Here is a 144179-nt window from a genome sequence, read left to right as displayed (position 1 = left end):
CAGGAGGAAGAAAGAGGAGAGCTGGGATGTACACACGCGCGCGCACACACACACACACACACACACACACACACACACACACACACACACACACACACACACACACACACACACACACACACACATTCAGCACTCAGCTTTATCAGTTCAACAATTATTGTCACCGGCCTAATTATGAAAGGCAATTAGTACTGCTTACATGGCAAGGGAAAGGAAGACGGAGTGAGGGAGACGGGCATGTTTTTTTTTTTTCTGCGGCACAACATTTCAAGATTTGCATCTTGAAAATTGGATGGGAGGGGAAGCGTTGGGGTTTCCTGGGAAATAAAGCGTTCTCACGTGGGAGTGCTTGTCACTTAATCATCTGGATTTGTTCAAGGTGACATGGTGATGCACTTGGGAGCCCACGGTCCAATTCCTCCTCTGGGGTGGAGGGACTTAATGAATGGTTGTGTCCTCGGGCGACCTGCAAAATCCACTCTTGGTGCCACAAAAGATGGATGAGGAATTTTATGGCATTTTTTACTTATTACATTGTGTACATTGGAAACGGACGAGGATGATGGGAGATAAAGAGGCTGACATGTGGTCAAGGTTGTAAGTCAGATTTAAATCCACAGCGGTGAAAGAAAATTCTTCCCTCTCATCAAACTACAACAGCAGCGTCATTAATTTTGAGACAAAAGCACCATCAATCAGATGTTTTATTGATCATTTTGAAGTAGGGATTTAGTGTTCTGTTCAAGAGCCCCGCAGCAGTTTTTGGAATTAATATATTATTATGACATGCATCTGCTTGATTTTATTAAATACTGTTATGAATTTAAAAGGCAGTTGCCTGGAAAAGGAAAACACGGCTTTTAGTTTCGTCCAAACTGCTGTTACACAAATGTTTTATTCTCATGCTGCCTTCTTAAAGCCAAAACAGAACAAGAGGTCACTGACAGCCCCTAGAAATGTGTGTTCAGCTTCACCAAAACAGGAAAATTATCACAGGCAGTCCGAGGCTCCAGAGCGGAGCATTAAACTGCTGAGACCAATTGGAGGATTCAGCCATGACTGTCACAATAATACATCTATTCATGCACACTCCGTATCAGATTATTGCCAGTGTGCACAAATGTGTTGCTTGCTAACTAAAATATGGAAGGACAAATCAATATTTTACATATTTTTTACAAGTCACAGTCTCATAAATTGAATGTGGACCTCATGCTGTGAGAATAGTGGAAACAATAACAGTAACTTAATACAGGAAATAATATATTTGCATTTGTGTGAGGATTTTTTTTATTGCATACAACTCAAAAAAGGGCAATAACTCCTCCTTCGCGTAGTTTACTTTGTGGAAAGTTTGGCACTTCAGCTTTAATAGTGCTCGTGTGTGATCTCCAAAAAGCCACATAAAACTTCAGAACACATGACTGTGGTAGGAGTTGATCCATCAGGACGTTGCTTTGCTTTCTTCTTATCTTCTTTGAATCATTGGTGGCCTTCATTTGAAAAGTGGCCACTCACTCAGAGCTTTGTAAGCTAATTTATCTGTGATGGTGATGCAGTAAATGCCCAGAGATTCAGTTATTTACAGCCACAGACACGCTGCACATGTGTAAATGATTGTTTTATGTATGACGGGGCATTAAATCTGAACCGAGACAGCTTTCTTTTCTCTCTGCCGCTATCTCGGTTGAGGCAATCTGAAACGTTAATCTTAGAATAACTTCTCCAGAGCTGTGTACAGACAAAAAAAGCAGCGTATGCGTTGCCTTCCAAAACAGTAGCAGACAGCCCTCCTGTAGTGAAAGACAAGCACAGACTAAACATGACAATGTTGATTGATTGGACTGTAGATCCTCAGCTCCCTGCCGGCATCACATGTGCCCACCCTTATTGTGCTCAGAGGTCAAAATGTACCACGACACTGCAGACACAACACAGAGAGCTTGCAAATCAACCCCGTTTTTGTTGGTCCGAAAAGACAAAAACAAAGCTGGACAAGACAAATGGAGAGCTGCTGCGTCTCACTGGAGCTACTTGCTTAATTGGAGCGATTGGAGATGGACACACACTGCAATCAATCACTGCACCTCTGTTGGGTTTTGGAAGGGTTTCAACAAGAGAAAGGGGACAGAGAAAGATTTAGACAATGGGTGAATAATCAGATGTGTGTGTGTGTGTGTGTGTGTGTGTGTGTGTGTGTGTGTGTGTGTGTGTGTGTGTGTGTGTATTTTAAAGGGGTAGTGGTCGAGTCTGATGCTCTGCCAAAGAAAGATTTGATGAAACCTGAGGCATTTGAAACAGCAGGCTGCAGAGTCGGCAGGCCTGGGTTTAGGGCCGTGGTGTTTGTGGCGGTGGGGTGGGGGCACTCAGCTTGTCATCTGTAATGGAGGAATGTGGGGCTGTCTCGCTGGGGCAGGGTATTCCATTTCACACTGGGGTATAAAGAAAAGAAGGCCAAGAGGAGAGGGAAGGGCTGGGTGGAGTTGGGCCTCTTTCTGAGACGTTTGAGGAGTGGACGTCGTGTTCCAGAGACCTACTTTCAGTTCCTGCAAACTCCAGACGAGCTAAGCCTCGTTAAAATAAAACTACTGAACAGTCTAATGTAATGATGGCCTAATGGACTTATTCACTTAAATCTATTAATGCAATTCATTCAACTCTAATCAAGTTTGGTTAAACCTGACCAAATGTTACCCAACCAGACAGACCCAGACAACTTTAAAATGTTTTCAACAACAATAAAATAAAAAATCTTACTGTCAATCCAAAGTAATCTGATTAAAGAAATAATTTAATAACAAGAAAAACACTCAGAGAGCGCAGAACTCCACAAAACCTGCTCGGCTGAAATCTAGAAGAAATTTGAGGGTCAGAAATCATGGGAACATTGAGTGTGTCCATTTAATATAGATGTACCCACAAACAAAATGACCTTGCGCTGAGCACAGGCGTGTGTTATGCATGTGTACGTTATGTATGGATACAGAATCACGTGACCTAAATATGTAGCAGGTAGCGGGAATTGATGGGACTCTGAAACACCACCACAATTTAATCAGTTATTCCTGGTGTCATTTCTGATGGATACGTCCTGATAAGTCCACAATGATCGATTTCTAGTAGGTTCACAGTTGTGTGATCGTCAGCAGGCAGCTGATGTAGTTTTCACTTGTAGTTGTAGGACAGTGACGGTGTGTCGTTATCTCACAGTGATACAAAAATCTTTAACAAACCTGTGGATCCAAACTATAAGCCGCATCACTGCCAAAATCTAATCAGTTGGTCCTTGTGTCATTTCTGACCTTCCCTTAAAATTTCATCCAAATCTGTTTGTCTGTTTTTGAGTAATGTTGCTAAGAGACAGACAGAGACAGACAAATGTATGGTGATTGTCCCATAACTCTGCCGTTCCTTGGCGGAGCAATAACAAAAATAAGATAATAAAATAGAATTTTGGAAATGTATTTATCCTCATGCAACTCTCTAAATTCATTAAACTGCAACTCATTAAACATTTGCAGAAACACTGTGTAGCTAATTGGTGAAAGAAGAGGTGTGTGATTTTTTTTTTTTTATTTCTAAAGGTTTAATTGCTGTTTCACTGATAATTAGAGGGTTCACCAGAAAGGCAAAATGAAAATTTGATTTAAGAAAGTGCCAAAAATGTTTGTTTTGCTTTTTAATTAGTCTTCAGACAGAGTTTAACTTCCTGTCTGTGCTATCTGGAACACATAACTTCCAACTTTAGCTCTCTAAAACATGCCCGTGGACAGTGTTTCCAGAGCCACAGCTGCTGCTACGGGACAGTGAAAGTGCAGCTAAAGATTTCAGAGAGGTGCCCCGCAGATGGAAGCCCACATGTGTTTTTTGAAGAATGTGTAAGTATCGACGGCGAAGGACAAGCTCCAAACGTGGAATGCCATTAACAAGACCGCTGCCTCCCTCTCTCAATATGGATTGTCTTCATGTTTTATGGTTATGAGTTTGAAGATGGAAGTGGTGATGTGAGCGTGAGTGCCAGGTTGGGGTCGGGTTCATCTGTGGTTCATTGAACTTGAGGCTTCCTCCTGTGCGAGCAGCGTGATGTGACTTTGTGTGCGTGTTTGGCTGTGGGTGTGTAAAGTATCGAGTTGTCTGTCGATTCACTGATACTTCTTTATGCTCTGTATCTTGATATGCTCGCTCTTTTTGCATCCACTCACGCAGTTGTCCTTTCATTGTGCTCTGTTTTTCCATCATGATTAATTTTCCCTTTTAGCTTCAAAAAAAGAACATATTGAATTTACACAATGAATTCATTTTTGGGATTTGTTTGACAGAAAAAACAAGTCCATTCAGATTGCAGCCTTGATCTTCCCACCTTTGTCCCTGGCATCTGTCACCAACATCAAATGGAAAACTAAAAAAATACAACTCCGCTGTATTTATTTTGGTGTAATCATTAGGATTAAGCCGGTGCAGAAACACATTAATTCCTAATCCTTCCCGTGTCCCCTCTCCCTATCCCATCCTCTGCCTTGTTTCCCCCCACCTCTCCTTTCTTCCCTCCTTCTCTCCCCCATGCTTTACAGCACCAAACGCTTTTAATTTGTCAGGGAGGGGTGGGGGACTTCATGGAGGGGAGGGGGAGGTTAGTTAGAGGCACTCGTTCGGAGCAGCTTTGAGGCTCTGCCAAGCTCTCTTTCGCATTGTGCTGCTTACAGCTGGCCTTGCCCTCCTTCCCTGCTCTCTTTCTCCACTCTGTTCTTCATCTCTTTTTTCTTTCCTTTCTTTTCTCTTTTTGTGTGTGTGTGTGGAGCACTGTCTGCTTTTCTTGATGGTTTCTGCTACGGGGAGTTTGGGGAGAAGAAGGGGGTCACTTGTCACGGGGGCCAACTTTCGGGGTTTTCCCTTGCGCACGGACACACACACACACACACACACAAAGACACATGCACAAAACACACCAGCCCGTGGCAATAAACACCAGAGAGAGGCAAGACGGGGAGGAGGGAGGACGGTGGAGGAGACAGAAGAGGAGAAGAAGGAGGTGAAGGGGGCAACATGGCACACTCTTTCTAGGCAACCCCACAGCTCAACTTTCACTTCATCTCACCTTTTTTCTTTGCTCTTTCTTTACTCCCTCTGTTCTCTTTACAGGCTTTTAATGAAGTATAAAGAGCAGAAAAGTGACAGAAAAAAATCTCGGACCCATGAATCCGAAACAGACTAAGACACAGTCCAGGAAAGACGTGATCAATGGATGAAATGGAGTGAGAGGAGAAATAAGACGCAGCTTCAGAGATAGGAAGTGGTGCAGAAGAAAAGACAGAGATAGAGAGAATAGAGGGAGACAGATGAAATGAAAGAGATAAAGAGGGGCAAAACGAGACAGAGGCAGCAGAGAAACTCCAATAAAGGCACAGATCAGATAAGGGAGTCTCTGAGGACTTCCAAATGTCCTTTTATCTAGGCAAGAAATGCTGATATTAAAAACCAGACAGAGATAGCGCACCATCATTTACTGCCTATACCAAGTGGTGAGTTATTACTGTAAATTGGATCAGAAAATGCTCATCAGGGCTCATCTCCGACAGACTCGGTGACTAAAGTTTCTTCTTCCGACAGCTCATTGTGTCGTCCTGACAGCATATTGTATCTGCTGAAAAGCCTCGAAAGGAAGGAGGAGTGACGCATGTGTTGGGTAAAAACCACACATTTAGTCAGGCTCACTGACTCATCCTGTGGGTTGGTTTTCTAGTCAGGTTATCCCACAGTATCAGGTGTGTGCTTTGTTGGATGCCAGATGTCGCCTACAAGCGGGGAATACGCATTTAGTTCTGTTTGAGTGGAGAAGAAAAGAGGAAAATTCATCATGTCAGAATGGGAGATTATTTCTGTTCAAAGTCTTTTTCTGATGTTTTGCTGTTTTCTCGGTTGTTTAAATAGGAAAGGTGAGTAATAGTGCCAGATGAGATCAGCACAATAGGAAGAATGTCGAATTGCTGAAACTTGTATTAGATATAAAAATAAAAGAAATAAATAATAAGAAATAAAGTCACCAACTAACATGTAATTTACCCTATGTCTATGTTTTGCATTAGGATTTGGAATATTTTACATCATGTTGTTACATCGTGTCATTGAAGTTAAATTATATTTTTGTGGCTGCACTATTCCCTTAAACTTTTTATGTATCATGCACAACTTTAGACAAATTTCTCCCAAATTCTCCACTTGGAAATCTTATCCCTAATTAAAAATATCCATAACTTCAGAGCTTGATTGTATAATGACCTTTCATGTTTTATGTAGATGGGGCTGCTTGAGCACAAACTGTCAGACAGTTTCAGATAAAGGATAGGAAATCAGATTTTCTGGTGCAAAAACAAAAACATGTACTGGAAATAAAAACAGTCAAACCCTCTGTGACGTCACCCATAGATTTCCTAAACAGTGGTTCTGAAAGCCTATTGTGGTGACTCTGGCTGTCGCCATCTTGGCAGTGTGTGACTCCTGGTGAGTACGAAAATGAGCAAAGAGGTTGAGTATGAGTGAAGCTGAGGTCCTGTGACATCAGTGAAACTGGTTGCACCCTTAATTATGCATAACTTTTAGTCTTTATACAAATTAAATGAGAGACCACTATAAAAATTCACCCCTCATACAATCATCATGACCGCCAAAACTAACTACAGAGACCAAGAATGTTTGTTGTACCAGGCTGTAGACATGTTTATTTGTCGTGTAAAGATGAGCACTTTTTTGTGGGGTTGATGGGAATGACCTTCTTTTTGGGGGCGGTATGGTTCAGTGGGTAGAGTGGCCATCTTGCAACCGGTAGGTTGCCGGTTCGATCCTTGGCCAGGAGAGGTCTTGTCCAGGTGTCCCTGAGCAAGACACCGAACCCCTAAATGCTCCTGATGGGTCGTGGTTAGTGGTTAGTGCCTTGCATGGCAGCTTCCGCACATCAGTGTGTGAATGTGATGTATAATGTAAAGCACTTTGTGCATCTTTCAGGTATAGTAAAGTGCTATATAAATACAGACCAAGTGGTCATTGGAGGAACTGCAGCTTCTGGTTCATTTTTGAGACCCAGATGCTGCTTGGAAAAAAACATGCAGTCAGTCCAGATCTAACTGATACATATCAACATGTTGCTACTTGCTAAAATATGTAAATGTACCCAAAATGATCTGAATCCAAAGGGATTCAACTGAGTTTGGTAAAGGTTACATCACCACAAAAACCTGAAGATATGGTGGTTGATTCTGGACAGTTTGTTGAAAACTAGTGTCAAAGGGCAGCATGGCTTTATGTAAAGGCCGCGGTATCAGCCTAAGCCTTCAATTCGGTGTAACAAAACAACAGACACACACACACTCATTAAGGCATGGAGAGAGCTGAGTGAAACAATGTGCTCCTGATGACCTCAGCAGCAGCACATGTAAATTTTGGCTCGGCTTAACTCAGGGCAGTTTGGCTTCTTTGGCCCTCGTCTTCCAGCTCCTTTAAAGAGCAGGAGGAAACCTGACCGTGCCATGACTCCCTCAGGCTTACACTTCACTCTAATCGCCTGGGAAAACAGGAAATTGCGGTCTTGGAAAATGAAATGTTTATACTTAGGACACATTTACACAAGAACCCCCTCCACCTGCACCTCAGCCCTTCTTTTGTTGTGTGATTTCACTCTCCTTACTGCTCCTTTGACACTTTTGTTGTCTTCCGTGAAGCAACCCATTTTTCACTCCCGCACCAAACTTGTTACAAATCTGATTTAAGCGCTATACGGACTTTGATTACTGCAGCTGCCTCTTACAGCAACAGCAATTTTACAGAGGAAATCGAATCATCCCGGCTCACTCTGTTTCTAAATAGGTTACAAATGAGCTGAAATCTGAAAAACGCAGATACAAACACGGTGATGCTGTGGTGTGAGAGGCTCAAACTTTCAAGCAAACTTAACATTCGTCAGCAGAACATCAAACCCAGCGCTCAGCTTTCATCTTTTTAAGTTTTATGCTTTCACAAAAGGCTCCGACTACCGTGGCCACAGCTGGCACTCATCCAGTAAAGCGCTTCCTCTGTTTCTCTGTCACCCTACCCCTCACTCTTCACCGGTGTCTGTCTGCCATCTCCATAAACCACTTGATATTTTGCTCTCATTTCCCTTTTTTATGCTCTGTGTGAGCTTCTCTTTTTGTTTCTCTTTAATAAAGCAGCATTGTGGCTCATATCTCCACCCACGTCCCGCGGCTACCTGTAGCAGCAACTGCACAACTTCCTGATCCCTGCCATCAATCATGCCACTCCCTCCCTCTCCACAGCCATCACTTTGGCCTCAAGCCCTTACTCCCCATTTCATGGATCATGGACCTCCTGCATACTTTCATGCACTGCTATGTGTGTGTATATGTGTATATGTTTTTTTTTTTTTTTGCGTGAATGATGAGGAACAGACAGAGAGAGGAGTGTAACTTGATCCGTGGACATCTTGAGTGCCTTGCCTCTGCTTCCTTCTCCTTGAGGGAATGTGAATGGCAGATAGGTGAACACACCTGGAGCCCTGGGGTGCCATGTGCGCGCACACACACACACACACACACACACACACACACACACACACACACACACACACACACACACACACACACACACACACACACACACACACACACACACACACACTTCATTCCCAAGCCGGCTCTAATGCCTCTCTTAAAACCCCAGAGTTAAAGGGCGAAGCTTCTTCGGTGTCTCTTTCACAGGGTTGTGAAGTGTTGACAGTCGCACATTATGGAGACAAATTGAGGCCCAGAGTTTGGTGCTTTTTCAGCAGAGATGTTTCAAAACACGCTGAGGATAATCTTGTTGGAATCTCAGAGTTAAAGCACAAATCTCTGGTTCGCAGCATATTGGAATGACAAATGAGGACATTTCTATGTAAAACCCCTAATGTTTTATAGGTGACACGGAGTGTAGAAATGACAGGAGGGGGAAGGAAGAGGAGAAGCTGCACAGAAAGGGATTAAAAAATTCAGAGGAGTGACATCAAGAGAAGTCAGGAGAAAGCCACACTTACAAACCTTTTAGTCTGATATAATATTGTCAGTCGCTGCTGTAACGCTGACACTGTTCTGACACAGGAAATGGAACCTCAGAGAAGATTTAAGCTTGATTTGTACTTCTGTGGTGAATCTGTCTAGTCGGTATGTCGCAGAAACGTAGCCTTATCCTGACTGCAACAACCGCGATTGGTCCTTTTGGTAGTAGTATGTTGTGTTTATGCAGCAGATTAGTATGCAGTAAGATGATGCTTTCGTGAAACAACCGTGTTCGATATAATAGGCTGTAATTGCATTTGTCTTTTATATTCTGTCAATGCAGCCGTATGCCATTGTGTGTCGACCATTTCTTTCTTTTCGGCTTTGTAATAACTTTGCAAAAAAGTAACTTCTTCAGTATTATTCTCTCTATCAGTCCCCATTGTTTGAAATATATGAAGAAACTCAACACAATTACATAGAGCCCCCACTGCTAACCAGCATTTTGGTGGGGTTATTGCACTACAAGTATAAACACTCACAATATACATAGATTACAGCTTTGTGTGGATTCTAGGCAGGGGTATAAATTAAGCTTTACAGCTGATGTCTGCATGGTGGAGGTAAAGCATGCACGGTGGTCAGGTGGCCCTCTCAGATTTGCATACAAAATGAGAGAAATTTTTAGGAGTGGGTGTTGCAAATGAGGTTTAAGTGATCCCACTGAGTTGATATACCCAGCAACCCTTGATTTAGTCTGTGGCAAAGAGAATAGCTATCATTAGAAAGTCACCGAGCTCACCACCACTACACCCTGATAATATACCAGTCTGTCGCAGTCTGCTGGAGAAGAGCAGCTCACTGAGGGTCTGTTTGAACTTTTCACAATTCCTCATTAGCTTTTGAGAGCTAAAACAAAAGCTCACAGCCTCTGTTGGCATCCCTGCTGGGATTGATGCACGTTTGTTCATAAATATGAGCCATTTTTTGAATTAAATTTCTTTTTCATACCAATCTGGGTTTTGTTGATAGTCAGACAAGAAAACAATCTTGTGTTGAGCTGTATTTTTTGTTCCTTTGATCAATTTTTAAATGATTGTTTAATCTAAAGAAGGAGGAATCAATGCTTTGGCTTGATTGTAGATAATACAACTTTAAGTCTGCGATAGCTAATTAGCATATTCACATAGTTAGCATGTGCAAAGTTTATCACTGAAGTCATCTTGGCTACTATTCTGAGCTACTTTCTTTCTGTTTGTGGTTTACAGAGGCAGGGTGATGTACAGACTCTGGATGTTTTTTTTTTTGTTAGCGTGCACACAGAGTGAACAGCTTGCAGAATGTGACAAAATATTTTCTAAATTTGACCAAAACTGTTCCACATCAGAATCGCATACTCCACCTTTAAGTATTTTCATTACAGAATGCAAATAAAAAGATCACTCACACATCAACACAGTTTTGACGATCAGAGGAAAGATGATTAGAATTAAATAACACTCAAATGTTCCTTTTTTTTTTTTGCATCATTCATACATCAAGCAAAAGTATTATAACATTTCCTTAATATTCGTTTTGTTTGGCACATTTTTGCTTTTTGTTACTTTTCCAGTTTCATAATGACTGCACTATGCAGCCTATTTCTCTATTTCTTGTGATGTGATTATGCAATTTCCTTTAATAACCTTATATTCTGACATTTCCCAGGGGTTCATCAGGCCAATAAAGCATATCCAAAGCATAAAAGACATTGTAACCAAACACTCTTGCACTCTTTCACACCACTGACCTCACGCTGACACGCAATTAAAGATATCTGCAGGTTTTCACACATTGCTGTGAAAGTGTTGCACTTATAACACACAAAACAAACTCCAAACTGTAAAGACAACAAGAAGGAAAGAAGGCCAAAGAGATGCATCCAATTATGATTTAAAGCTGGAGGTTACAGTAGCCGTAGACTGTATGACAATTATTTCATAATAAGTCAGTCTATTTATAGTCAGAGCCACTTGTGATCCCGCAATTAGAGGATTGCATCTACAGTAGTAGCACATGTAATTAGCAGAGTGTGTGTGTGTGTGTGTGTGTGTGTGTGTGTGTGTGTGTGTGTAAAAGAGTGTGTGCGCTGAAGGAAATGGAAGAGGAGTAGCGAGCTGTTTCCTGCCCTTTAGCACCTCTCTGCTTTTGTCTTGCATTTTAAGAGGGGTTCAACCTCATTGTCGACAATAAACACTACAAAAGGGACTCACCATGGCCCTCCCCTGACACACACCGACACATACAGACACACACACACACACAGACACACACACACACACACACACACAGACACACACACACACACACACACACACACACACACACACACACACACACACGTGCTGCACCTCAAATGGCGTAATTTGAATTTAAATAGAAGTGTACAGTATTGTGCACTGGTGAGTAAAGTGCATCATCCATTAGTGAGGACATCCTTAGGTCTCCTTTAAATAGCCCTTTGCTCTGCCTCGCCCGCTCTCTCTCCCTTTCTGGCTTTGTTAGGAGATGACAGAACAACAATGAGAAAATTATCACAGTGCTTACCGAGGGGTTCTTTCTCTCGCCTTTGCTCGCTTAATATTAGATTGTATAAAAAATAATTAACCTGTCTTCTCAGAATTGAACAGAAGTCTCTTTGGGTCCCGAGCAGGTTTTAAACAAGAAGCCCAAGCTTTGACAAAAAGAGCCATACCAGTGATGTTTTTGCCTACTACAAATAACATATTACTGTATTACTGTGCATTTTTAATTCATCGATTGACTGAGATGAAGTTATTCCACTTTGTTTTTATTTTTTCGCCAGAGAAAATCAGTAAAATTATATCAGTCTCATCGTCACAATGAAAATACAAACCATGAGCAAACATAGGTATTCTGAAAAAGACTACGGTAGTTCAATTTATCCAATTCCTTGGATTAGAAAAGTTCCTCCTTCTTTGACATCCAGCTCCGAATCCTTCTATATTGGAGCATACTTGGATCCTGACAGAGTGTTTGGAAATCTTCTATTGGCAACTGCTCAACAGTACAATGACAGCGTAACTGAAAAGAATTTTAGGTGACAGCCCTTTTCAGCAGTTTTGTTGTTGACACTGTAGTGGAACGAGTGGAAGAAAACGGTGCAACAAAGAAAGTCAACTTGCCCCATAAATGTTTTGAAAATACATAGTTTGACATTTGGGAAAATATGCTTATTCTATTTCTTGCCAACCTAAATCAGAATACCTCTATCATATGCGCACACTAATTATGATGCTACAACCAGCAGATGGTTAGCTTAGCTTGACAGAATGACTGGAAACAGCTGGTCTGGTTCCTTCTGAAGGCAATAAAATACACCTGTCCATAAAGTTTGCATGCAAAACAATGACTCTAACAAGAACTCTAGTGAGGAAACACTAAAAGCCCAGAAGAACTGAATGTACTGAGCAAACCAGTTGGCCTAAAAAATGAACTTAATTGCTTAAAATGAGTCATTTGAAGTTTATTACACTGAATTCCAAATTGATGGAACTGACTACAGCATTTACTTTTGGTTTCACATGAGAAACAAACCCCAATGTCCTGACTGAACGCCCTGTTTTTGTCCTTTTGTCCACCACAATCTCCTCATTATTCTTGTCCTGATTGGCTCCTACAATTGCAATATTTCATTTTGCTGCAAAATTGCAATATGTAAGAATATGGGAATTTTCACCCTCTGACTTGAACAACTCTACTTGTAAAAAAAAATCATTACAAAATAATTGGGGTGATTTTGTAGGGAGTTCATCTGCACTGAAATAAAAAAAATCTAAAAAAGAAGCCCAAAAAAAGCCTTTTTGGAACCTGTATCATTTGGTGTAACACTGGCAAAAGGATCTGAAATAATCTCTTGCTTTGGATGACATTCAGATCTGGCACTTTGCACTCATCACACTGAGCTTTGTGGTGTTGATTTCAATGGGCAAACAAATTAGTTGTGAAACTGAGAACTGTGTGAGTTTTATTCTTTGGATCGAGCAGCAACAAAAGTTGTAGCATGATGTGTTGGAGTTACTTTGCCTCACTTCACATTGCACTTCCTGCAGTGTGTCTGGTTGAAACAATATAAAGTGCAGCCCTGCCATCGATACGGTTCTCGCATTTCACAGCTTTGTGGACTTTGTCAGAGACTTACATCCTGCAAGATCCTGCTCTGAGTTATATTCTATATTTCTTTTCTTTTTACACTTCCAGAATATTTGCAGTTCAAGGGCAAATGTTTTACATCACCGGAGAGTACACAGCTGTCTTTAAGTACAAATGAAATAGACCAGTTTCAGTTTTTACCCACCGACCGAAAACCTAAAACAGATTTGCAGTATATGGCTCTTTGTTTGAAAGCGCAGTTGCAATGAATCACATCAGTGCTTGGACAATGTGCTCCAGATTCTGATCATTTGTTCTAAAGCCAGCAACACGTGTAGAGACTTCGTCCAGCTAATTCTCCTGTAACCTGCTTCTTCTCCACTGACGTTCTGTGGCTAAAATAATGTCACTGACAGGAAAAAGCTGCTGTGTTATCTTGTCAAAGCACGGGGGCCACGCAACAATGGCGAATAAAGCTTCTGCTGCCAAAGGAAACGCTTCATACGTAAATTGGGGCTTGATGACATGTATTTGATGACCGGCAACAGTTTGAACTACGAGCCCGACACTTCAAAGAGATCGGGTTTCCTCGCTAGTTTATTTCCAGTTCCTCTCTGCAATGAGTTTTTAGTGGTGCGAGCTCGACTGAGGGAGAAGGAGAAGGAGGGAGATTTCACACACACAGCGACAGACAGATGCACGCGAGCTTGCTCATGCACACACACACATTTACACAAGCATGAGAGCTTAGACAGAGTGCTTGCACTTCAAACAAATGGGACTTCATCAGTGTATATCAGTAATGGTTCCAGGCTGCCCCAACAGCTCTAATCATTTCCAGAGGGAGACCTAGAGCAAGATACACAGAGACGGAGCTTTTTAGTATTTTTGTAGCTCACTTGCACAAGTATCTTGAGTGTATTTCACATTTAAAACAGATAATAGTAGAATGAATTCCAACATGCGAGTAGAAAAATGTGAAGGATGCTGTGAGGAGCATATGAAGAGCTGAGCTTTTTCAATACAGACACTGCATTTTCTCTGTCTTTGCGCGATTTTGTCCACACACAACCTGCACAGGATGCGAGGTATAAGCATAATCCTCCAGCGACAACGAGTTAACCTCACCGTAAGTCGGGCAAGCCCCACAAACAAAGATCACCAGAGGTTACATTCAAGAAACCGCAAAGGACCCCTTTGTTGTAAAAAGCTGGCCGTGTGTGATTTGGAACAAAGTGTTGCAGGTTTGCAAGCCGAGATGTCCTTTTACTTTATGTACAAAACAAACACGGTGTTTGCCGTTCCTAGGAAACTTAATGTGGTGTGAATATCCAGCGCAGAATTGCTGTATTTAGAATGAAATGAAGCTGAAAATGGCCAGGTGCTCTAGATACAAAAAACAAGTCATCAGTCAGGTCGATGTAGAATGCCACAAAGAATGCGATGATGTTTGTGCACCTGTGGAAAATGTTTTGTCAAGGACGCCGAGCATGGCTTTAATTTGGAGGAAAAAATAAAAAGGGAAGTTGCCTTTCTCACTTTTATCATGGGAGAGTTCTGTAGGATTCATTGCTGTCAGGGGAGTTTGCACAGCTTTAGAAAAAGAGGTTTGAACCGCTTAATTATCAGAGCACAAAGTGTATCCTCAGCATTGTGAGCATGCAAAACATAAGGACACAAAAGGAAGAAGATGATTACTTCCCAACTGGGGGAGACAGAGAAAAAAAAACAGGAGATTTTCTTTCTCTTTTTTTCCCTTTTGGATAACAAGGATAAATGGATGGATTGTTTCTCCGACACAAATGGACAGATTTGAGAGAGAGAGAGAGACCATGTGTGGTGACAGTTGGTCCCATCATGTGACGTCCCCTTGGCAGACCAGTGGGATCTGGGAGTGGTGGTTGGCTGGTTGTCGCTGCTGGGTCACGCCTGATTGGATAGTGGTCAACGGCACAGCCACACCCCTCTGTGGGGAAGCTAATCTCTAGGTAGCAGGTCCACAAGACAGAAGACAGTGTGTGTTTATGTGTGTGAGAGACGAGACCATCGCCCTGCACTCACAACGCTGCCAGTTCATAGCTGTAGCGTAAACTTCCCTATCTGCACACACACAGACACACAAGAAACTGCATTTTCTACACCCACCCACCTTTCCTGTTGCTGTCACACACAATCTCTTCCTCTTCTCTCACTACTCTATTTGCTCACACACACGTGCCTACACAGCGGTGGCGAAACAACAACGTGGGAAATAATCTGTAACCGGGATTCCCTGTGATCATTTCCCAGTGACCTTACGCCGCAAACATCTCACAAACAACACACTTCCCCGATATAATACTAATGCAGTTTACAAGCCATTACCGGCCCCGACATCCGCATGACGTTCCAGCTGACACACAATTTGTGGTTACAGCTTCATCTCCTCAACAGTCAGAACACAGAACTGCTCCTGACAGTAAATTATTACTTACTTTGGAATGTGGAAACGTCTCTGCAGCTGGCGAGAAGTGAAGGATTTAGAGCAGAGCAGGACTTTACGTCATCAGCATTCTTGGCAGGAAAAAGTGATTGTAATCAAAGGATGGTTTAGCCGCTGAGCTGTGTTTAAGGTAATGCACCATTCTGATAGGCAAAACACAAAGTATCTACATGACTGCAGATACGTGGATGTATTTAATCTAGCTACTCCATATTTTTTTCAGTTTAGTCCAGCTTATCTGTCCTCTGTCATTCTTTTATGCCTTTAATGAATTTCAGAAAGAGGCTACTTGTCTTTTGTTTTTTTGCTTATTAGTGTACAGTTTATCTTTTCCTTGAACCAAGGGCAACCTTCGGTCTAATAATAATACTATTAAACTGCACTGCATTTCTGAACATAATTGGTTTCCAAGCAACATTTCTTGCATTGTGTTTCTGCTGTTGCTTCTTTTCAGCCAACCAAATACGTAGAAAATGAAGTTTGAAACATGTTGTGGATGGTTGTATTTCAACCCAAACCATGATATTTTCCTAAACCTAACCAGTTAATGCAAATGAAACTTATGAAACTTAAGTCTAAGAAAATTAAGCTCCCACAAGGGACCCAAACCCTTGTATTTCCTGGGTAAAAGTCCTGCCTCGTCATGCGGCTCTTTGAAAGCAAAAAGTTTCCTGTAACCTCATGTATACATATGTTTTCTTTCAAATTGTCACTGAGAATTTAGTATAGCTATATATGAGGGCAATTGTGTGGAGATAAAAGTGCGTACAATTATTTCCATGTGAGAAAACAGTGTTATATTCCTCTGGAGAAATTTGATTTTAGAGTGATTTAGCTTTAAAAAACATGGCCAGCAGACAATTTACAGAATAACCTCTAAAATAGCAAGAGGCATTATTAAGTTGATCTTTTACAGTAAAGAATGCCTGCACAATATCATAGTTTATGCTGGAGGGAGCAATGACACTTTATTGGCACGGAAAAACGAGTCAATGTTAATTGAAATTACCTTGATCTGACCTATTAATATAATAAATATGACAGAGAGCTGGTTACAAAGTGAATAATGCAAGCTACAAAAATATTTTACATCACACATATGTTTGCCGAATGCAAACTCCCTCTGTTTTCTGAATATCTGGAATGAATACAAAAGAAAGTGTCATATTCACAAACTAGCATCCAGAAAGTCATCGCCTAATGAAAACCTGCTGGTAACAATAAAACAGGCGTTCGGTGCCAGTCTATTTAACTTCAATGTCAGAAAGCCAATTTCTTTTCATTTCCAGACCATCAAATGCTGATGTTTTGTCAAACTTGTTGGGTGTCTGAGGAATATACACATGTTCCTCATATGCATATGAGGAATATGTTTAGCTGGTTTCTCTGTGATTGTAGGAGCTCCGTTTATGCTTCGGTTGTTTATTTTTCTTGGATGACTGGTGCACGCTTGTGACGTTTTATTCTTCTGCATTCACGTCGATTCACGTACATTGTAGGCTGCAATTCATCATGCCATCTACACACAGCAAACTTCACGCTGTGCCCAAAGATAATTAGATTCATGTCGTACAGTGTAACAAGCTGTGAACTTATACGACTCTTAAAATCGCACAGTGTGTAGAGGAAGTACCAGGACCTTCTCCCTGAAGACTGGAGTTTGAGTTGGACCATCATTTTTTCGCTTGGTTTTGTTTTATTTTGTGACTTAAATGTCATTTCCACTCATTCATTGGTCAAGTTTAGGCAGCAAAGTTAAGTTTAGCAAACGATCATGAGTTGAAAGACACTCTTTCACAACAATGGGCACATATTACATGCAAAGTTCTCGTGTGAAAGGAAGCACCAGCTGAGAACACTCAGCTATGGGCTCATGACAACTCTCGCTGACATTCAGGGAATTTTACATGAAACTGCCTTGTGCATAGAAAAATGACACTGAAGGGTACCCAGTGTCTTCAAACGCGATGCCAAGAGGTCCTGACAAAGAAACCGTACAGTATTTGAGACCGAGCTGGGGAAGACATGCAGCTGCCACCGTGCAACTTGTAGCTTCAAAATGACTATGTCATGACATTGAGAAACAGACGTCCACTGTCTTCCTCTTTCTCGACCACAACTCTACTTTTTCTCAATCTCTATCACTTTCTTTCTCCCCACCCGTTACATGAGAACTGTGTGTCAAGCTTGTCACACATTCGCTCTGACATGCTGAGTACGGCTGCTTATCTGGCTGGCTTATGAAATTGGCCACGATGCTCCGATGATATGGTCAGACAAGCTGGCAATACAAAAGACAGGCAGAGGCAGAAGGAGAGATGGAGAGTCAGAGAGTGGAGGCCTATTTCCTGAGAGCAATATTGATCTGATCATCTCTTCCTCCCCTCGTCTAGCTCCAGCTCCTTTCCTCAGACAGTCCTCGGAGGAAGAGGCTGAGTGACAAAGACAGGGGAGAGGATGGAGGCTGAAACAGAGTGGAGGAGACACAGAGTAAGAGACAGATAAGGGGATGCCGACGCCACAACAGTATTCTCTCTGCTCGGCCCACTGTTCAGGGCTGCACAGCAATGGCGAAGGGAAACGGATTAATAATATATCCACACAATCTCTCAAGTGGTGTGGCTCCCAAGCACTCCATTATAACCACAAGTGCACGAGCTGCAGTAAAGCACTTTAGTCAGCAAGCCCTCGAAATGCTCTATCTGTCCATCTGAAATGCACACCCCTCATACTCAAGTTCATCGCTATCAATCAGAAGCTATTAGGCCCAAGGAAAAAAAGCCACAACTGATAAAACCCTCACCAAAGTACATCTTAATTGATGCTTCCATATCCATCCTTCATATCCCAGCGGTGCAACGCTGACGTGATCTACAAGCTCATCAGGAGGAAATTAACCAACTCAACAGGCCATGTTTCGTCCAGTGAGACCGACCAAATAAATATCCTGAGCCATCTGACCGATCACATTACCGAACCCAGCACACTTCCTCTCCTCATGCTCTCTCCTGGACTCCTTTGGGACATTTATGAGGTGAGCGTTGTAGCTGCAGTACTGTCGTAGTAGAAGCTATTACTGAAAAAACGTTCAGTGTTGTTGATGTCTTGATTTAGAAATGCTGAAAAATCTGCACTATATTCCCAGGGTTTGTTTTAAGGAGTGTAGTAAGCATATATGTTTTCAATCACATCTGAGTAATTATTCCATGCGTCAACAGAAGCAGTTGCTGAGCCGATTCAACATCTGTGTGAAAAGCAGACACCAAACTAGACTACAGGTGCAACTACTGATTATCTTTATTGTTGAATAATCTGTTTATTATTTTCTTGATCAATAAAATTGGTTGTTTTAACAGTAAAATGTCAGTAAATTACGAAAAATGTTAAAAAAAAAACATATTCCAAAAACCCAAGATAGCATCCTCAAATATGTTGCTTTGACGTCTTGCTTTTCTCGGTTTACTGTCATAGAGGAGTGAAAAAAAACAACAACCTTCAATGAAATATGCAGGAATGGCAGAATTTTTACATTTTTTTTCTTACAAGCTAACTACATGAAGCCACACACTGGGGAAGCATTATGCTAGCTTGTTTGTTTCTATGTGAATGAGCAGCAATAAGCATCTGCGACATGAAGAAGGAGTTCTCTTGGGTTTCTCTTCCAAATTATCGGACAATCTCTTTATAAAAGGGGCTTCAGACAGCTAATGCTACCTAGATCTCCACCTTTGTTGAAGTATCAATATATCACTTAGCGTGAGGAAGCTACCAATGAGTTGGAGCTTGCTTAAATAAAGTGAACAAAAAGTAAAGCCTTGGTACGCTTGAACACAATTTTTCCAGGGTGGGTTTGTAGGTCTGTAGGTTTTATGCTTATTCAATCACTTCTGTTTCCTACTAGAGTCAGATTGATGGCTGAGATCAAGGCCTTTGTTCTTCTTGTCACTGAAGACAGCTCTTTATGACTCTGCTGTATGAATGGAGCCATTGAAATCATGGTGATGAATCTACAACCGGGATGGATAGGAGTCAGAACATCTAAAATGCCTAAAACATTTGCACAGTACATTTTTGATGAAAGTCTTTTCTTCGTACGAAAACGGAAAAATGTGCGCTATCACTGCAGATTTTTTTGTAGCTTATTGTTATTTTCTTGCAGGAAAAATGAGGACAAACTAAATGAGATTCAAAATTCAGCATGCAGATTTGGTAAAACAATGTCAAGACTCAGAGAAACTACTTCCTTTCCTCTTTACCCTTTTCTTTAGGTGATGCTAAATTTTCCATAATTCATTTTGATAGTGGAATGCATACAAGTCAGTTGGACTGAAGTTTATGGATGAAACATGTTGGCATCATCTATATATTTGCATCATAAATGAACAAACTTGACAGTATGAGCTCTAAGATTTAGGTAGATATGCACCATGTGTGACTACAATCAAATCTGTGGAAACTCTGGAAGACCAGGATAATCAGAGGTTTTGGAGCCAGTCGTTCCTGCCACCACCGCCAGCCTTCTGAAAACCTGAGCCTGTCCCCCTGCTGCCATAAGCATGCATGCTGCTAACCTGTAAACAATTCATGAGGGCCCTCTCCATATTTCATGGGGCGGAAATGGATGTTTCATGTCTCAGAGTGAGCAAGAGTCGAGAGGGGGAAGACAAAGCAAATAGATTGAGCGAGGAACCGGTGACAAGACATATAACAAAGAAATAAGGCGGGAAATAAGGAGAATAAAATCAGAGGGGGAGAGAAAGCTGCAGAGAAAGAAATAAAGAGGTGAGGAAATTGTACAATCTGTGCTTTGGATTCCCTCACAACTGATCTTAGATCTCTTCACAATTAACTTCCATTTCACCTCATTCATTCCTTGGCCTGCCCTTGTGGAGACCCTTGGGCTCATTGACACTGGCTAGAGAAAGCGAGATGACGAGGAATAACAAAAAGGATGAAACAAAGGCCGAGAACGGAGGAAGAAAAGGGAAGAAGAAAGAAAGAGATGGAGAAGGAGAGAGAAACGGAGTCACACAATCACTCGGCTCAGCTAATGAATGTACGACGGCGGGTGGCGGCTCCTCCACAGGGAGCTGCCCTCATAACCGACAGGGCCTGGCTGGGTGTAGTAATTGAAAGTAATGATAATTAATATCATCGGCATAATCACCATTCGCTATTATAGGGAGGATGTTTATGGCTTCCTCTGAAAGGGAGAAATAAAGCACAGTTTGTTCAAAAGAAGGGAATCTCATTAACCTTTTAGCTATCCTAATCTTGTTTAATATTGGGGGAAAGAGAAATGTGATAACTGTTTTACAGGAGCAGCTCGGTTATTATTAATAAAGATCTAAAAAAAAAATCATATTCTGGTGCTTTTCCTCTCCATCGAACTGAGAATTGATGTTAAATCTGGACAAATTGGATTTGATGTCATGGATAACAAGTTGGGATTAACACGCACAAGACTTCTTGCATCAGCGGAATATGCATTTTCAAGTATAGGTGACTTGAATCACTGCACAGCAGAGCATTTGAGAGGCAAATTAATGTAGTCAAATATAGGGGATAAGCAGGGAACTATGACCGGGAACAAAGTGGGTTATAATTTTACGGTGGCTTCTGGTTGACGTATCAGCCCTACTAATGTCAGAGTCTCAACGGAGCCCAAAGGAGAATGTCAAACTTAGAACAGAATAAGCAAATGCATATCATGAATACATTTCCATTTGTTTGAGTCAGATATATTATGTATTACCATGGGAAACATGGAGGCAGATTAGCCCACATTATGAATTCAGTGGAAAATGATACAAGCCGAATTGGTGGAGTTAGCACAAGTAAGCAATCAGGCTAACTTCACAGTCCGTTGCACTGTATTTTTTCCTCATATTCAAGCACTGCCACTGCAAACAGTATCCTACGGGGAAGATGGCATTCAGGGACGACAGGCTCGAACGTAACATGCATTAAAAATAAAAGACACCTTTCTCCCCCATGCGCCCTCTTTAAAAAACCTATAGTTATTCAGTTAGTTCAAGTACAATTACATGCCTTTCAATTGCAAATCAGAGCAGAGCTGTGAATCCGAATAGACAATCAAGCAAGGTCGCCTCCGAAAACACAAGCCTCGCGTTAAGCCAACTCCAGCCTATTAGGGAAGGGACATATGTAGCTAAATTACAGCGTGCACCCAGGGGATATGCAAATGCTCAGGACCTCCCGCATGACTTACCTTCTTTTTTATCATGCAAACGGCGTCGGTGTGATAAACCTCGTAAGAGAAAGCGGAGGGATATTGGCTCACTGCATGCGAGTGAATGCCTCTCTTTTGTGATGGAGGTTATCAAATGCTTTACTAATAAGCAACACTCTAACTTTGGTAATGGCAAAGGATTAATTAAATTGTTCTGATAATGGCAACTGAATTGGAACGCCTTTTTGAAATGACAAAGTCAGAGAGTGATTGTGAAATTGTTGTATTGTTCAGTCTCCTGTTATTGCAGCGCTTGGCTTGTAGGAAAACTAACTGCTCTGGCAAAATAAAGAAGGTCAAGCTTAATATTATTTTCATGCCGTCTCGACCTGTTAATAATTTGTTAGTTTGTTTTTGCACCGAACTGGCTGCTCCTGCATTGTCTTAAATTGCTCTAATATGGCTATTGGTGCAAGTGGGTTCTTTGAGTAATTAGATATAGATTTGTATTGATTTGCCATAATTGCAGGGATAAAGGGGGTAAACTCACAAGTAGCTGCTTCCCTCAGTCGTTTTTTTTAAGCCTCTCATTTTCTTTTCGGTGCTACCCCTCTTTAAATAGCCTCTGTTTTCCACATCTTTATCCTAACCCAAACCGTCTCTCCCCGTCTTTCATTCTCGCTCGTTTCTCCTGCGAGCTCACACCCTCTCTTTCTCAGACCACCCAGACAGCTGTCCCTGTGTGCTCCAGCTGTTCCCCTGCTGTGGCTTGAGTTTGTGTTACTTTGTTTCCGCATGGCTACGATTGAGGCAGCACCCCCCCCCCCCCCTCCTTCCACCTCAAACCTCATTTCTTTTTCCCCCCTTTGCGCCGTTCTGCTGCCTTTTTCCTCTCTCTCGTTCTCTGCTCATGCGCTAAAAGAATCAGGAGAGGGAGAGATGGCCTTTGTATCCAGTGCAGGTGTCCCGGTTGGGTGAAAAGGGGCGCTGAGGCTGTGGCCCGACCATCAGGGGGTGAGTTTATTCAGCCTGGGATCCCCCACCTGTGGCAGGTCTTGACCCACATGAGTCAGCCAGTCATTCCTGGGCTATAGAAGCTTTGTGGCCGCTATTCTCTGCGAGGCTGCGTACACACAAGAGACTTGCCAATGCTGTGACGCTGATCGTTCCTCATGGGGGGGATTCATGGTTAGCTACACATCCACACTGTACTCCAGTCCAGACTGGTTTGAGGAGCGTTGAATGATGTCAAGCTGAAAGGAAAAACTGGACTTAGAGTAGCTTTGATGAGTGGAAAAATATAGACTTAACCTAAAAATTGATTGCTAGATGGTGATGTTACGAAATTTAAAAATGCTGTGTGTGTGAAACTGAACAGAGGCAAGAATTAAAGAGAAGCTGGACTGTGTCACATCATGGGAAAACATTTCCGACGTTCTGGCTCATTGGCAGCTGTAGTAACATTACCAAGAGGTACCAAAAGTGCAGAGACAAGGACAAATCCATTCAAAGTGATCTGGCAAGAGAAGAACAGGAAAGACCGCTGTAGAGAATGCTCAGACTTGTTATAAAATAAAGCTAACCTAAGCAAGACCCTTTTAACATCTATTTTTTCTTAAGGTCTGCATTTTACCAGGTTAGACTTATGTGGGATTGCGGTTGCCAGGTGAGCTTGGGAAGATCCGCCTCATTAGTGAAACACAACAATAGCCTTGGGGGCAGAAATAAGGGCAAGTCATCCCTTGGCTCTGATCTTCAGACAGTTTTGCATTTAGCTTCCAGATGGGTCAACTTAGGGCACAGCAAAGAGCGTGCTGATCCTTGTTACATGCCCCGAGGACAGCTTCACCCCGGAGCCTGAGGGCGTGGATACTCGTCCTGTTGATCCCGCCATACTACACCACAGGCACCGCGGCTCAGGAAGTGAGATATTCAATGTGTGAATTGAATCCGAAAGAACCACCGCCAAAGGGGGTTTTGTGTATATTTCAAATCTTAGCTTGTAGTTAAGGTTCAGCCGAGCCGCTGTCTGTCTGCGTCTCATCCTCGCCGTCGTGCTCATATTTGGCAAACCCGATACGAGTCTACGCCACTGGTGCCTGTTTTGTTTCGGCGAGGGATTTCTCATGCTGAAGGTGTCCAATTATCCATGGTAGTGGAGTGGGGACTCTCAAGTCCCTTCAGAAGGGGAGGTGCGTGTGTGTGTGTGTGTGTGTGTGTGTGTGTGTGTGTGTGTGTGTGTGTCTGTGTGTGTGTGTGTCTGTGTGTGTGTATGTGTGTGTGTGCGTGCGTCAGAGGGGTTGTTGAAAAATAAATTGTGTTTGTGATCCCAACGAGTCCCTGAACAGTGGAGAGGGAGAGGTGGGGGTTGGATGTGGAGAAGGTTAACCTCACTTTAATGAGAGTACTTATAAGATTCAAATTTCAGCGGGAGTAATTTAAAGCCACGACGACCCCCAATCTGTCTGCCATCACCGGCACCAGGGCACGCAACTAAAACAAATCCCTTTATATAAAAAAGAAAAACTATCTGTAATGTCAGGAATTCTGAATACTCCCTGAAAGCAGAACAAAAAATCCACTCTGACTATGAAACTGTTGTAAAATGCTTTAATATTTAGCTTCATACTGGCAATAAAGCTCAAATTAATTCAAATTAAAGCTGCTTAAATCCAGATTATGTCTTTTAATTAACTATAGGCTTCAAATGAACTTGAATGAAAGATGCAAAGATTCTAAACTGAAATTGCTTCTTTAGTGCGGCATCGAGGAGCTTTGCCTTAAAAGCAAGCCATGAGCAGAAATTCATTTAGCACCTTTTAAAATATACATATATATATTTAGAATCAAATGCGACTTTTTATATGAGTCAATTATTCTGTGCTGCTAATCCTTGAAAGTTCTTCAAACCTGTTTTCTGCTGACAGTGATGGAAAAAATATTTAGATACTTTCGCAAAATTACCAATACCGTATTATAAAAAAATACTATACTCAAAATCCTAAGTAAAAACCAAAAAAAACTACCATAAATATATACTTTATGGTACCTAAAGTATATATTTTTTATACTAATGCTCAGATTCTGCAAAATGACTAGTAACTAAAGTTGTAAAATATATAGAAAAGAGCAATGTTTGCCCTAAGAGATACCCATTTTCCATTGAATATCGGTCACTTTTGACTCATGTTGTGCTTTAAAGGGAACATGGAAATACTAAAATAAAATACGAGTACATAAAAATTCTAAGTAAGTACAGACCTTTAGTAAATGTACTTAATTGCTGACATTTTTGGTCACTTTCTATTGAAAACAGCTTGAATTTACCATGTTGTCAGATTTTGTTCTGCTTGTTAAGATAGTATTGACTCCTGCTCCCTTTTACAAGTGTCAAACAAAATGAAAGAAATCTGTTTGTAGTAATAATCTTGTTGTTTGGTTAACTGACAAAAAAGAGATAGTAATGAATTAACACATATTTGAAGAGTCTTGCAGTTAGTAGTGAATATTTGTGTGTCATATATTCTACTCATAGCAACTCATTTAGTTCCTTCTCTTCTTCTTTCATTCGTAGTATTTACTATCCCTGGTGCTCGTATTACTTGGAGATTTAATAGGCTGCGTGAAAAGGAGAGAACTGTATAAGCCATGGTTTTACTGCTGCCACATCCACCCAACCCCCTGCAACCCACTGGCTCGCTTGTTGCTGTCCCTTAGAATCAGGCTCAGCTCGTTAATTCTGACCCTACACACACACACACACACACAGTGTTTTTCTATCATTGTGGGGACGTACCATTGACTCCCATTCATATCTAAGCCCTAACCCTTACCCTAACCATAACCTTAACCCAGACCAAAACAATGGCTAACCCTAAAGAAACGTTTTTGCACTTTTACTTTTTTCAGTAACAACAACATGGCCAAGAAAACACTGTTTAAACTTGTGAAGACCGAAATGAGGTCCCCACAAGTGACATTGTTTTCGGTTTTCCTACAGTTGTGGGGACATTTGGTTCCCACAAGTATAGCCAGCACCTGAGTGCGCACGCACACACACACACACACACACACACACACACACACACACACACACACACACACACACACACACACACCCCTAACACTCTTATTGAACAACACACATTATTTTACAAACCCTGTGGACGATACGTACAAAAGAAAAAAAAATCACGAGTGTCTCCCTCTGTAAATGACAGAGAACAAACGCTGTTATTCTTCTTCCAAGATTTATTCCATTCCACTGCAACGCTAACATTTATCGGAGTATTTAAACTTCCAGGAACTTTAGGCTGCAAGATTAAATGCTAGTTCTACTGGAGCTCTTTTAGCCATTCTGGAAGGATCACTAATATCTACTTAAAGACAGAGATAGATTAGCGAGGATTTGAACTGCTTGATCCAGCGCCAGAATGAAACAATTGCTTATAAAGATTGAGTAAGTCCAGCAGAACTGGGGCGAGATGAAAACATCAGGACATTGTCAAACTAAACCCAAATGGAGCTTCAAAACCCCTTTAGCCAGGGGAAGAAAACAAAAGGTGACACGGCCCGGTATTTTTCTTTCCTTTTATTTCAAAGCATCTTCTTTTATTTTCAGCAGATGTGATTACAATGACTTGATTTTTCCTTTTCTTTGGAGGGAAACTCCTTTGGGTTTATTTCCACAGTGTGCAATATTTAACCATTCACTCTTTCAACATTAATTTGGGATTTGTGTTGCCCTTGCACACACACAAACACACACACACACACACACACACACACCCCGACTCCCCCTCTTCTTGGCTATCGGACATCAATCTAGCCAGCACCGTCTGCTAAGCCTCACTGGGCAATTAACCACATTGAGAGTGAAAGCTCTAATCAATCCCTGGCCTTCTCCATCACACACGTACACACACACACACACACACACACACACACACACACACACACACACACACACACACACACACACACACACACACACACACACACACACACACAACACTCTTCCAATGGTGTAAATGTCTCTGCCATTTATATAGTCCAGCACTTCTGAAAACTGCTTTCCCTTTAAGGACACACAAACAAACACTGACACAAACACACTCTGCGTCTGTCTCTCGTGCTTTTACTCGCATAAATTATGAACAAGAACGGATCAGCCGGGCAAATCCTTTTCCTGCACCTTCACCGCAGAAGTTACCATGCACTTATTTTACACCTGACTTATGATTTACCCCTTCACGGACAGCATACGACTACAATAAAGCTTTCTAATCTAAATTTTTGAAATAGTAAAAATTAGAAAAGATTGGAACGTGATGCCATGGTTTACACGTTGGCTCAAGAGGAAATGGGGCTAAAAATGTCTCGAAGACCCCGCAACCCTTTTTGCCTCTACATAGTGTGGGCTAAATGTGAACTGTGAGGGGTGCCGCTGTGAAATTCAGGCATCCCTCCACAGCTTGTCTCATTGATTCATGTGGGCCTAAATGTCAGCACCAGCAGGGCAGAAGACCCTGGTTAAACCCCCTGAGAGTGCAGGGTGATGGGAGCTAAAGGCAGTGTGTTCCACGGCCTCGGCTCAAAATAGCTCGCTTGACTCCGATACTGTCAAAGGACAAGGCATCATTGATTAAGGGGAAAGGGATTTACACTATTTTATGATATATAAACATACTATAGATTTATCTGAAAGGGAGGATTTTTTTTTTTGCGCAAGATCTGCAATAATTTAAACTGTATACCATTATCCCTGCTTGAAATCCTCATGTTTTCATTCACACTGTATAATTTCTGCATTCTTACTAATCCTTCAACGTTTCTTCAGTATTCTGTTTTTACACTACTCTGAACAGAACCGCATGGGGTGGGGGGCTACATAAATATCATGTCATCTGCCGGCCGTGCTTAGAATTATCGACCCGTGAACTATTGATTTGGCGTCTTTGTTCATACATTCATGGGTAAGTTCGGTGCTTTGATCATTTGGTGCCTTATGCTAAATCTACATCAAACACAGAAGAGGAATCAATAGTTCTTCCTCGTTACATGAATGATAATGAAATCAGCATGATTACATGGATGGGGGTGATTGATCCAGCTTTTAGGGATTCGGAGAGATGCTGAATCTTGTTTGAGCTTTTCTGAGTCATACCGTCATACCGGTTTCCTTCCCCAGTGGAAAGACCAGTAACTCAAAATGGCCCTGGGCTGTGAATGTGAGCTTGAATCTGTGTGTTATTTGAAATCCTGTAATTTGTTGGTGATCTGGCCAAAGTCAACCCAAGATGGTGTGACCAAATGTTGGCTGTGATAGACCAAGGCTTGGTTCTGCAGGAGTGTGTGATGGGACTAATCCTCCTCAATCCAATAAAGGAGCACCTCAGTACTTAGATAAAAGAGTAGCAAAACTTTGCAAGAGTTAGAAATGCAATCATTGTCTTCCTTGATAAGATTAAGTTAGGATAATTGTGAAGTAACATTACCTGTTGAGTCAGTCCAAACCCCATTCAATTTACCATCTGACTCAACCCAGAGTGTCCACACGGAAATGCCTGAACAAATATTCATTCACCAGCTCATAAGACGGATTGCATTTAGAACGAAACTAAAGGACTTGTCCAAACAAGAGGTTGCTACCACACGAGCAGCTTGGTTTAGCTGGTGAAATACATGGGATATATCTTGCATAATTTTTTTATTAAAAGTAAAAACTCTAATGCTTTTTATGTTCATTATGATCATGTCTTTACAAATTCCAGAATAATTTATTATGGAAACAATTATTTATTAATAAAAAAGCTAATTTTATAACAAATACGTTCTAATTAGCTAAGCAATTATAAAATGAATTATTAAAAAATTGTTTTGATTGTGTTCTTTTTATTGAGTTGAGATAATCATGACAGATATTTCTTCTTTGGCAGTATTTTTGAAAATAACAAACTGTATCTGTGTCCGAGAAATCACTTTAAACTAAGTTACTCATTACAAAACACCACAAGGAAGTGTGTTAATTCCAGATCGCATGACCTGCTCCACATGATGTCATTTCCCCCTGAAGAAAGGACTGGCAAGACTCCAAGGCTTTCTGAGTTATTTAATATAAAGTATTGTGTGAGTCAAGTGTGGATTTATCACATGTCAACAGGTTTACTACAATATCTTTCAATATCAATTTCACTTAATTGTATATATAATATTTTAGAAGAATCTTTCTGTAAAAATGCCATGTGGTGTTTGGTTATAGGCGGCCATGTTGATTTTTGGCCTGAAAGCAGCAAAAATGTGTTACAAAAAATCCTGCAATTTTATACTGGCCCTGCTAAATTCTGCATGGACAACTCTAAAGATGTTCCTGTGCAGCCCAAAGTTTATGTCCACACAGCAACTATGATACAAGATCAGTAGCGCACAATAGTATGCATGGGCTAAAAGCAAGAGACGCCAATCACAAAGCATATATAGACCACCGACTCCTACAATAGTAACAATTACTTGTTCGTACTGTCCGCAGCTGTTCGTGTAATCAAGGCCTTCGGTTGTTAGGCATAGTAATAATTTTAGCTAAAGTGCTAACATTTGCATGTGAATAAGTCAGTAAAAATGTGCTGAAATTTTGCACGTGCATTCACCACTTTAACGTGTTGCATGCCAACATTTGCTAATTAACACAAAATGCAACATACAACTGTGGATGATGGCAATGCCATTTTATTGAAGTTTCTTATTTCTATGCCTGCATGTTGTGTTTCTTGCAAATTCCCCCACTATGGGATCAATAATCAATTATCTTATCTTCTGCGCTCAGCTACATTGTAAGTGAGTGTTCTACCTCAATGTATCTGCAAGGTTACATAAAGTTTGAATGAATTAATTGATAAACAGAATCCCTGAATAAATTAGCAAGTTGACCTGATGGTGGGGCTAGACAAAAAGTCGGGCTATCACCAACTGTATCACAGTGCTTTCTGAGAAGAACATGAATGTATGCAGCAAATTTAATGGAAATCCATCCAACAGTTGCCCAGACAATTAACTCAAAGACCATGAATGTTGACCTCTTTGTGGCACTAGAGGCAAAATGACTGAATTACTGTCAATAGATTACAAATGTCTGCACAAAACGGTCCATTCATTGTATGTTGAGATATTTCACAGAATAACTGTGTGTATTGGAAGAAAAGTAGCAGAAGTCACTAGGATTTATAGTCCAGGACCACTGGATTAGCTGTTTGGTGAATTTAGAAAAAAGCAAACCAAAAAAAACATCACCAAGCCAGTGAGATCCATCCAAAACTTGAAATATTTCATTTTGGACCAACAGTCTTGGTGCACTTGACTAGTTCTGGTCATCAAGGAATTACAAGTTACTTGATGAAACAATAATCTAGAGTTAGATCTCTCTTCAAAGTCATACCCTGGAGACAAGGCTGTAACTGTACCTTAACACTACACACATGCACACACATTACCTTTAACTACCTCCCGGGTTCAAGCAGAGCAACCAACCCACTCAGTACATTAGAGTAATGACATAGCAAGCCCACTCCTACTGAGGGGGAAGAGGACAAGCAGTCTGCTAACATTCGTAGCAGAGTGGATCACACAAAAGTATGATTATATGAGCAGAAATGCATATGAGTCCACAATTCAGGTAAAATTAATAAGGCCTAAATGTATTCATAAATCATTTATTTCTTGCTGGACACTGAAAATATAGTAATGCAATTGATCCATGCAGTGTGAGCAAAAGCAATTAAAGATAGCGCCACGTAACACTGGCTTTGAAATTGCTATACAAAACTATAGGAATGTTTTCTATGTAAAAGAGATATGAAATATTTCTTAAAGGTCAAATATTGTGCCACTTTCAGCATGTGCAAAGATGCTTCATTTCACCATGACTTTATAACTTCTGGTTTTAGGGCGATTCTGGATTGGTTGTTTTGCTCTAAAAACCAATGAGCTGCTGCTCTTCCCGCCCCCTTCAGGAAGGACATTCTGCTGTACGATGACTGCTGTTTAAAGGCATTATGGAGGATGTTTTTTTTGTTTAATTTGTCTGATTCACATAACATGAATATACTGACCTTTAGTGGACTTGTATGTATGGTCTCTAAAGGATAAAAAATTTTAAAAAAAAATAACTGTGGACATGGCAGGACCTAAAAAACATCAGCCAATCAACGCGCTCGGACCGAGGCGTTTGGTTTGCTCCCTTTCCTGTCAGTCAAAAATCTTCCGGCTCAGACCTAGTTACGTAGATTACGTACGCCTTGGACTTACGTGTTTTCTGTATGTGTTGCTTTGGTATAGCTTCGTAGTTAGCTGGAGACTTGTTTTGCTCATCTTTTTTACATAACGGCAGATAAAGATCCAGGGGGACCCAGCCGTAAAAGACAACTTCACGAGTGCTACGCAAGTTTCTGGAGGGGGGCGTTTCTTCGTAAATGTTAAGAGGGGGGAGGTTAGAGGGGGATGAGGGAGAGGTTGTATGTGCACATGCGCATGCTACGTTCAAAGTCGTAGGAAATTAAATCTCCTCTAATGCCTTTAATAAGGTGTCAGTTCATTAGGAGCGGACTGTCTGGGTTTCAATTGAAGTAGTAAGTGCAGACTTTGAAAGAACTTTAATTTGTACAGACTTGTATCAGTGAAGGTCCTGATTTCTCCACAAATCCTGCGCTACATCTACCAACTGTGCTCGGTACACCTCAGGAATAATCACTAGCACGGTGCTACAGCCTGATCTGTTTGCAGCTGTTGGTTTCTTGTGTATTTGTCAGTGTTCAATATGAGGAGAAATGCAGCCGACCATGTAGTAGAATGACATGGCACCATTGTTGTAAGAAAAAAGCTGCAGTCCACTAATTGGCCTGAGAAAACCATGATTTGGCGTTATACAAGGAAACCATGAATTGGCCTTAGCTAATTATGAGGAATGCTTGAGGAATGGCGGAAGTAAACATCTTCATATCTTCACAGCTTTTATTTCACACCTCCAACTTTCTAATAACCACAAAATACAACAAAATGAATTCCCCCCATATTGGGTCTTTAAAACTCTATATGGGACTTTTAAAGCACCACGTTTCAAAATAAAATCTAAATCTGTGCTTCAGTGTTTAACCATGTGCTTTGAAGGAAGTTGTGGGGGTGTTGTGAAGTGTGGGGGTTGGGGATTTTCATTTGCATAAAGATTTGGGAACCCCTACCTTCTTTTTTGTCCCCTTTCGCCTATTCTGAGAGTGAAACTACGACTAATAATAATAATAATAATAAGCTTTATTTAGAGAGCACTTTGGAAAACACATTACAAAGTGCTTCACATCAGCAGCAAGTGAATCATCAAGTTTAGAAGCAGAAAAAAACAGAATTATATAAAAACCAATGTTGTAAGGCAAAAATATATAATCAATAAGTAAGTATAAATCAGTACCTTGCCACAAGAGGAACAGTAAAAAAAACTGTTCAAGGCAATTAAAACTCATGCAAAATCGGGAAAGGCTTTCTGGCAGAAGTGTTATAAGAAGGGATTTAAAAGACATAAATTTGAAACTACAGCATAAATACAAAATATCAACAATCACACCAGGATATCTCAATATAAGAAAAAAACTAAGGTCACTTTTTATTGAATTTACAATTAAAGCACAGAAAAAATCTCCGGTTGTAGCAGCACACTGAAGTCAAAAGGCCTCTGGTTCAAGGCATTGCAATACTTTGAGCTAAATGGTAACACTGGTATGCTGACAGAGACGATGCAAACCTGCTGAACCCACCCTTTTAAAGCGTGTTTTTATGTATGTATTTTGTAATTTTAATAATTTTCCCTTGAATTACAAATGTTGCGAATTTCCCCACTATGCGATTAATCGAGGATTATCTTATTTTATCTTTGTTTGGCCTCTACTTCAATGTATCTGCGAGTTTAAATAAAGTCTGAATGAATGAGTGAATAAGCACTGAATAAATTAACAGTTAACCTGATGATGGAACTAGACAAAAAGTCAGGGTGTCACCAAATGTTTCACAGTGTTTCCTGAGAAGAACATGACTGTCATTATATACTGTGACTCTGTGCTGCTGTGTCGCAATGATACAGAAATCTTGAACAAATCCGTGGATCCAGACTATAAGCCGCATCACTGCCAAAATCTATTGAGGTGGTCCTTGTGTCATTTCTGACCTTCCCTGAAAATTTCATCCAAATCCGTTGGTCCGTTTTTGAGTAATATTGCACACAGATGGAATAACAGACGAACAGACAAACATAAGCTGGTTATGAATGAAGGGTTCTCTGCTAGCACGTGCTGTTAAAACATTACATGTAATGCAAATCGGCTCTAAATATCAGTCATCTGCCTTTCTGGATTACCAACAATTGCCATTGATATCAACTCAAAAAGGTGGATCCCTGCACTATAAGTCCATTAATAAACATAGAGGACATCATGTGTAAGATCACCAGAGCTAGAATGAGGATAAACACCGTAAAGGAGCGTGCTACGGGGTGATCTGCTGCTGTCTGGTGTTTTGGGGCCGTCTCAGAGGGATTTTGAAGTTGCCGCTGCGTGCTGCAGAACGTGATAGGCTGAGGCCGGGGAAGAAAGGAGCTGCTCTCCGTCAGCAGAGCAGTGCCGCTGGAGAGCTCTACCGACGACCGCAGGCTCCAGCTCAGAGAAAAACGAGAGAGAACGAGAGAGAAAAGAAGACGCGACAGCCTACCTAACGTTTTATTTTTTAATTTTATTTATTCATCTCCTCGCCCGTGTCCTCGCCTCGAGCAAGATGTAACGCGTTGACATCACCTCAACCATATTCATGCATTTGAAAAGAGCCGGGAGTGAGTGCGCAGAGAGCCGAGCTGTTCGGGCGAATGGAACTTATTGTTGTGTTTTGACTATGTTATCCCCAAGTGAGTTTGGGTCCAGTGCGTCTGTGTTCGTTGTTGACCCTTGAGTATTTGTTTTTTGTTTTTGTTTTTTGTTTTCGGTGTGGATTTACATCCGAATACTTTAAGGGGGAAAAACACCGAGGGGAGGATTCTGCAAAGCCAGCAAGCTTTTCCTTACAGAGCCGGGGATTTAAATCGTCGTTTGGTGGAGCTCCGGGAGAGGCGAGAGTCAAAGAAAGAAATTCATGTGGCCATTCTCTCTATAGCCAAACATTTCTTTTTTGGTGGGATTGCATAATGAGCAAGGAAAGACCTAAGAGGAATATCATTCAAAAGAAATATGTAAGTACAACCTTGTGTTTTGCTATTATTGTTTTTTGCTCAAGTTCGATGAAAATGCATAAACTTTCATCACGGACTGTGAAGGTTACCAGCCGGCAGCTTGTGCACTATTTAGCCCCGATGTAAAATGTATCCACTATAAGTTGTTACACATTACACGTTTTTTTTTGTTGGTCATTTAAAGAGACAGCAATGTTTATTCAATGTCTGTGTTGCAACGTTTTCTTCGACACCAGACATGTTTTAAGCCATTTGAACATTGAGGTGGAGGGTTTTTCTTTTAGCTTCACTCGTTATTTTTGGAAACGAGGGGATGCTAGCACGTCTCTGCTGGCTAGAAAAGGTTTGAAATTAAAACACTTGGCACACAGTTTGCAGAAAAGAGGCTTTTGTTCGCTCCCCCTCGTTTCTCTCTTTGCTATTCAGAGCCGTGAAGACGAGCCTGTCGGCCATGGCTCAGCTATTTCGGCTTCCATTTCGTCCCATGCTGAGCATTTCATCTCAAACTGAGCTCTTATCTCCAGAATATCTCAACCCCACGTTACTGTTGTCCTCGTGTCGAAGCGGTTGTGTGCTGTTTCTGAGGGTGTCTGTGTGGCGTATTTTGTTGTTTTTTCCCCCCTCTCTCTCTCGTTGTGGCTCTTTAATTTTCTCCATAAAGAGTGAGAGCAGCAGGAAAAGGGGGTCATGCGATTCAGCATATTCATTCAATTTCAACAGCACTTGAGTAAAACCGGTCGCAGGGGTTTTCTTCCTCTTGTTGTTGGTGTATTTTGCCATTACCACTTGCACACGTGAAGTCGCTACTGTAAATGCTGCAGGTCTCCGTGTGACCTCTGTGAACGAGCACATATTGCAGCAGCTGAGGGATAACTCCATTTTTTTTTTTTGAAAATGCGAGACTACAGGGGGGCTTAGCTCACCGCCGAATTCACCTGAAACAGCAACATTGCTCGGCTGTTTCTGCACGATCCTGGCTGCTGCTTCTTTTTTTTTTTAAGCAGGCTGTGTTCAGTCGCATTGCAGAGGCTCATGTATGAAGCGACCATTTTCTTTCTGCAAGTAACACTGCTGAATTTATGGGGAAGGGGGGCTGTGAAACGGAACACTTCAGCCCAGTCCTGGCTTTTAATCGCACAGCTTCGGTTTAGTGCATTAAAAATTGTGCAGATTCACGCTTTTGATCGTGCAGAGTGTGCTTCTTGCCCTCCTCCTCTTGGGCTTTAAAGTTTGTTGCACTTCTTTTCTCGCGTCCTGTGAATTATCGTCAGGCACCTCATGGGCACATTGTTGCGTTTAATTGCACGAAGCATCTCATGTCTTGCAAAGCTGAAGTCAGCAGACCCCCCCCCCCCCCATCTCTCTCACCTCCTTCCACACCTACCTACCTACTCCAACATGTGCAGTGTCTCTTAGGAACTCTTTTGCAACTGAATGCATCCAAAACAAAACATTTCATCACATTAAGTTGTGAGGCATTTTTGGTGCAAAACTGAGCAACAGGTTTGTGTGAGCAAGTGAACAGTCAAACACAAAGGCTTGTTGCCATGCGTTCACGAGATTTCCTCTTAATTCAGCTGTGGGGGCTTTTTATGTTTCCCTCAACAAGTGTAAAGAATTACAGAGCAGTGTGAGCACAGGAGGAGTATTTGTACTAGTTTGAATTGCAATTTTCCTCAAGAACTTTTTCCGTTCGCCTCACAGCTGCACGAGGCCCGGTGAATGTCTGAACAAATAGAAAAACAATTAGAGTTGAGCTTTTAATTTGACACTTTTAGAGTGATTTCTGTATGGTGCAGGGTTTTATTTTGGAAGAGAACAAGTTTGATTGTGTCTGCATGGCTTCTTATGGTCAGTGTCAGTAGCTCAGTGTGCTGAAATGTATTGGCATCTGCATTTATTTATTGGAAAGCAACTTCTCAGACAGATGTTGAAAATAGCAGAGAAAGTTACTTCAACATGGTGTGCTGAAGCTGTGTGGTTTGCAGCATTTGTACTCGATGTATTCAGCAGCAGCAGCAGTTAATATCTCCTCGTGACTTTTTATATTCCTCAATGAACGCGATCCTTCTCTGACCGTGACCGAGTAGTTTCACATTCATTGTCACTACTCGTGCTTCTCTGCTGTGTGCTGAAGAAGTGGATTGAGCATTGCAAAAGATAACAAGCATTTGGTCCAGTCAAGTTGTTTGTCGGTCTCTCCCTGAATTGAGGAAACAGGATGTACCACAGAAATCATGAGTAACTGAGAAAAAAGTCCCCGTTTAAAATCCATCCATTATACAGTGGCCAGCAGTGTCACACTTTCTAAAACTGGATGGGCTTTTTTTATTTATTCTATTCATAACGTGGTTGTATAATTAGAACTCGAGTCAAAGCATCAAGGCTGGGGGAAATGGTGTGGCCGCATGCCCGGCTGCAGGATGCATGTTTCAGTCCTGTGTGTGTGTGTGTGTGTGTGTCTGTGTGTGTGTGTGTCTCACATCTGTCATGTGTTTTCGGCAGCATGCATAGTGTCTGTTTCAGTCCAAAATAGGCTCACAAACGTGCTTTTTTTTTTTTGGTGCAATAACCTGGAGGAGACCAGACCTCCGGCCCCCCCTCCAGGCTTTGAGACAGGACTCTTGGCCCTTAGTGTCCCCCCACCCTCCTTCCCTCTCCCCCTTCTACTCCCCATCCACCCTCCCCCTAATTAGCGTAAGACAATTATACATGCTTGGCTTAACCATTTCCCCTGAAACATGAGTGTGAGTTGTTACCCCTCCACCCCCACCTCCTGCACCCAACAAACACACGCTATCTGCGAGTGATATTAAAATCCGCTGGTCATAAAATGATGTGAAATAGGGAGACGAGTCCTTAATGAAACCAAACAAGGCAAAGCAATAATTAATTTCCACTAGTATTATAAACATTAGTGTCAACAGAGGCAAAAAGTAAGGTAAAATTGCCCTGTCACTGATTTCAGGTTGTGTGTCACTGCAGAACAACGTGAACATACTTTCTGTCTGCTTCCATTTCAGTGATGAAAACTTAATTTCTGCAGGTTTATTTTCCTTTTTTGTTGTTGCCTTTCAAACCAATGGTTGAGAAGTAAAGGCTATGTAATGACTGAGGTATCAAGCGCTAATGTCTGGCAGTGTTGTTCTGTCTAACCAAACATGACACACACTGTGTGTGTGTTTGTGAATGCGTGTAAGCGAGGGTAGCAGGAGAGCACAGCAGAGTGCAGCTCAATGCAGCCCGGGCCATTTTGTGCAGAGTCGGCTCTTCCTGTAGGCCCCAGCTGGGGCTAGGCCTCTGATTCAAAGGTTGTGTGTGTGTGTGTGTGTGCGCATGTTTGTGTGCACGCATGGTGTGTGTGGGACAAGCACAGCTGCTGCAGGGGCCTTTACAAATGTAAAGAGGCTGTCAGTGTTTGTTTCATCAGGCGCACAACTGATGAGGGCCAAGTTGAAAATCCATTGCACTGTGAGTGTGTGTGTTGAGCGTGCACAAAAAGAGGAAACAAAAATAGAGAGCAGGAGCAGAATGGGGAGTGCAAAGGCACAGACTCTCCCCCTCCTCTCCTCCTTTTCCTCTCTTTATCTCCCTCTCTCCCTGTCTTTCTGTCTCGCTCTCGTTCTTGGGCTGTCCAAATGAAATGTGGGCCTCATGTAGGACCATGAAGAGAGGGTCACAGGGTTGTTTTTTCACCGTGCCTGAGCCTCAATGCGCTTCATTTAACCTTATGTTTCAATGCAAATTCTTCTTTCATAAGCTCCCTTCTCCTCACGTGTGCAACATGGCAGGGTTCACTTTGCAACCCCTCTGTCACTATGGCTACCAGGGCAAACCAAAGTGCACTGTGGCAAAAGCAGAGTTTTACTGCCTGTTTATTTTACTACGTTCACTATGGTTACGTTCCACGTGGCTCATGTAAAAGGCGCTACGGTAAAAGATAAAAGTGCTTTGCATATATGTTTTGCTTTTGCTTGAATTTGTCAATTGTTTTTTTGTTTTTTGTTTTTTTTTTAACAAATGTGCTAGCATGCAGAGCGTAAAGTGACGAGTGTTTCAAGTTTGAAACCAGCGGGATGTTACAGGGATAAGACTGAACAAAAGGCAACAGAGTTCTGACTTTGAAAGTAACATTATTTTGCTTTATTGTTGTCTGTTCACCAGTTGGGAAAAATAAAAGAAGGGCTACTTTGATTTTATTGCCAAACTGTATCAGCATGGCATAAAAGTAACTGCCAAGAACATAAAAGTCCTGATGCAGATTATCACCCATTTGCACACATTAGAATCAGTGGCTGTGAGAGTCAGTCACACCAAGCAGAGAAAACATAAAGCATCAAAGCACCCACATATGTGTTCCGCCCCATCTCTGCTTGCATTAGTGACACATTTTTGATGCTCTGAAGTTTGGCAGGTATGTGAACCTCACCAGGCTTAGTTTATGTGTCCCCTCCTAAACAGTTGTGTGTTAGATCAGAGAGGAGGAAGCCTTCCCACGCTGCAGGCCCAGCCTCACATCCCCTTGGCTTCATCTTTCCCCTCGCAGGGCCTGCAGACTCGACAAGCACTGCCAGAAGAAATTTCTGGGAGTGAAGTTGGCTTCCCCGGCCTTTTTTAATTCCGTCTTATTTATTTATGCATTTATTAAGTTAGTGCTGAAATGAGGAGAAGGCTCTGTTTTTTCTTTCTTTCTTTTTTATTTTTCATTTTTGCTTAAATGGAGTCCGCTTTGCCAACAGAGAGTTTACTGCATCATTACAGGCGCTGCCGGCTTCAATTTGGACCGGCGATGGATGTTCAGCGGCCAAATGCATCACAGCTCAGCTCTCTTCTCTGACATAAATACAGACTCTGTGTTTACCCTTTACACTCTGTGCCTCCCTCTTCTCCTTCTCTGCACATGCTTTCTACGGCATTATGTCACACACGCAGCACAAACTCCTGTTATGCAATATGACCTTTTCTCTTATCAGCTGTTGGCATTGAACACAATCTCCGGCTCTTGCTGGCACCGGCACACACTCACACATGCACGCACGCACAGGCAAAGGTCTGTAGGTGTGCACCTGCCGACAGCAGGTGAGATAAACTGGTTTTCAGACCAACCTTGCGAGGCATCTTGCGCATATCAGTAGCTTTGGATATTTGCAGGAGTAGTGATATAAAACTGGGTGTGACTGCCTTTGTTACACGATATTTGCTTCTGTCGTGGGCTGTGTGTGTGTAAATCCTTTAGTAGGTGTGTTGTGCAGTAAATGCTCCAGTAGTTGGACATGAGACATGTTTGGACACAGTGCAGTTGTGGAGAGCCAATGCAGAAAGGGGCGTGTGTGTGTGTTTGTGTGTGTCACGTACACCACTTGTGTTCTCGTCCGTGTGCGTCTTCATTCGAGTGATTTATATCCTCCTGCCCCTGTAGGTTTGGATGGAGATGGGGGAGTGAGACAGCTGGTCAGGCCCTGAGAGGCTGTGTGTGTGTGTGTGTGTGTGTGTGTGTGTGTGTGTGTGTGTGTGTGTGTGTGTGTGTGTGTGTGTGTGTGTGTGTGTGTGTGTGTGTGTGTGTGTGTGTGTGTGTGTGTGTGTGTGTGAACACACACACTCATGCATGTGTGTGTGAATGAGTGAGTGGCTTATCCGTTCAGGATCCCTGTAAAGCTGAATCAACACTTTAGCTTTGTCTTTGCTTTGGCCTTGCAGGCTTTGAAGAGGTCCATGAAGGACATTCAGTTGCAGCAGAAAGAAAAGAAAGCAATTTACTAGATTTTTCTTTATTATTTACCATATCGTTCGCCAAGCATTGCTGTAAATGTATTTCTGTTTTTAAAGAAACACACCAAATAATCTCCTGGTGTTTTTGTTTCTAGTTCAAAACTCTGCTTAGCCCCAGGCTTTTATTTAAGCTCTGTAAAGTTAAAAGAGGAGTTATTAGGGTTTTTTTTTCCAGCCCCCCCCCCCCCCCCCAAACTATTGCAGCAGAGCAGCATCAGCTTTTAATGCTCATTACGTTTATGTCTCACAGACAACCCCTTTGACCAATCTCTGTTCTCCTTCTCTCTGTTCATCTAAACTACATCAGTTTATTAAACACTCCTCACATTTTCATCCTGTGGTCAATCCCATCTGATCCCCTATTGTGACTCTGTCGTCTTTAAACATCCAGTGAATTAAGCCTCGAGGGATGAAGCAACAGAGCAGGGGCTCAGTTGGTATCGATCCTTCATTACTCCCTCTCTTTCTACCTAGAATAGCACAGTTTTGCTGTCAAACATACAGCAGACAGCGAAAGGTCAAATGCAGCGTCACAAAATTTCTTGACTACGGTGCTAAGATTAGGAAATCCTCAAGCTTTCTGTAATGATATCTGCTGACATATCGTATTTTCCGTGAAGATGGCTGGTTATACCGTATCATCAGATTTCAGTCCGGGAATCCTCTTCGGTTTCACCAGTCAGCGTACATTCATAACTGCTCTTGTTATGCGTTATAGTCTCATAAGCTTTCTACCAAGTGCGGTAATCTATGAATCATTCTTTTATGATAGAGCAGTTTGTGTCTTTCAGCCAACAAGCCACCGGCCGCTCTATTCAGGTCCTCTTTGGCACAGAGCTGCCTTGGCCGATGAATTGCTCTCTCATGAGAGTGTTTTCCAGTGGTAACTTTATTTTTTTTTTAAATCTTTCACAATCATTATCCCTTTTTTGATTTTTTAATTTATTTTTTTACACTCTAGCCATTTGTGGCTCTCCAACATGCGTGGCTAGTTATGGAACAGTGACCTTCCCTCTGTTAAAGAGCTCTTGAATGCAACCCTTTTCACTGAGCATTTGGCCCCTCATGAGGGAGGCCTTAATTCAGGATGGCAGACTCCACCCCCTGACCGGGGGAGTAATGAGCCAGTGGAGCAAAGTGGCTGGGTGACCACTGTTGCTGCCTAATCTCTACTTTTCAGCCCTCACAGAATGATTAAAAAAAGAAAGAAGTAGATGTGGCATGGGGTAAAGAGGTTTTATACAAAGCTCATTGATTCAAACAGGTGTAAATCTTATGATTTCTGACTGATTCAGGGTAAAATGACTGGTTACAGAAAAAGGTGTTAACTGCGTCTGGCCGACGTTTGCAACAATTAGGCCTTCCAAACTGTGTTTAAAGGGCTGGACATGAGCATGTTTTCCTGCTGAAACATGGTTGGGGGAAGGGTCTGTGTCGCTGCTGAGTTGTCGGATGTGCTGGTTCTCTTGTCGGCTCATATGTGAGAAAACAGGAGGAATCAGGGGGTAGTGGTGGGCGTTTAGGGACTGCAAGAGGAAGACGAGTACATGGTTTAGTTGATATGCAGGTGAATATACACACATTCTCTTCTCATCCATCCCACACCTCCATTCTCCAAATGCTGCAAGAAACACATCACCCACCCCCCCACCCCCCACCCCCAACTCCATCCTGTCTTGTAATGGACTCTCTTCCAGTGTGTCTCTCTCACCTCCTCCCTCTTAGCTCATCGGCACAGCTACAAAGAGAGGAAAGAGGTGTTGGGAGTGTTCTGTGGGATACTACTGCAGAGAGGATTTAAGAAGAGGGGCTATTTTCACCTAAGCTAGTTGTGAAATTGCCCTGTAGTTGCAGAGGAGGAGGAGCTGATGCATGGTTGTTAATTTTATTTGTTTAATTTTTTTTTTTACAGAGAATGCCTTCTGTAAGTGATAATCGTCTGTTTAAAAGACTTCTTAGTGACACGATTAGGTTATTTTGCAGCTCTTTTTTGATTCCCCGGTTCAGTTGACATCTCACATTCTTCCATCTGCTTTGTTTTGATTTGGCCTGCCAAAGGAAACTTTGGAATACTCTCCAGTTTGATATGATGCATCTGTGTGAATTAGCCCCCTCCAGCAGCACCCTGCCAGACATACACTCAGAACATACTAACATGCACGCACACGTATAGTCTGGTCCTCTGGGGTCGTCCTGTTGCACTTGGTAAACCTTACACTTATGCCTTCTTTAAACCTCCTGTTGTCCTCATTTACAATCACCAAAAAATACTGTTTCCTTTTCTAAAAAAAAACAAAACAAAAATTCAGCCAAATATATTCTCCAAATTTCTGAAAATTTGCAAAACCTTCAGGAAGAAAATTCCAATAATTGCTGGAAATTTTCCCTTAAAGGTTTTATTTTTTTTTAAAAATCCCCCAAATTTAAAAAGAAAATTCTTGTAAATATTTTCAAAAAATTTGTAAAAAATCTTCCAAAAATATCTAAAGTGATTGCATATATATGAGTAAAACTTCTGATATTTTCTGAAGAACATTTTAACATTTCCTTTTTCCACCAAAAAATGTTCAAAGATTTCCCAAAAATGTTGAAAATGTGGACATCAGAAGTTTCACTGTGAGAATATACATTTGTTTTTCCATATTTTCAAACTTTAAAACGGGTCAATTTTAAATCGCAGGAAAAAAGGTTTGAATTTTTTGATACAGAGAATTTTCTGTATTTAAGCCTAATTTTTTCAAGAATTGTTTTTTTATTATTTGTTTGATTTTTCTGTGATATTCTACTTAAAGGTTTCTTTATTTTCATCTTATGTGAAGCATTTGGAGGGTGTCCTTCGGAGTTGTTCTTGTTTTACTCCTTTAAATGGAAAGTGTTATGAAAAAAAAGGTATGAATTGATGAGCCTGAAAAGGAATATGGATTTTTCCTTCCTTTTTTTTTTGCTTATTGAATTTTTTTAAGCAATAGGTGCTTTTTAAGTTTCTCCACAGAGAGAAGCAGAGTGTGAGTCAAAGGTTTTGTTCCCCCTGTTTTAACCTCAGCTCAATAGATGAGGGCTTTTACAATTCTTCTGGCTGTGTGATTTCCTCCAGGCCTCACAGCAGGGAGCTATAGTGCATGGTACACTGAGGGAAGGGCGCCAGAGTCTGGGCTGAATGTCTGGCTGGCCTCCACTGGCCCTGGATCAAACATCGCGAGGCCCGGGGGCAGAGGGCCAGCTCTGGAATTCACAACCTGTGATCGTCAAGGAGAAGAAATCCTAGAAGATAGAAATAATCAAATTAGGTACCATCTCAAGTGGAATATTTATAGTGACGGCAGTAAATGGGAGGCCTCTCCACTCGGCTCGGTTGTAATGACTGTCTGTACGAAACAGGGCTCCTGGAAAAGCACACCTCAAAGGTTGATGCAGACGTTCACTGTTTATAGATTTAATTGTTTGAGAATGCGGATCGGAAATGAGCTAACCACTGGTTGATTCCCATCCTGACTGTCACAGACGCACGCTCACTTTCACACATTGAAATGAGTAATGTGGAAACAAACTCTGGATAAACACAATTTGAGAGCCAGCTAGCAGGAAGTTACCATGGTGACGAAAGTATACCCCCTGCTTTACTCTCTCCTATGTCTTTGTGTATGAATGTGTGTGTGTGTGTGTGTGTGTGTGTGTGTGTGGGGGGGGGGGGGGGGGGGGGGTGTTACGCGTCCGTGAATAGGGGGACTTATACCTCCCACCCTGAGGTTTCTATAGAAACTGACATGCTGACAAGGTTTCAGAGCGAGTCAAGCATGTCTTCCTTTTTGTTTTAGGCCCAGCACATGAGGGTGTGGAGCTAGATTAAAGAGTTAAGAAAAATTGTTGTTGGAGCATCTGGTTCCTGGCTGCATTGTGGGGAAGTTACTAGGTCTGTCTTGCGATCATGCGAGTCAGAGAAATCAAGTGTATAACTGCGAAACTGAAAAAAAATTATTTGAGAGGTGGAGATTTTATCTTCCAAACTTGGCATGCAGTGTGTTTTTGTTCCTAGACAATCATTTTAGAAGTATGAATTTACAAAGTTAAGTCTTTGAAGCTGATAATGGAAAATGCACTTTTTTCTAAATGCTGTTTCTTGTTCTATATTACACAGATCTTGTAAAGTATTCCGTAAACCGTAACAGTCAGAAGAAACCGGTAAACTTTCACAATTCATGATAGTGGCCTATTTCCTGAAAGTAAATCATTTAGGGTGCCGTTATTGAGAATCATTTTCATTTTGAACAAATAACCCCGTCTTTCAGTCACAGAAATCAAGAGTGGAATTTCATATTAGTCATACCATTTATCCACATATGACAGTTGTTTTAATTCCAGTTTTAATTCCTCTCTTGCTCCTCAAGAAGTGATACATAAATTTATTGTACACTATACTGATTTACAACAACTGAATCAGCCAGATGTATAAACACATGTGACTAGAACCAAACAGTAGCACAGAGACGTACTCATGCAAGAGCAGTGTGTGTATGTGTGGAACGTTGTAGCTATGACTTGAAGAGTTCTGAGTCAAAGTACCTTATGCATGTTAGTTGACACCCAAATACTTCAAACTAAATGATTACGTGTTAATCATGAACCACAAAAAAAAACATGTGGTGAACATTGTAGACGGTTTCACTTTGATCACATGAGATTCCATCATGACTTGTCCATTCCCAGCTTCTTTTTTTTTTTTAAATTTCTGTTTTCATTCTTAAAGTAGAACTAAATATTCCATTCAACTCAATTGTTTCAGGGTTGTTGTTGTTTTTTTGGGCCTCAATGCATAAAATTAAAACTGTGGTAAAATTAGAGACCTGTGAGAAAACTCTAGTCTGTTGTTTGTGATTTGGTTGGTTGGAGCACATAATTCACCTCCTAAAATTCCAATATAAAAAAAGAGATCAACCATGCATATTTTAACAGGCCGTAAAAGATTGTCTTTATACCTCAGATATAGTATTACATATAGGTGGATTTGTTCATGAATGAAAAGGTTCAGGAAAAGGTGGAAACGGTAACATTAACCCTCCATGTGAGCTGCGTGTCTGATGGTGAACTGGAATTTGACTGAAGTTTGGCAAATTTTTCTGGCATAGTGTGTGTGTGTGTGAATGTGGGAAATTCTATATCTCGCTCAATCAATTTGGTTTGTTTTGCTGACTGTAACATTAATAAATTAACTTGAAAAACTGAGTCAGACTGATTTTATCTAGTAACGAAGATAACTAGATGACTAGCAGCTAGCACGGTGATTCAAAATCAAACCGGTGATATAAACATCAGTGATGCAAACGCCTGGTCAGGCATTGTAGCTTGAGTTCGGGCTGGTATGAGGTTCTAAATTAATGTATTTCATTTCCTGTTCTGCTAGCCCTCGGCGGTCAACTAGCAGTGATACAGTCTGCTACAAGCGTGTGGGCGCCTTGATGTTCTGTAGGTTGCTGGCTCAGCTGACGCCATGTAATCGCCCCTCATGCATCACCTTCATTCTTGGTTTCCACTGTACCAACGCCATTATTCACCTCTTTCTGACACTGTTCTGCTTTCCACTCTACCTCTCCTTACGCTGCCAGTTCCTTCACTTTTAAGCATATCTTTTCTTTCCTCTTTTCATGCCATCTCGTCCCTTTCCTCTGCCCGTAACCTATACTCTTGTCAGTCTTACCTCCCCTCTTTGCAATGGGCCCCTCAGACCTCGAGGAATTTGCCTTTGTGTGCGATAGTGTGGTGAAGGGGTGAGGTTCGAGGGTTTTGTCCCAAACTGGGAGGTGAAATATATTTTTTCTTAATTGGCTCTGCCAGTGGTTGTGGCAGGGAGTGAGCCTGCAATACAAGTCCCAAAGCAGAGGAACTCTCTTGCCTAAGCCCTGGCTTTGTTTCATAACGTTCTCTGGCTACAGTGTAATCTGCAGTCATACAGCAACACACACACACACACACACACACACACACACACACACACACACACACACACACACACACACACACACACACACACACACACACACACACACACACACACACACACACACACACACACACACAAACAGAGGCTTTAAAACGGCTTAAGATGTTGGACACAGCAGTATACAAAGAAAATAGGCTTTGGATGTAGCACTATGAGGTCTAGGTGAGTAGTAAATGAGCAGTTGAGTTGCGCTGTTAACGGAGCGTAAATGCAAAATGCTGGTTTGGCAGTTGGTGTTTTTGAGTTTAAGCGTATGCTGCTTTGCTTTTGTGCTTGTAATCGCACATATTTTTGTCCATTGTACTCCGTACGTGGGAGTTCAAAATGTGGGAATTCACATTCCAACGAAAAAGGAGTCAGTCAATATTGTATGTATATTTTATGACACTTTCTTGTCTTACACTAAAACTCAAATACCTACAGACCTATTTTGCATTGTAAAATCTGTCTCATCACTTATGGCTTTGCTAAGATTTTTTTTCTTTCTGTGAACAAGTGTAATATGGTTTTAAATCAAATTGTGGTCTGTGAAACGTGTAAATCTTTCTTGCCTAAGGTGTCTTGGAAATTGAGCCGCATTTTACTTAAGGTGATGGATCTTCTTCTCTCTGAACATTTTTCTGTCTTTTAGCCTTTTCAAACTGATGTGGGTCACACTTGACAACTCTGCAGCAACCCCGGAAGACTGAACTGCTGCTGTGCAACAGTCTGCGCAAGTTAATAGCTGACTGACTTTCTCACATTATTTAAGATGGAGAAAAGTTGTGAAGTCAGTTTAGAAGATGCACATTGACCTTATCTGATTGACCGTGACAGTAGGTCAAACCTGTGTCGCTGAGACAGTTTGAAAGGGTGCGTTTGTGTGACCGTGGTCAGACCCTGCTCTTGCTTTTCCTGTTAACTGTCAGTGGAGGGCTGCGGTGGCTTCCATTAACCATCACCCTAACTGGTAATCTTATCTCCCTGACAATCTGCGTTAGGCTCAACCTGCTGCCAGTTAACCCTTTCCAGACCCCGGTGAAGTGCTTTCTCTTTTTTTTCTTTACATCCCAAGTGGTGCAACACTAAACGTTGAGAGGAAGTGTTGTCGTTTGGGGGTTTAAATTTTTGGTGTGTTGAAAAGGCAGAGTTTGATTGACAGATTGTATTCTGCACAGGATCAGTCTGTCATAGATGTTTGGACACAAGCATCTTATCTTTCCATTGCCGTCTCCCTGCCTCAGCTCATGAAGAGAACGTATGAATTCTGGGCCAGACTAGTTGCTGGTTGCTTCGCTGTATGGCGCAATTGGAGACAAACAGCCAAACACGCTTGCAGCCTCTGATGATCTCCATAAAATCTGCCTCCCACTCTCCCTCCCTCGGTCTGTCTCGCTCCTACTCCCCTTTAATTTTGCTCGGCCGCAATATCCTACCTAGACCCTGATTGTTGTTTTCTGAGAGCTGGAGCGGTGTTGTTGTAACATAATCATTTAGTCTCCCTCCCGTAGTTCTGGCAAGCTGCATGCTGAAATCCATCCACTGCTCATTTTTATGGGGAGCGAATTTGTTGTAGCTACTGTGACTGCTGCTGGCTCGCCTTTGCACTGTATTTACCAGAATAGATGGATATCTCGCCCGCAAAACATTTGAGGGATGACACATGTTATATACACATTTAATATACCCCGGAGGTCATGCTGGTGAATTTGATTAGCGTGGCTGAAATATGATGGTTGTGATATCGAGTGACTTGGCCTATATTGAATTTTTAATCTCAGTGTCAACTTCGGCTTACATGACGTACCCTTCATCCTGACCGCTGTAGTTGGAGCTGGAATAACAGAGTTGTTTGTTACCTCATGGCGTTGAAAGAATGCAGCTAAACATGGCAACTCAAGAGCCTGTTTTTAAGGCTAACACTGAGCCGCCATCGTAGTATTATTACTGGAAAATAGAGGTTGCTGAGGTGATCACAGGAGCGTTTTCTCCTCAGGTCAAACTCATTGACCCTGAATGACAGTCTACAGGTTTCAGCAGAGCCATTTAACCTTGTGACATATTGTCTCGAATGGAGCCAGTGGCCGAGGTGGTATCACGGGAAATGAGGCTGCTTTTGTACTTGGCATCCCTATTGGTTTTACACGAGGCCCATTGGCTTTTCTTCAATTTAGTCTTTTCTCATATTCCTATGATGGTACTGTGCACGCTAAACACATGTCATGAGAATTTAAGCAAGACGTTGAACATGCTGCCAGTCCTCCTTCCACAAAAACCATCCAAATAAACACTCGCACAGCTCCAACTCTTTCATTCACTTATCTTGTTATTGGATCTGTAAATCCCACTGAATATTCCCTTTACGTGTGTCACCGACTGGGGCACCTACAGGAGGGAAAACCCTGATTGATTCATTGGGCCGAGAGCGGCACAGGGGCCCTGTAACCTGACAGGGATTAGATATTTATTGTTTCAGGTCTGGAGTGAGCTGTTGACATGAGGCCCAGAATTCCTAGCTGTGCATGCGGTTGCAAGATCATAATCTATTTTTTTCCTCCAACCTCCGTGGCTATAAAGTGAATTTGGATGTTTGGCTGTATTTTTATTCGCAGCCACATTTAGCTTTATTCCATCTTCCCACATCTATGCTAAGAAATGTGTGGACGTACCAACAGTGCAGAGATTTTCAACCTAGTGCAGCTGATTATTCTCTCCTCCTGTTAGTGAAAAGCTCACCAGAAAAATTATCTCTTTTCCTATGCACTGCAAAAACAGAGAATGATCTTGTGGGGGGAATTGAATAAGTCCAACCCGTGTAAGTGCGTCTCGTGCTTGACAGCGAGTTTGCATATGATTTCCATAAACGAGGGTGTTGATGTATGAGTGACTTGTCAGACGGATTGATTTACGAAGGCGACTGTCACTCACTGACAGAGTTTATTGTGATCGTGCCCAACCTGACCCATCATAAGATGACTAACTGGCTAATTGAATTACTGACTGACTGATAACCAAAGCAAGGTTATTGAGTTATTTCTCTTTCCATTCATCTTACTGTAGCTTAGCTTGATTTTTCAGGAGAAGACTCTGTATTTTTAGTGTCTCATGAGAGGATGAGAGAAAAAGTTGCTCTCAAGACTTGACTTCCCTTATGGGAGAAATGTTCTGCTTGGCAAGGAAGTGAATGGATATCCATTTGCAGGCGGCAAAAGCTTTTCCCTTCCATTTCTCTTTGTCCTTTTCCTGTTCCTTCTCCCTCTCCTTTAGTATCTCTCTAGCTGCTAGGTGTTATCAATGCAGCTATTGTCAGGGCTCAAAGAGCAGGGGTGCTCATGAGACCCCCTTACAATGGGCACATGCCTCCCCCTCTGTGGGTTTCGTGTGTGTGTGTGTGTGTGTCTCTCTCTATGTGTGATGGCTGAAGGTCTGGGAAGCACCTCGCCTTCCTCTCTCACATTCACCTGTTTTAGTTGCAGGTGTTTCAGCACCAAACGGTTAAAATCAACCAGCTACGAATCAATCACTGTAGCAAACATACACAGCTGCATGGTAATGTTACACTTGTGTGATTTTAGTGAGAGATTTCATATATATTAAATTTCATCTGGAATCTACCTGAATTTACCGGTGTAACTAACTTCTAATTGAGAGGGATCTACTCAACCATATTTTAATTTTTGCATGAGACGCTATTTGTAGGCTACATTTCTGAATAAATCATTTGAGACTATTTTCAAACTTGTCCACACAGGAGGACAAAGCTGCAGAGAAACTCCTTTTACTCTTTCTAGCTATGACAAGAAATGTGAATAGAAGGATTTTTGTTATGAAGTTGTCCTGTGATTTAGTGTCTTTATTTACTGTAACCCAAGAATTGCCTGTCTAGAATGATTAGATGTTCGTTTATGATCAGACGATGTGCTGAAAACCACTCTCAACACAAAAACTTAAGTTGAGGTTTCTGTTGTTAGCAGTGACCTGCAAACAAAAACAAGTGACCCCAAGACGAGGTTGTAATGCCTGAAGTGGTTTGTGCTCCAACATCGTTCTGAAGAAAAGAGGCTGTGGCAGTTTTACAGCTGCCTTTATCAATTTTGGACAGACATTTAGTGTTTCTAAAGAAACCTCCTAAAGTAAGGCAGCAGAAAAAGCATGTCAAAGTTGTTTTTGGTCAAAATCATTCTGAAAGGAGATCCTGTGTGGTGCCCACAGCGGTGATGAAAAAGGATCCCTTATTGTCATAGAACAGAATTATAAATGTGATCTTACAAAATGCCAAAAATGATCACAATCCCACTGGGGAGCTTAAAGTTTAAAAGGCGCCTGTGCGATAACACGCATGCACTCTCAAGACAGCCTTCTGCTTCTCATTTTTGCTCTTGTTCTATTCTTCTCACGTACACAAACAGACAAGATGGCTGCTTGAGGCTGTGGCTGGCTTTTACCACCACCAGTCTACACAAGAGGCACCTCACCACAAGAAAAAGAGTGGGACTGTGAGGTTAGGAGTCCCTCTTGATCCTAAACATTCACATCATGCGAAACAACAGTCTTAAACGCCGGCTTTCCTGCCAAGTTTATGCTGACTGTGAGTGTGCCCGGCGCCTCTGAGTGACGGTAAAGAAGTAGGTCAGCGGAGAGACCCTGTTCAACCCGAGCTGAGCTGCTCGCGCGTGTGCAAGTTGCATATATGTGTGTGTGCTCTTGTGTGTGGGCATGTGTAGCACAGTGTGTAATTTGTTTCCTTCCGCCAGGAACCAGCCTGACCTCCCCCGGCTTCAGCAGCATCAGGCAACTGCGTATGTGTGTGTATTTGTGTGTGTGTGTGTGTGACGGCTGAAGCCCCGGCAGAGCTCTGTTCAATGTCGCTGCGAGCAACGTAGTCAGCAGTCATATGCAGACTGACAGCTGAGGGAGTGAGAGGAAAGGAGGGCGGGAGAAAGTGGACAGGGGAGAGCACTTTGTGAGATGGAGCAAGTGTGCATGCGAAATGTTCAGGAAAGACAGAAGGACACTGGCATGAGAAGCCAGCGAGCAAATAGAGAGGAAGAGGAAAAAACTACAGAGAGTGAAACTGCGAGCGAATTCTCTCGGTCTCTCATATTCACTCATTTCACAGCACACTGCTGTTGTTAGGGGATGGCTGAGCTGCTCCACCCCTTCCCCCCCACGAGCCAATCCACTATCATATTCCTCCCCATCCTGCTGCCTGATTGGTGGGCTGTCTGAGCCAGTGGAATAAAATGGGATTGATGGGTAATCTGGGACCTGAGCTGGGGGAAGCGGGGAGGAAGGGGCTCAGGGCAGGGGTGAGGTAAGATGAACTTGGTCATTGGGACAGTAGGATGACGCAAAAAAGTGAATATGGATGTACAATTACAGGAATTTAATACGTTACAATTTAACCTCCATATTTTATTTGAGGATTTTTTTTGGGTACTGTTAAAGAACATTAGGCAGTCGCACTTACGTTTTAAATGCTTTAACCATAATTTGAATGTAACACTTAACTCTGAATGGGACACTGACTACACACTTAATGCAATATGTAACTCTTTGGCACATATTTACCGTGTGGAGCTTCTGTTTCCGACCATGGCTCCGTAGTCCTTGATGAAGTCTCCCCAGGGTTGGCTGCCACTTCTCACACACTCTTCACTTTGTAATACAGAAAGATGAAGTAGGTAGGTTAATTAATTTTAGTCAGACATTTGGTGAAAAATATTGTGCTGCAAAACATGGGACTTGTGAGCTATAGAGAGAGAGAGAGAGAGAGAGAAAGGACTTACTAATGTGAGGGCCTTGGCAGAGAGGAAAAGCCACGGCTGCACTGTCTCCCCCTGGGTATTGTCATGGCTCTGAATGGCTAATGGGAAGTGAAACCAGAGCTGGAGATTGCTCCGTAATGGCTTCTGAGCTATGTCCTTGGGTATGTTGTACACTATACAAAAGCTGCATTTTGTTTAGCTGTATAAAAGGCAGGAAAATGTAACATAAGCATAAGCAAGCGTACCTCAAATCCAAGTTCCGCAGTGATATTGTTGAGATACTCTTCAGGCTGACTGTAAGATTTTATTTAGATACTGACATGTCTGTCTTTGTAGAAGCGTTGAATGAACAGGTACACGGCATGTACATTTTAAGAACATGCTGCTAAATGTTAACCGTATTCCTTTGAGTGATTTTGAACATAAGAATGGTCCTCAGTTTTGTGTGCATCTGTGACCATCCTTCATCTCTCTTTCCCTGTGAGATGCCGTAAGCACCCAAATGAATATAGATGAGGGGAGAGATCAGCACGTGTTCAAATCAATGGCCTGCCAAATACAATAAAAACTGCTGCTCGCCACCATTGCGTCAATAAAACATCGATTTGGAAACGCAGGCGTTTTGCTGAGTGACTTCAGGTCAGCAAGACATTGAATACGTGTTAGTCATGTTTTTTTGTTAACTTTCATGGATTAACCAAAAAAAAGTGACAAGGCAGTGTTTTTCACTTCTAATCAGACTGTTGCCTGCCCTGAAAACGTCAGCGTGGGTTGCCAAAAATCGGGTCAACATTACTAAGCTTTTAACACGTCTTTCTACAGTAAACGTGTAGAAAGGGTTCAGGGGAAGAGAACAAACTCACAAATTCCGCTCGTTGTGACTGTTCTCCTAACAGTGTTTTCCATTACTGTCACTACAAATGTCTCATCATATCTGTATTACACTCCGCTCTTACCCGCTCACTGAGACTCAAAACACATACATAATTAGCAGAAATCCCCTTATTTTGGGTAACTGGGAACAGATCAGAGAAGCCATGCATCAGTCTTTCACCCTTTTTGTTTTCTTTCTGAGATGACGCAGCTGCCACAAACCACAAACTTTCACACCCTAAGGAGGAGAAAGTGTGTGGTGTGTTTAAGCGCAGCGCCATAAGATCCAGATCCATCTCGCCATTTTTAGCCAAAACCTGAAGGAATTAAAAAAGGGCGAGCCAACGGTCCAGCAACTCTGAATAAGCCCAGAGGACAAACAGGCCCCAAGTTAATTATTCAAATCAGCAGGAGAGATGCCTGGCAAGCAAACATGCACAGGGTTTCCCCAGGGATACTGCAGGGACCTTCTCCTCGGCCTGCTGCCGTTCACACATGTAAACTAAGTTGAACGATTGTGTTTTTGGAACTGCAGCAAAAATTGTTATCTTTGACATCTAGGCAAATGTTGTAAATAAGGGAAATTTAGAGGCTGTCTTTCTTGATGTGCGTTTCCCAAGAAATAACATTTGACAAATAAGAGAACAGCTGCTCGACCTTTGCACGAAACGTTACTTTCAGATAATATTTTAATCTTAGTCATCTTTACACTTTCCCCTGCACCGCCTCCTCCTCCTCAGCTGTACTGACAGGAAGACTACCTGATTTCAAATGAGTTTCATTATGACAGAGCTGGCAAGAAAAGCCTCCATCACCAATAAACGTCAAAGGCTTCGAGAGGGGAAAATCTTATTACGTCACCTCTGGTTTTCCAAAAAGTCGTCACATCCACAATCTCTGACGTTCGGGCCGCTCAACTCTCCAACGCTCCCCTTGATTGCTAGGAAATGGATCCCACGTAGCTTTTGATTTTTATTTTTGCCTTAAATGAATCTCAACTGCTACAGTTCTTACTCAGGAAATTAGTACTGTATGTGGCCACACTGCTTTCAAGCAATACTCAGTAACAGAACCTGACATTTGCCCCCAGTGTGGTGCAACTGTCTTTGATCCCACTTATCCGCAGATAACAAAAGAGAAGCGGCACCACGCTGTGTCTGTATAGCAAGCCACATCATTACATCTTGTAGATGATAATTTCAGAGAGCTTATTGTTTGTATATGTGAGACTAGTGAGTGACAGCATGCGTAGGTGTAGTCAAGCAGGGGAGTAGCGTTTGCTTGAAACGACAAACCATGTTTGTTCTCGCTGTATAGGCCTTCTTTCAGGCTCAGGAGCTTTTCACTTTACCGGGAAAGTGGCGGATATGACCTGGGTGGTAAGTGGAGGTGTGGAAACGAGAGGGAGTGCAGTCAGTACAAACGTAAATGCCCTGACACATACTCCTCCATTGTGATGAGCAAAGCTGAGATGATGCAAAGCCGCACACTCGCACATACTCCTCCATTTGTGATGAGCTGTGCTGATATAATGCAAAGCTCAGAGTCACACCACAGAAATGGCCAAGTGTGTGTGTAGGCACTAATGTGAGAACATGCAGGTTAACGCAGTGAAAACCCGCCATCCAAATGCTACAGCTAGAGTGTGACATGTTAGTTTTTGATGAATATGACAATGGCTCAGCTGGAGAATATTGTTTTCTGTTCTAGCCGAGTCCAGTCTCTCTGAATTAGTCTTTAGCTGGAACCCCAGTGAGTCATAATACTGCATACTAGTTCTAGGATTTGACTATGTAGTTGTTTCAGAGGAGAAGTGACTAAATTAAGTGTGCTCAAAACCAGTCATGCTAAAATTCTCTCATTTTTGAGTTCGCTTTTGATGAACACAGTTGTTCCAGAATGCAATGCACAAAGGAAATGAAGAAACTCAGTCACAGCTGGAAAAAACTGATTGTGGACAGAGCAGAAACAGCCTTCCAAACATCTTGGCAAACCAAATTTAAAATGAGTCTGGAGAAAGGGTGGAAAATCACACTGCTGTCTCTTTAATTAGTTGCTTCATTCTAAGCTCAAGGTTAGTGTTTGTTCCTGCAATAATTGTCAAAACACCATGCATAAAGAGTGGATACGTTATTGTGTTAGCATACAATGTTGTATGCTTCAGACTCAGCCCTTGTCTCCCCAGTCACAAGAGTGTATCTGCTAGCCTAGCACCACGTGTGGGTGGCTGGCTGGCTTACAAAGGCTTCAGTGTACCGGCCTCTCTTCCCACTGAGTCCTCACTGTACTGAGCGCTCACACAGAGAATTCCTGGATCTCTCTGACAGGATACCATCCTCCCCCACACTCTGAAGCTTTAGTGGGAAAGGGAACCCAGATAGTGAGTGATTTCAAACTGGGGGGAAACCTTGACAATCGTCAAAATTCCTCAGTCTCCCATTTAGTGGTTTCACGGCGAAAAAAAAAGCAAGCCTCCTGAGATTCACATCATTCTGCAGAAACGCAAGGGGGATTGACTGTGTGGGAAAACAATCTTGGGAAACGGGAGAGAGGAAGAAAAGAAAGATCCAAGGGCTCTTTTCATGCGGTTTGCATGGCTATCAGTAACACGCTGTCAAGGGTAGCCTGAGTCAAATCGCCTTCCTCGCCGCACAAACCCACCACTTACATGGGGATGGAGCAGGGCAAGGGAAAAAAAACAGGACTCTGGATTCAGCGCAGAGTGAATTTAGCCTACTGGTCGAGCTGCTGACGGACATAGCTTGGCAAAGAGAAGAAGGGGAGAGGCAGGGAGTGACAGAGGGAGGGAAGGCAGAATAAGTTTGGGTACAAGGAGACGGAAGGGAGAGAGAGGGAGCAGGTGTAGAGAGAGAGAAAGCGAATAGGAGACAAGTGGAGGGAAGAAGAGCGAGATCAATGGCTGCTCCCTGAATAACGGATGTATAGGGCGGCAGATCTTTGGCCTGTCTTCCGCTGTGTGCAGACGCCGGCAGTTAACCTGTCTCCAGTGCACTGCAACGCTTCTCTGTGCGATCTTTCACACACATTTAAACACACACACACAGACTCTCCCCTGTGGCGTTCCCTGTACTAATTCTGCTTTTTTCCCAGTTGGTCTGGTTAGAGACTGTGTTAGCTCCCAGACTGCCTCTGTGGTCAATGAATCCCCAGTGCCCCCTGGGAGTTGTGGTTTTAGAGGACCGGAGTCATACTGTCCCCAATTTAAAGACTGTGTAGGGTTCACAGTCAATCTAACAAGTTAAATGTTACAGTACTGATGCCAGTGTGCGTAAAAGTGATTGTTATTGTGCCGTTATTCATTCTTTATTAATTATTTTTTTCTCGGTTTTCTTCGCTCTACTGTCAAGTTCCTCAGGTCCAACCAAATGCTTTGCCTCAGGAATCCCAGGAATGTTGTATAGACTCCAGTATCAGTGCTCAAACACACCTAATGCCACGTCATTGTCGCCACAACACATTTCTCTGCTATTGATTTTGGTTTCCTCCCACTCCCTCTGTCAATGTGAAATGAAAGGGACACGATAGATTAAGATTGATTATTTTTGCACAGGCAAATGTGAACATTTTTCTTCAGTGCCTCCCCATGATTGATTGCTTTCACTGACCCTTTGTCTGGGGCAAAAACAGAGAACCAAGTGTGTACACACTGTGCGTGTCTGTGTTAAGCTTTTAGGGCAGGATAAATGCATTGCAAATCATTTTGAACTTGTTCCTCCTGTTCAGCAGAGATAAGGACACACAAACTGAAATGCACACAAGCCCACATTTGATTGTCTTTATGTGCTCTTGGCTCCTTTGAGGGTGAAATCTATGAACAACAATCTGAAGTCGAGGCCAATGCAAAGTGACATTTGAGTGGTAGATTTATTTAAGTTGTTGTCTGAAGCCCTAAACGTGCTCTACCCTGCTGAAATGTGCTCCTCGACTCTCAGACTCTGGCACTTGTCCAACTGCTGTGTGTGGGTGTGTTTGTGATAGACGGAAAGAGAGAGAAAAATTGTCTTGATTACAACAAGGGGAAAAAAAAGATACGAGGACTAAGAGGCAAGTTTCCTGCTCTGATAAGGAAGACAACAATCATGCGGAAAAGGGGTCACTGCCAGGTTAAGCCCAGGATTGTCTTTTTTTCTTAATGTTGGGGCAGGGCAGGATAAATTTGTAATGGAAATGACTGCATTTGAGATTTCTTTGGCTCTCTGGATGCGCTCACATGGCACAGCGATTTCAGAGATATATTGCATTAGCATACTGTGACTTCTGTTTTTGCCTCATCCTAAAGTTGAAGCAATGAAGGCAGCTTTGAAAAGCTGGCAGCACTGCACATGACCAATGGAACCTTTTTTCCTTTTTTTGCACAGAAACCTGTCAACTCTATTTTTCAAAGCTTGATGACAGCATGCCCACATAGTCGCTGTTAGCACAACTTTTTCCCCCCAGCTCTCTCAAAGCTGTTCGCTTCCAGTCTATTTCTGCTGATTCCAGCATACCTTGCTTTCCCACTGTACTCAAATGTTTCCTCACGAGAAACCTCCTCTGGCTTTCATTAAATAATGACGCTGACATGAAAGAGTGATTCAGGGGATTCTGACTCAGACCTGGAATCACCTCCTTTAACTCTCCCTCCCTCTTTCCTTTCCTTCCAGCCTTGCATCACTCTAAGTCATTTACTCTGTGCGTCTTTTTTTCTTCATAACCGTAGCGGGTCATTGCACCATGACACCGACACAGATTTGAGTCAGCCACATCATGAAGATGTCAGGCTTTATTGTGGTTGTTGTAGTGGCATCATTTTCCTGAGACAAACACAAGCTGAGTCTCAGAGACATTTCCATTTCCCAGACACTGGGCACGGGTTGATGATGTAATGGTAACTCCAGCGATGCAACCTGAAATCAGGTTCTTTGGAGATAAACATGAAACCCTGGCTATGGTTAAAACGTGTTTTCTATTTTCGGTATTATTAGCTTTGTGGTTTGACATCGTGGTCTGACCCATCCTCGCAAGTATACAATTTCCCAGCGAAAGACGGATAGTAATCTTGGCCAGAGAGAAGCCTGTCATTGGATGGACATACCAGAGCAGACAAAATAGGATAAAATTGCAACTGAGAGGAAGAAACACAAGCCGAAATTTTAGGTGATCTTAAGCAGATCCTTACTGCTTGGTCTGTGGTGAATATCAAAATCTCATTTGTGGTTCAGACTGCTCCTGTTTCTTGTAGCTTGTCTGAGTCACTGCAACACTTTTTTTTGTCACACTAAAAGACAGAGATGCCACCAACTATTAATCACACTTGGAAAGATTTCAAATAGGTTACTTGACAAAGCTGCTTTTTAGACGGTGATGCAAGAAGCCAGTGAAGACGGGATTTAGAGGCAAACAGTAAAGTCTTGATTCAGGGCAATTCACAGACTGGGGTCTAAGCTGACGTATTAAACGAAGCATTTGTAGACCTTTATCCAGACGACTCATTCGCCTCTTGACGTGACGCTGACCTCACTCCCCACCTCTTCCTCACCCTGGCTGCCGTTTCTCTCGGCCATATCAAAGCACAGACTCATCTTACTCACCAGTGACGCTGCATGGATTACATAGGTCTCCCCTCGCCGTGCTCCCGTGTTTCATTAAGAGCCCATTTGGCTGGAGTCATTTTGGAGACCCAATAAAGTGGCCAATAAATCGAGAGGGGTTTAATGTGGTCGGACGCCATATCGCTCACCCGACCATGCTCCTCTGGTTATTTAGGCCTGTCTGCGAGCTTGCTTTGATCGTGCTGAGCTAACCCTACCCCACCCCCTGCACATGGTCGATGATTAAGCAGAGGGCTTAGTTTGGTTGAGGAAGTTGTCTGTGTGTGCATGTACAAGATCCAAACCAGTGCGAGCATGCATTTGTGTCTGGAGGGTTTGATGTGGGATGATGTTTTCTAATAATAGCCTTTGGTAAATCTGTTGCAGCCAGCCAAACAAGCGGGTAGGTGAGGCAGATGAATGCATGCGCCGCTCCCGGTGGACTGCTGTAACAAGGAAAAAAAAAAAAGATCCAGACACTGATTCCGTAGCGGGGAGTAAATTGAGATGAATGGTCATAGCCGGTGCCTGAGTGTCTTGTCCGTGTTTTTAAAGTGGGGACACCGAGGGCAGTGCTGGAATGCAGTTTATACTACGATGCGGAAACGCTGATGCTCTTATATGGATTTATAGCAGGCGGCGGTGCTTTGAGTGCAGCGAGGGAGGATTATGTCAAAGCTTTTTGTTGGCTATGGAATATAAAATGTTTGGAGTTTACAAGGGAGTGTGTGGTATCTCTTTTAAAAGATGATAAATCAGGTATATTGGAAATAGTTTGATTGCTGTTCAGTTTATAGGTGAAATTGATATATTAGGGGTGGGTCTGTAGCAGAATACACAAGCAGGGCAGTGAAATAGATATGCTTGACTTGTGTAGAATGGCAAATTTTTCATGCAGCTGTTCCTCAAATTTACAACTGTAACACATGATGTGAAGCTGTTTAAAGTGTTGCCAGAAAATCTTCTTTGTTGCGAAATGACTCCATACATAATTTGTGTGTTTTCATGAGGCTTTATTTTAGGATAAAGGTCCTATCTGATGTTCCAGCTCCACTGCACTGAGGTGTACAGGTGCATGCAGTAATAGTTGATCCCTAGATGGAAACAAACTATTTCCATAAATATCAGCTTGACCTTCTGCTATTTGAATCCATGTGTTTGTGTGTGTGTTTTTAGTTAGTGTATCTGTCTGACAAGTTCTGTGCTTGCTGCGCTCTGTTGTGATGAAGCTACATTTGTTGGCTGCACATCAAGATCACTTGTCCCTCACTCGGGCCTGATTCCTCTCTGTGTCTTCCTCTCTGCGCTCATCTCGTCAGCCTGACTCACACAGGTCTCCAGCACAGATGCCTTGGCCCACTTTGCATGTGTGCAAGCGTGTTTGCGCGAATAAGTGTGTATGTGTGTGCATCTCCTGCTAGCCCTCAGCAGGACTGCCAGTCAGTTTGTGACTACACTCCCACACATCTCCTTCTCATCTGCTTTCTCACCATTCCTCTGCCTCCCTTTTTGCTTCTTGCTCCTTTCTTTCTTTGCCTGTCATTTCTCCATTTTAAAAAAATAATATCCTAATCAAATCAGTTAAATTCAGTATAAGAAAACGAGGGCATAACTACAATATTCCCATCTCACATTTACTCATAAGACTTCAACTTAATCCACCAGGGTGGCTGTCTGTGCTGAAATGGAAGCAATGAGGAAGTTCAGATTTGGGTTGGATGCGGATGTGAGAATCCTTGCCACATCATTCTCAGGCCACGCCTCATGATGTCATGTCTGCCGGAGCAACAAGAAGCCAACTAAATCTGCAAGAGACTGTGTGTCTGTATCTCGAAGTTTTTTATAATCCTCATTGCAACCGGAGAAGGTATTTTGGGGAAGTTGGCACGGATATAAATATCTCTCTGAAGACATTTTGTGAATGCTGCTCAGCTTGCCGACTCATTCAGCTTCTCTGCTGTCAAACTCCCGCAAACACACTCCTGATGCAGGTCGGTGTTGACTCCCAGTGGAGATAGTGTCTCTGCTGCTGCTGGCGAGTACAAATAGACAGACAGGACCTTGTACACACACAGCAGAGGCCTCTCTCTCTCCACGTCTTTTTTTCACCCTCTCTTTCTCAGTAATGCACTATCGACCTCCTCTACTTTGCAGACCTTGGGCTCTCCAGTGGCCCCAACCTGTTAAGTACACACACACACACACACACACACACACACACACACACACACACACACACACACTGTGACCACGCTGACCTTTTAGCTCACAGAACGAGACTTGATTTCCAATATGGCTTTGTCTTACAGCACTCTGCTCCATGCTTCCTCCCTCCATCCTTCCTCCAGTCAGTGTTAATGTGATTAAGCTTGTGTGCCTGCTTCCCGCATGCTGTTTTCTTTGTCTCTCCCCTTCTCTTTTTTTGCCTCCTTCTCTCTGTTTTCTGTTTCAGCTGTGGTAATGCCACGCTGGGGTTCTTTCCTGTGCACCTCTGCTGTGTGCTAATTCATTTTATCAACCCCTCTCTTCATGGTTTCATGGTAGACCATTCTGACTTTCCTAAATCTAATCTCGCTTACTCCCCCCCTCCCCCCCCCGCCGTGGTCTCTGCCTTTCTCTTCTCAACCCTCGTCCGTCCCCTGCTCGGTAACGGCAACACAATGTCATTTCCTGTTTAAATTGGATAAACGTTGCAGGGCCAAGGGAACCATAGCATGCTTAATGAAGCATAGAGGCCACTTTACCTGCTCAGAGGTTTGAGCTCTTAATGTCAGTGTTGTGTTTATGAATGTGCTAAGGTGTGTTGTTGCTTCACAAGCACTTCTGACATGATGAATCAGCCTTCAAGTTAAAATTGCTATCAGATCCGCACAATGAGAGGAGTGTTTGTTGTGCTGGACAAACATTGAAATCGCAAGAGTATTGTTGAAGCACCTCACGCTCCACTTCGTGCGCTGTTTGGCCGTGCAGTTGACGCGACCTTTAGAAAGCCACGAACAGGAACCTGCTCCCAAGAAGGTTAATTTCTGAATTTGCTGAATATTTCTTTTTCCGCCACACAGGAAATACCACCAGCGGCTGCTCGACACTTCATTTATCATGAACCCAAGGCTAAAATTTTCAAAAGCGAAAGAAGTTTATTGAAACCAAAATGGTCGGCCGCTTTGGCTTCACAGCTCATTCATCCCCTCCAGCATTCCCGAATCTCATTAAGCTGCAGAGGCCCCCCACGGGCGGTACTACTACTAGTAGTAGTATTTTCAGCTTTGAAAAGGAGAAGTAGGTTTTCTTTTTAAAGCAGAGCCTTACCGGGAAGCATCTTAGCTTATATTTAACCGCTATCATCTTAATGTGCTGAGTGGTAATAGATAGAGAGCATTAAAGGGAAGGTGGGGTTGAGTGAGATATGGGGAGAAATGACAAATATGTGAAAGACATGACCTCATTTAGTAAAAGTCCTATGTGGTGGCACCTCCCAGATGTTGTGTTTGTCTATCTCTGTCTCCCTGCCTCACTCCTACCTTAGGCAGCAGGCGTCAGGCTGGCAGACTGTGTATGTATGAACCGGTACATATATTTGCACCATTGGAGTATTATGGGCATCGTGTCTCCTGAATACGGAGTGCAAAGGGGTTGGCAAGTGCAGAATTGCATCATTTTTGATGCATTCTGCTTGTAGAATGTGCCTTTGTTTTCTGCCATGAGAGAGCTGAGTGCAGTCAGGTGAGGAAGGGTATGATTCGGGGTTGGAAAGGGCAAGGAGAAACAACCCGACTCTGTGAGGACAAACAGCCTTTTTGGCCCGAGAGCTGCAGGCTGTTCCCCAGCCAGCCCTGCCTGCCTACAGCAATATTTACAACCATTTTTTGGCAGGTGAGAGTAATTGAACAAGCATTTGTTATTTGGCAAACGAGTCTCTGGCTGCCTTGTCTGGGCTGAGAGAACGCCCTTTCGTGTTGTAGTTTTTTAACACTCTGCTAATTGGGCCACATTCAAACAGCGGTTGTAATGTGTTTTGAATGATTAGTGGTAATATTTCATTGCTGAATGTTTCATTGCTGATGAAATTCTGACACTTATAGCCGTTAAATATGCATTTCTTTTTTAAATAGGTTTTGTTAATGTTTGATTAAGCTTGACACCCGATGTTGTTCTACAAGTTTTGGAAAGTTTAATGTCAAGAGTGATGAATTAAATTGTCAGCATAATTGTCAATTTAACTTTGTTGGACTGAAAATTTCTGCTTGACGCTGACGGAATTTAAGCAGGGTTTTCCTAAAATTATCTGCAGAGCGGTGCTGAGAAATGGTGCCAGGTAAAAATGTCCAAACCTCATCCTTCATTTACCTATGAATACTTGTGCATTCTTTTTTTTTTATTTTAATCACTTCACCTCTTCTCATCTTTACATTTACCCGAACGTAACTTGACAAGTGTTCAAACAGAAAAGGGGTGAAAAGGGTGCTAGTGGCGATGAAAAAGTTTACACAGCATCTTGATTGGATTCCATATTTCTATCTATAACAATTTTTTTGCGTTTGAAAGCAGCACAAAAGCAGAATTCAAGATGATTGCAAGTGGCGTGCAATTATGCCTCTGTGTTTCCTCTCTTTCTTTACTGCTCTCCCCTCTTAGTCACTCCCTCCTCTCTTTTTCCAATCCCCAGTTAGAAGCAATGCAGAAGAAATCAAACCACCGCAGGTTTCTTGCTGAGCTTCTGCAGAAAAACGATTGTGAGCATTTGCTAACAGAACATCAGCTTAAATTAAATTGCACATTTTATGAGAGCTGTGTAAATCACCCAACTCAGCTCAGAGAGATTTAAAAAGCACAAGCATTGGTTTAAATGGTATGTAAGGTACAATTAACGGCACTTACACTGATGGCACCTTATTTTTTTTGGAAAGGTGTGACACGTTGGTAGTTGGGCAACAACTCTAGGTATTTTTGTTATTTAAAGGGAGCCTCAATGTGTGTTTCTGACGGTCGTATCATATTTGTGAGACAAAGAGAAATAGGGAAACATGAAGACAGGGTGTCACTGTGCCGTGAAGCCACCAGGCTGCATGAGTAAACCGGGCCAAGAGCAACAGCTGACCCACACACAGCTCACAAAGAGCGACACACACTCCCCGTCTCTCATTCATCGCTGAGCAACACGATTTTCTACTGACACACTTTTCACGTGCACATCAGCTGCAACTGTCTGTCCTCAGATTCACACTCTCCGTGCTGTTCTCTTGCCGTGCATCTGTGCGTCGTGGTAGCTGTGGCATGGGACCTCAAAAGACCCATGTTTGTTCGCACCACTCGTCTACTGATTTCATGTGACAGGTGCGTTCCTCTGGGTGGGGGCAGAGCTCGGGCTTGTTATTAAAGCACATGAATCAATTAAGAGCTGCGGTGCTGGGAGCGCACAGACACGCACACTCTTCACTCCTCTGTAGGAGCTCGCCAGGGGAAAAAAAAAAGAGCTGAAAACGCCAATAATGGGCAGAGCAGGACTGGCTAGTATCAAGACAGGGTGTGCCATGCACAGTTGGGTGTCAGTTGCAAGCCTTTCCCATAAAAAGTAAGGCAGAGTTTTTAACCTTGATTTCTGACAAGATAACAGCCTCATGTAGAAATAAGCAGTTTCCTTTTTACCTGTTCATCTTGTCAAACTGTATTTAAGACAAAGACCCGCAGTAACCACTCAACATTCTTGCTCAGCAAGCTGAGAAAACTGCTTTATCATTGCTGTCATGAAGGAGTTTCAGGAATACGCTACAATGCAGATATTTATTAGGTGCAGTTGCAACATGTAGAAGCAGAATGGAAACTTGTTGGCAAAGTGAATCCCAGTTGGACACCATGTGTAGTTTGTTCCCACCGTTTTCACCCGTTTTATCCCTTTTGTTACATGTCGGCAGAGTCGGTTGTAACAGACTGCTGTGTTTGTATCCAGACACAATAGGTCACAGTCTGACACAAAGTAAAATGTCAGTCTGAAATATCTACTGGGAAAAACGTGCAACTGATGCAGTGTCTGTAGGTTCTGAAGCCAGACAGCATTTAGAATATAAGAAATACAGATCAGCACATATCCTTAAATGTTTCAGATGAACGGATCTATCTCAGGTTATGTGTACATTAACAGGTCGCAGCCTGTGCACACTCGTATTTAGCCTTTCCTCCTCCTTTCCTCCCCTCCCCTCCTGCCGAGTCTGTGGCAGGTTAATAAAATAAACATACATCCACCAGTGGCGGTGGCAGGCATGTCAGGCTCCCTTAGCTGTCATCGTGTGTGTGTGTGTGTGTGTGTGTGTGTGTGTGTGTGTGTGTGTGTGTGTGTGTGTGTGTGTGTGTGTGTGTGTGTGTGTGTGTGTGTGTGTGTGTGTGTGTGTGTGTGTGTGTGTGTGTGTGTGTGTGTGTGTGTGTGTGTGTGTGTGTGTGTGTGTGTGTGTGTGTGTGTGTGTGTGTGTGTGTGTGTGTGTGTGTGTGTGTGTGTGTGTGTGAGAGAAAGAGAGAGAGTCTATTTTGAACACAGACTGTCACTTTTAGCTGGGGCTTGTCTGTCAAAGCCCTCTCTCTGTTAGCGCCCCTCCCCAGGCACATATGGGGCCGGGCATTAGCTTAGCACACTGTGTACCAGTCCAGTTAATGGCTGCTCATCACTGGGGCAGTATGGTGTAATTCTACTCTACCTGGTTAAATGGAACATCTTCCTCTGGGAAAATGATGTGTCCCTGTCATTCGATAGCTGTGATTGGTCATAATCTACTGTATAATTATGTTTCTGTGTGTTGATAAATGTTGCACATTACTACATGTACAAGCACGAATCAAAAAGTTGCTTATGTTTTTTTAAATGAATGTGTTAAATGTGTGTATTGTTAGCCAAAAATAGTTAAATATTGTCTGGTTCCAGCTTCAAGAACATGAATATTTTTGCTTTTTCTTGTCTTCTATGAGTTTTAGATGAAACATTTCCCAAAGATGCTACGTATGTGAGGTTAAGGTTCACGTTAGAGCTTGTGATGGACTTTTTTTTTTTCTATTTGCTGGCATTCTTTAGACAAGATGACTAATTAATTTCTTGAGAAAATAAATGGTAGATTACTCGATAATGACAGCATTAAATAAATATAGCCCTAACATGTTGTATTTTGCTATGCTCTATGCTGGCTTTGTGGTGAATTGGTCTGGTTTTACCATGGATAGTTACTCATTTAGAGATTAACTACTACAAGAGGTGTGTGTGTGTGTGTGTGTGTGTGTGTGTGTGTGTGTGTGTGTGTGTGTGTGTGTGTGTGTGTGTGTGTGTGTGTGTGTGTGTGTGTGTGTGTGTGTGTGTGTGTGTGTGTGTGTGTGTGGGCCCTTGTCTTCTAAAGGCTTTGTGGTGTAGGCCAAGCACAACACAGCTGCCCACCCACCCAATCTGTCTCTCTCTCTGTCTCACACTCATTTAGACACACACACACAGAGAGAGAGACTGGCTCTCTCTCTCTCTCTCTCTACCTCTTTGAAGTTTGTCCCAGTCCAGTAGAGTGGTACAGGGTCAGGATGGAGAGGAGGATTAACGAGGCCCCTGGTATAGACGGATGAAAGGATGGTGGGATGAATGGTCTTTATGAAGTGTTAGATGAGAGGAGGAAAGGCCAGGTGATGACGGCCGGTGGACTTTGGGTCTAAAGCAGACACGGTGATAGAGAGTGCAGATCTAAGATTTAGATTAAAGACAGGATCAGCCCTGGCAGCACTGATATCAGCACAAGGGCCTGATGCACTTCTCTGTGGTCCGTATTTACAGTACAGCGTTTAATGTTTCTGTTTCACCTCTGGCTATATGTGGATGTCAAAGGTTTCTTTGCAAGGCAGAATCTAAATTTGAATGCGACTTTCGTCTGCTGCCTTCAAAAGGTGATGGACTACAGTAAAAACACAGTCTGCTGTGTTTAAGGTGAGATGATAGTGTCACATCTCAGAGAGTGTTTGACCGACAGAGAAGCTGCTGCCTGGTTTTCACTGGTTGTTGGGTCAGATTCCTTATTTACAAAGTCACTTAGAGAAATAGTGTTTGCTTTATTTGGTTTAGCTTCCTCTAATTGTGTTTTTGCCACCCAACTTAAAAACAATATGCATATGGTGCGCACTCTGCTGTGAGCATGTGTGAGCACACACGCCAGTGCGTTAAGCCTCCCCACCTTGCAGCGTATGCGCCGTGCGGCATTAAACAGACAGTGATTGATCTACAGTATGATTGTTTATTTTGCTTGGCTGTCAGTGATGGATGAAGATTTGTGCACATTTGAAAAGTCTGTGTGAAATATGGTGACGAGTGGGAGGAGGGGGTTGTTCAAAAATCAACTTCCCCAAGGAGAATTAGCAGCAGGCCTATGGGACAACCTTTCATCATACCATCACCTCGTCTGAAATTAAATATCCCCTATAGTGCAGCACTAACTCAGCAATTTACCATTTTATCACCACTCTGCTGGACTGTAAACAGTTATTTTCCTTGTGGTGCAAAATAGTATGTGTCAGAGTGTGTAGAAGCTGCTTAAGTTGAGGTATTTGGCATTTTGTGTGTATCCAGTTGCTTTTGAGGAATTCACATTTAATACTGGGCCGTCTGTGATTGTCAAAGACAAACAACATGAGTTCATTTCATTAGTTTGTCGAGCACATCACAGGCTACAGGCTAATCAAAGTTTCCCTCGAACACCATTTTCTTGATTTCATCACAGCAGTATCTGAGGCTTGCAGCCATATACATTCAGCTGCAAATGCGTGAAGCATCTCTTTGAAATCCAAAAGCTATTGATATTCAGTGGGCTCTATTGTCCTTTACAGATGCCAGCTGACTGAATTCCTTCATCCCTAAAGAGCACAGCATACAAAACTTTCTTCTGTCCACAGATGACAGCGTTCGAGCAGCAAGACATTTCTAACACCCTCTTCGGTTACGATCTCCCCATGAGGCCAAAAAGGAACCAGGGTGAATGAATAGAAAGGGAAACTCGAGACACAATACCTACCTGTCCTCCCTCCCTCTCTTTCTCCTACCAACTCCCCTGTGACATCCCTTCGTTTCCTCTTTTTTTCTTTCTTTCAGCTGGCAGAAACTATCTGACTCTTACGATTGCTTTCACAGGGGCAGATGGCTCAAATGGGAGTTTCTCCAGCTCACACTCAAAACAAAATCAAACCTCAAATCCCCCCATCTTCTCTGTACAAATATATTTCTTTCTTTTCTTCTTTTTTTTCTTCCTCAAATTTTACTCATAACAACAGACGCCCTGTTTGTCTGCCAGTTTCTGTAAACCATGGAAACCAGGCTTCCCCTTTTTCACATCTTGTTTCTCTATTTCAAAAACGTTACCTTTCACGTGCCAAAACATCTCTCCGAATCCAAGCCCATTTGAAGACAAAAGGAGATGCGTTGCCTCTGTCTTCTTGTTGCTTTAAGCAGCGGCAGCTTTAGCACATTGCGCATCATTAATGAGTGTGAGGCTCAGTTTAAGGTGCGTGAGCTTGGAGCTGAACACTAAAGCTGTAACACTTTCTCTACAGTAGCTGAGAGTTTTAGGATTCACAGCAACCTGCTTTAATTGGTTTCTAGTGAGCAGACTGTTTGCTATTATAATAATGTAGCCCAACTTATAAACATCTGGAACCTAAAGAGTGAAATGAATTGCTTTTTGGAGCTTTAAAGATTGCAAACGACAATGTGGGGCATCATGTTAGCTTTAAGTTGCTTGATATAAATTAATATCAATGAATCTAAAATTCCTATTTCACCTTTCAGCTTTAAATAACAACCATGTGACTATAACCTCTCGCGGGTAAAGGATTTGCTCCCCATCGGCAACTGAAAGGAGCCTCTTTCTTTTCTTTGGCCTGGTCTTCCACAGCACTTTGTCATGTAAAGAGGCCCTTATCTGGCTCTGGTTGGGGGTAAAAGGGGCCGGAGAGAAATAGCTAGCTTGGATCCCTGGGGCCAGCAGAAATCGACGCATGGTAAATAAGTGACTGTGATTGACGGGTCCTTTGAGCAGTGTGGCTTAGGCCCGCCCACTGATGTGTCTGCCGGGAGGTCAGCTTTGACCCCTTCCGGCCACCTGCTTGCCCCCAACCCTTGACCTTTTTAGCTGGACTTCTCTGTTGAAAGGCTCTGGACATGAAGTCAATGTGGGGCCCGAACTGCATGCAGTCATTGATTAGAAATTGGTTATTTTGCAAGTAGGCTTTTGTGAAAATTTTGTGCTTATTTTTCCATTTACATCTGCTATACATTCACCAATATATGTATAGCCTAAAAAAGAAGCTTTCTCATGTTTTCCCTTCCATTCTTTCTCATCTCGACTATTAACGTGCTTTTTCCTGCATTGTAAATACCAGCATGACATCATTTTACTGACACTAAAACTTGATTTGGCCCAGGTAGCCCACCTCCCGGCCACCTAGCGAGCTGCAGTTTTTCTGCCATGTGCTCTTGCTTTTGTGCTCTGCTCCTCGAGCATTACATTTGTTTCACCGTGTCTCGTAAAAGCTGGCCAACAATGACAATTTAATGGACGAAACGAGGGCTGGGAAGTGAAGCGATTTCACAAGGTTTGATTTAATTTCCCTCATTCGGGCTAAATTGGGCCACGGCATTGGGGTAAATAAACAGAATGCATCTGGACTGCAATAAAGAGAGTCAAATGGTGAGACGGTGCGTGAATAAGAGGTTGCGATGATTTTTCCATTCCCCTGTGAACAGTTATAGATTTATTACAGAGTGCTTGTCTAGCACTTTGCTTGTGGACTAGCTTAGCCTTTTGAACGGGGCAGTAAATAATAAAGATTTTAGGTGTTTCTGTGTGTGTGTGTGTGTGTGTGTGTGTGTCCATGCTTATGTATTGCCGCCTCTCATCGCTTATATCACAAATTGATTGTAGTTTGCGGTTTTATCTAACTTGGCTTGACTGGAACACACTTGCTGAATATTGCCACTCATTTGAGATTTTTCACACTAGTCACAGCTGCCTTTTCCATACGGCTTATAAGTGAGAGCGCATAAGTTGGTCTTTGTTGCCAAATTCTAAGAAAAAAAACTCCCTCATTGGTATGTAGCAGGGATTGCAGAGGCCACAAAGCAGCCATTTTGTTGCACAAAGCACTTGGTCATGTGTCTGTGTATACTTGGTTGCACGGTGAAGTGTGTGCATGTCTGCATCCAGTAGAAAACCCACTTAGCTCTGCAGAAGTCTGTCATGTAGAACATATGTTTACTGTGACCCCTGTTGTTCTCAATTAATGCTGCCACATGTGGGTTTGGGATTACAATGGCAGGCTTTTTAGTGTGTGTGTGTGCATTTATGTGCTTAAACGTACGTGCTCACTAGAGATAAATGACATCCACACACTGGGAGGATTAAATCAAGTTGAAAAACGTTGTATCTACCTCACATTCCTACTCATTTCAACACAGACTGCTTTCCTTTCCAGTCTAGCCTTTGATATTGAATTACAGAACGATGAGAAGTAATAACCGGCCTTAACTATTGACCCATCCTGAAGCATCTGCACCACTCTGTTCTGAATAACTCTGCTGACATCAGCTCCCCACCATGCAACATTGGCCTCTATGTGCACACAAACTCTCATTTCCATAAGGAAAATAGTTCAGCAGACCCAGAGCCAGAGGGTAATTATTTGCTTTGTTAAATTGGGTAATTAACTTGTCACCCAAGTGATATTTGTGGCTTGTTCGTAACAATTCGATTCATTTTTTTCCATTTAGCAATGGGAGACTGTGAAATAATTGTGTTGTCTATGAAATAATAGTTATGTTGCCTAATTATTGCTTTGTTGGAATGGTATCATTTGTCTGGCAAGTTGCATGAAAAATTACAGTTGCGAGTATTGTTAATAATGTGTCGTAAAAATATGAACTGTACCCCGCCTTTTGAATTAACACTTGACATATATTTTAAATTGGCTTAGTTTGTAATAATTCTCTGTTTGCAGACGTTCAGCGTTCTCGGTAGATGAGGGTGATTTTCAAGGTGGCTTTTAAATATATTCCTGTTTATTGCAGTTGAAAAGGATGACGTGTAGGAGGTAATTTCCTTACATATGCCTTTTAACTTGGACAGTTTCTGTGACTCATACATTTGAAGGCGTATAATTAGCAACCCACGAGTGTAGATGTGCATGCACATTCAGACATGCATATGCACACACACACGTATAGCAGTGACTTGCTTGTCAGAAGTAGGTGCTGTTAAAATGGATGGATATGCACCTCTTGGCCTTGACTGTGTGCATGTGTACATAGCAGTGCACAGTCTGCCTGTAATGATGCAGACAAGCACTTGTATAGTGCGGGCTTTTAAGTCCTTCAGAGACAGTCTTGTGTATCAATGTGTGTGTGTGTACACAATGTAGAAAGAGTGCTGTGTTGCAAGCGACGTGCTTGTTAGTGAGATTGTCAGCCAGACAGAGACTTGACCTTACATGGTCTGTACAAGCTACTCTGTTGTTGCTGTCATCAGCCCCAGTCACACTGCTGGAAAATGGGTCTTTTTTACTTTGAAAAGCAGCCCCAGCATAGAGGTATTTTTCTTTATGGCTTTACATTCACTGGCATCCAATGTCAGGCTAAAAACATTAAGCATTTTGCTGTTTTTTTTAAATAAACAAAAGTCTTGAAGTTACTTTAGAAGAGGTGAATTTTACTTTATCACAACAAACTTTTTGTGAAAATGATGTGAGACTTCAAAAGGAATCTTTCTAGTGGCAGTGATTTTCTAAAGCACAGCCTACTGTTATAAAAATTACATCTGTAATGAAAGGAAGTATTTGCCACATACCTGACAGATACAAAATAAGAAACAGCCTCAAGTCAAACAAAGCTGTCTATTCAGTTGTGGACAAAAAACTTGCAGTGAAGACAAAGCCCTTAGAGGCTGACCTTTTGTGAGTCGATATGTTCCATTCCAAGGTTATCCACAGGCCTGGATTTTTGCAGTGTGTTTTCAGATGGGATTTTGGATCTCAGGCCAATATTTTGTCATGTTCCCATCTCAGCTCAGTTTGGCTTGTTTATGGTGTGGATCCTCACGCCATCTACCACTGCAAGCAGCTACATGTACCAGTAGTCTGGCATACACACACACCCAGGGCATGTGTGCAAAGTTTCATAGACAAAGTCAGACTAACCCTCAAGTGACTTACCCACAAGTGTGCACAAGCATGAGGGCCAACAGAGGGCAACTCAGGACACACACACACATCCACAGAGTGCTGCCCGACCTCCAGCCTGGCTAGTTGTCGCCCGCATGCCCCCACCAGGCGTCTGCCAACAGGCGGGTTAATATTGCCACCAGCTGCAGAGGGGGTGATGCCAACCAATGCCAACCGGCACCAGGCCCAGAGTGGCCACACAGGAGTCACTGTGTTCTTCTCTTCTCTTCTCTTCTTCTCTTCTCTTCTCTTCTCTTCTCTTCTCTTCTCTTCTCTTCTCTTCTCTTCTCTTCTCTTCTCTTCTCTTCTCTTCTCTTCTCTTCTCTTCTCTTCTCTTCTCTTCTCTTCTCTTCTCTTCTCTTCTCTTCTCTTCTCTTCTCTTCTCTTCTTCTTCTCTTCTCTAAATATGAAGTGTCGTTGTGTGTGACTGCATGGATCCAGGCCATCCATCTCAATAAACAACACTGGACAGCGCACTTGATGCATGTGTGAGAGAAAGATGCAGTGCAGGGTATAAAAACGTCATAGTAACAGAAATTCTGGCCTTCCATTTTTCTTTTGCCTGGTCATTTAGCTCTTCCACCTTTCATCATGGTGTGTCTTTCTATTTTTCTACCATATAGAGAAACTTGTGTTTATGGGTGAAACCAGAATCTTATGTTGTACTATCATAATATAGCTGTTGTGCTACACTGTTGCTGCTGTTGCTTCATTGTCTGCGGTGTTATCAGAGCTGCTGTTATGACTGCCAGTGTCCAGGTGCCAAGTTAATCGAAAAAAATTAAACGGTGAAACAGTAGTTTTAAAGGTCACTGTGTAAAGAGTGATTCAGGCTTCTGTGAAAGCCAAGATTAATGTCAGGGTTTGATCAGCCCACGGTGGTTGGGGTCCCATCACACTGAGCGAATCAGGGTGTAGCACTGAGGTTTAGCCGGTTTCAGGGTGTTACAGCATCTTTGGATAAAGTCTTTCCTCACTCACACATAAAACTAGCAATAGAATGTGTTGTTTCTACTGTTATTTTGTTTTCTCGTTCAGCTGTTTAAAACACTAGTGAGCGGAGTTGGAAAGTCAGTATGCCACTTAAAGCACTGCCCTGGCAAGAGTGTGGCTGCAGCACTCGTATCGACCCCTTTAATGGACTTCCATCATATGACACTACTTTTTGAGTTTATCTAGCAATGAGTGCACTAAAATTCAGCTTAATTTTATTGGAGGAAATACAACAAGGAATCAAGAGATGAGAGAAGCAGGCTCAGAAACAGATGGCCTATCTGTTTTTCTGTTCAGCTGCGTTTGTTAAATTTAGACAGAGATGCAAGCAGAATACAAATACCTAGCGACAACATTTTAGGTCTCTACAGTAAGCAAGAGATGCTTCTGATGTCTTTTTTTTCCTCACGTACACTCATTTGGGCTGTTCTCACCTGTGTCTTGCAATACACCATCATTAGCTTTAAACTTGTGTGGGCAAGCGGTGGCCTTTTTTACACGCTCAATATCTTTTTAATGTCCTGGTTGTAGAAAGGAGAATTAATGAGTCTTTCTAGTAAAGCAGCTCATCTGTGCGTGTGCAAAATTCTGTAAGAGTAAATGAGGTTAAAGCCTCAGGCTATGACTTGTTGTTGTTGTGTAAGTGTGGCCGTGTGTGATGGTGCCTGTGTGCTTCTTCCTGTGTGATTGTTTACAGCCTTACCTAACTGGATTCCAGATGTAATCCTGCAGTCTGTCTGATGAGCCCGGCTGTCCAAGGCCAACATCAAGACTTTCTAGAAGTCTCCCTCAGGTGTTTCCCTCACACCAGCTTGCTTCCATACAAATGGCATCTTCCCTTAGTAGCAGACAGATTCTGAATAAACTGACCAGAGGCCGGCGGTTTTTCTGTATATTCGTGGAAGCCTGCTCGCCTGCAGGCTGTTCCTGTCAGACGAGGCATGAGGCTAATGAGGTTACTCTGTTTCCTGTTTCTGCCTTCCTGTCCCCGTCCCCCCCCCCCCCCCCCCCATCTCTTGTTTGCGGGAGGGGAAGGTCTTCAGCTCTGTGGCACAGTAAGTCTGCACACTGTAATATACAGTATCTTGGATGTGCTTTAAGACGGATCGTATGTGTGGATTTGTTTGCACAAACCAAACTGCAGCAAGTATTTAGCATGTTTTGACGCCAGTAGAATCATGAGATCTTTTAGCCTATAATGAGACCATGAACATCAACACTCCTCCAAACACTGGAATGTGTCAAGTGCCACATTAAAAGGCCAAACCTTCTCAACTGGCAGCCAGAAAAGCTGTGGCTCAGCTGCTGGTAATATTTCATTTCAGCAAAACAACTGAAATAGAAAGAAAGAGTGCAATTTCAGATTTTTTTTGTTGCTCGGATCAACAGGTGACTCTCTCTTTAGCATGCCTGGCTAGTTTTATGACCCCAGAAAGTTTATTCCCAGTTTTTGATTTAAAAAAATGGGTTATTTTTTGTTTAATCAGTGTCTTTGAGGCTCCACAGTAAAAATGAGGCAGTGTTTGTAATGCAGAACTGTTTGTATGTACAAGATTTTAATTATTCATCATGTACATATGTATTACAGAAGACTGAATAATTCTTCTAGTATCATATCTCAAAAGCACATTTGTTCAACTGTGTGATGCTAGATACAATTTTTGCAATTGATTCATATGCCATACCTCACATTTTATCTCTGACCAGCACGACCTGTGTGTGGAAGTCAGAGGGTTAGAAATGCAGCTTTGTTAAGTGGGATCAACAGCAGGTTCTTCCCGTGATCCCATGGGAATGGCAGGTAGATGCAGCAGCCATTGCCGCTGCTTCCATGATGAATGAATGCGTGTTGTGGAGCTCCGTCGATCAGACCTTACTGTCCATGTGACCGAGCTGCTTGTGTGAGTGCTTGTGCCTGCAAAGAGTCAAACCCCTGGTCAGCGGCACGTAGCCAAAGTGAAAATGATATTGTGACAGAGCTGGAGGGTAAGTGTGTTGAACGACGGCGTTATTATTGAACAAGAGCCATTTGTTATGCAACCTGTCAGATCAGAGGCAGCACACGCACACAAGGGTTCCTTTATAATATATTTTAACACACGATTCTACCATGAGGCCCGTATTTTAGTGTTTTGTAAGACCAGACGTGGCTCAGCACTCTCAACCTGCCAAATGTAACTTCACAGTATGAAGAATTTTCCTCAGCTGAGCCCTAAAAACCATGGCAACAAGGCTGTGAAACTGACAGAGACACCACTGCAAAGCTGATACCACGCCATTACTTTAACATTTAACTTTATGAGAGACACTTGAAATTCCCATAACAACAATTCCACTACCCTTCTTGGCTTTGTGGTACCGAGTGAACAGGAAATGGTTGCTCTGAGCCCGGCTTTTTACCGTAATGCCCCTCTGGCGCTGTGTGCCATGCACTGAAACCGGAAGAGAACCTTAAACTGCTTCCACGTAATGTCGGATAATCTGTCAATACTGCTATAAACACCGTCAGGGTTTCAGGATATGCCATAAACAAACTAACAGTACAGGTTAGCAGGGCTCTTCTTGTTTTTCTCCAACATTTTACTCTGTTTTCTGGCTTTAAACACAAAATGTAGGAAATATAGCTTCAAAGTCAGGATCTTGCTCAGTATCTGTGAATGTATTTCTCTACTGAAGGGCTTCTAGTGAACAGACAAGTTTGCGTTAGGAGTCTTTTGTGTGTGTTTGAGGTTAAGGGTCAGCACTGGGGTCACTTGGTCACATAGCCAGTATAGGTGGGCAATGCAGTCAATTTAAACCTTCATTATGCAGCCAGATGGACATCTTCTGCTCACACACAGACCCACTAAGCCAGTATGTAAACGTCTTTTCTCTCCTCTAAAAAAACAATGTGTTAATCTGCCAACAAATTTTTGGCATTCTACTGTGTAGGGAGAAAATGGAGTGGTGTGGGACCTATGTCATATTGCGTACAGAACAGCTGGTTGCAGGAGCAGAGCAGAGGGAAATAAGAAAAGAAACGATGAAAACAACAATGCTTTGCAATTCTTTGTACGCCCTGGTAACCCTTAAAAGCAGTTTGCTCTGTGATGAGGTCCCAATTCAAAACTTTCTCATGCTGAAATCATTGTAATCTGCTTGCAATAACCTGTAATAGCAAGAAGCCCCTGCAGAAACAAAAATATGTTATACGGTTTTTCATTGACTGTTCTTGTCATCTGTGCATGGCCACGACCAGAGTCACCTCTTTTGGCGTTTTAATGAGAACGGAGGTGCTTGCAGAGAGGAGATGAAATGTTCATCATCGACAAAATTTAGTTCAGCCAGCTTAATGTAGATGTGCTCTCAGACAGCGATGTGTTCGAAGCTCCGTGACATTTATTGCTTTCCATCAAAAAAAACTTAGTCACAGTCTGTGTTTAAAAGCGTCCTCTCTCACTCCATCTCTCTCTCTCTCTCTCTCTCTCTCTCTCTCTCTCTCTCTCTCTCTCTCTGCTCTACTTTTACCAGCCTGATAGCGTTTTATGCTCGACAGGGCTGAATGGCGCTGGCAGTCTGTCACTTATGTACGCTCAGATAGATTCAGACGCTGTGAGCGTGCGTGAGCGTGCAAATGCAGATAGCTGATATGATTGGCAGTGGAGACGCAGGAGGTTGGTGTGCGTCTGATACTGAGCTCAGCAGGACAGACCATTGTAGCCAGAGAGAAGGCATTGTTCTAATCGAGGGAAACATTTGTCTGCTGCATATGCTCCACAAAGTTACATTCAACTGCATTATCTGTTTATGGAAATACCGTGGTTTAGGAGGTTTGCTGTTTTGCAGGAGGTACCTTTTAGTCTTTGTGTCATTCTGCTCCTCTCCTCTGCAAATGGAAATGCTCTGTAACTGTTGGGGCTATCCCAGCAGGACTAGTTTAAAGGGAAGGCCCTGTGGCGACACACACACACACACATTCCAATGCAGTGAGCTTGTGGTGTAATGAGGCGATTATATAGGGCCTCTTGTCCCCGGCAACCCCGAAAACCTTGTTCCATTTGCCTATTCTCTCCGCTCCAAGCTGAGCTAAGCATCCGGCCCACTCGAAGCTATAAGGGACATGGAGACCAGGATGTAGTTAGGATTGGAATGTAAATTTTGGGAGAAAACACGCGTTTCATTCTTGGGGAGGGTTGGCCTGGTTTTAGCAGCTACCTCAGACGTTTGGAGAGCATGCCCATGCAGATTCAGGGATCAGGGGTTTTTTAGGCAACAGCTGTCATTGTTTACACCAAAACTGAGCTGTGGGCTTGAAAATACTGGTTTCAAAAGTTCTGTTGTTTTTTTTTCTCAGAGGTCATTTATGCTTACAAATGCTGCTTAGACGGTCTTACTTGTAAATGTCTCTTTCACTCACAGGATTGCTTTGAGGAGCCCTTTAATATTGAAGTGGGCACAATTTGGACTTTTTGTGGCATTGTCAATACTTTCATTAATACTTTGCAGATGTTTTTGTTTCTCCACAGGGCCATAATCATGATGCCATAAATGTTTTCTAATCCACAAATGGCTGGTCATGATTCTAAAAGAACTTACATGATGTATTTGGGAATGAACTAATTTTTAACACTGCACCGCTCGTGAACCCTGAGCGTTCGTATCCTCGCAGCCTGTCATCTGGGGCCCATGTGTTGGCAAGAAAGATCAAGATGTGGGGGGAAAAGAAGAGGGAGAGTGGTGGTAGTAGTGTGGTAGGGACTGTCCTGACTACTGGATATAATAACCCAGGCTTTGTTAAAATAACATTTCTCCTCCATCGATCTATCCATCCATCTCTCCGTCGCTCCTCCAAGAGGAAATGTGTGTTAGAGTAACAGATTTTGGGCCAGTTTTGTAGAGCAGATCGCAGCTGGCGCATGGCCCACATTCCTCTGCCATGACATCCGCACAGTCGGCAGCAGCGCAACACTATTTTTAGAACAGCTAGTACACACACACACACACACACACACACACACACACACACACACACACACACACACACACACACACACACAGAAATATATTTATTTGCAGTATGCACAAGTATGAGAATCTATACATGCAGTGGATTAAAATGCAAAAAATGCAAATTAGTTTGTTCATACAGTGGTGGCGTTGGATTATATTTGATTATTTTGACAGCTTTGATAGCTGTCTTGCCTTTTTGTTTATACCAGAATGATGGATTAAATAATTAACTGTTGAATAAAAACTGAAACAATTATGGCAGAATATTCTAAGGGCCTGTATTCGCTGCTGTTTGTTCAGTGGCTTCCCTTTCTGCTGTACAGTCAGCACTGGGACGTTTTAACTGACGGTGACCTAGCTTGACTTTTTGTCACAATTTTACACAGACCCAGAGCATAACATGCAGAGTCTCTGATGTTCTTAAAGTCACAGTGTGTGTTTTTCAGGGAATGCGGTTTCTCGCACATTTTTCACTTAACTGTTTTAGAAAATACTGGTGAAGTACAGCTTTGAGTTTTTGGCATATGGGTATTTTCATCCTCTTGTAATAAAAATCAGCCTGGGTTGGTGTTCAACACGGTTTTGTTGTGTGAAATTAATCCATTGTTTGTTTGTGCATAATATTCTAGTAGGGGATTTAAACAGGGTCTCTGAGGAAATCTGTATTTCCCCCGGTCTTCTCCGCTGAGTAGATGAACAGTCAGATTTGATTTTGATGCAGATAATGAGATTGTTAAGTTTTCAGTGGACATTCAGCTCATCATCCTCCCCATCTTGCCCTGCCTCTCTGCCTTCCCTGCTATCTAATACTCCATCCAGGGTCTTTTTCTCCGGCATCCACTGCTACACACAGCCATTGATATCCGCTTGTTTCTTCATCAAGCGTCAGGGTTATTGAGTTTGCCTTTGCCTTTGCCGAGCTGATCATTTGAGCAAGGCTGGGTGTTATGAAGTGGAACCGTCTCCACTTTTCATCCGATTTAATGAGCAGATACAGATGCACTGATAGATGGGATCCCGCTCGGAGTCTTGAGGTCTTATCATTGGCACGCTGCAGTCAGCTTTTTAACATTTGCTCAATGCTGTTTATTCACTTGTGTTGGCCGTAATTATTCTGTTGTTGGGGAAATTGGATCTGCCTTTGCTCTAACAAATATAAATCTGCATATTTTCAAAGTAATCTTACAACGAAAAAAATGCAGGTTAAGAGATTTGTTATACTTTGAAGCACAAAAGCCTGCAGAATTCTAATCGTGCAAGGAAGATACAAGCATATTCTCCCCTTGCATTTGTTGCATTTGATCTTTTTGGAGACCTTCTTAAAGCGTTTAAGAAGCCCAGCAGATAAGATAAGATGTTTGTATACGTCTTTGCACTTTACATATCTTGGCAGTGAGAGCAACATGGCAGGGAAAGTAGACATGGATTGATCTTATATGGCATACTTTTCAAGCGCAGCGTCCCTATGGATGCTCAAAAAGGTATCTGTCTGTGTTTGCAGGACGGATTACCTGTGTGTTCCAAAGAGTTGGGGGGAGGTGGGGTTGCTGGGTGACAGTAGGCACACAATGTTCCTGAGGCATCACTTGGTTGTACACGCGCACGTGTGCACTGAAAAGGTCCCAGCGCTCATTAGTGGAATTCCACTAGCCTGGTGGGAGCCGGTCGGGGTGTAGATGTGTGTGTCAGTGCCAGGTAGCTCTCTGTGTAAAAGCTGTCTCTGAAGAGATCTGGCAGTACCTCTGAAGCGCAGACACACATATGCACAGCAACGTTTGACTGAGAAGCCAAGCTGCAACACATTTCGTTGCTTTATTTTTTGGAGTAGATATTTCCCTTCCTCTGTCATGCTGCACTCACCCTCTGGCATGCAGAGTGTGAATGTCTTTGGAAGGATTTTGTGAGCCACTGCTGACCATCACCTCTCGATTTTACTACCCAGAGAACACAGGCTAAAGCAGGGGCTGGCTTTGTGACTGAAAAAGTGAAGGGAGAGGAACACGTTGGCCAAAAACAGATGGCACACTACCTCGCAGGTCAGACGAATGGTTACCCTGCGGTTGAGCAATGGTTGTTGAAACCTATTTACTTGAACTTGTGAAGTTATGAAGAAGCATCAGTGAGGTTTTTGGTGCAGCAGAGCACAGTTTTAGCCGTCGCTCTATTCCCAGATGAAAAGTCAGTTAGCATTTTTTCCCCCGTTTTTTTCCAGACCGTGTTGCTATGTGTACATAGCGCAGGAAATATCTGTGGCACGCAACCAACTACTGTAAGGAAACCAGAGAGAAAGTAAGAGGAAAAAGAAATGCAGACAAACTTTAAGGTCAATTTTTAGAGGGAAGACTTTTTTCCCCTTCTCGGCACAGCTGTGATTCGTGTTTCTGTATGTCAGCCAGAGATACCATAGAAGCTGTATGTGTGAGAGTGTTTGTAACCCTGAGATATACTGTCTCAGTGCTGTGTGTGTCAGTGTACATTTGGCCTTGTGCCTCACCATGAGGGAAAGCATGCTAGTGAGCTGTCTAAGTAATTGGTGCTTACCTGGCAGGCTTTTGCACACGTGCACACACATGCACACGCGGGGAATGGATTAGATGACATTAACTACAGGAGAAAATGGCATAATTGAATACTTGCACTACCTCTCTTGCTTGTGTGTGTACGTGCACGCTCGCAAGTGACAGTGTAATGAGGGACTGCATGTTACACACAAAACATACCCTATCAACCTCTGTCACAGTCTGCAAAGCATCAGTGCACAGAGTGGTCTTCTAGCTCGTGTGCGTGCACATATGCCAGCATACGTACTGTATGCAGCAGACATGGCTGTCACCCGTCAGCTCCATCATGTGCAGACACACAGATTTTAATATCTTGCCCCCCTCACCTCCCCTCAAACTCTGTTGAGGTCTTATCCCCAAGGTCCCTGAGCAGACCTGGGAAATCAAAACAATGCAAAAGCATATTTTTATCTGCTCAAGAGACAAAACCACAAAAGCATAGTAAACAAGCACAATCTTCAGACGTGTCAATATTGTCATGTTTCCGGAAAACATTAAGAGTCAGTCAGTGAAGTGATGCCAGTTTAATTTTAATTACAGGATGTTTTCAGTGACTTGAGACACTAAATCATACTCGCTAACCACCACAAGTCACCTGTAGCTTCTATTTATCCTACCGAGAAGCACTGTAAGATCATTTCTGGCTTTGAATCAGACAGCATACAGTGAGTGATGAGATGGCATGAAGTTGGATCTGACTTTTAACCCAAACTATGATGAACAGTTTCACAACTTCTTTTTTGTTAAGTAGCAACCCATCAGAAATGTCACCTTGTTGTAAAGCCTGCGTCTTAAACTGTAAATCTTTGAGCTAAACACTAAGACACATTTGTACACACACTGTTGTGTTGTTGCTATAATTAGCAATGACTTGTCTGTGCTGATCAGACAACACATTTTTTTAATCCATCATATCATCTCTAGCTTTCGTGTGGTATTGTTTGTGAATAGAATATCTTAGGCTGAGAATCAGCAGTGGTGAAAAAAAATACTTTCAGTGGCTTTCTATTCACTGACTGCGGATGAATGCATAATTTTAGGATGATATTAACTTCCTCTCTTTCACACACACAAACACAGAGAAACAGGCTGATGCACAGACTCAGTTTTTGTGTTCTCTCGACTACAGTCATCTCAACTCTGCTGTTTTTTTGCTTTTGTTTAGCTTTTTTCTTTCCTGAGAGTGCATTTGCTTTTAATGGAATGCTGGGACCGCTATCTTGTTATTACAGCGGTGATAAAACATCTTGGTGTAATTATTTTTGTTTGAGGTGGAGAGTTTTAATGCGCACAGCCAGCGCTGATGTCACCGCGGTGTCCGCCAGCCACTTAGCCGAGCCAACTCAAATGATCTGAGTCAACTGGATGATCAGAACACTGCGCTCCCACACAGGTTGCTTTTCACGTCTGCCTCTTACATTACATTTGACTCAGACAGAAGGAAGTGTGCTCGCCGGGATGAGTCGACAGGATCAGAAATGGGCTTTTAATTCAAATAATTAGCATATATTAGCTTTTTTTTTTGGTATCAAGGCAGAAAGTGTTTTCTTTTCTCAAACCCAACAGCTGAAATCCACTCGCCCCATGGCTTGACTAGAGAAAAGCTATTTCCAGTTTCCATTATTTATTAATACCTCTTTGTTGTTGCTCATGTCCTAATCTCATTTCCTTTAGTCATTAGCGTTGTTCGACATCAAACACAGCTGCTGGAGCAATGAGTGTAGGCAGCAAGGGGGGAGAGAAGTATGGTTATTGCTGTTGGACACTCACTAAAGACCCTTTTAGCAATGCTCGGTGCAGTGGAATATTTGTCTAATAAGCTGTTAAAACTCTTAATACGAGCAGTAGAGTGTTTTGAATAAACAGCAGCTTTGATGTGCCTTACGTTCTGCTGTCATGCGTTTGTCGCTCAGATTGAGACTGACTGGAGAAAAAGGCCACGTCTCGCAGAAGGATGTGCTGTTTGTGTATGTGAGTGTGTGTGACTTCTGGTGACCTCTTTGACAATAACATCTTTTGTCTCCGTCTCACTGGGAGAGATTAGCAACACATGAACTCGCAGTCCCATGATGCTTTTTTCATTTGCTTCCTACCTATTCATCACTATAACACTCTGCTATCATGGCATTGTGAGGAGAGGCAGCCCTTTATGTATTGTTATGCTAATGTGTTGCCCTCTGTCTAGCTGCAAGCTAATGCTATGTTATGCTAATGTTGTGGTATGGTAATGTCACTATAGAGTGAGAAATGGCGGATGCAACCAAAACAATATGTAGAGGGGTTCCTTATACGAAAACTTTGTTGTAATTTCCTGTTTACATAACTTTTCGTGCATTTACACAATGACATCAATATGACATCTTCTTCACCACATTTCTGCTGCCCATATTTTATTGCTATTATGATAAATGCATGACATAAAAAACATCCATTTTATTCCACATTCCTCAGACTACTAAAATACTTCATGCAGCTATAGTTGGGTGCTGAACAAATGTTTCTCCTGACAGTTTTTGGATTTTCATATTGCATAGAAAGTACCGAGAGTAACTTGGCTGAAAACTATGAAAATTTACTGACCGTGTTGACATTAGCTTGTTTTTTTCTGGACATCTCAACATAACTCGACCGTGAGCACTTCCTGACCTTGACCTCAGCTCACACTTTTCTGGAAGCACTGTTGTCAGGCAACAAAAACAAAGGAAAAACCTAATCACAAACAGCTGCACAACTTGCAAACATGCTTTCTATATTAACTTGCAGCTCATTGTCTCCTTTTCCAAGTTGGATTTTATTTTTGAAACAAGATATGAGGATTCACAACATTTATGTGAAAATGTTTTTTTCCCACGAGTCCAGAACCAGAGATAACAATTGTAAAAGTGTTGGAAGGAAACCATGCCCATGGTTTCTGTCTGTGGTAATAGTTTATACTTAGCCATCTTCTCTCTGTGTATTTTCACAGGATGACAGTGATGGGATCCCGTGGTCGGAGGAGCGGGTGATGCGAAAGGTGCTTTACCTCTCCCTGAAGGAGTTTAGGACTGCACAGAAACGGCAGCTGGATGGCGATGGAACCACAAACTCCAATGGTGAGGGTTTTTTATGCTTGTAGTTTTTGTGCACATGTTTTACTGTGTAACGGAACCTTACACTTGTGTGCTTACTGGGGTAGATACTGGTAAGGATGCCAGATGAGTATATGCAGATATCCGTTATATAGTTTCGTGCTTGCTTGTAAAGCAAATAAAGCGAACTGACACCACATTTGTTCTAATCAATGACACACAGCTGTAAAAAAAAAAAACTACTTCTGCTTCATAATTACTTTAATAATATCCACTGGGAAGCTGCTTTCTAAACAGTTGGTCAAAAATAATAAAGTTATTAAAAGCTGACAAGATTATAATACAAGAATACAAGAAAACACGAGTGTGCAAAGTCAAATAAAATGGATGATTTCATACACAGTTGCCATGTTAGTTGAAGGAGGAATGCAAACAGCAACTCAGATGGCATGTCCTACTGAGAATGCACTTAGCTCCACAGCTAACAGTTTGATATGAGGGTGCCGAAAAGTTCCTTTAAGGTACTGTGACCAAAGTGGCACCACCTGTTATTAAAAGAAACAAACCCTCCATCTTTTTTCTTGTCACTCTTGGGTCCATTCTTGTTTGGCTAACCTTACTGAAAGCCGCTGATGTTAGCAATGAGTAAATCCTGTTGCCATTGTCCCCTTAATTTCTCATCAGAGCTGTTAGCCTGTCTGTTTCATTGTCCACGCTGATAGAAGGGAGATGCAGCTTGTACATCCTCGTTGTCGCCTCCTCCACATCCTTTGCCCGTTCTTCATCTGATTTCCACACTGATGTGTGTTGTTGTTGTTGTGTGGTGTGCTATGTAACAGCAGCTTAACTGAACAAAAGAAGCAACAATCAGCATGATTTAAAGAATATAAAAATGCTGGATTCTGCTAAATACAGATTAAGCCAAAGTTTGAACACACAATTGTTCTTAAAGTTGAGATCTTTTGGATCTACAGCTTTTGTGAATTGAAACTAAAAACTATTTTAGACTTAGCAGAATTTGCAGCAACTTCCTACTTTTCTCAGATCCTGTACTTGTTGATCCTTATTTACCTTTATAAAGAAGTGAATTTAAAGGGATACAAAAAATTACTCTCTTTACAGGGTACAAGTTGAAAACCTTCACTGTATTTTGCTCAAATGAAAGAAGCAAAGAAACTGCTGCACTGCTGTTTTGTGGAGTAAATGTCAGAGTTGCCAAATTTGTCAGATGATCTTTGAGCAGATGATCAAAGAATCTCATTTACTTTAAACTGTGGGTCAGTGGATAGCAAGTTGCAGTCTTTCACTTCAGTGGTTCAGTGTAACATCCTCAATGGAACCCTTGAACTGAAAGTATTTCCCCTCTTGTTTTTGAAATGTTGCGCATCAAGCGGAGGTACTCTGATAAGGCCTTCCACAGTGCCCCACACAAGAAAACATGCGTCTAAGTGTTGTTAATCTTTTCTAGCTGTGGGCATTTACACGCACCCTGAGGTCAGGACTCATTAAAACATGGGCTAATAGAAACCTCGACAGGAATTAATACTTGAAATTGCTTACTTAGACAGAAATCCAATTCCAGGTGGAAGCTGGCTACAATAACGGTTGGCGTGTTGTGGTGTGTAAACCTGAAGCAGCGCAAGAAGAGTGAGAGCACAGGGGGATGAACAGCTTGTTTTGAACTGAGCTGCCACCATGTCTTTGTTTGACACTGGTGCTCCCACACAAAAAAAGCTCTCAGCCAGCCAACAGCAGAGATTTGAACTTCACACGTGCCTCAGAAGCTATTCTCAGTTGACATTAACACAACCCAGACACCGAAAGAAAAGGAACCAGGAGGAAAAAAGAGCCTCTGAAAGTTCACGCCCAGTCTTCCAGTCGTGCAGCTACGCAGAGAGAGAGACAGGCAGACAGAAAGGAGGGAAGTCTCTTTTGAAATGTAGCTTATCTTTTATACCTAATGTTTTTTTCTCCTTCTCCGTTTTTGTCATGTTTTCTTTATTAGATGTTTTTTCACACCTTTATTTATTCTCTCCGTGCCGAGTGCCCCCTCCCCTTCTTTTATAGCTAGTGCGTCTCCATGCGTCTGTCTGGCATCTCGTCGCTGCCACTCCAGAGCTCCTCAGGGCCTTTTAAGCCACCGCGGGTAGCTGACCTTATCGCCTGAATAAAAATGACTCATTAGAAAGCGTCGGCGGCCCGTCGCACCGGGGGTAACTACAGCAGCCCACGCTGACACAAAAGGGAGCCGGGCTGAATAGACAGGCCCTGCTGTTTTAGAGCACCGTGGGTTAGCAAGGCTTTGGAGGCTGTACAAGCGGCACAGTTTCCCATCTCGCATAGACATTGTGGTGAAACTGTCAGCCATTTTGGAGGATCACACTCAGCATGCACTACATCCTGAATGGGCAGCCCCTGCTGTTTTAGAGGACTGTGGGTTAGAGAGTCTGGGCTTATGTTGGGGCCAGACATGTGCCACAGTTTTAAGTCTTACACAGACGCTATTGTGAAACCTTCAGCCATTTTGGAGAGTCAGACCCTGCACGAATATAAATGATCAGATAAGATATATTGGAGAGTTGGAGAAGATGATGGATTAGAGATAACTGTCGTATGTAAATGATTTGCCGCATAATGGCTTACATGATCTGCACAAAATTAATCAAGGGAAACAGTAGTATTAGATGGCTGTTTGAGTAAAAGTGGCAAACATTTGCTTGTTTCAGCTTCTCAGATGTGAAATTTTATTGCTTTTCTCTGTCTGATGTCATAAGTACAATATCTTTGGGATTTGGATTGTTATGCACAACCAGCAATTTTAATCAGTTTATTATTTGTGTAACAAAATGGCATAAAATGTTTAAAACATAAAGTACTTCCCAGCATTTCTTTCATTTGTCAAGACTATAGGCTGGAAATCTCCACATTTGAGAAGCTGGTTCCAGATTTTTTGCAATTTATGCTTAAAATGACCTTGATTATTAAAAAATATGTTGATTCTCATTGAAAGAATAGCAAGAAAATGTTTGTTGAAGCTCTTGTGTAATCTGAACCTAATCTAGAAAGGGTCCTCTGTGTTTGGGTGTATTTAAACATACATATCCCCCATTTTCAGAAGTTGGTGTCATCTGATTGAAGGTCAGAGCAATACGTGGCTCTAAGCCTCTATAAAGCAGCATTTTCCTCCTCCTCAGGCATCTGCCTATCCATCTTTCCCTCCCCACAGACCGCCATCCGTCTCCAGCGCCTCCCTCTCCTCCTTCCGTCTCCGTCACCATGTGGCAGCAGTGGCTATCTGTTTTAGAGGGGGGTGTGGCAGCCTGTCACTCAGCTGCATGTGTCAGTCTATCTCCCCACCCACCCAGCCTTTTCCCTGCCCATAACCAGCAATCATGCCATCTCCCCTGCCACTTTACCTTTCGCTGTTGGCAGCAGTCCGTCTCTGTGTCCATCACGCTTCCTGCCTCTCGCGTTTGCTCCCTGCATTATTTAACAAATGACATTATGCCCTTCTCCATCCCAGCTTCTGCTCATTCACCCACGCATCCCTCACCCACTCTACCGCGGCCACATTCTTCCTCTTCCTTTTTTTTTTTGCTCTTCCATATCTCCCCTCCATCCGTTTGTCCTTCCGTTTGTCTCTCCCCGATGCAGGATTTTGTTACACATCAATAGGACTCTGGTTACTGCCTTCTCTGCAAGCTCCTGTCTCCTCTCTCCCTCCTGCTGCTCAATCTCCTCGATTATGTATCTCCACACCCACACTCCCCTCTCCGAAGCCCTTTTCTCCCTCCTGTTTCCTTCATCTGTCTCTGTCTCCCCTCTTTCTCACCATCTCCCTCTTTTCCATTTTGTCCTTCCTGTCCTCTGCCCCATCTGTCTTAACTATCTACAGTATCTGTCACCCAAACCCGTCCTCCCTCCTTCTCCTTATTTTCCATTCTTCCTCCCTTCCCTTCCCTTCCCTCCATCCTGTTTCCCACTCGTCCCTCTCCTGTTCTCCGTATCCTTGTAGCTACGTCTCTGCCTCGCCATCTCCCTCCGCCGTATTCTTCTGTGCGTCTCCCCTCCCATCCTTTCCTTTCCTCCCTCTCCATTTCCCTGAGTGCTGTTGATGGAGGAGCTGGCTGCTCGCCAAATACCAAGAGGGGCTGAAGAGAGGGCTCCCTGTTTACCCATTCCTCCGACTGTCCCCTCTCTTTCGCTTCCTGTCTGTCTGCTCGTCTCAGGACTCGCTGTTCCTACCGTTTTTATGCACGTCATGCCCTTTCCCTCAGCACTCACTCTGCTGTCACTCTGCTATCTGTCTGTATTTCCCCTGCCGCCAGCCCCTTGCATGGCCGGAGTGTCAGTTGTGGTGTCTGAAGCGCTGTGTGGGACCTCTCTCTCTGTGATGATAGCATCGCCAGACAAGACGAGGGCAGATGAAGGTGTACCAGCACATAGAGAAGGCTAAAAGTTGGAATATAGATAATAATGAAAAATCAGAGGAGTTCAAAGAATTCACATCAGAAGTCCTATCAAGTGAAAGAGATTGCATCTGGTCTGTCCTTGCAGGCTCAAGCCATTACAGGATCCCAATTTTGACTTTGATGCTTTAGATTTATAGCCTTGAATTTCACAAAGCAGATGTCTTGTTTCTGAGCTGCACATTGTTTTATGCGTTTGTTCTGGCTTGTGGTGAGTGTCATGCTGCGTTGTGAGGTCCAGTTTTAGAAGGAAGAACAATATATTCGGGGTTATTTGGAATCATCTTGCCAGGCAGTCAGTTTTAGCATGTGCTTCTACTCTGAAAAGATGTCTGGAAATGGATGCTACGAGGGGTTTTCCCTCAAATCAAACTGACCATTGTTTCTTTTTAGTTAATCCCGCAATTTTAATCGTAAACAAGGACAGAGGATTGCTTTAAAAATGGGCATAATACAAAATTTTACTGCTTATTTACTAAAGAGAGAAAGATACTACATATACATTTTGTATTAGTTTTCATAATTTCAACTGTAGATAATAGTTTAGAAGGATGGCAAAAGGCAGATTACTTCCTACTATATCTACAAACTTAAAAGCAAATAAGCACTTAACCATATATTATACTATATTCAAGGCCTTTATTTGATTCCCTGCCCGTTAGATATGGCATTGCACTCGTTTTCACATACAGCCTGGGTTTATAAGTGCAATAAAGAATCTATAAAGGTAGGGTTAGGTCTGCCCCCGATTATTGGCTTTTCCATGGTATGACTACTCTGCTATAGTTCTACTTATTACTGCAGTTCACTCTAATAGGCTCCTCTCAGCCCTGTGATATTCCATGTTATGCTATGTACCTCCGTCCACCCCCTCCCGCTCTCTCGAGACATCGAGGTGAACGTAGCGCGGCGATGGGCTTAGTTAAGCACGTCTAAATCTGATTAGCACCCCCCCCACCCCATAGGACCAGCTATTGGGATGGCGTCTCTGCCGCTGCTCCAGGAGCTTCAGTTCAGGATCCCTGCCTTTCTGCCACACTTGCCCATCCCCAGTCCTCTGCTTTCCCAAGATTCCCAGCTCTGCCCCTCAGATGGGCACTCATGTGCAACCAGCATATGTCAAACAACCCTTTGGAGAAATGGGGGAGATACACGGAGGGGAGGGAGTGGGAAAGAGAAGAAGAGGGACTAGAAAAATGGGCCTCTCGCCTGTTTGTTTGCGTTCTTTGGGGACATTATGCGTCAGTCATTCTCTGAGCACAATTAAAGTTAATGAGTTCTTTTGTTTTTTTGTGGTGTGTTTCATTGACAAAATATTGTCCAGAAGTTGTACTTCTTTTGTACCATTTTTGAATCAGTTTTAATCAGCAAAATTTCTCTATTTTACTTTATTTCCTTTCATGATCGCATATTAAGTTCTGAAATGTCACAAACTTGGAATGTGCCCATAAAAAAATGAAAGAATTAGAGCTTCATTGAATTCTCTGTTGCCATATGAGTTGTTTTCTTCTTTTGGTGACTTTGGCTTGAAAGGGAAACTTCAAAGGAATTTAAGCGAAACTCTTTATTCATTAAGGGCATACGGATGTAAGCCTTTCGTGCAAACCAAGGCATTGTAAGGCAGTGATTCACCCCTGGCCTATAGACTTAGAGGCTCTCCAACACCAACATAAGCCGTTGCCAGCAATGCAACAAGCTTACTCATCATGCCGGCTCTTTTTAACTTTCTGACCGCAACATTGTGCCTGATGACTGTACCTCCGCATTCAGGTGCTGACCTGCCCGTCGTGTGCGAGCAAACTTAACTTCCCGTGTGTTTATGCAGTAATGAGAAAGTGCGACTGTGTGTGCGCTCATTCAGCCCAAAGCACATTTAGAAATCTCAGTTAAATCATATGTTTGAAAACTGCTTGTACCTGCTTCACAATCACTCATCTTCAACCTGTCTCCTACATTGTCATTTGATCTCACTACTCCTCCCCATCCCATCTTTCTCAGATGACACAGTGCCCGGACTTGTTCAACAGTAGCGTCTTCGCTAGCAGGATATCATTGAAGTTGCCACTTATCTTAACCCGTGCTCCACTGTCATAATTCTCTTAATTTGTTTTCTTTCTGACACCGACTATTAGGAGTTTGCCGCGTTGTGTGAGTGGCACATTCCTCTAACTCATCAGTCAAATGGAATTTCACTGGGTGTGCTGGGAAGACAGAACTTAGTTACTAAACCAATGAGAAAATGACATGCTGGTGGGAAGGTGTTGGTGAATGAAAGAGTTTGAGTTGCTGCTTAAACAAACCACTGAGAGCTTGAATGATTGGTGAGTCATCACTGCTGAGCATGAATAATTTAACAACCTGCCACACCAAAGTCCAGTCAGGCACAAACACTTGTCAAAACAGGTCGAAAGAGGTAAAATGTCATAAATTGTTGTCAGCTTCAAACGTTTGATTGCTGCATTGCTCACTCACAGATAAAAATCTCCAGTTTTCAGCCCAGCAAAGTCACAGTTGAGTTGGCAAGGGCCCTACAATTTTAAACATGTTGCTGCCCCTCGGTCTCCAGTTGGTTATGGAATTCTTGGCAGCTCCTGCGTTATTCCTTTTTAATAACCTTGAGAAACTCCAAACTCTCCCTGTTGTTTCTCCACTAAGTTTGCTCATTCATGCTCTGTTGTTGAATCAGACAGGCCTGTATGACACGTTTCAAGAATTGCGAGTTCTGCCCGTGAGGAAATCAAGCCTTGTGATATCTATTTAATTTGGTTGTCTCCCTTAATTACCATTGACTTCCACTCCTCTGTTTGACCTGATTTGAATTCTTGGTGCCCGTTGCTGCTTTTGATTTCAGAATCTATCTGGGGGCTTATTTTGTTTGTGTGAGTTGCTCACTAAATATTTAATTAGGGCTCTGTCAATTGGGCGCGCTAAGATTGTCAAGCAATGCAATAGCTGTCCGTTTCTCTCACTGCCTTGGGCTTGTTTTTTTTTTTTTAAAATTCCTTGTCAGAGGGCGCACATCATGTATGTCAGCAGACAACAACAGCTGCATTTGGCAAGGGAAAATATGAATAGGAAAATGAATGAATAACTTTCCTTTCTGTCCAAAACGGCGCCCACGGTGCTGTGATAGATGTGGCAATGTGTGATTTTAACATTTGTGTTGTCCTTTTGGGTCAAAATTGAAAAAAAAAAAAAAGAAAATTCACATTGAAACTTCTGATGTCCACATTTTCAACAATTCTGGGAAGTCTTTGAACATTTTTTGGTGGAAAAAAATAAATGCCAAAGATGTTTCTTAAGAACATTCACATAAAAATCTGCCAAAATCCAGCAAATTTTGCTGGATTTTGGCAGATTTTTATGTGAATGTTCTTCAGAGAATATTAGAAGTTTTACTGATATATATGTAATCACTTTAGATAGTTTTTTAAAAAATTTGAAGATTTTTACTAATATTTACTAATGTTTTTTTGAAAACATTTACAAGAATTTTCTTGCCAAATTTGGGGGATTTTTTTTTTTTAATAAAAGTTTTAGGGGAAATTTTTAAGGAATTATTGGAATTTTCTTCTTGAAGTTTTTGCAAATTTTCAGAAATTTGGGGAATTTTTTTTGCTGAGTTTTTGGATTTTTCAGAGAAGGAAATAATATTTTTTGGTGCCTATAAATGAGGACAACAGGAGGGTTAAGGAGTGTGTGTGAGTTTGTCACTTCAAATTTGCTGGACAACAACAACATTGACTGTTTGGCTCAGCAGCTCGATATATTTGTACAGTATGTTGTATGTTCGACTGAATATTCCCTTTTCATTTTTTTTTATTTTTTTTTGCCTTTTCCACATCTCTAAACTGTACTGTAAAGCAAAACTACCATAGTGTTATCAAAAGAGGTATCTAGTCTGTATTCAGGCCTCTCCACTCTATGAAGTCAAAGAAAAAATAGAAGGCTTTATTTAACACTGTCAGATGAAAACACAGTTTATTCCCAAAAGACGGGAGACATATTTTAAACAGTATTAGCTTCAGGAATGGCTAATTGACAGAGAACCGTGTGAGATATGTGGAAAGTTTCCAAACAACTGGTTGGTAAATATGTTTTTTTGTGTGTGTTTTTAGGTTCCTTAGCCAATGGGCAGCTGAACGGCTCGGGGTCAAAAGGCAGCCACAAAGAAGATGGATCCTTGCGCTCTCAGGGCCTGGATGGGAGCGGCGAGTACTCTGAGGACAGTCCTGCAAAGAAGAGGTGAGTTTGTGTGTGTGTGTGGGTTTATGTGTGTGCATGCCCGCTCCCTAATCCTGTTTCTGTGTCACTGGGTTATAAAGAGCTTTGCAGAGCCCTGAGTCTTGTATCAGCGTAGAAATGTGAGCCCGCTGCTGTCTGTACATGTGAGTTGGTACCAAAAACTGCTACCGCTGATACTGTGAGTGTGAATGTGTGAGAAACTTTGGCACACATGATGTAAATTGTATGCAGCTGAGTTGTGATGACTTTCCTAAGCTCTTTCATAAGTTGCCACATGATACCAGCTGCTTTCAAGCTCTCTTGTTTTACACACACATGTTTCATCTTCCTCTTTTCCCTCATCCGTTCTTTTTTTCTTTCTGTAATTTATTCGCTCTCTCTCCCCATGCCTCACATGTATCCTCTGTTACAACATCCCTGGGAAAATCGATTCAAAATGTTTCGGTGCAGCATTGTTCATTGCAGTGATTTATAAACTTACTCTGTGCACTCTCTTTGTCATATTTTCTTTTCTTCTTCCTGACTTGCTGCTTCTATTTTTCCCTCTTCAAGTGTTTGCAGTAAAATGTTTAGAGAAGAGCAAGTTGCCTTCGGTTTTAAACTGAAAATGATATAAATAGTAGAACCATTTAAAGAGTGCTGAGCTTCTTTAATGAGGACAACCCTCCTTCAATCGTTTAATGCAAATGCAATTTCAGCCATTTATAATTAGCCACTTTAAAGAATGTTGTCATGCATTTCCAAATTAATCGTTTAAGCACTGAAGTTGTTGCAGAGCACAATAGGCTGTTAATTTACAGCCGTTTTAATTTTTTTATGAAGGCATTTATGTAATGCGTGAATTATTGAAACTGATTATGTCGGCAAAAAATAGTCATTTTCAGAGATTGTTACAAAATACTCCTCTCTTAGACAAATGTTCTCAGAAAATGATGTATTAATGATCTTTGGAGAATGTGATGCTTTTAACGCATCCCGCATGAAAACAGCTATAAGATCACAAGCTGGAAATTCTGATTTACGCTAAATTATGCTCTATAGAGTGTCCAGCAGGTTTAAAATAGCTGATCTATGCCTCTGAGCTCAACAACACGTGCACTCATACAGACTACACCTTACACAATGCGCTGATACATTCATTCTTATATTTTTGTTTTAGCAGCTATGAGCTTTTTTTTCTTACATTTTTGTTTCTCAAGCAGACAGCTAGGCAGGTGTATGTGTGTGTGTGTTTGTGTGTGTGTGGTTTTGTTCTGCCCCTGGTCCCTCGCACACATTGACAGGGCATCCAAGCATCAGTGTAAAGCTGGAGGCGGAGTCTGGGGGCTGGACTGCAGCAGATGTCCTTCTGTAATGAGCAGCCCATACAGGCTCCATTCACTGCATGTCAAGCACCTGCCCAAGTCCTCTGAGCTGTCATTCGATACTGTAACCTCAAAATCTCAGCTTGGTCATTACAAGCTTTCATCTACCTGGGTTTGGAACAGGTGGGCCCTGCACCAACTGATATTACAGGCTGTTTCCAGACTAAAACTCGCCTACAAAGGGGTTTTTAGACTGTAGAATGGATAAAAAATGACACAGCCTTGACTGTGAAATGAAAAAAGTGCACGACAGGAAGAAAACTTGAAAGTTGTTGCAGCACTTGGTCTTAGTCAGAGTAAAACTGAATTATGTAGTGAGAGAATTGTAGCATGGATTGCTTGATTGAACAACAGAAAGTGTTGCATTGAAACAGAGCGATCATGTGGCTTAAATTATTGTAAAGCGTGAACACTCTTCTCTTAAGCGAGAAAGAAAGGACTGAAGGAATGAGGTGTAACAAAGATACACTCAGTTTTTTTACTTCCTCTTGCTCTTATGGCCTCTGGTGCTCTGCGAGTGGAGTTCAGTCAGAGGCCAGGCTGCTCTGTGGTTTTCATTAGTTCACCACACACACACACACACACACACACACACACACACACACACACACACACACACACACACACACACACACACACACACACACACACACACACACACACACACACACACACACACACACACACACACACACACACACACACACACACACACAGTAAACCTGAATGGAGAAAAGCTTTCTATCTGATGCTAATGACACACAAGCCTAGCCAATACTTGGCAATGCATCTTAAAAAAAGCAGGTTATTTTGCACTCTTGTGTGTCTGTACTTTATGAAGGATGACTCCGGTGCCCTGGCGTGGCTGCCCCGCACAGTTCCTAAACAGGACTAACTGTGATGATGCCAGGAGCTTTTACACCTGGCACCGGCAGAAACAGAAGGGAGGAGCAGTGGCGTAACTGGTTCCAATTTTGAGCGAACAAAAAGTTTGAGGAGGGCGAGGATGAAGGGATCGAGCACAGACAGAGAGAGAAAGACTGGGTGGAGCAGCAGAGGGAGAGCAATAGGAAGAGAGGCAGAGACAGAAGGACAGGTGCGAGTGATTTTTGGCAGGAAGCGGCCCCCTTTAGAAGTCTTTGAGATCAACTCTGTGTTTGCCTTCCCATGCTCCTGAGATTGGTGGAGAGACTGGCAGCACATCCCTTCAAACATGCCAACTCATTGTAGCCCTCTCTTACCAGCATGACCATATTCTCCAAATGGGGTTCCCCTTGCCAAGCTTGGGCCGTGCACACACACACTTGCGTTCACAGCCCAGCACAATCTCACCAAAGCCACGGTTTACTGACCTACTTATATTCCCTCACTTCTTTTCCTCTCCTGCATTTGAATCAGGTTGACAAAGTGGCTTCCTGTGCATTTACCTGCAGCTAATCAAGACAATTCCCAAAGCAGGCTCTTGTTTCAGGTTTTTGTGTTACCCATGAAAAAAGTCATGAGCTCAGCTGTACAACTTACTGCTCTTACTGGAGTTTCTTCTCCAATAAGCTGTCATGTTTTTTCACACTTTGTCAGTATCTCACATATGTGGTACAGTCCTGAATTAAATGAGTATTTTCATTTTGTATAACTGTGCCGACAGGATACAATCAAAACAGACTTCCAGTGTGGTTTCTTTTTAAAGGATGAGGACATTTTTGTGGTTTGATTCTGTATACAGTGGGTCATGTAGGTAGGATGCCAGTCTTCACAATTATGTTAAACATCGTCAATCTGCTAGTTTTCTCTACCCTCTAAAGTCTTGAGCGCATTCTGACGTGATTTAAGAGTTTTGGAACCAGAAGAATTAGATCAAGATGTTCATTTGGTTAATGCTGAAGTTTTCACCGCATTGCCTGCAGCAATTCCGCTAGTAGTTCGTCTGTGTGTGAAAGTGAATACAAACTTATGAAGCTCTGCAAAAGTGTGAACAGAGCGTGAGTGTGTGGATCACAAGTTGAGTACCCCTCTTAGACAGCCTTCTTAACTTAATTTCTGCGTTGTCTCGCTCTTTTCTGTTCCACTTTTCTTTTTTTCCTCCTCTGCCTCTTTTTACTGAACCCCACTTTTGGCTCTCTTTGAATCTGTTCTCTCTGTTGTCTCAGCCAAGACACACACTCAGCTGCTGCCGCTTGTTTTGTTTCGACTTAATGAATGCCAAGTGTGTACACACACACACAGGCACACACGCACACACGTACTTGTCTTGTCTAGCATAACCAATGACTCTTGTCAGTAATGCATAATCACCGTTTCCATTTATGAGGGATTACATGCATGTGCGCGCAGGCCTGCACACACACTGTGGGTGTGTTTTAATAGAGGGCCCTAATGTGTCTATTGATTTGTTTTAGATGTTATTGTGAAGTAACCTACTTGCTGCACTGCTAACACCTAATGGATAGATTAATACAAAGTGGAATCCTGACACGAACAAACTTAAACCCAGCTAACTCAGCTACAGTGATGCTGCTGTACATTCACCAAATATTCGTGGGTAGATATGTGAAGCAAAGCTGGACATTTAGTCAACTGAGCTCTGTTTTTTTTCTGCAAAATGGTGTCTGTTTGTCTTTGAAACACCAGTAAATACTGTGTCAGAGCTTAGTCCTGTGCTGTTATAAATGGTCTCGTTTTGTTTTTTCGTCTCCCCTTATTCTCTGCTGGTGACTCACCCTGCATGTCAGTCTTCAGAATCTCCTAAAACTCTCCTCTCATTGTCGCTGCCTTGCTGCGGCTTTATGAAAGCCTTCTGTGCCACCGGAAAATGGCAGGGTGAAGGAGTATTAACCATCCGCCACAGTGAATAATGTCACTCGGCACACAACCTCGCTCCCATAATCACTGTCAAATACCAGTGTGATTGTAGCATAGATCAAATTATAAAAGCTGGTTTGCATGGTGTTCCTTATAGCATAACACAGCATAATCTAAATGCTTCGTGGGATTTACTGTACGTTGTTATTTTTAAATCCACTGCAATTGAAGCTGCCATCTTTGTGTCATAAAGTACTTTACCGAGCTGCCGATATGTCTGTTTGAAGCCAAGATGTTACGATGTCTCAGCAGACTGCAGCAAGTTTGAGTAGCTGCTTGATATCAGTATATTAAAAGCAGTGTATGATTTGATAAAAATAAGAAGAGATCCTCAAATGAGAAGCATAACCTTGTACATGAAGATATATATATATCAGTAACATTCAGAAAACACACATTTTCAAGTAAAGGCAGGCACCGCACACCTTGCTGTGCTATGAAAGCCAGGGGCTCAGTTGGAGGTTGTACTTGAAAAGCATAAACTATTTCAAATGTCTACCAAGAGGTGTTGTGCTGTAGAGCGCTGAGGCCTACTGGCTGTATCAGCCTTGTCGTCTCAACCTGAGAGTTTTGTCTCAACTGTAAATGCGCAGGTGAAAGACTGATCATTCAGAAACAATCTGTCTGTGTGTGTGTGTGTTTGTATTTATCTTTTATATCACTGTGCTTGTACATGTGTGCCTCCGTTTCTTTTGCATCTGTCTGTTTGGTTGTTTTGATAGTTGCACAACAGGATAGCAAGATGTCCTTGTCTGGAAACCTTGAAAATCAAAGACAAATCTGCCTTCCAAAGAAAACGTACAAGAAATACATAAATACTTCTCTTTCAGTCTTTTTATAATCTTTCATGAGGGTGTCTCTGGTCCCAAGTGAATCCACTCAGTCTCTGAAGGTCTACATATGTGACTCAGGGTTAATTAGACTGATTGCTCAGCACAAACAACAACAGCTCTGATATTTATTGACCCAACCTGGCAGTGGTCAGCCCCTCCCATGGGTGATTTAAGGTGGACTACAAGGTCAGAGGTCATAGGGTTGAGGAAGGGGGATTGGCAAAAAGCCTGGAGCTGTGGACCTTGACTGCTAACAAAGGTTGCATTTAAGTACAGTGCTCCATCTTTTCTTTGTGGCTACAATCAAAAGAAGAACTTTTTTATTTTTTGTCTTGGGATACGTCGGTGTGAATCTCTGTTTTTGTTTTTTTTCCAAGGTGGTTCTTTTAGCGGCATTTAGCTCAAGTGTAGCATCACTTGTACATTAGCATTTTTTAAGCGACAAAGGGGACAATGGGTGACTTCCATCTGACCTAATATAGCATTTATATATTCACACAGATACAGCTTAGCTTAATCTATTGTCAAGATGTCTTTTCTCTGCACATCTGCCTATCACGCCATCTCCCCTCTCATCATTACACTCCCCCACCCCACCAAAATGGGGGCTGCTGGTGGGAAGGGGGGGCAAGGTTATATTTAAATGTGCACGCAGGCACCGCTAAATCTTTTATCTCAAATGAATATCAGCTTTATTGTGACTGCTTGAAGCATATAGCTGTCACCGCTCAACTGGGACTCTCTCTCTCTCTCTCTCTCTCTCTCTCTCTCTCTCTCGCTCTCTCTCTCTCTCTCTCGCTCTCTCTCTCTCTCGCTCTCTCTCTCTCTCTCTCTCTCTCTCTCTCTCTCTCTCTCTCTCTCTCTCTCTCTCTCTCTCTGAATAACACATTCATGCATTTATCTTGATGTCAGTGCAAAGCAGTTAAACATTACAAACCATATGCTGCTATATACATCACTACCCTGCTTATTATGGCATCTCCGAGTGAACTACTGTTTGTATTTTTAGTCTGATAAAGAGAATAGTTAGTGGACTTCTGTTTACATATTTGTCCTCCTGGCAGCCCCAGCTTGCTGACTAATGATTGTGTTTATTTACATGCACATGCTCAGTGTATATGTGACCGCGGGCCTATGGGTGGGCTGTTTGCATATGTGAAGGTCACAGGGTTGGCGGGTCAGCTCACTGCGGTACCATCCCTCTTCTAAATGCAGGGAGACAGAAAAGCAATAAACACATTGAGTTAAGTGAGTGTTCACTTAGGAGTGTTTACTCTGGACACTCATCATCCATTTTAGGGTTTGTATTGGGGAAACTACAAAAGGTTTTACGGGCTCAAGTTGAATATATCAGTGTGCATTTTCAGCACTGGTAGTTGCTCCATTTAGGCTAAAAAGGAACATCTGTCAAATCCAGGACGTTCATGTTTTTCACTGGATACACACATTCTCCAATTTATGTGTAGAACTAAAAGCGCTTCAGTTTGTTGTATGTAATAAGGGAGAGGTTTGGTATCCATTCCTAAACATAGTTGCTGTGGAGCTTTGTTTCTTTCATGCTTTCGTGGTTCTATTCACACGTGCACATGGTGTCAATTACAGTGTGATCACTGCTTTCAGCATCTCCATTTTATCGCCTAAGAAAAATCTTCGGGGCTTAAAAAATTGTGCATACACTTATCTCAACAACTCACTTGCCTGCTGATGGGTTCGATCTGAACAGACTGGCAGACACACAAACACCCACAGAAATAAACTTGCATAAGAGCAGACAACGACACCAATTGCACACACATTGTGAAGATTAATCATTACATGTAAACATTCGTATGCTTTTCAATCTGTACATTTGTGTTGCTCTTATGTGGACAAAAAAGAGTCAGACACACATTTGCTAACACACACATGCTCTCACAGAGCCAGCTGCACTGAGGTAGTATTTTATCAGGACCATGTGGACCATCTGGAGCCAATTAATACAGCCCCTAAGGTACAGACTCTGGATCATTGCTCTTCTCCTCAAACTATAACCTTTACCATGGGAGGGAATACAAAGTCTGACTGTAGCCCAGCCTCATGCCAATATCTATCAAACCTTGGGCCCACTGTGGACGCACTCAAGACTCTCCTTGACTCAGATGTGGCATTTTCTTGTGAAAAACAGAAGTAATCCAATTTTCAATGTCTTACATAGCTTTAAGGTTGCTTTTGCTTAGAAATAAGTGAGATTCTAATTGTTTTTCTTGGCTGGTATGCACATAATTGCATTTTTGAAAAGCTTTTTTCTTGCCGTTTGCCTTAGTTTCTGTCTGTGTCCACGATTGTTTTGGAATAAATAGTGAATTTTTACATCACTGGTGACTACTTGCATCGAAAAGGAACTTCACAGTGCTAAGAGAGCAAGGTGCTTGAAAGTGCACAAATCAACTCAGGGACTCTACCAGCTCATGTTCCCCTCACCGGCCTTATCCAAATATCTGGTTACAGTGGTACAGCAAAGGTCTGAAACCAAACCACACGGCGACTGCCACACATAGCAGCCAAGTCTCCACTGTGGAGGACCCAGGCATCGGCTACACGGGACACAGTGTACAGTATGTGACCTCACATCCACAGACACACATGCCATTAAAAGTCTTCTCACGTTAAGCTGCTCAATCACTCAGCGTGTCATTCTATCCACTATTTCATTAAGGGATTTAGCTCTGATTCTATATTTGGCGAAATATGGAGAACTTGCAGCTGAAAGTGGAACCTGGCTTTAAATGTTGCTAAAAATCATGGTATAGTTGTGAGATTTAACTGAAACCTGAGTGCTGGCTTCAGGTTTAACTTCAGAATCCCAAACAGGCTTGGTATCTGGTGTTGGTTGCTTGTTTCAAGCTTGAGTTCACTCATTAATACAAATGCCAAAGACAAATGTTTTCTCAAGCTCAGGCGATGAAAACATCCGTGACTTGTAGTTTACTTCAAATCCCCAGACTGTTTGGGTCTCTTCTTCGCCCCTGTCCTGTTGCTAAAATTATGTATCACTTGTGGGCGACTTGCACATATTGGACTTCATCAATATTTAATAAAGAAATGAAAGATGCTGAGCCAACAGCTTATTTAATAAATCAAACATGCATGGAAGACCACTTCTTAAACAATCAGTCCTGCTTAATTGACATTCAACATATTTTATTCTGCATCGATTAAAAGTCTTTTATGCACGAATGAGCTGGTATGCAGTTTAATAAAACAGTTGTTGTCAGTTCCCCAAAAACAAACATGCACATGTGCTTAGTCATCTAGTTTGCTGCACTCTGCACCCTGCTGATGTGCTTTGGCTGACAGTAAACTGGTTTCAGGAGCCAGCTGAGGCTGGAGGTTTGTGTTTGTGATACTCTTCTCCCACACTGAGGGTTCCTGAGTTATTGACTAAGTGTGAAACAGGATTTCAGTTTTTGCTGGCTTTCCTCTGCTGGCAGATGTAAGAGACAAGGGGCAGTTACTGATCAACGCCCCTGAAGTTTTGACAGCCTCCTGCTCAGTGTCACTTCAGCAGGGTGGATTCTTGCCAACACCCTCCTAGTACGACCACATGGAGAAGTCCAACCATCTCTGCAGTTCTCATGGAAATGGCTGTCGCTGGAATGATATTGATAAAATGGAGACTGGAGAAGAGAGCTGAAACCAGCGTTGATTGACAGGGTCCATGTGCATGTATGATCTGTGTCTACCGTCGACAGCTGTACAGCCTGAACACACAGGGTTGTGCTTTTGGCCGAGTAAAACACATTGTAGCTGTTTTTCATCTTCCTCCATGTCCCAGCCTCTCCCTTCTCATCATCACCGCTTTCTCCCTATTCTTCATCTCACTTCATTTCATATGTGAGCAGGAACTCACAAATGGCCCCTTATTCTCTTCCTTTCTTCTTCCTCCGTTTCGTCTTCCTTCGCCGGGATTGCTGGCTGACAGGGTCGTCAAATTTTCTCACTCTGCCTCTCTCAGAGATAATCAATGCTCTCGCGCCTACGATGGCATGTGTAATATTAGACATTAGAGCAGCCGTTTGAAGGGTGGATGGCTGGGGGGTAGCAGGAAGGAATGGAGGGAGGAAGGGATGGATGATAGGTGGATTAGAAAGGGATGAATGGGGACATCCTGCTGTAATCTCTTTGCTTTTTCTCCTGCTATTGGATCTGAGTCTCCTCTTTTTTCCCTTTCACTGTGTCTCTCCGGCTCTCGTCTCATTCTCCTTCAATCAGGGCAATCAGACTAATTTTTAACTTGCATAAGCCTCACTTTCCCACTGTCGCACCATACCAATGAGTATTCTATAGCTCTACACGCTTGGGAACACGGTGTACCCACGCTTTTACACACACACACATGCACACACGAACACACAGAGAGCAGCCCTCCTCTGGGCAGACGGAGGTCTAAATCAGGGGCTCATGTTACCACTCAGCCCTTAGCGCAGTGGCAGCACTTACAAAAACAGTCATGTCATTGCAAATTGTTCCCATGCTAATTTCCCGTATTTACTGTACCTGGTCCTTTGAACTCTTGTGTGTGTGGTTGAGTGTGTGTCTGCTATGTCGGTGCCTTTCTCACGCATGCTTGATTGTCTCCTCATCTGTTATTCCTATAAACAGATGTGATTCAGCATCGGCATTATTGGCAAAACTTTGGGGACATTCCGTAATTTCAGGAGGAAAATAGGTTGAATTTGTTAAATAAATGTTACTCTAATTGTTTTTCATGCCCTAATTTTCTGGCACCTCAGTAGCGATAATAACACTAATCCTGTTTTGCCCCTGAGTACTTGTTTTCAAAGAAAAGAGGTGTCTGTCATCTTTTAAATAATTGCTTGTTACAGGAATTGCAAAAATAAGGTGCCTAGTGGTTTTATTTATCTATATTCTCTGCCAAACCCTGCATTATCAGATCATCAGTGAAGCAGATCTGTTTTTATTACCTTTTTATTAGCCATGGCTCTGTTGTTAGCAACAATAACATTAAAAAGGGAAAGGAGATGAGAACTGACATTGCATATAAAAATGTACATAAATAGAGGTTAGTCCAATTACTAGAGAATTACCTGTATGTATCTTCAGTGAGACTTTGGGAAAAGGCCCTGCAGCAAGTCTCCCATGCTGGTTAATAGGTAACAGATAACAGTGGATCAGTCGAGGAAAACATGGGGTTCGTCTAAAGAGGCTATGGTTGACTGTCTCGACAGGATGTAGTAAGCACATCGCTTTAGTAACACATCTGTCTCTGTCCTCATTCTTTCGCTGAGTTGATTGTGCTTATGTTGTTATACTCCCTGTTGATCTTTTTTGTGCATGTCAGTTATTCCCCTCTCTCTCTTTAAAGCGGATTTCATTATTTTTGTTCACAATTTTTGAAGTTTTATTGCTGTAAAACACAGTTGAGTGGATGTAACCTCCACAGGGGCTTTAATAAGCAGCTCTGCTCAGTATAATAGTTACACTGTACGTGATTTAAAACAAGAGATGGAAACATGCTGAGTTTGGACAACTGGAATGGGTAGCAGCAAACAGATTAAGTTGATTCTTGTCAAGCAAAGAAATCTGGCTCAAATAAAAGCAGTGTCAACTTTTATTATGTTAATTTGCTGCTTTTTATCTTATAAAATAAAATTGTCATAAACAAGCTCATAAACTGTGCTCATCTACAAAATATATTTCTATGTAATATATATATATATACACATAGACTGTAGCCACATAATCATTTTCTGTACTGCATGTCATTCCTTCCCTTCTTCCTTCCTTGTCTTCATCTCTCACACTTTAAAGTTTCAGCTCCTACAGTCACGCAAACCTCCCTGATTACAGCCTCTCTTCTTCGTGTTCTCCTCTCTTCTATATCACTTCATCTCACTTTCTGGCTTCATCCCTCACCGTACTTCTGTCAGTATTCCCTGCACCCCTGTATATCAAACTTTTCTTCTCCATCTACCCTGGAGTGTGTTTGATTTGTTTTCAGTGCTTCATTCTCTACATCTTAGTTTTTAATTGCTTTTCTGATCCCTTTGCTTTTCCATATGCCTTTCTCTGTTTATCCTGACTATTCTTATACTATGTACCTTTTCTTCCTTTATTTTACCATGCTGTATTACTATACCTTTAATCTAAACTGGTTGGCAACCAGAGCGACTCCGCTTTCTGCTTCATTGCTTACTTTTTCTTTCTTTTTGTCTTCCATTCTTCGGTTGTGCTCTGTTTTGGCCTGCTGCCCTGCTGTTTTTTTTTCCTCCATATTTTGCGAGTAGATCACAGCCTTGTGTGAAATGACACCTGTCCCCATTGTGCTGTTTTGCCAACTGAATAATCCTGCTCTTTTTTTGCCTATTGAATCGTCATATTCTTTGTTCTGTAATATCGGGGGATAACGCTACCTCATGTATGTACCGAGCTTTTAACTAAATGTTGAAATATGGAACCTTTATGATATCCTGTCTTTCAGGAAATTAGTTTTCTTATTTATTTGGACTTTAAAAGTCTGTATTTTGTATATGTTTTGTCAATTTTGTCTGAGTATGATAGATTCACTGTTGTGTGATGTTGAATTCCAGCTCATAAAAAGCCAACCTAATCATTTTGTTTACTAAATGTTTGATGCTAAATGAACTGCAAACAGTTGTTCTCCCACCTTGTTTTTTAAATGTAGGACTTTGGCAATGTGTGAGCAATCATCTCTCAATTTCTCACATATCGAGCTTACACCCATGTCAGGGCAGGAAATTGACACGTTTTGACTCTGCGCTGTTCTCTGATTGGAGTGTAATCGGAGCTCTGCACCTTTCAGTGGCTGCGCCAAATGCATTGTGGGTGTTCTCCAGACATGATCCTATCTTCCCTTACCTCAGTCCGGTCCGCAACAAATTGACAAATAATACCAGGATATCACATTGCTTCTATCACTACTCCTCAACATTTATAGCGTAGCTCATGCTCTCACACACACATAGGCAGACACACCAGCAGCGCTAATCGATTGAGGCCGCCCGCTGGTGCACGTGGCCCCCAATTGGTTTGTGTGTGCACGTGCATGTGCCTGCATGATAAGTGCATGTGAGAGAGGTGCGTGTGTTGTGTATGAAGGAAGCAGCGTGACAGCTCAGTCCATTGCTTTCTCTCCGACATTCACTTCTTAATATTCTGCTCTTACCCTCGCCTCCACTGACACACACTGTGAAATAAAGAGAGAAAAGAGACAAGCAGAGAGAAAAATGAGAGAGACATCTCAAAAGCTTTGTGCACCACAGAGGAAAGCAAGCACAGTTGTAGAGGCTGAAGCGGGAAAATAAAATGGCGGAAAAGTGAGGAAGAGACCGAAGTAAAAGAGGGGAAAAATTAAGAGACAGAAAGATAGAGGAAATGAAGAAAAAGTTGTTCTCTGGCAGCAGTTGGTTCAGATGGTTCTTATCTATTTGGTTGTTATCAGCTGCCACTTACTGCGCATGCTTTACCTTACAGACAACATGATTAAAACATTAACTACTATGTACATTTATGTGTATCTGAGGCTACGCAGATGGAAGCTTTATGTCATTTACAAAGACACCCACACACCTACTGAATGACCACGTTAGATGAGTGTGTGGATGCCTGCACACACATGCATAATAAATTCTTCACTCTAGCGTAAGTGTTTCAGCACAGCTCTCCACAGTGAGACAATAGCTATAGGGCCACGGGAGTAAAAAAGATGAGAAAGTGGTCAAGTGAGAGAGTGGTTGTGCAAGTATGTAAAAGAGCAACTTTGTGATTTTAATCAACTTCAGACTACTTTGCCTTTTGCTGAGTTGCATTGGGTCAAATGACATTCTGGATATACACAATCTGCTGTAGCTACACTGGGTTAAATTTCTGATAACTTCTGTGTGTGTGAGAGTTTTTCACATTTCTAATTGTAATATAATACATTTATCTCCATGTGAATAAAGTGTTAATTTTGTTGTTTTTTTTCCTACACAGACCTCGGCTCCAGGCTCAGCGGAAGTTTGCCCAGTCGCAGCCCAACTCACCCAGCACTACGCCCGTCAAAGTGGCCGACCCAGGCAGCCTGAACACTGGCCTGGCCACTGTGCCATCCACATCCCTCTCATCGCTCTCCTCATCATCGCTGTCCTCCTCCATCCAGGACCTGTCCAGGCGCAAGCCCAAGACGGAGGACTTCCTCACCTTCCTCTGCCTCAGAGGTAGGAAACAGCAGAGTGGAGCAGATGGAGGCATAATTACATGCACGCTTACAACCGGCGGCAGAGTGGGAGGGATGCTGTTTAACAAGAAAGCTGCAGATATGTCTTGTTCTAATATTAGAGGGGTTTTTTTTCTAATCCAGGATGCACGTCTCCGCTAGAATCGGAGCTACATATTGCTTCTGTGGCTTGACGACATTTTGCTACCGCACATCAACGTACATTAACAACTCAAGAGCACTTATTGTAAGTTTTGTTAAGTCAGGTTTTGATCAGCCTCCACCCACTCAAAACCTTGCACACATAGTGCAAGGTTTCACTGCATACTTGCCCAAGGCTGAGATTATCCTGCATTTCATCAGCTTACACATCTCCCCCTCCTACCTTTCACCAACTGTCTGTCTCTTTAGCACCCTGCCTGTCACCCTCTACTGCAGCAGCTGTTTGTACATAGATACACACACCCTGCACTACAAGTACTACACAGGTTCATCGACACTATGTAGCACCTTTAATGTCAAATGAACTGTAAAGGCCATGACTGAGTAATTAGCAGTCTCGTTGGGAGTTTTGTGTGTGTCCTCCACTCTTTTTTGTCTCAGACAGAAACATTATTTACTAAGAGAACAGAGAAAACTATGTGGGTTAAGTAGACACACCAGGACACTATCTCACACCCATATCAATCCAGTGTACAGTAGCTTGAACTAGCTCAGACCCCCCTGACACTCAGGGTAACTAAATGAGTTCTTCTTTCCTTTAGAGTTAATGAAGGACTCATGTTACTTAAAATCTATGCTCTGCTGGCCAGCAAATAGAGTCCACTGCCAGGACACTGCAAAAAGTTTCTGTCCTGCTGCAGCTTCAAAATAATGGTTTTATTATATAGTATTTTATGTGCTAAAATGTTCAAAGACCAAATGGCAAAGTTCCAAGACTTTGAATCCGCTTTCAAAATCTGTAACTTATAAATCTGAGCTTGCAGAAAGCTTTGTGCAGTGAAATTTTACAACTCAAAATTAAGAAAACAACCACAAAAGTGACTCCAAAATCAATCTTTCTGCAGAAGGAAGACACAGTAGCAGCAGTAGTAGATGTCAAGTGCGCTTTATAAAATTCTCTCCAAACTCCACTTTGGATTCAACATTTCTCCTACAGTAACTCGTTAATGGGGAATATTTCTATGTTCAATATAAACGCAGTGTTGGGTTTGACCATTAGTATTCTCTACTATACTTCCTGAGTGGATACAGAGTTGCACAAAAGATGTAAGGAAGAAAAATGACCCCTAAACACTTTCCATTCATGCTTCTGTCTCATCCTTTTCTTATGAAATATAAAAGAGGGAGGGACACAATCAAGGCCCGAATAATAAAAAGTTTAGGACCATTTTCTCAAACAACCTTGGCTGTGACTTCTCTTAGCTATCTTAATTTTATCCTCAGTTGAATATCCCACCCACCTTTTTTATTCGCAACGTCCTCGCAACCACAATTAATTCCTTTTGGAGACAAAACGCCTTGCTTCAGATTAATTTACTGTTATCATTATTAACCTCTGCCCATCTCCTACAAAGTAGGCTCAAGAATCTGGAGAGGCAAATTTATATTCAAGTCTGTTGGGACGTGATGGCTATACGTTTCTATTCTGGGGAGAATACTTCTATTATGGAATGTCATTTTAACCTTACAGGGCTCATTCAAAAATGTGTAATTGGAGGTTGCTAAAAGTGACTGAAGCGTTCAGTGTGAGGGGCCTTGATTTGCATATATAGGCCACGGTGTTACATAGGCTAATGATATAACGTCCCATATTCTTTGAAGATGAGATTATTCTCAGCTCTGGGTGCCGAGCTAAACTCCACCCTTATACGCGTGGAGAGGTAGACTAATGAGGTGTAGGTGACTGGTCCTGACTCAGTTTTGCCGCCTTCTGTCTTTATAATTAACGCGAAGGTTTGGTGCTGTGCAAGCTGATTTCTTGTCTCCGTATGCAAGGTCTGCTGTACTGCACTGTGCTGCTAATGCTAATTTTAGAGCTAGTGCTGCTAAGCTAACTATTGAACTGTTTTCCACTGGCTTTTTCCACTCTGCCGCTCCCTGCTTTACCGCCGTATTTATAGACGCACTTTAGCTCTGTGTGTGTGCTCTGTCCATGCTGTGAGGATGACATTTTCCTTCGCAGGGGCTTCTTCTGCTCTGTTTTCCCCTTGGCCTCTCACATGACCCATATGCAGGGACCCTTACCAAGAGAGGGACATGGGAGAATGTCAGCAGAGCCCTTGAGGTTGCGTCTGTGAGTGTGTGTGTGTTCAAGCGTGTGTGTGTGTGTGTGTGTGTGTGTGTGTGTGTGTGAGAGAGTGTAAATCCACATTAACCACTGATGTCGCCTGTCCTGCTTATCTCCGGTGTGCCCTCTCATCATTGTGTCTCTGCGTGGTTGTGTGTGTGTGTGTGTGTGTGTGCATCTATCTGCACACATTCAGTATCCAGGGTATATGAGGAGACGCAGCCAACAAGGACATCTGTGTTAGCCTGGTTAATCTTTTCAAAGGGACTCCAGTCTTTGATATGGTCTGAAACCCCCAATCCCCTTTAAGATTCTGATACATGTCTCTGGTGATCTGACCACCACACACATTAGGCTCCTTCATGTCTGCCACCAAAATGTCTCTGACAGAATCTCTAGCTATATTATGGAAATCTCAAATCTATCATCTCGCCTAATTTTCTCTCTATTCAATTTGATTTTGACTCACTTTTTGAAGTTGTAATGGGGACTGAAAGTGACATTTCTGCCCTGAAACCCCATCAACAGCGATTACTGGGATTTATCCCAGGTCAAACGTTCACAGTGTGTAAACACACACACACACACACACACACACACACACACACACACACACACACACACACACACACACACACACACACACACACACACACACACACACACACACACACACACACACACACCCACTGCAGTGTTTGCTTATCTTATCTGGTAAACATTACGCATCCACTCCAAAGGCTTCTATCCATCACTCATTCTGACAGCTATATAAAAGCAGCTAAAACATAAAGGATTTCAGGCGATAACGTGAGCAACAAAAAAAAGAAAGAAACATGTTGTGAAAGCGGGACTCTTGTGTCACTCTGTATTGTGAAATCACTGCCAACTTTTTCATCACTCTGCACGCTGTTCATACACCTTTGCATCCAATCAGAGCCAGCAATTGACAACATTTTGCACTTTTGGGATTTTATTTCCCCATGATAATGAATCGGTTGGCTGCTGGTGGTTGTTGTTTCTGTATCCGAGGAAAAGTTATTTTTAATCCCTCCAGGGGGGGCAGGGGTGCCTGATTATTCTGATGCAATGTGGGAGTAACCGGACAGAGAAGTGTTTAAAAAAAAAAAAAGCATTTTTGTCTACTGTATAGAAGGATGCACATCATGTATGCTCACCACCCACACTGTCTCGGGCTTATATTCTGTATTTATCTCACTGTTCATCTCTCACTCCTGCAAACACACACACACACACACCCTTGTGCACACAAGCTGGAGTGCTCAGTCCTTAGCCTGTGTTCTCAGAATGGTGTTTATGTGTGGTCCAGGCCTGTAGTTGGGCTGTTTATATCCATGGAGAAAGCCATTTGGGTGGTAGCCAGACAGTCTGCCTCTGGCCCTGTCTGCCTCTGGTAACCCAGAGGGTGTGGTGCTGCTGACAGCAGGGTGGGGGCAGCACTGAGCGGAGCAGAATAAAGCTGTATAATTATCTTTTTAAGGATTTCATTTCAAATTGAGATTTAAATCAGTAGCTCAATCTAAACAGGCAAACTGCACAACTCACAAGTGATGCTGCTGGCTTTCTGACCTTCACTTAATAGTTTTGAGCAATCATTTATATTTTAAATATTCAGCAAAAATTTGGGGGAATCGTTGTCATTCTTTTACATAATGTATTTTTAAAATTACTTTTTTAAACAAAATTTTTTCCCAGTGATGAAAACACCCACACATAGAATAGACATTAGCTTAGAGTAGAGAGTAAAGAATTGCTTTTACCATATGAACCCTCGCGGACCCTGAGGTCCTCTGGCACCGGCCTCTTAATGGTTCCCAAAGCTAGAACACGGACTTACGGTGAGGCATCTTTCCAGCACTGTGGCCCCCGTCTGTGGAACAGCCTGCCAGAGGACCTGAGGGCCGCAGAGAATGTTCATATTTTTAAAAGCAGGCTCAAGACCCACCTATTTAATTTGGCTTTTAACTAATGTCTTATTTTCATTAATATTTTTATTTAATTTTATTTATTTATGAATCTTAGCCCTCTTTTTACTTATTTTTATTTTATTACTTTTAAATGATATTTTAGCCATTTGTTAGTACTTTAGTTTATATTTTATTTCATATTTTATTTAACTTTACTTATTTATTTAGTTTTATGTTCTTAGACTTTGTAGTTTTACGTTTTTATTCCATATCTCCAGTGTTTCCTCAGTGGGGGCCGGCTGCACTGGGGGCTGCAATTGACCCTGGTTGGGATGCCTCCGTCTTGTGGCTGGCATCATCTTGGCCAAGTCGGGGGTCTGCAACACTGTTTTGCTGTGTGGGGCCCCTCACTGTCCTTGTGGCGGGGCATGCCCGGGCGGAGGCATCTGGCCCTGTGCTGTAGGCGGCGCCCCGTACATTCGGCCCCCTAGCGTTTACTGACCTGGCTCCTATGTACTCAGCTACGCGCTTTTAAAATCACTTCATCTGTGTGTGGGTGTGTGGGTGTGTGTGTGGTGTATATTTGGTGTGTGTGTGTGTATGTGTTGGAGTTGGAGGTGGGGCGGGGGGACGGGACTGTTTTTAACATGTATAGCACTTTGTGCTGCATTTTAATGTATGAAAAAGTGCTCTATAAATAAAGTTAGATTTGATAAATGAATAACGGTCTGTACACACACTCCTGGAAATAAGGCTGTTGCATAAGTTGCTTCCAGAGTGTGATTATTTTTTGGTAAATTTCTGTGCGTGTACATGTGTCGTGCCCGGTGGCTCTTCACCCTCCGGGCTTCCTATCCTGCCTGCCAACCCCAGTGTGGTGCCGCTCTCTCTCTCAGGTTCAGGGAGGCCAATCCCTCCGCTCCGCTTACATAACCTCCCAGCTCTGACCCAGTGAACTACACACCATAGATTCCTAGTACGTGATTGCACATGTGAAACAACTGTGGACTTTTCATCTATTTTTTTTTTCAAGAATAGACAACTAGTCCTCAGAATTGTGCTCAGGACCTCCATCTTTGTAGTTAGATTGCTGGATTTGATATTGTTTGAACGTGTTTTTATTGTCTGAGAATCTTGCTGAACTAGAAGCACATTTCAACCCGAGGGAATACGATTTCAAGTCCGACAGCTACTCATGTGTCTCTCAAGTGCATTGCTGCTGTGACAACTGAATTTCCCTCAGGGATATGGCACTTTTCTCTCCGTCTAATGTGTGATTGCTGTTTGATTAAAGCCGCAAACTGTATGTTTTGGGTGTAGTTGTGCACTTCTTCTCAATGACGACTCAGTGGAGGAGTGTGGAGCTCGACACTGACAGATTCTGCTTCCTTCTTCAGGAGCACGGCCGATGTTTGTGGGGTTAATGGTTTTGCTGACATCAAGGAATGTGAATTGGAGATGTAATCCCTAATCCTCTTTCACTCTGTTTCTCCTCTAAGAGAACGATGAAGAGTTTTGGCAGAGCTCAGCTGGCTGCTGTAACTTTTCCTCTCCTCGCCAGAGAGTCTACATTTGTCTCCCTTTCTTACCTACACTTAAAAACCGAGCTCGTGCTTCCTCGCATGCTGCACTCAGTTCTAAGTCAGCACGTCCACATGTCCCCATGGCAGCTAAACCCTCCTGATTGACTATTTAAATTGTCGCCATTGTTTCAGTTCCAGTTAAGGGGACAAAAGAAGGGTAGCCAGAGAATGGAGGGTTTATAATTATGCCCCCCACCCACCCAAGAGCCCTGTTAAAAATGACAATCCTAATAGACTCTTTCAGACCTAATTATGATTTGTCTGCGGCCGGAATGAGGTGGAAGAAAAGCCGGTGTAATTGAGGGATTGGGCTCAAGCCCTGTTGAAGATCTTGGAGAGAGACTGAGCTGCATTTTTTTTTTTCACCTCGAATGTGTGTGTGTGTTTGTGTGTGTGTGTTTTCTAGGAGCTGATGGATTTGGGGTGTCAGTGCCAGAGATGGGGGCTGTAAATTTCTGGTATCGGCCCCAGAAGTATCGCTGCCACTCCCGTAGCTGGGATGCCAGTGGTCAGTATTGGACCACTAGATCTGTTGGCAGGCTCAGTCAGTGTCTCTGTCTGTCTTTGCCTCATCTCCCTGCTCTCTCTCCAACATTTCAGAAAGTTTTATTTTGAGGATATTCAACATATTAGAGGATACAGTCGCATTGTTACATCTGTTTCTGTCTGGTGTCTGGTCCGTGTCTTCTACCGTTCTTTCCCAGCTTGCTCCATTGCTCTTCCTCTCTGTTTCCCTTTAATATCAGCAGTTATCTGACTATACCTTTGAGGACCGTGGCACTGGATTCATTTAATCTCAAACCCACACGAAACCCTGTTAAACTGGTTTGCAGGAGGATAGAAGTGTAGTAGAGGCACACTCATGCTTCCTCTATTGTGTTTGTTCTTCTCCACTTCTGTGCAGCCTCAAACACACACACACATTTCTGCCCCCAGCTGCCCCTGTGGTCTGTTACCATTGGCCTGCTGACCCCTGCTTTGGGCAGTAAATTGCAACCATTTAGCTAATGAAGCGAGTCATTAGAAGCTGATTGGGCCGGTGTGTGTGCAGCCTCGGTGTGTTTGTTTGGTTTAAGAGAGAAGCGTTTGCTCTGTCGCCAAGATAAACGAGGTGTCTGTGCTTGCTGGGTTTGTTCGCGTGTGCCATTCGGGGCTTGTGTGCGACCTCTTGTATCTTTGTGTGTTATGTTCATCCAACACTTGAGGCCTGATCCACTGTTTGAAATCTGGAAAACTGAAGCAGAAAAAGTGCTACTGCTATACGTGTTCAACCACTTCTAATTGTTTGCATCCTACTTCACATGCTGCATGTCAAGAAACCACATGTGTGGACTTGTGTTGTCATAGCGTGTTACATTAACTAGACTGAGAGTGAGAAAACTGCAGAGGAACATTCCTCAACATGTGGATTAATGCTTAAACCATATTTCACATCACGTTCTGCACTGTTGGCCTCCTATTACAGTTAAAGTGAGCAGGTAACAACACAGTTTTCAGGGAATCTGCTGCCACTACAGATTTGTTTCTCTCCTCAGCTCTCTGAGGAGATAATTAGAAACTGGCAGAGCTGCTGTGTGAAAAGTGTGATCCAAGGCACAGCCAGATTTTTTATTACCAGACCGTGTGTGTGTTTGGCAGAGCTTTGGTATAAGTGTGATGCATAAAGTTTTCAAAATACTAATGTAATGTGACACGTGGTAACCACAGGTCCCCCGACTGGCCAATGATAGTCAGCACACTTTAAAATGAATCTAAGTGCAACGATGTGTTTTACAAAAGAAAGTTGGAATAATGGTTTCAATATGTCTATTATTTTACGTTCTCGTCCCAAAGGCAGAAAGGAAGCTATTAAATCAGCATCATTTAAGAAATTGATTTACAGCAAATTGTTGGCCGGGAAGGGACAGGGATTTTCTAGCTTTCACGCTCCAGTGTTCCCCTAAGGACTTTGCAACGTTGACTATTTAAAGCAGACTGCTTCAGTTTGCAGCACTTAAGCCTTGCATCATGTTTTCTCCTTTGTCATTAGGAAAGCCCAGGCTTAGTCAGGGTGCCATTTAAGCACTGAGTGCATTCTCACACGCACACACACACGTTAAGTATATCGGAGCAGAGTTCTTGAGTGCAGATGTGTTTGTGTGTGAGCGACACATTGCACAGATATTGATTACACGATTCTGGTTACTAAATGATCATTCATTCGATAGCGGCTTTGGCATGGTGTTACATTTTTTTCCACTGATGAGCATATTCTCTTCGATCTGAAACCTTTTGTCTAACTGGAGAGCTTATGAATTACGTTCAGTTTTGCTGCCAGTTTCTGTCTTGTTCTAAAGTGTATAAGATATATCCTTTCTGTAAGTTCACAAAAGGGAATAATTTTTGTGTCCTCATGCTTGTTATCTCCTAATTAGCTTAATAATGTATTGAATTTTGTAAAATCTAAGATAATTGTTCAGCAATCTCCAAAAACAAGTGTGCTAATTAAATAATTGGTGTGGTTAAGTCCTAATTCACTATGTGTAATTTTTCTTGTCCTTGTATATTTTAATAGAGGCTGTTGAATTTAGCCTATTTTTCAGAGGCTTAACATTATTTTAATTGGCGTATAATCACGCATTACTTTCCATTAATGCCCTTTAAACACAGAGGCCCTTAAAAGGGTAATAAAAACCACAGTAGTTGCTCATGCTATGCAATCGATTTAGTCATAAAGGCCTCACAACTTCATAAAATCCACGGTTTCCTGCTCGCAGCCAGATTTAATCAAAGCTGTGAGAATGTTGCATAACCACACATTCTCGTTAACTAGAAATCAACAATCCCAAACATGCCGTTATAAAATTGCAAACCTTAATTGTACAAATTGGAAGTTATTGTATTTAATTTGCCAACAATGCCCACCTTTTCTATTCACTCAAAGTCACACTGCATGCCATATATACATGCTTCTATGACTGGGTAAGAGTCTGGGTTTTTTTCTCGCATATGTCTCAGTCGTGCATTACAATAAACGATAAATATTAGGTTGTGTTGTCTATTCTACATGCACTATGTACACTACCAATGAAAAATTTGGACACACCTTCTCATTTAATGATTTGTCTTGATTTTCATGACTATTTCCATTGTAGATTCTTACTGAAGGCATCAAAACTATGAATGAACACTAATGGAATTATGTAGTAAACAAAGTGTGAAATAAGTCAAAGCATATTTCAGATTTTAGATTCTTCAAAATAACCACCTGAAATGGTTAATGATAATAAAAAAATCATTAAATGAGAAGGTGTGTGCACACTTTTGACTGGTAGTATATATAGGAGGTTTTGTAGTTGCAGGGATCTTTTGTTTTCTTCTTGTTGGCCTTCCAGAGGTAGCTGAACACAGTATGAAGAATGAGCAAGAAAATGAGTTGTTTCATTCCCAAGACATTTCCAACCATCAGTTAAAGCTTTTCCCCGACACTTTAGTTCGGTTTTAATCATATCTTGATCTTGCATTTGTAAGTTTGCCAGCATGTCCTTACGTTCTTGGCTCAAAAACTCAATTCCAGTCCTCAGGAGTAAAAGTAAACACATACGCAGATAATTGTGACATACGAGACAACAGGGTGTGTGGAGTGCATGCTGAGGGTACCTGCAGTGAGAGATGGAAGGCTCCAGCATGATGTCGATTCAGAAACTAAATGTTCTCCTGGTCTGTTTAATGTGTGGCGCAAATGATCGTAATATTTCTGGAAGCATAGTGAGGCATGATGCAGTAAAATGCAAAAAAAACCACATCCAGAATGATTTACAGCTATACCTGTGTGTCTCTATTTTTATTTGTGTTCAAGCGTATAGCCCAAGTCACTGCTGCTGGACTCTTTTTTTTAAAAAATATTTTTATTCTTGCATCTGTATGACTCAACCAGCTGTTTGCAGACTGATTTATGAGTACAACAATATGAAATTTATTAACATAGCTTTGGGCTTTATGACCTTTTATGAGAGTGACTGTGTGTCAACATTCAGCTAACTGAGGTAACGTTATAGGCCATCCACGGCCAAACACTATTTACCTCCTTCGAGCACATATTGAACCAGATTTCTCGGAGATGACAATGAAAGTGATCGAGTGTGACAGAAAAAGGAAAGAGAGTGAACGTTGACTTTCTTCTCCAATAGGGGGGGAGATTGACAGTAATCCTGTTTGGAAGAGTGAAAGCGACAGATTTGGGATTAGCTCAGCAGCGCGCGAGAGAGAGACTCTTTGGTTTTCTGAAGTAACTCTCCTACAGAGTTAGATATTTGAGCACATGTACTTTATGTATGTCTCAATAAAACTGTCAACATCAAGAGCCACTGTGGAGAGACTGCTCGCTACGCAATCCCACTGCTCTGGCTTTAGTTCTAGCTATCAGAAAATGTTGCAAGTCATTTCCCTCTCCTCTGTGTGTGATATTTGCCCTGATATCTTTACAACCACAACTACCACCGATACTGATGCATTTGCAAAACACTGCTGCCAAAACCTTTACACCACAATCTTCATAAAATACGGTCAGCAAGCTTAATGATGTCAAATTCCATAAATGCAATTTTGCGAAACACTTTCGAAAATATTGAGGTTTCTCCTGATTCAAACTCGATGAAAATCCTGTTATAGTAAAACTGTCATCGCTCCAACGTTGTGCTTTGCATCTCCCTGATTATGTTTGTGCATTTAACTGTGTGAGCGAGAGCAACAATGGAGCTGCTGCTATGTGCGGAGCAGTTTACAAAGCATCAATAGGCCACCAACCGGGATAATAACAGATGAAAAAATAGTAGCACAATCCCCATTATTCTTAAAGCCCTGAGCAACTTCTATTTTTAGATGAATGTTTCACCACTTACGTACTGATTCATTTGTAACGTTCTGAAATTAGAATGAAACAAGAAAAGATGTTTTTCCCTACATTGAAAGCTGGGGGTCTTCATGAAAAACCGTATTGTGTTCAGATAGACTAAATTTCCAGTGAGGAGTGCTTTCTGTGCCTTTCTATTATTTTTTGAATTGTAATTTATTTTCTATCTTTTTCCCTTTTCTCCTTCCTCTTTCCCTTCACCATTTTTTTATCTTTCCTCTCCCTCTCTGGGTCCCTTTCTCCTCGTTTCTTCCACCTCTCAGGTTCATCTGCCTTGCCCAGTAACATGGCCTACTTCGGAAGCTCCCAGGAGGAGGAGGACCTGGAGGAGGAGGAGGAAGAGGAGGAGGACGAGGTGAGGAACGGAGGTGGTGTCCACTCTCATGGCGTGGGGAGCAGCAGCCAAGCCTCAGCCTCTTCCTCCTGCCACTCGACACCACGCAAGGGCAAACTCCCCGCCAGGCAGCCACTCAACGGGCACGGTAAGGACGGAACTGGAGCTGGTGGAGAAAGCACGCCATACGTTTGTTACTAACACCAGTCTCCTGTCTACACATGCACTGGGTGAGGGATTCGATGAAGGAATGAGAGAGGGGAGAAAAACAGAAATAAAAAAAGGTGTGAGAAGATGGAAGAAGAGGAGTCAAGGATGATACATCAATGGAATAACTAGAAAGAAATGGAAAGATTAAAAAAAGTCCAGAATGAGTCATGGGACAAAAGACATATTTGTAGTTCTTGGCAGTATTCGAGTGTGCATTTCTGTTTGTTCATGCATGTGGGCAATTTCCTAAGTTTGCACTCTTGTTTTCCACTGCAGAGAGAAGGGCAAGTCACTTGGGATAGTGGAGCAGTGCATCAACGCTTTCCACCCCAATTAACACTTAGCTTACTAAGCCCTAACAAGGTGTTTATGCACACACTGCAACAGCTGGCCGGGGCCCTACACACACACACACACACACACACACACACACACACACACACACACACACACACACACACACACACACACACACACACACACACACACACACACACACACACATGCACTGCAGTTACAGCATACGTACACCCCTTGGGGCACATAGACATTCGGATGAATACACACACACACACACACACACACACACACACACACACACACACACACACACACACACACACATAGTTGTGCACAATATTTGGAAAATTGCATGCATGCAAAAGTTCGCTGCTGAAAGATTTAACTTTATCAATTCTTTTTTTTTTCTATTTCTGGAGGAAATTACTCTTGATATTGGAAAATCACTGGCAGAAATTGTCCATCTGAACAGGCAGTTTATTTATTTACTCAGAAATAAGATTTTCAAGGCCCAATGATAGATCAAAATGTTATAAGATGTGGACTTTCTGCAGCGTGTAAGACAGAACACATGGCAAACTTTACTGAATCCAGAATATTCCCCCCATCCCATTTTTATTTACAGTAGCACGTGATGTGTTTGTTATATTCAACTTGTAGTTTTTTTTTTCTACAGAGCATAACATAAAAATTTTAACCTGGAGGCTCTCCTTCCCTGGCAGACTTTGGAGATACACAATCCTTCTGGCCAGGCATTTCCCAATGAAACAAGGGCTGGATTTCATAGTTCCTCTCTCCGCCCTCCCTGACTCTCACTCTCTCCTTAGTCTGTAGAATTGCCGTCAGAAAGGTTTAGAAGGTGAGCACTTTGCTCAGCTTTTTTTCCCCTGTCATCCTCTCAGCTGGAATGTGGAGGAGGAGAGAGACAGCACAGAGACTGGTGGGATTAGGAGAGAAAGAGAGAGAGGTCCATAGATTTGCTTACATTGAACTCTTTGAGAATTGTGCACTTCCTTTGTATAGTTCACTGGCTGTGCCTACCAACAACACACCCATAGATACATACGCTTTTCCCTCATCCTTTCAAGAACATCTGTAGCTGCGGCTTGAAACATAAACTGTACATATCTGTATCAGGAGCACGAACAGTAGGATAGTGAAACCTGTTTGAACAAATCCAGGCTTGTTGTGTGCATGAGGACAGCTTATTCTCCTTTCTTATCTCGTATACAAACACTGTTTGCAAAGCAGCTTGGCGCCTTCACTGTGATATGCTAAATAAATAGATAAGGGGGAAATGGGCAGATATACTTTGTAAGGGACAATAGAGATGAGGGGGTTAAGGACATTGAAAAAGACATTTGTGTACACAAGTAGGTGTGCACACAAAGTCAAGACTGGGTCATTGCTCCAGCGTTGACAGTGTTTATGCTGTGCTGGATATCGAGCACACGCATGGAGAAAAACACCCTCACACCTTAGTACATTTTGTGGTATTAAGATTGGTGTCAAACGTGACACTTTAATATGCAGCCTGGGCCGCTCTCCAGCAGGAGCACGGTTATATGGGCTCTCAGGGAGGAGGAGGGAGGAAGGAGGGGGAGCAGCTGAGAAAAAAGGAGAAATAGAATTAGTGAAGGAGAGAAACATTTTATTCTGGGAGGTAAAGAGAGACAGGAAAGGCCCTACATTGTAGACCATTCATCAGCACTCTACTTCTCTCTCCCTCTCTCTCGGCCATGTGCCATGTTGACATAGCTAAATTAAACAGCTTTTATTGGGCTCAGTTTCTTGCTTAGCTCACTTCTCAAAATGTCAGGATTTCTCTCATTTTTCATTGAGCCAGGGGCCCCAGAGACCTGCAGACGCTCCCTCTGTGGTTATGAGTGGATACATGCAAACAGTATTCCAAACACACACACACACACACACACACACACACACACACACACACACACACACACACACACACACACACACACACACTATTGCAGACAGCATCATGCACTATTGCTTCAAATTGCACGGACAGATCATTAAGCAGTGCATGTGTTGCTTTTCAGAATTTACACTCGTATACGGAGGGTTGCATGGTTCCTGTAAATGCTGAATTTTTAAGACCTGGTGAAACTTTATATTGAGCCTCATAAAAGCTGAAGAGAGTGCTGTTGAATGTATATGTTAATTGCCTCACTATGCATGGGAGCGCGTGCAGGGGAAGATGCAGTCGAAGCACATTTTGAACAGGTTCATTGACATGTAGCATAAAGACGTTTTCATGCACACCTTAAATCATGCATATTTTACTGATTGGGGGCTATATGTTTGCCAAAAGCCTGTCACTTCAATGTTTATGCTGCTGTTTCCACTTGGTCGTTGTGGTTTGCTGCAAAGCAGTTAGAACCCATTCTGCTTAACTGGCAGGTAGACGGTGGCCTGTAGTATACTGCATGTCCTATGCATGTGAACAGCCGACTTTTGAAACTTTCCTGAGTGTTTTCTTTACAGTAGTTAGTTTTTTATCATTTTATTTACTTGCTTCTGGCTTCTTGTGAACCTTATAAATTGCTACTAGGCTGTAGAAAAAAATGTATACATCTACCATACTGGTGAATAGTGCAAAGTAGGGAAAGCAAAGCAGGATAATCCTTGGTAGCTGCTGATAAAGGCTAAAATGAAATGTTACCATTGGCCCAAAATGTATAACGCTACAAGTTTAGTTTGAAAAAGTTGTTTGAAGTACTTTTCTTATGTTACCCTGTGAACTTGTATGTATGTGGATTTGTATTTTATGTCTGTATCTGCCAGTGGACTAATCACAATTGGAGTAGATATAGCAATAAGTTAATTCTAGAGGAGATACCTGATGTTGTCTGGAATTAGGTGGAAAAAAACTTGCATATTCTGCTATCAGCATTTATTTAAAGTGAGATGTCCAATATTAGCATATTGGATATCTGTAAAAATTCGTTAACGTCCATTCTTAATGCATATGAAGATTTTTTATTTACATTCCCCTTTTCTGCCTTCCTTATACTTATATTAAAAGATATCATATTCTGCGATTACTTGTCACAACAACACAATATTGCTAGCCCATGTAGCTCCATTTGACAAGCAGTCTAAAATGTTTTCTGCAATTTACCTCTTAAGCCATTCATATTAAGCAAATTTCTAATTTTACTGCCTCATACAGTTGTGTTATAGTAAACAAATGTGAATTACGACACAAGAAAGCTGCCCCGAACTTGTGTTTAATGCCCTCCCATATCAATTAAGAATCACAAAAGCCACACACCTGATCCTCTTTATTTCTCGCTCTCTTCTTTCTTCTCCAGTTTTTCACGGCCACAGTAAAGCAGGGACCAGGGAGAGTCCGAGGCCCAAGGCGGGGGCTCACGGCAGGGATGCGCCTGCCCCGCCGCTGCCGCCCCCTCCGCCTCCACCGCCGCCCCTCCTGAGGGAGCGCAGTGAGCGGGCGGAGGCACGGGAGCACGTGAGGGAGCAGCAGGCGATGGCCAGCAGTCGAGGCTCAGCCAACGGGTTGCCACCAAGGAGAGCTGCTGAGGAGCTACGCAAGCAGGTACTGAGTGGATAGAAGCACAAAGCATTGAACTTTCAATAAGAGGACAGAGAAAAAGCATGATATATGCCACAGAATAAAATAGGGAAGGGGTATAAGTATTCCTATAGAAGGGGAAAGCAGGGAGAAAGGATCCCACTATAGAGACATCTCAAGAGTCGGTCGATTACCTTTATTATAACTGGAAACATTATGGAATATTCTGTATTATGAAGCTTGGAGATGCTTCATGGCTGTTATGCCCATTTGAAATTCTCGCCACTCTGGACTCTTCTTTTCGTTTATCCATCTGCCGCATCCTCTTTTTTTAAACTCCCACTCGGTGATTCTAACTACTCCTGTGCTTTGCTTGTCTCCTTCCTATACTTTCTTTTTATTGCTGATTTCCTCCTTTGCCTTCTCTGCACTCTCCCTGCTACTTCCCGCTCTTCTGCAGCTCCTGTCTTATTATATCTCCACTTTGAACTCCTCTCCTCTCCTCTCCTCTCCTCTCCTCTCCTCTCCTCTCCTCTCCTCTCCTCTCCTCTCCTCTCCTTCCCTCTCCTCCTCCTCCATCTATTGTGTCTGGGAGAGTAATGATTGTGTTTTGGCCGGCCGCAACTGCAGCTATATTTAGTAGTGCTGGCTAGGGGCTGTGAAATCCTTCCTCCCTCTCCATGGCACTTAGCAGGTTTCAAGGAACCCCAAGTGAAGGGGAAAAGCAGGAAGGAGAAGGGCTGGAGATGGCTTTTGTCAGAAAACTGGCATTCGTCTGATCACATTAGCTAATTAAAAGCAGTCGTCTGCTGAGGCTCCACATTACATTCTCATCTTTCCTACTTCTGTTCCTTTTTCTTCTTCCCTTTCTTCTCTTTCCACTTCTTTCTTCCTGTTAAATGCCAGCCTCTGTCCTGTAGTGGTGGTGTTGTCGTACTGTGCTGCTGCTGTTGATGCAGACTTGGACATGTGCTTCAGGTTTTTTTTTTTTAAAGTGCCTCGAATCGTCCAGTAAATCCAACAATGAATCTCAATGAGAGCGACTGCCTGCCAAGACAAACTTCAGCCTTACTTTGCCACTAGTCTTTGTTCCACAGCTCTTCCTCTACTCACTCGTTTTCAATTCACACTCTGTTGGCACCCTGTGTGACTCTTTTGACTCCTCTCATGCAGTGTGTTTTGTTTTTGCTCCTGTACTCTCATTCAACCTTTCTCTCTTTATATATATCCGGCTCTCTCGCTCTCTTTCACTCATTTTTCTCTTCATGCTCCACTCCCTCACCATCTCTCTTCTCTTTCTGCTCCTGTGTCAAACAGACGGATCTTGCCCTTGACAACATGGCTCCAATCATTTGGAAGGATTAGTGCTTTTTTCTTTCCTTTTTTCTCTTCGCTCTCCCTCCAATTAGCATGAACAGTATGTGTGTGTTAACCATGTGTGTTCAAGACACACACACACACACACATTTATACACACGATCAACTGTGAAAATACAGACTAAGCCATATAAAAGGTTAAGTGATTATGTAGCCGTAAAACGAACTAGGGGTTGTGTGTGTAAAACCGAAGGGTAAAAGCATTATCATAATTCAATTCACCGTGATTCAGTTCCTCCCTAATTTAATAGCAGCTTGTATCAACAAAATACAGGCACCGTAAAAGGACCTTTTGTAAAACAATATGATTCTATCCATTTTAATTAAATAACAAAAGTGGGGATGTCAGCAAAGCAGCTGTACACAGCAGCAAGGGCAGGTGGGGTTTTCAGGGCCAAACGCATTTAGCCAAGTCTGCACCATTTGAAAAAGACTCTCTTATTTAGTTGTTTGCTCTTTGTCCTCAACAGTCCTCAATTAACCTCCTTTATGCTACTACATGTATGAAATTACAATAAATGCTTGTTTCACATTACATAAGCTTCATTTGCCAGCCGATGTGTGCACATCCCTCCCTGTTAGTTTCTAAAATAGGCTTTGGGACTGTGTATGTTATCAGTGCCAGGTTGTAGTGACTTTTTCTTTTCTTGAGCTGCTTAAAAATCAACCTGCCCAGGGCCGGATTGCTTTGCTCCTTAATAAGACAGCAGAGGGGAAAGAAGGCTTAAGTCAGATTTATGCCTCACTGTCGAGGTGTTCTGGCGGTCGCACCGTAAATGAGTTCAGAATAGGATTTAACCCGTTGATCGTCATCCCACCGCTGTAACGTTTGGCGGAGGTGTCACAAGCACTCACAAATTCTCATTATACATAAAGTTATTTCATACTCCTGGTCATAGAGCCAGTTATGGGGAGGAGATCACCAAAAAAAGCATTACTGAACCTTCCTTCAACTTGTCTCCTTTGTCAGCTGTTGTGGTCACTGCTTAGGATCTGCATTGACCCACTGTTCAGTCACATTTTTCCAGAGTTGTGGTGAGAACTCGTGCAACATCCTGACAAAGGCGTATAAATCTGGTTGTGACCGTAAAGAATGTGTGTAAAGGTGTCTGCCGAGCCCATTAATCCTCCCTGTAGGGCAGCGCACCACAACCTCGTCTTCATCTCCCATCTTTCGGCGGTCAGCAAGGCTTTGTAAGGGTTAAACTTCCTCCTGTCTTCCTCTATCCTCTGGCTGGCCTTCTCTCTCCGTCTCCCCCTCGCCTCCTCCTCCTCCTCTTCTTCTTCTTCTCGGGGCCTGCTCCTGCAGATGTTGTGTGTTAAAAATCTTCCTGCCAGGCCTCAGCTGGGCTATAGCAACACATGATGTCATCTAGACCCACCTCCCTCTCCCTCCCCTTCCCCGCTCACGTGCGACCGAAATCCACTCCAGAACAGTCTCCGGCTGCCTGCCTGCCTATGTGTGTCTGTGCGTTCTATTTTTTTCCCTTTGGCTTCATTGTCTCACTTGTTCTGTTCATTATCCTTTTCATTTCTGTACAGATTCTCGCTGCCAGTGGCTCACAGCAAAGAATGAACCTCTACATCCTTTTATGCATCGCTTCTTTGGTTCTTTCTTGCATTCTTCCTTCCTTGCTCTCTTCTTTCACCTTCACCTGCATCTTTTGCTACCTCTTGCCAGTATAAGCCCCTCTCGACGTCACCACCGTGCCATCGTCCTTTTCCTCCAGACCAAATAATTGAAGCGAGAAAAGTGAGGCAGACGTGCCGAGCCCCCCTGAAGAGAGCCGGTCCGCTGAGCCCTCCTGTGGCAGGAAGTGGTCACGACAGTTTTGTGTGTTGGAGATGTTTTGTCAGCAAACTGTGGCTGGACAAATATAGCAGATATCTGGACAGCTACTGCTTTAGAAGTTAGTTACACAAAATCAACTTTCATGTTGACGTTTGCATTGTTAAACAGGTAGAACAAGGCAGTTTGAAATGTTGGTAACAAATTCTAACAAACGGCATTTTGTGAGGTGTTCACATTTTTACATGGCGAGAAACACAGTAGCTATGTGTCATGAAAGCAGTGTTCATGGGTATTTAAAAGCTGTGCAGCCTTCCTTTATCCCCTCATATCTTTGGTGCTTTCTGTTCTGTATCTCTCTCACCCCTCTCCTCTCCTCACTCCTTCACCACTGCTTCTTCTGTCCTCCCTCTTTCCTTGTCACCCTGTGTTTTTTCCATTGTGTGGCAAGAGTGTGTATGTGTGTTGAGGAGGTGGGAGTGATTGACAGAGACAGGGTTAGGTTTCAGTCCCCCCTTATCTTTTAATGGCCTGGTCTTTGTGTCGGCCCCCCGCCACCTGAGACGAACACAATACAATACATGCGCATGCACACACACGCGCAGACACACACACACACACACACACACACACACACACACACACGTGACATGAGAGCCCTTCAAAGGCAAACCTGTCAATGGGCCGGCTGTCACCTCCCTCCTGTGGCGCCCCGGCTGTGATTGATAACTCCATCTCTCCCATCCTCCCTCCTTTCTTGCTCCTGTGGTTCACTTCCAGCTAGTCTAAACAGAAGGACACACAGACACAGGAGATCGATGGCAGTGAAACATAGATGCGATTCCTCTTTCATGTTTTTCAGATAAAAATCAGGGCTCCATATCCCTACTTTGTATGCTCGTTTTAGAAACTTGAGCAGAGAGACATGGGAAAAAAAACCTGCTTTTGTTGCAAATGTTTTCAAAATAACACGTAACAAAATGCAGCAGGACACAAAATTATCCCACTTATTTTGAGCACAAGTACAGAAACATATCCTCGAGCTCAAACCATTCATATTTTGGCAAGCAAATATTGATCTTTAACTTTACAAGCTCTTCTAACACTCTGCTGGGTCCTCTCTAGCGCAGCGCACACACCGATCAAAAGGAAGGTAGAAAGGAAGAGAGAAAAAAGGAGTGAGAAACTCCTGGCAGCAATGAAAGTGGGCCATGAAAACAACACAGAGATGAGGAGGAAGAGAGGGAAATGGATATTCTTAGAAATGCATACAAGGGAAGTATATATGGAGGAGATGCAGGGAATGAAGTGATGGAGAGAGTGAAAGTGGGTAAAAAAAAAAAGTGGGCACATCAGAAAAAAAGCCAGACTGTGAGACCGACACAAATGGAAAAACAGCCAGAAGTACACAATGGATTTTAACATGTACAGCCGGCTGTAAAGCTCTTTGAACTGAGGCGGAGAATGACCGCGTTTCTTTCCACAGCTGTACCCAGCAAACCAGCCGTGGAACTAGACACCACTGTACCAAACCTCAGATCTACAGCTGCGGGTCTTAAATACTTCACTCACATATGTGCACATGCACATTTTTTGCCTTCTTTCTCGGTCTCCAGCCCTCTCACATATGTGCACATTTAAGCACACACAGGACCTTTATTTGTAGCACAAAAATTGAATTTGAGCATTTTAGAAAGCCCATAGCAAATAAAAGGCTATTTTTATGCGCCCGGATAGGATTTTATTCCATTCCAATGACCTTCTGCCTCATACTGTCCAGCCATCTGCTAGCAGAAACCATGGAGTCGACCCTGCTTTCCATTTCATGTCTCCCATCTCCTTTTTTTCTGCTCGTTCTAAACTGTTGTTTATCTCGGGATGTAGTGGTTTTGGTTTTGGTTTGCACATATCCTTTTCTAAATCTCAGCCATTGTGTTGACAGCAGTTTAAACTGCAGTTTACAAAAGTGCAATGCGTTTGAAAGTATAGTAATCTAGACCGATGATTGGTTCTCTAATGAATAGCGTAGGTTACCACAAATAGCTTTGGTCTGACCGGCCAAATGCACTGCACAGCCTCATCATTGTGGAGTGTGGGTGCGCCCACGTCCCTGCATGTGTTAGATTGTACTTTCTGATAATTTTATGTGTGTGTGTGGGGGGGGACATTTGGGGAAATTTTTAGCATTTATACTGTGTTTCCTGCAACAGTATTATCACTGACAGGTGTAAGATCCAAAGCAGACTAGATTCTTTCAGATTTAAGTTGTATCAGCTTCGTTTCCAACAAAGATTCCTTTTCATATATATCAATGCACAGTATTGTGGTACAACTTTGTTCTGTTGGTCTAATATGCCCTCTCTCTTTCTGTGGATCTCAGGTCTCTAAAGTGAATGGGCTGACGCGGGTAGGCTCGGCACAAGCTGTCAGTGGTGCCAAAAAGAGCCGTGACTTCCGACTGCCGTCCAAAACTGTGAAGAAGTACACAGCCACCGTGTCCAAGGGCCACGTCACCTACACCAAAGCCAAACAGAAAGAACTGGGCAAGAAAACCAAACTCAGCAGCAGCAACAAACACAACAGCGCCGCCTCGGCACCATCGTCAGCGAACAATCACAATCAGCACAGCCAGCCAGCAGCCAGCAATGGGCTGGCCAACTCAGGAAAAGCAGTGGCACCAGCCCACCACAGCAATGCAAAAACCCGCAAACAGGTGCTACTATCCAATGGGCTGCACAATGTGACTGCCAGCCCCCGACTCAACGGTAGGCTAAATGGGCAGCGGCACAACACCGTGGCCAAGGAGGACGGGCAGAGACAGTGCCAGCAGGGCCAGGGGGAGTGTCCAGGTCGAGAAGGACTGCGCAACTCCAAACGGCGTCTGGAGGTGGTGCTCAACTCGGTGGGGACAGTGGTTGTTGAGCAGAAAGCCAAAACAACTGGCACTGAAGCCAAGAAGGCCAAGATTCAGACCACGCCTCTGGAGACGCGCAGCAGCAGCAAGAAGGTGGCCAATCAAGAGAAAGCTACCACACAAAACTCCACCCCCACCACTCCAGTTTCTAATGGACATGAATCAGAAACGACCCCTTCCCCTAAACAAACTCAGCCTGTTACCCCACTTCCACCCTCTACTCCCCCTCCTCAACAAACCCCACCTCCTTGTACACCAGCAGCCAGCGTGGAACCGGTGAACCAGCGACCGAAGCGGGCATCGGCTGGCAAGCTGATGTTGATACGACAAGCACAGCAGCAGCAGAGCAGGTCTCACAGTCGGAGCTCCTCCTCTTCCTCCCCCTCATTAGGCCAGAATCACTCGCCGAATCCCAGTCGTGCCAGCACTACCTCAGACCTCCAACAGACCTCTGTGTCCTCGTCCTCCTCCACCTCCTCTCATCTTACTTCCACCAACAGCCCTGGACAGCTCAAACCAGCAGCATCGCGGCCCGCTGACCGTGACAAGGATTGGGAGCGTGAGAAAGAGATGACGCGCCAGAAGGAACGTGAGCAGGAGAAGGAGTGGGAGCGCCAGCGGAGCAAACCAGAGGGCTGGCCAGCGCTGGGTGAGGTCCCTGTCTTCCGACCAGCTCAGAGGGAGTTCCAGGACCCCCTGGTGTACTTGGATGCAGTGAGGGAACAGGCCGAGGTGTCTGGCATGTGCCGTGTGGTGCCCCCACCAGACTGGCGGCCAGAGTGCAAGCTGAGCGAGGAGATGCGCTTTGTTACACAGGTGCAGAGGGTCCACATGCTGGGCCGGCGCTGGGGCCCCAATGTGCAGCGTCTGGCTTGCATCCGCAAGCACCTTAAATCTCAGGGCATTACCATGGATGAGCCACCTGTCATTGGTAAGTGAGCCAAACACACACACACACACGTATATGTGAATGTATGCAAGACAATTTAGTCAACAAAAATGCTTCCTGTATTGCTTAAATTAACTAAGCAGTAAGCCACAGGTTCTTTCCTGCAGGCTGCCACAGAGGACCAGAGCGATTGATTTTACAGGAGTGAATTAAAGTCAGACTTCCAATTACAAATTGAGGCCCCTCTTAGCATTGTGTATACTCATGATTATTTTTATTTGATAGCTGTTTTTGAAAGTAAAGATATCAAGATGATAAACTAGACTCTTCACATCATAATAAGATAAAACACAATAACATAAAACGGTGGTTTAAACTCTCAATTTCCTGCGGCTTAACTATTTTGTCACTCTTTCTGGGCTCTTTAAAGCCATGAATGAAAGCAGTCCATATGCAAGTGTCACAAATATTGTTGTTCCCGTTGGCATCAGTGGTGTTCTGAAAGCTCCCGTCGCATTTCACCCCATTTTATACCCGATTCTTTTTATAGATGACTGTAACAATGTGGAACAACTCGGCAAGGAGCCTGACGACCAACGAAAACAATATTTCTCCCAGATTGCCCTGTCACCTTCCGTTTCTCCCAATGACATCACCGTTTTATGAGCATTTAAACAGCCCCAGTTCAGACAGAATCCGTATGTGAGTTTTCTGCATGCACAAATGCTCCTGTGCATGCAGATACACGGTTGTTGAAATTTGATAGTTTTACACCGCTTGGTTTTATGGATTTGTTGTGCTGTGTTTGTAGCTTTTATATACAGCTTCGTACACATTAGCCCAGTGTGAGTACTGTTGGTATGCGGCTGTTAGCCAGAGAGACCTGGCAGCCAGCGATCCACAGTGGAGCAGCTTCAGCCAGCCAGGACACCATGGTTCCAAACGACTTCCTTTACTGTCCCCAGCAGATCAGTTCTACATTAACAGTAATTTGTGCCTGTGTTTGGCACACTGTTGGTTCAGATCATTTTTAAAAGGTGAATTGGCCGTTTCAAATAAAATGAACTGGGCTGGAGAAAATGGCATGTTTTGCCAAAGGAGCAGATGGTCCAAGATGGCAGTCTTCTTGACTCGATTTTTTGTTATTATAAAAGTGAAAATAGACTATTTCTGTAGGCCCACATATCTTTGTTGAATGGGTTAAAATTTCTGTCATGTTGATTTTCAAGCTAATCTTTCAGACATGTTTCATTCTATTAAAACTGTTGGTATTTAACCACATGAAGCTCACTGCTGTTGTTCTTTTAAACTGACCTTCTCCCTGTCCTTCTGATCCATTCAGGTGGCTGTGAAGTGGACCTGTCACGTTTTTTCCAGCTCATCAATGACATGGGCGGCATGCAGCAGGTGATGGACCTGAAGAAGTGGACCAAGCTCGCCGACCTCCTGCGCATCCCTAAATCGGCACAGGACCGGCTGGCCAAGCTGCAGGAGGCCTACCTCCAGTACATCCTCTCCTATGACTCGCTCAGTGCTGAAGAGCGCCTCCGACTGCAGGCTGAGGTGCTGCAGGAGAAAAAGAACCTGGAGTCTCGCCGGGGCCCTCTGGAGGGTCTTTCGGATTCCTCAGCACCTAGCGCACTCTCGCTGCCACGCTACGAGCCCAAAAATGGGCTGGTGGGTGGATTAGTGGGAGCGACGACAGGGCACCACCGCACCAATGGAGTGTTTCACCGTCTGAAGGAGCTAGAGGCTCAGGTCAAAGCGGGCCGGCGCCGGCTCTTCGCTCAGGAAAAACAAGGCAAAGAGGAGAGGCAGCATGGGGAGGAGCAGCAGGAGGAGGAGGACAGGGGCGTTCTCAGTGACCAGCACAAATGTATTTACAAGGTGAGGATGGAGAAGACATTGGCTGTTTATGCCACACATTTGAAGCAAACAGACAAGAGGCATATAAGTGTCAATTCAATTCAGTTTTATTTATATAGCGTCAAATGCAGGTCAGATTGTCTCAAGACGCTTTACAGAACCCATATGGCTGAACCCCCAGAACAAGCCCTAAGGCGAAAGTGGCAAGAAAAACACCCTTTTAACAGGGAAAAAACCTTGAGCAGAACCCGACTCTTTATATGGGGGGACCCATCTGCCTGCTGGCCGGTGGGTTGAGAGACGGACAGAAGAGGTAGAGAGGTAGAGGTAGAAGGGGAGGGATGGGAGAAGAGGAGGGTGGGAAACAACGAACATTTAACACACAGTTGGATACATGCATGATAAGATAGATGATATGTACAAAGTAATAGCTAATATTGAAATTGATTCACAGTTTACTGTTATGGTGTGTCATTTCTTTTCAGTGATCTTTATTTGCTTTTCTTTCTTCTTAATAATATTAAGTCTGTAATTGTTCTTAAAGCTGTTATTGACTACTGTTTAAAGGTCAGCAGTTTAGTTTGCCATCTTTACATCTTTAGTAGCCCTGAGGTGTACAAGCATCTCTGAATGTTGCTTCATTATGGGTGTGACCGTCTCATATTTTGGCACCCGTTATCGGGTTTGTTTAGCCCTTGATTCAAACATTATTCATATTATCGTGTTTATACAGTTAATGCCCGTGTGATTATAGCTGTCGTCTGTTGTCGGTGCTTGAGTGCTCTTCAAAGGCATTATTACTGCTCAGTCAGGTCTCTGCCATCTCACTACTATCTGAATCAAGACTAACGTCGCACATGAGGTGCTAGGAGTCTGCACCTTTCATAGTGCAGACTCTTAATGTTTTCATATCTCTGTGTCAGCTCTTAAGTAAAATATGCACCTTATCTTCCTCTTCTGCTCTGAACTGCTACAACACACAGTGGCTGGTTTGCACTTAGGGAGAATGTTGGCGTGGTGCTAAAAGCAAAGATGTTAATGCCTATTGAAATTCTGTTCTTGGTAACATTATCATGCTGTTAACTCTCTAACAGTTTGTGGAGTATAAAAGCAAACTAAAGGAGTTTGCACACCTGTGTACATGTAGCAGCACTTGTGCAACTATGGGGGAAAAAAACAGTTCTTTGTGTGTGAGAGTGAAAGACAGCAGTTTTTGTACCTTAAACGTCTTGTGGTTTTGTTGAATATTTCTGTCCGGCCGTGTGTGTGGTGAGCTGGTCAGTAGTGTTGCTCATGTGTGTGTATATGCTCTCAGGATGTGTTCCCACCTCTGCGGCCTACTGGCAGCTTTGTTGATTTTGGCTGGCTGAAATGTAGGTCAGAGAAAAGGCAGCCCCCCCCCAAAAAAACAGCCCTTCCCCTAAACAACCCCTGCCCCGCCCCCTTCATAAAAGCCCCGCCTTCCAAAGCCCTCGCCGCCCCTCAGCTCCGTTTTAATCCAGCCCCCTCTCCCCATGGCTTCTCTCCTTCAGCCGATGTCCTTGCTCGTAGCCATTTCGCAAATCTCCAGGCCTCTCGTCGGCCCTCTCTTTCCTCTCCAAACCCGCTCCCCTCATGCACCGTCCTCCTGCCAAACACTCTGCCAAGCTATTGTACCCCCAGCTGCAAGGCTTAGTGCTTCATGCACATGTAAAAAAAAAAAAAAAAAAATGCAGTTCTGTCATGCACACTGTATGCATAAAAACCTACTTCATTCATGCTGCATTTTGCCGCAGCATCTTGAAGAGGTGAAACGATAACTGTTTTTGTAATTAAGATAACTTTGGTTCTGTTGGCTGTCTCTCACGCTATACCCCACCCATCTCAAATCTGGATCTCATTTGATTCCCCCCCTCCCAGTTCCTTTGGTAACAAAATCCCTGTATATGACCTCCCTCTGAAGAGCTGAGATATTGTCAACAGACATGACCCTGTACAGTCCATAGAGTTCTGAGTTATGGAGCGACTATTCAGCGTCCTGACATGTGAATGGCCGTCACCGTCCTGGCAGGGCAGGCCTGTCAAAATATGACTCATCACTTTTCTGCCCAGCTCAGATTTGTATGCATTTTTCATTACGAGTGGCCCCCAAGAGGAGGTTCAATTTCACTTTTTTTCTATCAAGAGAACAAAGTGCATGTCATGGGTGTAATTAACTCTAATTACAGCAGGAAAAGCTCAGAAAAGTGCTGCTACTAAGTGGAATAAAGAAAGTCCTGTCAGCGCTTACAAGGTTGCCGTTTTGCTTTATCATTTAGCTGCATTATTTTACAACCTTGCAGCTCATGCAATCATAAAAAAAAAAAATCAAGATTGGTCCCTGTTTGAGAACATCTGGACACCTAAGGAGGAAAAAAGAAAAGAAAGACAAACTGTCACTTTGAGCATTAAGGTATCCACAAGGTCATTTTTCAGCAGGGCCTGTATATCTCCAGGCCTGGAACTGGCAGATTTATGGTCACTTTCAAAGATTCTCTGCAGGAGGAGTGTCCATGGGAGAGAGGGTCAAATCCAGGGGAAATGTGTCTGAGACTAATAGAAGGAGGCACAGAGGTGGAACCTTGTAAAGAAGCATTCAAACACATGTGCAGCTCATACGTTTGACTGTGAACATGCATGCAGTCTTTTTCCCAGAATGTATTCATTCAACTCATGAAAACACAAAGTGGGAAAGAGGAGAAGTTACTGATGTCCAAGCAGTGTTTTCTTTGCTCATTTTTTATTCACATTCCACTCTTGGTTCCCTGTAGTTGCTTTTCCATGACCAAATACTATAAATATTTAGAGTGCTGTGACTCATGATGTTTCATGTCTCCTTGTTGCAGGGGAAATCGGTGTCTTTGACCAACTTCTTCAGGATAGCCCGGAACACCATGACAATGTGCTTTAACAAGGAGCCAGGAGCTGCTGAGGTTGAGGTCAGAATGTGAATGCCTTAATCACACACTTGTACTGAGAGTTAAACTGCTTTCTCTGCAACAGCTTTTAGTGGTTTGACCTAAAAGGATGTACTTTAGTTTTTTAAGCAAAGCATTTAATTATTGCTATATAATAAAGAACAATTCAAAACTTCTTACAGACATCAGCTAGAAGCATTTTTGCAATTATCAACAAATGTGTGTGCCATACCTGAAACTTTCCCTTTTTCCTCTTGCAGCAAGAATACTGGAGGATCGTGGAGCATAGGGACAGCCACGTGGCAGTGCATTGTGGGAAGGTGGACACCAGTACACATGGCAGTGGTTTCCCCACAGGAAAGTCAGAGCCATTTTCAAAGTAAGTATCTCCTGTCTACCTAATAACTTTGGACAAAATATTCTGCCATTACAGGGGGTCCTCGACTTAAGTCAGAGTTCCGTTCCAACAGTCTGATGTAAGTCGATTTTCACCGTAAGTCGGAACTCTGGCAAAAATGTTAACAAAGTCATTACGTGCATCACGTTATGATCAGTTCTTTGGAAAAGTCATGAATACCAACGACTTTCATGCATGTATGACTCATTTTTCAAGAAGAAAACAGAATATTGTAATGGACTCATATTGTTGTTGATGTTGAGGTTTTAGTGTTTATTGTTCAGTTTGAGATTTACTTAATGTCAGTGAATGTGCCATGTTTAGTTAGCTCACCTCTGATTGGCTGAGAGTCAGCAGTAGTGTGTGTGTTGCTCCGTGCCGAGCGTGTGTGTGTGTGTGTGTGTGTGTGTGTGTGTGTGTGTGTGTGTGTGTGTGTGTGTGTGTGTGTGTGTGTGTGTGTGTGTGTGTGTGTGTGTGTGTGTGTGTGTGTGTGTGTGTGTGTGTGTGTGTGTGTGTGTGTGTGTTTTTGTGTCGAGTGAGAGAGCTGGGAACTGCGGCTAATTCTGGAGCTAAGTTCTCAGGTTTTTGTAGTTATTTTGGCGTTGACTACAGCCCAGAGTATCCTGTGTGAAGGTTCAATAAGCGACCAGAGAACCAGATAAAGTCTCACTCATTCATCACGGAGGGTCGCTACAATACGTTCCACTGTTTTTATAACTTGACTGATGCTCATCAGTGTTTCACCCTATTCCGAGCATTTTGTTCCATATAATTTCACTTCCATTGAGATGGCTTTCCTTTTGTTCGACGCATCAGAAGAGTCTGACTTACACTTATGATCCATAATGAAAGGCAAAAAGTTAGTGAGTGTAGCACAATCCAAGGTCACGTACAATTGGAGAATGTAAACAAAGTTGTCTTACAGCGCCGTGTGACAATGTATTCATCCGCTCCACGCATCAACTAGTTCCACATATCCAGCTCCGACGTAATGATAAAAGCCATAGACCGATGATGTCGTAAACCGAGGACCTCCTGTATTGTGCGACTGTAGCTTTGACCAGTTATCATGAAGATCTCTGTCATGAATCTATGAGAGTAACTCTGCTTCCTGAAGAGGAACCACAGAGGTGCTGTTTAGCTGTTGGTATTTAGTATGCGTGACTCAGAAATTCTTTGAAATCAAGAAATGACTCCTTTTGCTCCTCTCCTCAGACATGGATGGAACCTCACTGTCCTCCCCAATAACTCTGGATCCATACTGAGGCATCTGGGTGCTGTGCCTGGTGAGGATGTACACTTAGAAAGGCTGTTTCATGCAGTGTAGTGGTCGCAGCAGCCTGATAGCAGACTAAAGCTAAGAAGAGCTGCAGATTTCTCTCCAGAAGTGAAACCACTTAGTAATTTGTAACATAGTTTGAAGTGTGTGGTCCAGAAATCTGTTGCTATTAATCTTCTTGCTTCTCTTTCTCAATCCATCTCTTCTCTGCAGGGGTGACCATTCCCTGGCTAAACATTGGCATGGTCTTTTCTACCTCATGCTGGTCTCGAGACCAAAATCGCCTTCCATATATTGATTACTTACACACTGGTGCTGATTGCATTTGGTGAGTATGGACACAGCTGTGACCTCACTACACTCTGTCCGTTTCATGTAAATTTAGAAAAATATGTCAAATTAAAGAGACTCTAAAGAAATCAAACATAAAACAAGAGAAATGCATTTTGAATGTGTGCTGGTGCCTCTGTGTGTCTTCAGGTATTCTGTCCCTGCTGAGGAGAAGGCTAAGCTGGACAAGGTGGTCCATACACTGCTTCAGGCCAATGGCACCCCAGGACTAGAAATGCTGGAGAAGAATATCATGGTTAGTTTCTGCAGTCTGCCCTTCATTTATTCAGTCTGACTCTGTGGATCTGCTGCATTACCAGAAGTACACGGCTACAGAAACATGACACCGTTTCTTTCTCTCCCTCTCTTTAATCCTCCAGATCTCTCCAGAGGTGCTCTGCCGTGAAGGCATCAAGGTTTACCGTACGGTCCAGCGGAGTGGCCAGTTTGTGGTCTGCTTCCCCGGTGCCTTTGTCTCTAAAGTGTGCTGTGGCTACAGCGTGTCTGAGACGGTGCACTTTGCCACACCACACTGGATGAACTTGGGTTACCAAGCCGCAAAGGTCAGCATATAAATCAGTAATGGGCCGAGCAGCGCCAAGGCCCGTCCACGCTGAATTAATAATGACAGATTTTGCATGATAGTTGTTTGTTTTGTTTCGCTGCAGCTTTTTAATTCCTTTCAGCTCCGGCCTCGGTGGACTGCAGCGGATAAAGCTCTGATTTATGCTGAAACTGAAATGAACTTAGAACCTAGAGCTTGATTCTCTAATCAGTCGGCATGCTGAACTTTAAGGAGTAATTGCAGGCGTGCGTCTCCTTGGGGGGTGTATTTAGATTTTTTTTTTTTTTTTTTGTGATCATGAGCAACCGTTTGGACCATTAGACCTCATTATAGCTGTAATAGAAGAGAAGAAAATGTTCCTTACTGTCATTATGGGCATTATGGTGATGGAAGTTCATATACCTTCAGCATTACCATCATATCCATAACCACACCAAGATTGTCCTCAAGGGTAATATGACATTCATACAATGTACTGCATTGTGGTGCACTGCCTGAAATACTTTCTTCCAAATAACATTTTTACAGGAAATATAGATCTGAGCCTACATAGTCCTTGGTTTTATGCAAACTATTGGATTCTGCAGGACATTGTCTGCATTGTTGGAGCTCATTAGTCCACACCTTGTATAAACAGACTAATACTGTATATGTGTAAAGCATTGAAAAATGGACAAAAATGGTTCAATAAATGAGTGATGTTTTGGTGAAAAAGTGTTGTGTTTTTGATTTCCATCTGAACAGAAATTCAAAAAATAAACTTGTTAATGATTTCATGATAATTAAATAATTTGTAATCTGTTGTGATTTTTTTGCTCAGGACCTGAAATGTCGTTGTATAGCCAAACCCTTCTCCATGGAGAAGCTACTGTATCAGATCGCCACAGCTGAGTCCAAGAGGGACAACGGCCTTCTCCTCACCACCATCTCCGCCCTACTCAAAGACCTCAGGCACGTAAAGCACCGCACACACACATATAAAAGCACAACAAAGCTACAAATCCAATTTTATTTGCAGTTAGAGACAGAAGTCTAAAGTGATGTCAAAGTAAAGATCAGTTTGGTCATCGGAGACCCTTTATAAGGAGTGTGTGTAAAGAACCTATATTATGCTTTGAGGGAGTTTCCCTTTCTGTGAGTGTGTTCTAGCATTTCTGTGAAAGTAAAGGGTCCCAAAGTCCGCATGAAGGGAGTGATTTCCTCCCTCAGAAAACACTGCTCCTTAGCTGCCTAAAAGCTGTTTGAGGTCAAGGCTTTTCTTCTGTTACCTACTTATGTCACCGTGTAACACATCTGCATAATACCTGCCTAGCAGCTAGTTTTTCTTCCAAACAGAATTAGCAGTTTCCTTGCAGAGCACCGTGATTACCTCACTAGAGCTACATCTCTGTGTCTGCACTTCCTTTTGACTCGCTTTTGTTGGGGTCAGTTGGCCAGAGTAGACAAAGCTTTTTGGGAGAGTGGCCTTAAAGAGACATGCTACAGCTAAATGCTACAAAAATAACGTTTTTTTTTTAGTATTAAAGCATGTTAGTGCATTCTGTTTGACCGCTAAAATAATATTCTAATCCTGTAAATGAGCATAAAATGGGCTCTTTAGTATTTTTTAAAATCAGTTCAACAACTGGACTTGATTGCTGGGATGTTTTGGTTGATTTATAGAGCTAATCAAGTCACCTTCTACTGGCCAAATGTGCTGTTCTGTGAATGCACAATAATACTTTCTTTAAAATGTGGAATTCAGTCTGTGAATAGTGAATAGTAAAATGTAGCACGGCCATCCAAGTTATGATCGTAATGAATGTTTTTAATAGAGGAGGCCGACTCTTCCTGTTTTCCCAGAGTAGCAACAATCAGCTAGTTTACTGCACCGCGGTAGTTTCTGCTTCACTCAGTAGCAACAGAGGCTTCCTGGCTCTTATTTAATTAGCATCTCTTGATGTTCCAACAGGAACATTGAGATGCGACAACGTCAGGAACTTTACCAGGCAGGTTTGCTCTCCTCCGCCCGCTACGGCACACACGACGGCAGCCTGGCGCCCGGCGAAGGACGCAAGAAGCCCCGTGGCAAATGGCTGGCACTGGAGTCCTCAGAGAGACGCTGCCAAATCTGTCAGCATCTTTGCTACTTGTCCATGGTGAGAGCTTAACACACGAATGGTTTGAGGAAGTCATGATTAGTGACCTTATATCTATATGAATGATGTCGTAACTCCACCTGTTATACATAATCAGATTTAGCAGGTGAGACTCCTCTAGTGCATTTTCTGTTTCAATATTTTAAAAGCATCTAAACCAAACTGTAACAACCAAGTGATGAAAGTTGATGAAATTTTCCAGCAACGTAGCTGAAATGAATGCAGACACACTTTCTACTTGCCAGTGTCATAAAGGAGTAGGAGTAGAAGACATTTAAATGATTTATCAGGGTTCCCACTTTCTAGGTAATAAGCCGAGCCGAGGCCCTGGTTTCTATGGTAATGTCTTTTTCCCGGTGCCTCGTCTGTGCAGGTGGTTCAGGAGACTGACAACGTGGTCTTCTGTCTGGAGTGTGCCCTGCGCTACGTGGAGAAGCACAAGTCCTGCAGAGGCCTTAAGATGATGTATCGATACGACGAGGTGAGCTGCCACCGTTTGCTTCAGTTCCCTCTCTGTCCAGACGGGGGAGACATCAGCCAGGGTTACAAAGTAGATTATTCACCATAACCGGGCTTATATATGGACGCTTCTTCTGCCAGTGGTGTCAGTCCTAGTGTGTGTATTTACGGTGGATTAACAAAAACGTTATTGAAACTCATCAAAAGTAACACTTTAGTGTAAGGGTATGCTTAAAGTGTCCAAAAATAATTTCCTCAGAGCACCACTGATGAGAACATTTCCAGAGGAGGTCACGTTTATTATGTCAGCTGAGAAGTAAGTTAGTTTTTTAGTACAATTAGTATATTAAGCTGTTAACTTGAAAACATGTCTTTATAGTAGGGCTTGAAAGAATTCACAATAATTGTATCACAATATATTTTTTAAAAACTAAAAAAAAAAAATGCTATCAGTCAAATTTATGTTAATCTTCCTTATTTTGGTACAACTGTAAGCATAGGAGGTGGAGAGACTCTGTAAACAAATCAGTCCTTAATTCTGTGATCTGTGTTCACTTTTCATTTTGCAAAATAATTTAGGGAGCTGTATTTCTCACAACTAACAAACTAACCAAAATTCACATTTACTCCACCACACACACAGTTAGTCTTCATCCTCCAAATACAGTATATAATTGCGGGACTTTTTGTATCATAGTTGACATTTTTGCTGTTTTCAGGACTAAAATCAACATGGCCGCCTATAACCAAACACCACATGGCATTTTTGCAGGAAGATTCTTCTAGATATTATGTGTACAATTGAGTAAAATTGAAATTAAAAATTATTTCTAAAGATATTGTACTAAACCTGTTGACATGCCATAAATCCACGCTTGACTCACACATTACTTTCTATTAAATAACTCAGAAAGCCTTGGAGTCTTGTCAGTCTTTTCTTCTGGAGGAAATGACATCATGTGGAGCAGGTCATATGATCTGGTATTAACTCGCTTCCTTGACAGATATTTTTGTAATGGATAACTTAGTTTAAAGTGATTTCTTAGACACAGATACAAGTTGTTATTTTCCATATAAAAATTGATGTATTGCCAAAAAATAAATATCTGTCATGATTATCTCAACTTAATAAAAAGAACACAACCAAAACTGTTTTTGAATAAACTCATTTTATTATTGTTTAGCTAATTAGAAGGTGGTTGTTATTAAATTCAGATGGTCATTTAGTTGACATTTCAGTGATATCCAGTCATTTTTTATTAATAAGTGGTTGTATCCATAATAAATAATTATGGAATTTGTAAAGACATGATCATAATGAACTTAAAAAACATTCGTTTTATGCTATTAATAAAAAATATATGCAAGATGTATCCCATGGACTTCAAAAGTCCCTCAATTATATATTGACCCTCCAAACAGATTGAACCACTATTCCCATTGGGTTCAAGTTTTTAAATCTTTTTTTTATACTTTATTTTTATAGAATCAGTTATTTTACAATATATATAAAAAACACAAAAAACCACAAAAGGCACAGATGGGAAGAAGAAGGAGGGGGGTGAGGCAAATCACAATGTACATGTGTACACATTAAGAGGCAGGGCCAAGTCCAGAGCCAGGTGAATATAGATAGATAAGTATATCAGCTCTTGCAGCTCCCTCCGATCACAATCTCTTCACTACCTTGAGGTGAGGCAAAAGTCTCCCTACTTAGGCACTTCATCAATACCTAAAGAGTATATCCAGCAGTACGTGAGGTTAGTCCTGTCCAGCAACTGTTACCGGATCTTGTTGTGATGAAGGCGCAGTCACTCGATATTAGCTGTCCATTTCCTCCAATACGAATTAAATTTGTCCATGCACAGGTTCAAGGAGAAAGTCAGTCTTTCCATGTCATATATTTCTTTGACAATTCCAATCCACTCCTCTTTTGACGGAGGGTCCTTTAATAGCCATCTTCGTGTGATAGCTTTTTTACTGGCTTCTAACATTATTTTAACCAGATATTTATCAGGAACGCTGATTGTAGGAGAGATATTACCGAGGTAGACTGTACAGAAATCAAGTTTTATCTCAAAGCCTATAATCAATTTAATTTCTTCTACTACATCCTTCCAATAAGATCGTATAATCGGACAATCCCAAAAAACATGGCAGTGATCCGCTTGAACGTTTCCACATTCTCTCCAGCATCTACCATAATTTGGCTGACCTTTCTGAAGCTGTTTAATTTTTGGAGTGATAAATAATCGAATTATATTCTTCCACGAAAATTCCCTCCAGTGACCTGAACTGGAAGTGCTCATTTGAACTTTACAAATGTTTAGCCATTCCTCTTCTGAAATTGTTGTTTGTGCTTCTCTTTCCCATTTGGATTTAATGTAAAGAGTGGAGGAGTCATTAAGTGATTGTAAACAGGAGTAGATTCGAGTAGTCAGTTTCCGGTTGAATTTAGATTTGTATGCGTCGATCAAAATATTCACTAAATCAAAATTTCCTTCCTCTGTTGTCTTTATATCACAGTTAAAATGGGTTCTAACTTGAAGGTATCTGAAGAAGTCTTGGTTTTCTAAGTTGTAAAGTTTTTAAATCTTTAAAAGCAGTGACTTTAATAAATTAAATATTCTAAGCATGCATGATTTAGACTTTCTCTGACATATACATAATCAGTAGCCAGGTGTTTTTTCCCTCTCCACTCATATAAATATTTACCTTGTTGTTGTTTGTATGTATTCGTCTCATTCACAACTGAATAAATTCAAATCTTACTTTTTCTGTGTCTTTCCCAAACAGGAGCAAATCAACAGTTTGGTGAACCAGGTGTGTGGTCGGGCCATGTTGAAGAACGGAGGTGGAGGCAGCGGTGGAGGAGTCATCGTCAGTGGAGGAGAGGGGGACCCCTGCCTCGGCTTAAGCCCTGCCAAAGCATCGCCGGCCAAGCGAGGGCCTCGAAAACGCGCCACTGTAGAGGTGTCCTTGGCTCGCCTGTCCTCCAGCCACATACCTAAGGCAGCGGCTGTATCGTGAGGGCGACGCCTCGACATCACCCCTCTGTGTGCTGTGCCCACATCCCTCCATCTCTCCCAACCCTCAGTTTTTTTGTTTTTTTTTTAACATTAAGCAGGATCACTATCAACAATCCCTCCTCCTCCACCCCCCTAATATTCCAGGTTGTTTTTGAGCTTTGAAAGTCCCCATCTCCAAAAATACTCACTTCTCCTTTAGTAATGACAGGCTTGTTTATAAAAAGAAAAAATGGAAAAAAGAAAAGCAAGATGTCTTTTTTGCACTAGTGTGAAAGAAGAATTTGTTTTTATTCTGGATGATTTTAGATCCTCCCACTCCCCACCGCTCCTCTCCTCTCCTGCCCCTCCTCCAATCAACATTACAAGCATTAAGTGTGACGTTCACAGGAAGACTTGACGGGTCCTGTTTTACCCTTTACCTCCACCCTCCTTAACTGAAATGGGTTACATTTGTTACCTTTTTCTTGCATCACTCGTTCCTGCCCTCCTCTCGCCCCTGAGACTGAACCCCGATTCCTTCTCATCACGCGTCACTCAACTGTGAACATGGGACGAATGAAAAGGCTGCCTCTTTTCCCCTCCTCCCCTGTTTTGTGAAATGAAAATGACATCAAGTAGTTACCCAAAGCTTCTCTGTCCTTGGTTGGAGGAAGAAGAGTCCTTTTTTTATGATTTTATGTGCTTTTGATGCAGTTCCTGCATTGTTTGTTTTATTTTTTTAAGGAGGGTGGGTGATGCAAGGTAAAAACTTGAAAGACGATGTTGGTTTACTGTTGGTTGGCTATGTTTTTTTCCCCCAAGTTCTATTTTAAATTTTAGCTTTGTTTTTGGTAGTTTTTATTTTTTCATCATTGTGGATGTTTCTGTTCATTGGTGGATGTGAGAGGGGCAGAGCTACAGCTGCTTGACCTGTGAAAGGTCACCGCTCACCTCACTTCCTGGTTGTGTGGAGGGATCCCCTCTTCGCTAGCAAGTGAAAACGGTGCCTGATACTTAGCGAGGAGATCCTTTCTATTGGTGCTGTTGGTTATAATTACTGTATAACAACACAAAAAGTAAAAAATCTGGGGGTTAGCGCCTGCTGTCGGCTAACTTCTAGCTCACGCGCCCCCCACCCCACAGGGCAGAAAGGCTTCCAGGCTTTTCTGGTTCTAGATGTGCAATCGTGTTAACATTCCATTCTTCCAGTCCTCTTGTTTCATCTGTACCAGTAAACATTAATTATTATATTATATTATTATTATTATTTTGTGTTTGTTTTTTTTTTTACTTTTGTTGATCTGATGTGTTATCTCAAGTAGAGCCACTAGTCAAAGAGTGTAAAATGTGAAATATCAAATCCAAGGTTTTTTGTTTTCTTTCATCGTCCTTTTTTTTTTTTGGCTTTTGCATATTTTCCCTTTTCCAGATATATTATGAGTGATTTTTAGAGAGAGGAAAAAAAAAAGTCCAACACAAACAAACATCAACTTTTTTGTACATAATCCTGTAAATTTCTTTAAATACTTGAGCCTTTTTCTGGGGTTAAGTAAGAAAGAAAGGAAGGAAGAAATAGAGAAAATGTTCAGAGGAGAGTGCTTGATGAAGAAAAAGCCTTACATTTCCCTTTCTTCATCCATGTGAGTTTGACGCTTACAGGGTTGCTCTGGTAAATGTGTATAAAAATTTTAAGTGCTGCTTATATCACTAAGAAAGAAGATATTGAGTAGCCGACAACTGCCCCCAACCTAGTTTTGTTTGTTTAGCTTTACTTTTTTAAAGAAAAGGGAAAAAAGATATCTTCACAAAAAAAAAAATGGGTTTTTACATTTTCATTACTGAAAATTCAACAAAAATGTAGTAGCTACTCATGTTGCACTGAGCTTGCCAGTGGTGACTGTCAAGGAAAAATCCTATAATCCAGTTTGTTGGTTGTTGTCCCTTGCAGAAGACTGAACTGTTTTAGGACTATTTAATGAAATACCAAGTCGGGTGTTTTCAACATAAATAAAGTGGTTGTCAAGTTTTTATGGCCTTACAATATATTTTATTCTGATGGGATTTTTTTGTTTGTTCTTCAGTTCTCTTTTTTTGTTTGTTTCTTCCATTTTCTACAATATAAACTACTTGTTCACAGTGGGGTCTCTGGTGACTTAATTTATTAGTGCCGTATCTCGGCCTTTCCCTCCATTCGGAAAGAGAGTCTCATGTTGGTTATATTGACAGTTTTTTACTTTTGCAGTTTGTACTTAAGGTTTAATAAAAACTTACCGACAATTCACTGTCATTTCTTTCCAACCTGCTTGTGTGTCTCTTTGTGTGCAGATGTCTGACATCACTGCAAGAACAAATGGTTTTATGAGGTTCAACATTTAGATTTTCACTGAAATTACAAAAATCTTTTGTCACTTACCTCTGGCCATATCTTCTCTAGACCTAATACAGCTACCTAAATGACTGATTGACCGAAAATTAATTAGAAGCTCTTTGATAAGAGTTCAGAGGTGCTGTATGTGACATTAAGAAGCACTGGATGTCGTCAGAGCACCAGCCACAACTTCCCTTTCTTTTTGCAGTTCATTTACAAGCCTATACAAGTTAGCATACACAAGAACCAAGACTAACCCATCCACAACTGTTAGTCCATGGAAGCATCATAAAATACACTAAAATGCCACGCCAGCTCCAGTAATGTTGCCTTCACTTCACTGGACTTGCCTACATTCCAGTCTATGTGTGTGGGTTTCATCATTGGTTGTAACACAGTAAAGGAGACATTGCAGGTAAAACAATGCTACTGTGGGCTAATAATTGTTGCTGGATCATTTGTTGTTGGCTCTCATGGTTGTAAATAACACTGAAAAATATGGCCGAAGTGTAGCTGGTGTACCCATTTGTTTTAGTCTGAGATGCTGGTGATTCTGAATATCACCATAAAGACAGCAGAGTGAAGGAGAAGTAGAAAAGGGCAGCAAACTGGCAACAAAAACTCTCACATTCAGCTGAACTGAAACAAGTGCACATAAATTCCGTTAACAAAAACTAGAAAAGCTTTCACAGAGCACAGTACTCCGCCAAGGCTGCTCAGTTGACATGTAATTTCTGATGGATGAAATATTTAATAAAAAATGACCTTGTGCTGAGCACAGACGTGTTCTGCATGTGCATGTTATATATTTATACCAAACTGCATGTAGTCTTGTAAAGTATGTCTTTAGTCTTATAAAGGTCCGTTGATTAGTTCATCACTTTTGACAAGCCTTTGTTTTGCTGGTGTTAAAATAATCGTTCTCTCCATGTTTTTATTTTGAAGGCGTATTTAGTATTCCAGCGGCACAGGAAGTCTTTATCTAAGGAGAGGTTTCTTGACATGACGAAGACGCTGTCAAAGTCCGATAATTCACGTGAAGATGAAAGAAAACGATTCCATCTGTTGCTGGGTCTGTGTATACTTTATAGTTTAGCATGTCGTCCAAAAATGGACAAAAATGTTATAGTTTAGTATGTCGTCCAACAAAACACAGGCAAGTCACCCAGGTAGCGTAACTGGTGGAGAAGGTGGTTCATGAACCGCATCAGGGGTCAGAGATCCTGGTTTGAATCCTGTTCATGGCCTTCTATTAAGCAGTCAGAATTAAGTGTGGGAAAGATGTTGTTCAAAATGTGGGGAAAAAAATGTTGTAGTTTAGTATGTCATCCCAAAATTAACAAAAAATATTTTTTTGTCCGAAAATGAACAAAATTGCAATAGTTTAGTATGTTGTCCGAAAATGGAAAAATACATCATGGTTTAGTATGTCGTTCAACAGAGTAAGGGCAAGTTGCACCAGTAGCGTAACTCTTTGAGAAAATTGTTTGTAAACTGAATTGGGTCAGAGACCCTGGTTTGAATCCTGCTCATGGCCTTCTATAAAACAGTCAGATTCTAGTGTGGGAAAGAAATTGTAGTTTACTACGTTGTTCAAAATGTAGGAAAAAAATCGTAGTTAAGTATATCACCCGAAAATGAGCAAAAGTAACGTCATTTTTTGTCCGAAAATGGACAAAATTGCCATAGTTTAGTGTGTCGTCCGAAAATGGACAAAAACGTCATAGTATAGTATGTCGTAAGAAAATGGACAAAAAAACGTCATAGTTTAGTATGTCGTCCAAAAATGGACAAAAAACGTCATAGTTTAGTGTGTCATCCGAAAATGGAAAAAAACATCATAGTTTAGTATGTCGTCCGAAATGGACAAAAAATGT

The 144179-nt window shown here is 42.5% G+C and overlaps 1 protein-coding gene and 1 long non-coding RNA gene across 2 annotated transcripts; one reads left to right on the top strand and one right to left on the bottom strand.

Annotated features, from left to right (window-relative positions):
• The first annotated feature begins 33458 nt into the window (after positions 1-33458).
• On the top strand, positions 33459-142232 carry jarid2b (jumonji, AT rich interactive domain 2b). Its single transcript, XM_022210147.2, has 18 exons — positions 33459-34103; positions 82802-82928; positions 91492-91618; positions 104670-104893; positions 115848-116066; positions 119767-120011; positions 125534-126998; positions 128299-128843; positions 131687-131779; positions 132019-132137; positions 133371-133441; positions 133648-133762; positions 133915-134020; positions 134145-134327; positions 135150-135280; positions 136281-136467; positions 136841-136948; positions 139723-142232. The coding sequence occupies exons 1-18, from the start codon at positions 34059-34061 to the stop codon at positions 139954-139956; spliced, it is 4344 nt and encodes a 1447-aa protein (XP_022065839.1). The 5' UTR covers positions 33459-34058; the 3' UTR covers positions 139957-142232.
• LOC127536023 (uncharacterized) lies at positions 83148-87289 on the bottom strand. The gene is made up of 2 exons (XR_007945015.1): positions 86321-87289; positions 83148-83751 (listed from the first exon to the last, which is right to left on the bottom strand). It is a non-coding gene; the product is annotated as an uncharacterized LOC127536023 (long non-coding RNA).
• Positions 142233-144179: the final 1947 nt, after the last annotated feature.

Source organism: Acanthochromis polyacanthus, chromosome 11 (genome assembly GCF_021347895.1).
Source record: "Acanthochromis polyacanthus isolate Apoly-LR-REF ecotype Palm Island chromosome 11, KAUST_Apoly_ChrSc, whole genome shotgun sequence".
NCBI lineage: Eukaryota > Metazoa > Chordata > Actinopteri > Pomacentridae > Acanthochromis > Acanthochromis polyacanthus.
Note: the sequence above shows the minus strand (reverse complement) of the source record. Positions and strands in the feature narration are given on the sequence as shown.

Coding starts and splice junctions, on each gene's coding strand:
- jarid2b (XM_022210147.2), top strand. CDS start 34,059: ATGAGCAAGGAAAGACCTAAGAGGAATATCATTCAAAAGAAATAT. Junction 133,763..133,914: donor ACTGGTGCTGATTGCATTTG/GTGAGTATGGAC, acceptor GTGTGTCTTCAG/GTATTCTGTCCCTGCTGAGG. Junction 134,021..134,144: donor TGCTGGAGAAGAATATCATG/GTTAGTTTCTGC, acceptor TTAATCCTCCAG/ATCTCTCCAGAGGTGCTCTG.